The sequence below is a fragment of the Hyla sarda genome, chromosome 2 (assembly GCF_029499605.1).
Source record: "Hyla sarda isolate aHylSar1 chromosome 2, aHylSar1.hap1, whole genome shotgun sequence".
NCBI classification, from domain to species: Eukaryota; Metazoa; Chordata; class Amphibia; order Anura; family Hylidae; genus Hyla; species Hyla sarda.
Window position 1 is genome coordinate 91,088,353 of NC_079190.1, and position 127,325 is coordinate 91,215,677.

Consider the following 127,325-nt stretch of genomic DNA (forward strand, 5'->3'; position numbering starts at 1 on the left):
CAGTCTGGTCCCTGCCACGAGGGAGCAGTGCTGAGCTTGTCTGTGTCCCAGCTGCGGTCTTAGATTTAGGACTCCAGCATGAGTCTGAAGTCTATAAAAAAAAAAGAAAAAAAAAAGGCTTGCAGCCAGGACTGGTAAGGAGACCCCTAGTGAAAAATTAAATAGAAAGAAGCATATTTTTTAATAACATGCTATTGGAAAGTTATTATGCATACATGAATCTATAATATATCAAAAGTATTTTTTGATTAAAGGTACCCTTTTAGTCAATTGGCTCCAGAAAATTTAACAGATTTGTAAACTACTTCTATTCTATTATACAGCAGCTGTATACTACAGAGGAAATTCTTTTCGTTTTGGATTTCTTTGCAGTCTGTCCACAGTGCTCTCGGCTGACACCTCTGTCCATGTCAGGAACTGTCCAAAGCAGGAGAAAATCCCCATAGCAAACCTATGCTGCTCTGGACAGTTCCTGACATGGACAGAGGTGTCAGCAGAGAGCACCGTGGACAGACAGAAAAGAAATTCAAAAAGAAAAGAATTTCCTCTGTAGTATACAGCTGACAATAAGTACTGGAAGGATTAAGATTTTTTTTAATAGAAGTAATTTACAAATCTGTTTAACTTTCTGGCACCAGTTAATAAAAAAAAAAATGTTTTCCATCAGAGTACCCCTTTAAGGACCTGCCAATATTCAATTTTGTGTTTTCATTTTCTCCTCTTTTTATTTTTCCATCCAGAGATCCATATAAGGCTTGTTTTTTTTGTGTGCAACCAATTGTACTTTGTTATGAGACCTTTTATTTTACCATAATTTTACTGTGAAACCAAAAAATTATATTTATAAAAATTGTTTGTGGGTGGAAATTTATAAGATCATAAGTTAGCATTGTGCAATGGGCTGACCTCAGACAGCGACCTCCTATCACCTGTATTACTGTGTCCAGTTGGTGCACTACAGATCCCAGCAGTGTCACTGTATAACAAGCCCATAAAAGCTATCACATACAAAGTAAACTAAGCAAAGCAGTGGACTGACCTGTTTTTAAATCTGCATTAAAAGTGTGTATTGCGAATGTGGAAATCACATTTTAGGCCTAGAATTAATCATAATGTCTCCACCTGTGTTTAACATAAATATGTATTGAATTATTCTGAAATGCATACTTTTTGTAACTGTAAGTATTGTATGGGTAGTGTGCTGTACAAAAGCTCTTTTTTTTCTATGTCCATATCTGTCAAACATGCGATGTTGCTTACTGTACCTATGCAGCAAAATTTTATAAAATGTTTAAAAAAGCATTTACAGTGAATATGCATTTTAGGCCAAGTTGCTGGTATTGTCTGGGGTTAATCAGATACAAAGTGTTTTAACTTATGTTTTACATAAATACAAATTGAAAGCATGTTTAGTGAACAATAGTGTACACATTGTAGGCATAGTTATGTGTATTTTCTGGGTTTAATCAAACATAACATTTCTACCTGGGTTTAACATAAAATCTATTGTGTCTTTACTTTCCAGACTCAAAATCTGTTGCTATATCCAAAAAGGAAGAATTTTGGATAAAGCCTGTTGGGGACGAAGGGCGTATGCATACGCCCTTGCGTCCTGGTACTTAAGGACGAAGGGCGTATCCATACGCCCATGGGAATTTCGGTCTCCGCTGCACGCGGATGAATTCACACTTGCAATTTGTGCCGATTCCGGGTCATTACGGGTCTATGGTGAATATAAGGGGGATCGCGGTTGTCTAAGACACCCACTGAAGGGATAGGAGTGAGGTGGCAGGGGTGCCACCCCTCATATCCCTGCTATTGGTGGTCTAGACGCTACCACCAATAGCAGATCGGGGGTGGGGGGGCTTTACTTTCGTTTTCCCCGTCCTGCCCACCCACAATAGGCAGGGCAGAACGGGGAAAACGAAGAGGATCGGGCGCCAACGTCCACTTACCCGTCCGGAGGCAGCGGAGCGACGGTGATCGGCGGGTGGCGTAGGAGATCTGTGGGTGGCGTGCGGCAGAAGAGGACGGCTCCCTGGATGCGACGGAAGCCAGTAAGTTGCCTAGCAACATCTATAGTGGACTGTAGCCCTCCAGATGTTACAAAACTACAAATCCCAGCATGCCCAGACAGCTGTTTGCTGTGTGGGCATGCTGGGATTTGTAGTTTTGCAACAGCTGGATGTCTACAGTTTAGAGACCACTGCACAGTGATCTATATACTGCCCTCTTGATCTTGCAAAACTACAACTCCTAGCATGCCCACACAGCTGGGCGCTCTCTCACTTCAGAGCCCTGTCGTATTTCAAGGAAACAGTTTAGGGCCACATATGGGGTATTTCCGTACTCGGGAGGAATTGCACTACAAATTTTGGGGGGCTTTTTCTCCTTTTACCCCTTATGAAAAGAAAAAGGTCTACACCTGCCTCTTAGTGTAAAAAAAAAATGTTTACACTAACATGCTGGTGTGGCCCTTTACTTTTCATTTTCACAAGAGGTAAAAGAAAAAAAAGACCCCCAAAATTTGTAACGCAATTTCTCCTGAATACGGAAATACCCATATGTGGGCGTAAAATGCTCTGCGAGCGCACAACAAGGCTCAGGAGAGAGAGCGCACTATGTACATTTGAGTCCTGAATTGGTGATTTGCACAGGGGTGGCTGATTTTACAGCGGTTCTGACATAAACGCAAAAAAATAGATACCCACATGTGACCCCATTTTGGAAACTACACCCCTCACAGAGTGTAACAAGGGATACAGTGAGCATTTACGTCCCACATGTGTGTCTGACAGATGTTTGGAACAGTGGTCAGTGAAAATGAAAAATGTAATTTTTTTTGTTTGCACAGCCCACTTTTCCAAAGATCTGTCAAACGCCAGTGGGGTGTAAATACTCACTGTACCCCTTATTACATTCCGTGAGGTGTCTAGTTTCCAAAATGGGGTCACATGTGGGGGGGTCCACTGTTCTGGCACCACGGGGGCTTTGTAAATGCACAGGGCCCCTGACTTCCATTCAAAACAAATCATCTCTCTAAAAGCTCAATGGGGCTCCTTCTCTTCTGAGCATTGTAGTGCGCTCGCAGAGCACTTGGTATCCAAACATGGGGTATTTCCATACTCAGAAGAAATGGGGTTACAAATTTTGGGGGGCATTTTTTCCTATTACCCCTTGTAAAAAAAAGTAAAATTTGGGGAAAAAACTGCATTTTAGGGAATTTTTTTTTTCATTTACACATCCAACTTTAACAAAAAGTTGTCAAACACCTGTGGGGTGTTAAGGCTCACCGTACCCCTTGTTACGTTCCTTGAGGGGTGTAGTTTCCATAATGGTGTGCGATGTGGGGGGGGGGGGTTGCTGTCCTGGCACCATAGGGGCTTCCTAAATGACAGTGACATGCCCCCCAAAAACTATTTCAGAAAAACTCACTCTCCAAAATCCCATTGTTGCTCCTTCCCTTCTGAACCCGCCGAACACTTTACATACACATATGAGGTATTTTCTTACTGGAGAGAAATTGGGTTACAAATTTTGAGAGGATTTTTCTCCTATTGCCACTTGTAAAAATTCAAAAACTGGGTCTACAAGAACATGCGAGTGTAAAAAATGAAGATTTTGAATTTTCTCCTTCACTTTGCTGCTATTCCTGTGAAACACCTAAAGGGTTAACACACTTACTGAATGTCATTTTGAATACTTTGAGGGGTGCAGTTTTTATAATGGGGTCATTTATGGGGTATTTCTAACATGAAGACCATTCAAATCCACTTCAAACCTGAACTGGTCCCTGAAAAATTCCGATTTCAGCAATTTTAAATTTTTTTGCAAAATTTTTTAACTTTGAAGCCCTCTGCTGTCTTCCAAAAGTAAAAACATGTTAACTTTATGATGAAAATATAAAGTAGACATATTGTTTAAGTGAATCAATATATAATTTATTTGGTATGTCTATTTTCCTTACAAGCAGAGAGCTTCAAAGTTAGAAAAATGCAAAATTTTCAAATTTTTCATAAAATTTTTGCATTTTTCACCAAGAAATGATGCAAGTATTGATGAAAATTTACCACTCACATAAAGTAGAATATGTCACGAAAAAACAATCTCAGAATCAAATGTATAAGTAAAAGCATCCCAGAGTTATTAACCCCTTCAGGACCAAGCCCATTTTGGCCTTAAGGACCGGAGCGTTTTTTGCACATCTGACCACTGTCACTTTAAACATTAATAACTCTGGAATGCTTTCAGTTATCATTCTGATTCCGAGATGGTTTTTTCGTGACATATTCTACTTTAACATAGTGGTAAATTTTTGTCGATACTTGCCTCCTTTCTTGGTGAAAAATCCGTAAATTTGATGAAAAATTGGAAAATTTAGCATTTTTCTAACTTTGAAGCTTTCTGCTTGTAAGGAAAATGGATATTATGAATACATTTTTTTTTGGTTCACATATACAATATGTCTACTTTATGTTTGCATCATAAAAGTGATGAGTTTTTACTTTTGGAAGACATCAGAGGGCTTCAAAGTTCAGCAGCAATTTTCAAATTTTTCACAAAATTTTCAAACTCGATATTTTTCAGGGACCAGTTCAGGTTTGAAGTGGATTTGAAGGGTCTTCATATTAGAAATACCCCATAAATGACCCCATTATAAAAACTACACCCCCCAAGTATTCAATATGACATTCAGTCAGCGTTTCAACCCTTTAGGCGTTTCACAGGAATAGCAGCAAAGTGAAGGAAAAAATTCACAATCTTCATTTTTTACACTCACGTGTTTTTGTAGACCCAATTTTTGAATTTTTACAAGGGGTAAAAGGAGAAAATTTTTACTTGTATTTGTAGCCCAATTTCTCTCGAGTAAGCACATACCTCATATGTCTATGTAAAGTGTTCGGCGGGCGCAGTAGAGGGCTCAGAAGGGAAGGAGCGACAAGGGGATTTTGGAGAGTACGTTTTTCTGAAATGGTTTTTGGGGGGCATGTTGCATTTAGGAAGCCCTTATGGTGCCAGAACAGCAAAGAAAAAACACATTGCATACCATTTTGGAAACTAGACCCCTCGGGGAATGTAACATGGAATAAAGTGAGCCTTTATACCCCACAGGTGTTTCACGACTTTTGCAAATGTAAAAAAAACAATAAAAATTTTTACCTAAAATGCTTGTTTTCCCAAAAATGTTTTCATTTTTAAAAAGGGTAATAGCAGAAAATACCCCTAAAAATTTGAATCCCAATTTCTCCCGATTCAGAAAACATGCCATATGGGGGTGAAAAGTGCTCTGCTGGCGCACTACAGGTCTCAGAAGAGGAGTCACATTTGGCTTATTGAAAGCAAATTTTGCTCTGGGGGCATGCAGCATTTAGGAAGCCCCTAGGGTTCCAGGACAGCAAAAAAAAACCGCACATGGCATACCATTTCGGAAACTAGACCCCTCGGGGAACGTAACAAGGGGTTAAGGGAACCTTTATACCCCACAGGTGTTTCACGACTTTTGCATTTGTAAAAATAACATTTTTTTTTACCTAAAATGCTTCTTTTCCCAAAAATTTTACATTTTTAAAAAGGGTAAAAGCAGAAAATACCCCCCAAAATTTGTAACACAATTTCTCCAGAGTACGGCGATACCCCATATGTGATATATTGAAATACGACAGGGCTCCAAAGTGAGAACGCCATTTGAGGCCTAAATTAGGGACTTGCATAGGGGTGGACATAGGGGAATTCTACGCCAGTGATTCCAAAACAGGGTGCCTCCAGCTGTTGCAAAACTCCCAGCATGCCTGGACAGTCAACGGCTGTCCGACAATACTGGGAGTTGTTGTTTTGCAACAGCTGGAGGCTCTGTTTTGGAAACAGTAGCGTACCAGACGCTTTCATTTTTATTGGGGTGGGGAGGGGGGCTGTGTAGGGGTACGTGTATATGTAGTGTTTTTTACTTTTTATTTTATGTTAGTGTAGTGTAGGGTTTTTAAGGTACAGTCGCACTGGCAGGGGTTCACAGTAGTTTCTCGCTGGCCGTTTGAGCTGCGGCAGAAAATTTGCCGCAGCTCAAACTTGCAGCCAGATACTTGCTGTAAACCTCCGTCCATGTGAGTGTACCCTGTACGTTTACATTGGGGGGGGGGGGAAACATCCAGCTGTGCAAAACTACAACTCCCAGCATGCGCTGACAGACTGTACATGCTGAGAGTTTTAGTTTTGCAACAGCTGTAGGCACACTGGTTATGTATCACGGAGTTTGTGACCTAACTCAGTGTGCCTCCAGTTGTTCCAAAACTACAACTCCCAGCATGTACGGTGCATGATGTACATTGACTGCTGAGAGCTGGAGTTGGCAACAGCTGGAGGCACACCGGTCATGAAACACTGAGTTAGGTAAAAAAAAAAAAAAAAAACTCACAACCAGTGTGCCTTGAGCTGTTGCAAAACTAAAACTCTCAGCAGTCACCGACAGCCAACGGGCATGCTGGGAGTTGTAGTTATGCAACCAGCAGATGCACCACTACAACTCCCAGCATGCACTTTAGCTGTTTGTGCAAGCTGGGAGTTGTAGTTATACAACAGCTGAAGGTACACTTTTCCATAGAAAAAATGTGCCTCCAGCTGTTGCAAAACCATAAGTTCCAGCATGCCCATAAGGGAATGCTAGGAGTTGTGGTGGTCTGCCTCCTGCTGTTGCATAACTACAGCTCCCAGCATGCCCTTTTTGCATGCTGGGAGCTGTTGCTAAGCAACAGCAGGAGGCTGTCACTCACCTCCTGCTGCTGCCGGCACACAGGTCAGTCCCTCGTCGTCGCCGCCGCCGCTCCTGGGGCCCCGATCCCAACATTGACGCCGGGGATCGGGGTCTCCAGCACCCGGGGTGCACGTCTTGCACCCGCTCACGTCCTCCGGAAGAGGGGCGGAGCGGGTTGCGGGAGTGACACCCGCAGCAGGCGCCCTGATTGGTCGGCCGGTAATCCGGCCGATGAATCAGGGCGATCGTGAGGTGGCACCAGTGCCACCTCACCCCTGCAGGCTCTGGCTGTTCGGGGCCGTCAGAGACGGCCCCGATCAGCCAGTAATTTCGGGTCACCGGGTCACTGGAGACCCGATTGACCCGGAATCGCCGCAGATCGCTGGACTGAATTGTCCAACGATCTGCGGCCATCGCCGACATGGGGAGGCATAATTACCCCCCTGGGCGATATGCCAGGATGCCTGCTGAACGATTTCAGCAGGCATCCGGCTCCGGTCCCCAACCGGCTAGCGGTGGGGACTGGAATTCCCACGGGCATATGGATACGCCCTCGGTCCTTAAGGACTCGGAATGCAGGGCGTATCCATACACCCTATGTCTTGAAGAGGTTAATGCTTAAAGTGACAGTGGTCAGATTTGCAAAAAATGCTCCCGTCCTTAGGGTCATAATGGGCTCCGTCCCCAAGGGGTTAACACCGGCAGGCATCTGCCAACAAAAAGGAATGCTTTATGCACCTTAATTTTAGTGTTAAAAAACATACAATATCCACTAGAGCAATGTGTTTTAAGTTGTTAGTTTCCATGGGTTACGCCATGTTATTGTAATATTCTCTTAGCCTTAAAACCACTTTAAACTACTTGAATACATTCCTATGACCTAGACATTATACAGGGTTTTAGAGCTCTTAGGCAGTGTGTTAAATGTATTTTGAGGCTTATTTCATTTTCAGTTCGAGGATATTCTATTGGCCACAAACAGACCCTTTTTGAAAAATTTGGCATTTCTCATGAACAGTTTCTTTTATATATATAAGCTGGTCCTGATACAAAAATGAAACAAGCAATCTGATTGGTTGCTATGGGCAACTGGGCAACTTTTTCTTTTCACAGGTTTTGATAAATCTCCCCCATTGATAGTCTTTGCTGCAATAAATAACACCAGCTTTGTACCTCTGAACAGGTTCTTATTTGTGTAACTGCAAAAAACATCCCTCATATTTTCCGATGGAAATAAATGCCCCTTGTGTCCAGGGCAGAACATATTACTGTCTAGAGGGACCAGACTGCAGCCAGAAGATGACGCAGATCATTTCTTTTCTAATGACTCCACACATAGTAGAGCATTAAAGAGCCTCAGCTGTCAATATCAGCTAAGCATGTGAAGGTTAGAGCTTCTCTTTTCTTCTCCCATTAGCTTAGGAAGTGTCCGGTTTACTCATGGGGGAGGCTTGAATCTCTTTTTGGGTAACTAGAGGGGATAGGAAAAGGGCTCAGTCTGTAGTCATTGTAGCTTACTGGAATGTAGAATTCTTATTGAGGTCTTGTAATGAGCTGTTACTGGTAATAGACTGGGAGCAGCTGGTAAAGTCACAAGGTTATGTGCTTATTTTGGACTTCACTTAATAACTGATCGGTTTTTGGCACTCAAAGAATGTTCTATAAATACCTGTGTGCGTTAATTCTTAAAATGTGTATTTACACTGTTACACTGGTATCTTTATGTTCAGCCAGTGTTCGGGGGACGTTATAGGGAAATAGGAACTCATTTATTAGTGTCACCATGCAAATGAGACCAGTGAAATGATGAGCGGAAAAAAAAATAAAAGTGTCTTTTATTAGGAGATACATACACTTAAAAGGACAACAACAGTCACATTGCTATTGAAAAGGCTGCTTACATTTCATATGGTATACAACAGGGTATACGGATATGAGGACATATAGGGATTGGTTAGTGTATAATAAAATGGTCAATAAAATGGTCAATGGTCTGTGAACCTAGGCTGGGAGTGATGCTAGGGGACAGTTTCTCCCAAAAGGGCACCTGATAAAGCATATTACAATTCATATGCAATTGGGGTTATAGGGATATATAGTAGGATCTCATTACATTGAGTTAAAGGGGTACTGTCCTGAATGATGGAGCCGGCGCCGGGAGCTCGTGATGTCATAGCCCTGCTCCCTCATGATGTCATAGTCAAGCCCCTCCCATAGACTTGCATTGAGGGGGCGGGGCGTGACGAGCACCCGGCGCCAACTCCAGCGTTCTGACAGTTTGTTCCAAACGCTGAGCAGTGGAGTAACCCTTTAACCCCTTAAGGACTCAGCCCATTTTGGCCTTAAGGACTCAGACAATTTAATTTTTACGTTTTCATTTTTTCCTCCTCGCCTTCTAAAAATCATAACTCTTTTATATTTTCATCCACAGACTAGTATGAGGGCTTGTTTTTTGCGCGACCAGTTGTCCTTTGTAATGACATCACTCATTATATCATAAAATGTATGGCGCAACCAAAAAACACTATTTTTGTGGGGAAATTAAAACGAAAAACACAATTTTGCTAATTTTGGAAGGTTTTGTTTTCACGTCGTACAATTTATGGTAAAAGTGACGTGTGTTCTTTATTCTGAGGGTCAATACGATTAAAATGATACCCATTATTATATACTTTTATATTATTGTTGCGCTTAAAAAAAATCACAAACTTTTTAACCAAATTAGTACGTTTATAATCCCTTTATTTTGATGACCTCTAACTTTTTTATTTTTCCGTATAAGTGGCGGTATGGGGGCTCATTTTTTGCGCCATGATCTGTACTTTTTTTTGATACCACACTTGCATATAAAAAACTTTTAATACATTTTTTATAATTTTTTTTTTAATAAAATGTATTAAAAAAGTAGGAATTTTGGACTTTTTTAATTTTTTTTCGTTCACGCCGTTCACCGTACGGGATCATTAACATTTTATTTTAATAGTTCGGACATTTACGCACGCGGCGATACCAAATATGTCTATAAAAAATGTTTTTTACGCTTTTTGGGGGTAAAATAGGAAAAAACGGACGTTTTACTTTTTTATTGGGGGAGGGGATTTTTCACTTTTTTTTTACTTTTACTTTTACATTTTTTTACATTTTTTTTACACTTGAATAGTCCCCATAGGGGACTATTCATAGCAATACCATGATTGCTAATACTGATCTGTTCTATGTATAGGACATAGAACAGATCAGTATTATCGGTCATCTCCTGCTCTGGTCTGCTCGATCACAGACCAGAGCAGGAGACGCCGGGAGCCGCACGGAGGAAGGAGAGGGGACCTCCGTGCGGCGTTATGAATGATCGGATCCCCGCAGCAGCGCTGCGGGCGATCCGATCGTTCATTTAAATCGCGAAGCGCCGCAGATGCCGGGATCTGTATTGATCCCGGCACCTGAGGGGTTAATGGCGGACGCCCGCGAGATCGCGGGCGTCGGCCATTGCCGGCGGGTCCCTGGCTGCGATTAGCAGCCGGGATCAGCCGCGCATGACACGGGCATCGCTCCGATGCCCGCGGTTATGCTTAGGACGTAAATGTACGTCCTGGTGCGTTAAGTACCACCTCACCAGGACGTACATTTACGTCCTGCGTCCTTAAGGGGTTAAGTAGGTTCCATATTACAGCTCAACATAAAAAATGTTTACCAGAGCTTCTTTAATCCAAAGACAGCACCACCCCTGTCATCAGGTTCTGTGTGCCATTACAACTTGGCTCCATTTACTTTAATGGAACTAAACTGCAATATCACACATAACCTGAGCACAGGCGTGGCACTGTTTTATGAAGAATTCAGCTCTGTTTTTCTAATACTGAATGACCCCCTTTCAAGTGTTATTGTATTTTGACTTTTTATTGGTCAGACCCCCACTGAGTGCTTGATATAGCAGGAAGACGCATGTGGCTGTGCACTTCACTCCCTGGCTCATTGCTCCATCCAACTCATTACAGAAGACTACTGCAATGAGCCAAATCAGGTGGCAGGCCAAGGAATGTAGTGCACAGCCGCATGCTTCTCCTGGATATATCTTGCGATCAGAGGGGGTCTCAGCACACAGACCCTGACAAATCAAAATCTTTAACATGTCTGCGTGACACTTCAAAAGTGACAGTAGCACTTAGTTAAAATGACGAGTGCATAAATGTCTCATTGACTTCACTTAAAGAGAAGATAAATGTCTGATATTTACAAAGTTATTGTTATTGTTAAATCTTATGTTGGTAACATTATTTTGATTACTAAAATCTCTTGTGCCCCAATATGTATTATGAAAGATATGTGAATCACCACTAAAATCAGACCTGACCAAAACTCAATATATTATCCACTTACTTTGTTCACAGAGTATTCACCCATGCTATTTCCACCTCATTCTCTAAATGCTAACCTAGTCCCCATCTATTGGTGCTCTTTAGATATGAGCGAACTTACAGTAAATTCGATTTGTCACGAACTTCTCGGCTCGGCGGTTGCTGACTTTTCCTGCATAAATTAGTTCAGCTTTCCGGTGCTCCGGTGGGCTGGAAAAGGTGGATACAGTCCTAGGAAAGAGTCTCCTAGGACTGTATCCACCTTTTCCTGCCCACCGGAGCACCGGAAAGCTCAACTAATTTATGCAGGAAAAGTCATCAACTGCCGAGACGAGAAGTTCGTGACGAATCGAATTTACTGTAAGTTCGCTCATATCTATTGCTCTTGTTCCCTGCCCTCTGGCCTTTTCATACCGCCTCCATCCTTTGTCATGTCTGTTTAGAATCCAAGGTTCACAAAGATGTTGTTGGTGTTTGTCTACCATTAAAGGGGTACTCCGCTGCTCCGCGGTTGGAACAAACTGTTCGGAACGCCTGAGCCGGCATTGGGAGCTCGTGACACCATAGCCCCGCCCCCTAATGATGTCACGCCCCCTCAATGCAAGTCTATGGGAGGGGGCGTGACAGCTGTCACGCCCCCTACCATAGACTTGCATTAAGGGGGCAGGGATTGACGTCATGAGAGGGTGGGTCCTCACTGCTAGCACACTGAGTTCCACAAAAAAACTAATTGGACAAAAAACTGTGATATTTTAACACAAGCACCATAACTTCTTGTTATTATCTGCTCTATAAAAAGGCCAGTTTACACTGGTATAATACAGCCACATTTTTGCATCTATATTACCGTCACAAGTCCCAAAGGTTTGCTGACCCAAACTGACAGCAGTCATTTGGGGTGATCAGACCTATAGTCAGGCCAAGATTTGTGTCCATAATATGGACACAAAAATGATGCTGTAATGAGCCAAAATGTGGAGCCCCATAAGCTTGGTAGGACAGAATGAACGAATGAACTGAATTTTTTAATCTGTCTGATTTCTTGGTGTTTGATATTTCTACTTTTGGACTGAAATGATCTACAACAAACTGATGCAGGAACAACAGGATATTGTATGGCAGATAGAACTTTACCTGCAGGATAAATCAAGGAGTTGCAAGGAGAGAAAGATAGGTAGTTGTATCAAGTATGTGGTTGCATTGTGAAGTATATATTAGTTTTTTGCTGATTATACTTTTTGGTATCAAAATATGCAAAAGACCAATAGTACTGTGGGAAGGGGTAAAACAAAGTCCTCATGGTTACAAAAGCAGATGTGACTGTCATGTAAACTAGTGATGGGCAGTTTTTGTCAGATATAGTACAATTAGTTGGTTTTTCATTGTACTCGGACAACCTGACATACAGGAAACTGCTTGAGTTCTGTATAATACAAGTGTCTCCTGTCCCTGGTGTAAACATTTCGTAGCAGTAATGTAATGGTGACAACCAAACTACATTAGAAAGGGGAACATTTATACAATTCAATAATAACTGTTTAAATAAATAACAGAAAATATACAAGTCTCAACTGTAGAACTGTATTTGGGAATTTAAATTGCAGGTTAGCACATTCAGGGGGTCAAACAATAATGTAAATGCTTTCACGACTAGGAAGGGAATTAGTAAAAACCCGGCGGTTGTAGGATTCGCCAATTCATGAAGAGACGCAAAGGCTTTGAAATCTAGATTTCCGCTACAATATACACTAGCTCTCTAGTGTATATTAAAGTAAATTCAAATGTGCAATTATGCCTCTTTTAAGTCATAGCCACATGCACTTAGTTCAATGTGGCGTGGCTAGCGTATAATGGTCAAAAGTTTTGTCTATTCTACGACAAACTATAGCAAAATCTTCATAAATCCCCCCCCCCACCCAGGTATTTAGATTTGTGTAACATTTATATGTTGTTTTTTCATATTTCATATTTATTTTATTTTTTTATTTGTTGTTTCTGTCAGTTTTTTTTATTTATTTATTTTTTTTACTTCACATTTTGAACATGTTGGGGCTTATTGTAGTTATTATTATTCATATTATATTTCTTAACATTTCTAAAAATTTGATTTTCCTGTAAAATGTATCATTACTGATTTAGAGCCAAATTATGTAAGGTATAGCACAAGTACCCAACAGACAAAAGCTTTGTCCACTCTGTTTTTTATGGACATTTATACCGATCTGCAGATCAAACTGGTGGTAAACACATTAATTAGAAATTCTACTCAATGAAGGTAGAAGTTCATCAGGGGCTCTGGGCATTAAAGATTTTTGTTTCCACATCAACCACTATAGCTATGCTGGACTTGACTTAGGTTGATAAAATGTTTTTATTTTTTATTTTTTTAGGTTGTTAAACTTTATAACTAGAACTGACCGAAGAGCTCTTGGCCCCCCTCAAGCCATGGACCATTGGGCACTGCTGTAATGGTCAGTCCACCCCTGCAGGAGGGTACTAGGACAATGGCTTTTTCCAATATGACAAAAAGACTATACAAAACTCTGTCAAGTAATATCTTTGGTGTCCCGTTAGTTTTATAATGAATTCAATCTACAAATATAAGGCAAGCAGAAACATTTAACAAAGGTAGAAATATTTCAATTAATAACAGAAGAAATCCTAAGGCTTTAACATAATGCAAACTATTCATTAAATATTCCATTATTCCATATGTTTTTGTGTGTATAGTACCACAAAGAGGAGTTGTGTTCTGTACGTTTTATTGTTTGTAAAATATCCTTTTTATATGTTACTTATACGGTAATTCTGGGATTTGACAGGACAATAACATTTCAGATAACACTGATTCTTGTATGTATATTTTTAAAGAGGCCAAGGACACTAGAGTCCCTATAATAACACTTTTTTCTGTCATTTTTCTGACAAGAATCTTTTTAATATTGGGCATGTTGGACCAGTAACAAGTTTACCGATCAATTTGCATAGTTTTTATAGTGTTTGACCGATAACACATGTACGCCTTTACACCCCAAAATCCAGTGAACTGTATAAGTTTGGATTAGTTGATATCTAGGTGATACCAGCCCTAGTTCAGGCAGAGCTAAAAGAACAAGTTGTCAAGAACTCTCACATCCAGATAGTAAAGGCAATGAGCTCTATTTCCCAGTAATATTCTCTCACATAGCTCAGAGATGGATGTGATCATTATGTCAATCATTATGTCATGTTCCACTTTTGTCAAGTTGTCAGCAAGTTGTTCTCTTTTCTTCATATTTCTTGCAGGAAGTCTACTGGGAAGAGTCCCACCTTGCGTCCAGTCAAGACTTTGATATAACCATTTACTTCTTCACCTTTCTGTACCACAATCTAGATCAAGGACACAGAAGATGATCAGCAATAAAACATGGATAAACTGGATAACATATCTAAATAATTTAGGTGTCATCCAGGATTTAAAAAAAAGGATTTGATTTTTATTTTTCAGAAGCAGTGCCCCTATTGTCAATGGGCTGTGTCTGATAATGCAGCTCACTACCATTAAAAGGGGATTTCCCATGAGGCAAAGTTGGTAAAATCAAATGTGTTGCACATGTGAGGGTGCATTCACATCATGTTTCCACTCTCCAGCAGCCAGATCTGGTGGGAGAAATTCAAATTTGACTTTAGCAGTATCTCTGTCGGATGCGTGCCATAGCACCTTTATTTTCATGAGCCAGACAGTGTCAGCTAATGACTGCGGACTGCAAATTTTCCAACCATATCCAGAGCAGACCACAGATTTTAGACTGGTTCCAAACTGAGATATGGTTAGAAAATAAGGCAAACAGAGTCCCTAGCTGACTCAGTTCGGCTCATTGAAATGAATGGGATATGGCAAGGATCCGGTAGGGTTATGATAGCAGGCGGCTTCCAGAGACTGAAAACGTGGAGAGTGGAGTACATCCCGGTAATGTTTTCTCTCCCATAAATTTGATCACTTCCCACAAACCCCTTGCTTGCATGCAGAGTTTACATAGGACAATGACGCCTTGGTCCTCACACCTTGGGACCTCACATCATTTTGCCAGCGTCTCTTCCATTGCTCCACTGACGAAGCAGCCAATCATCATTTGCCTATAGTTGCAGACATTTTCTTCATACTGTATCTCTCAACCAAACATTAAGGTATTACTTCTTATTTGTTGTTTGGCCGGGAGGACTGTATTTGTGAGGCACAACACACTTCTCATCAAAAAACATAGACTGGTCTATCCTGTTGCGATTTTTCCATTCCTTCTGGGAAAACAAGCCATGGACCCATAATTTATCTCTGGTTATTCCCTTGTTGAGGCCACTCTTTGTAAATGCAACAGCTGCACAGTACACATGCTCATTCAATGGCATCTAGCGCCCCCATATATAGTAAAGTCATTATTCTTTACACTTGCACATACCAGTTCACTCTACTTGGCTTTCAGGTTACACTGATGTTGCGCAAACCCTTCTCATTGTATTACCAATGGCTTGATATTTGGATATATCACACAGACCTCATACATAGAAAAGACTGCATTACATTCTTACCTGGTCTTTTTTTAGGGTGATCTGTCCAATTTCTCTATTTCCCACAAAAGATCGGGTTACTTTGTATACTCTTTCACCAGCTCGCACACGAATGATGAAGTTAGCTGGAAAGTAGCCAGTTTTCTCACCTACTTTACCCTAAAATATAAGCAACTTCTGTTGTAATTCATCTATAGTACATGAAAACATTTTTAAGGTTGGCACATTAACAACACATTATGAAGTACTATTACACCATATGAGTTATTACAGCAAATTGACTTATTAGAATGTCATTGATAAGGCAAAGGTGCAGGATCAGTTATGAGCAAAAGACTTTAAAACATGGTACCACAGCAGACTAGTTAGATGCCAATGTGTTTTTGACAATAACAACTCCCTTACTCATGGTCCTGCCAATTAGGCCATAATTAAAAAATGAAGAGTACAAGTATATAATGTAGTTACCTGTGGATGTCAGATTTCAAGAATCACATGTATTTTGAGAGGGAAGAAATCTGTATAGTTAGACTGAAGTGTGAAGGCTTTGTTTGCTTTATTACTCAAAATTGAAGACAGGAGAAGCCCTGTTTAAGTCCTGGGAAGTGGGGGCACTGCCCCTTTTTAATATAAATCCCGCCCACTTTTTTTTTCAAAGTGGTGATGAAGGTATAAACCCATGATCCTGAAGAAGCTCCTGTCCTCTACATAGACCGTGACTTACAGCTTCCAGCTGCTCTTTCTTACTTTAACATATAAGGAATTTATTTCTTTATCTATATTAGTTATCTGCTTATTTTTCTTCCTCATTTTTTAATCCTCACTTTCTCCAAATATTGGATGACATTTTGGTGGTTTCAGAACAAATTACCAGGTTTCCATAGAGTTATGATCTCAACATATAATGGATTCAACATCCTGGAACCAATTAATATTGTAACTGGCGGGATCACTGTATGCATATCTGATCACATTGTTCACACGGTTGAAAAATGAAAAATTTCCATACAGACATTCCACCGACCACGGAGCACCTGCAGAGCATGCCGGCACCAGGACCGCTCGGAAATGCGCCATCTCATGGACAGCAGTGCATTTCTATGCAGACTTTTCGCCGATGCCGGAATCTGAAATTCCATGCCAGAAATATCTGGTTTGGAAATTCTGCAATGTGAACAGAGCAGCAGAATCCCATTAAAAACAATGAGACTCTGCTGCTGCGGAATGTCAGAGTGGAATTCTTCTGAGGAATTCCGCACAGAAATTTCATTATGTGGAGCTGAAGTGTACAATTAATCTTTTTATTTTTTTAACAAATGGATTAAGTTATACTTACCCTCCACCACTCTTCATTGGAGTCATCAATGACTGCAATCCTGTCTCCAGCTCTGCAATAAAATACAGGGTATCACGTTTTTCGATTGTGAGCTGACATTAATGCTAATGCATTTGTTCCACTGCATAATATTAGTTTCACTTAAGTTAATCCGTTTGTTACATATAAATTATTAAAGAACAACTGGAAAATCTGTAAAGTCTGGAGGAGAGAAGGGAAAGAGGGGGGTGTGATCAAAGATAAAAAATTTGATAAAAGGCTCAAGGGTTAAATAAGGATAAAACAAACATAGAAAATAGAACTATCCGAATGGCGCCTTCCCTTGCAGGAATAAAAAATTGCAGATCGGTTGAAAAGGCAATTTTTATTTGGAACAGAATAAAATAAAGATAAAGATAATGCGATATAAAATAAAAACAGGGTGCATGTTCCAAATAAAAATTGCCTTTTAAACCGATCTGCAATTTTTTATTCCTGCAAGGGAAGGCGCCATTCGGATAGTTCTACTTTCTATGTTTGTTTTATCCTGCTTCAACCGTACCCAGAGGTTACGGGCAAGGATGCCGAGGCTGCCACCTCTCCTACACCGCTACATCAGCAAGTCTACATGCACTTCAAGGTGTTGTACTCTTAGTACAACACAACATGGTAAGGTGCAATTAATTGCACGCCTGAACCTCTCCACCCACAGGACTTCACTAGGTGCGCACCTTTTTTCACTTATCAAGGGTTAAATAGGGTTCACAAGGGAAACTAAACACAAGAACAAGGGAGCACAATCTGAGGTTAGTTGTTGGAAGCAGAATGTTCACATAGAATTGTTCTAGTCGTGTGAATGGGCAATAGTGGTTCTGTTTTTCTTTTATCTTACTCTGGATCAATAGGAAAAACAAAAGTTCTAAAGTTCTAATTTCCTCCTCATTTACACTTCCATCCACCTTGGTTGAACATGATGGATATTTTTGTTTACCATATTAACCCTATTAACTACTGTAAGGACCTTATTACACAGGGTGATTATGGGCAAATACTCATTCATCAGCCAATCACATGCCTTTGACAAGTTTAAAAGTTGTTGTTCATCAACCACACATCGCTCTGCGTAATAGGGTATATGTGACTGTTGAATGACAGAAGTAAAGGGCCACAAGAATAACCCAAAGATCTTTATTTTGGCCCTACACAGAGCTATGTAATAGGCTCAGCAAACAAGTCCCGATCTACTAGGTCCTCATATCTGGCAATGGTCAGGCTGTAAAAACAGCGCTATGTAAGAACATTAACAGTGACAACAACAGTGACAAATCCTTGCTGAGCAGATCCACAGAAGCGAATACTTACTGGAAATCTAGGTCGTCCTTCTCCAGTGCTTTGAAACGGTAAAGTGCAACAAAATAGTGAGACTGCATGAATCCCCCCCGTACACCAGGTTGTGCCTTCTTATTCTGATAAAGACAAAAATATAGCATATGGGGCAAATTAGAATCAAGAACTATCAGCTGAATTTCACCAGGACATACTTTAGAAATAATATTTTAGGAAGCACACGTTTTTAACCATTTTCCTAATATTTTTTTACAGATAAAATGAAATATTATAGTTTTTACTCTATTTATTAGAGCATTTACAACTGTACAGTAGAGCCTAATAGTGTAGCAGGTTATCTCACTCAATACGATAAAAAAAAAGTCAATTGTGTGATTAAAGGACTTTGGTGGGAGAGGGGGGTTCTGATACATTTTTATTGTTCATAGTGTTCTGATATCTTGATTGAAGTCCCCTAAGTGACATATGTTGTGTATTAGTAAGTGCCTCATTTTCGTGATTAGTATAGTTTACAAAAAACTTTGTTAAAAGCGGACAATGCCTATAATATTTATTATTGCATCAACATCATCATGTGGCTACTGTTCATAGTATAGTGTCTGTACCTGTGTGTGACGGTTTTCTCACAATTCTTATTTGATTTTCACCCCAATATTTATTTTTAACAGCATACAAATGACTGTTGTCTCAGATCTTTCCCAGATTGCAATGCGGCCAAGACCTAACTCACTAGTCAGCTGATGACAGGGAGCCTGTCTGCTTCAATGGGTGGAGGGATTAATCTGCAACTAATGCAACAGCTGTAGGCCCCCTGATTGAAAACCACAGGTCTTTTGAATGGATGTAGCTCATTTATGTTTCAATGAGTGGGATGGCTGATGTGTTGGAGGAAGGAAATGGAATTATGGGATTTGTAGGCAAAAGACGAAAACTCAAACAGGAAATACCAGTTCACAAAAAGCTAGCCACAGAATTATGGTAATCTCACAACACAGCCATTTAGCCTCAAGACAAGCGCAGATCCTCCCTAAGTATGTCCATTACTGTCTGCCAGGTAGGTACTAAAATCACCTTATGGTGGATAATCCTTTAAAGTCACAAGTGAGTCATGTCTGGATGAAGGCATCTGGATGTCAGTATCAGTTTAACAGTATCTGTTTGATTTTACACAAAATCCAATTGACTGATGTTTTCTTTCTAGTGATCAGCTGACGTATTTATTGATGAGCCTGTCTGTTTCTCGTTGCCCTTTACTGCTTCTATTGTTTTATATTTAACATTTCTGTGAGCAGTTTCCTTCTCGTGTTGTTCTAAGCTATATCCAAATTCTCTTTTCCACTTGGTGTTACATTCAGCAGACTTTGCCTATTCCTCTCTTAGAGGAAGGTGACACATTTTAAAAAACTGCTATTACCTTTGCATCCTGTGCATTTTTATCTCCTTTCTTGTCGCCATCAGGAGAATCTAGAATTAAACAAGACAACAGTGGTGGGAATGACACTTGTGTCGTGCATTTCATTCTGAGACCTCAAAGCTCTTTTCAGATACAATTAAAAGAAGGGATTTGCAATTATGATTACTCATTTATAATTGGCGCTCATTATCTCCCCGGAGAGGATAAAAGGCTGAACTGACCTTCTGTGGAATCACAAGTCTGACCTTCACGTCAGAGAGGATATTACTGAGAGCAACCATTACTGCCTAACCTGTTCTTGTGACATATAACTCTCTGCAGGCTCAAAGTTGAGCAGTAGGTAATAACACTTATTCCAAAAATATTATGGACACAATTGGACACTTATAGGATATGGAAATTCCACATACTCTTAAGCCTGAGATAAGTTCACCATCAAAGATCACAAGGGAAGGCACTCACCCCCTTCCTGCTTTCCTTCCTCTTGTTTTGGGGGCTCTGGTTCCTCATCAATCATTGCAGCAGGCTGGGGGGAAACATCACAGTCATATATACACGCAAGATTAAACAAGGGCAGTTTTAATCAGAATATTTTGCTTTAATCCCAACGCTTCATAGCATATAACAGGATAATTATCATATCAGTGCCGGGCTCATTTTTAAGTCAAGCGTTGTACTTGTTTCCAGAGGAATGAAAGTTGAAAAAGACCTTGGAAAAGTTTGAACTTCATTTCCCAGGAGAGTTCGTGAAAAAAAAAATGCAGATAAAACACATTAATTCTCCACATAGTGATGACACAGCTGTAATTGATCCGTATGGGGGAAAAATGTATTAGAAACATATAAACATACAATGTGTTGGCAGATAAGAACCATTCGGCCCATCTAATCTGCCCAATTTTCTGAATACTATGAATAGTCCTTGTCTCTATCTTATATGAAGGATAGCACAACAGTCCATAGTAGAAGAAGAAAATGCGGCACTAAATCAGGCAATTAAAATATTCAAACAATAATGGAAATTGTTAAACATGCCCAGGAGTGGAGCAGAGAGTCAGTGGTCAGCGCTGGGCTGACTGACTGGCAGAGAGGTGACGACCGTTTCGCTCTTGTCCTGCCTTCTCTGAGCCGGTCAAAGAAAAGGCTCAGAGAGAGGCTCAGAGAAAGCAGGCAAACTGCAAAATGGTCACTTGTCTGCCTGTCAGTCAGCCTAGCGCTGATCACAGACTCTCTGCTCTGCTCATGGGTATGTTTTAATATGTACCAAGTTAAATTTTGGATGTTTGGATTGACCGGGTGAGTGTCGTTTTTTCTTCATTACTGCTCAAACTGACCTTCTAAGCATATACATCAATAGATTGCTGGTTGTGGCTAATCCGTGTGTGTGTGCGTATATGTATATACAATCATCTCATATAACATTAGCGAGTACTTACTGTATGCTGCACCATATGTTTATTGTTGTTTTATTCATATTACTCACATTTTTCTTGTCATCTTGACCCTTTTTTCGTTCTTTATTTGCCATAATGACCCCAGTTCTCAAAGTATCAAACACAGGATCTGTGCGATTGGCAGCAGCTGTGATAGAGAAAGTAATATAAGCATGCTGTATAATGTCATGGACATGACTACTCAGGTGCCCCCCACCTACAATCTGTGTATGTGATTATCAAGAGAAATAATTTGTAAAGTTCAGCTAGTGAAGTGGTACCTGGGAAAACAAGGAAGGTGAGTATATGAATATGCCCTACCATTGCTATGGGGATTTGCTCCTGCTCTGGACAGTTCCTAAAGCAGAGAGCACTGTGGTAAGACAGAAAGTAAATTCAAAAAGAAAAGAACTAATAAGTACTGGAAGGATTAAGATTTTTAAATTGTAATTTACAAATCTGTTTAACTTTCTAGCACCAGATGATTAAAAAAAAAAGTTTCCAATGTAGCACCCCTTTAAAGGGGTACTCCACCGCTAGACATGTTATCCCTTATCCAAAGAATTTGGGATAACATGTCTGCTCGCAGGGAATCTGGCTGCTGGGGACCCCTGTGATCTTCGCTGCTGCACCCAAGTCATCCGGTGCACATTGCGAACGCCGCTCCTTTCTGGATGACTGGCAATCACAGTCACTACGCCCCCTCCATTCATGTCTATGGGAGGAGACGTGACGGCTGTGTACTAGACATGAATGGAGGGGGCTTGGCGTGATGTCACAATGACGGAAGCCCCAAGCTTCCATGACCTTAACGCTGCAGTGCCGGCCCGAAGATCGCGGGGGGTCTCCTTTAATTTAATTTAATGGTCTGGTCCAGAGTCTACAAAATGTAGGGTTCTGGTTTTGGGTGTACATTAATTTAATGGTCTAGTCTGGGGTATACAATAATTTAGGGGTCTGGTCTAAGTTCTGCATTCATTTAATGTCTGGTCTAGGGTGTACAATAATTTAGTCATCTGGTATTGGGTCTGAATTAATTTAATGGTCTGCTCTTGGGTTTACAATAATTTAGGGGTCTGGTCTTGGGTCTGCATTAATTGAATGGTCTTGGGTCCATAATAATTCTGGGGTCTGGTTTTGGGTCTGCATTAATTTATTGGTCTGGTCTTGGGTCTAAATAAAGAAAACTTGGGGGTGCCGTTCAAACATAACTTGGTAAACATTAAAATCCACCAACACTACAAGAAAAATGTGTATTCACAATAGAGGTAGAAGAATTTTTACTGCTGTACACTTATTTAGACCTATATATTGGTCTGAGGCCTAAGTAACATGAATATCATGGTACTCTTAATAGGGTGCTGAATAAAACTTAAAGGTGCTCCTATTCAGGGAGCACTGAATTCAGTCCACATAACTTCCCCAAAGCACATAAGTTAGCAAAATGATATAACTAGGTACGTGAGAAACAATGTATTACAAACAATAGTAGTGTCCTTGATGTGCAATAACACATATACCAGAACATTGAAGGTTCATGATACTGTAGATGCGCAAGCCATATCATCAGGATTGGTACTGAGTAGGCTAAACATACTGCAGTGGCAGGATGCCGGAGGGTTCACCGGCTCTCCAGTCTGGTCTTTGGTTTGCATTAAAAGGGTTATTGAGTTTTGGAAAATGTATCCCCTATCCATAAAATATGAGAAAAGTGTCAGATTGCGGGGGGCCTGACCGCTGGTGGGCACACACCCGCCATGCATGTCTATTGGAGAGCCAAAGTGCTGTACTCGTGTATCTCGGGCTCTCCCATAGTGATGCCGTTGACCACTTTGTGTGGTGGTCAGCATTGCTCGGTGCATTCAGATACTTGAGTACTCCTTTAATTTAAAAGTATGGCATGGGGTCCGGGTCTACAAAAATGTAAGGGTTTGGGCTTGGGTCTGCATTACAGTTAAAGGCCTGGTCTGGGGTCTAGTCGGAGCACATGCATCTAACATTGGCATTGTGTCTCTTGTGGTGATTGTATTGTGGATTGCAATGGTTATTTTTTTATATTAAGCATTAATCTTTGAGAAAAATATCTGGGTTTCTTATACAAATGTGGCATACTCAACCTCTGCTATAAAATAAACCAATTAAATTCCTTACAAGCATAAAGCTGCTCCTGGCAGTCTACAACACAATATCTCAATTGACTTACAACAAGCCACAGGACGTCTCTCACTCAAACAGCAAACAGAATGTTCTAATGAATAAAACAATTTAATGAAAGTGAAGAAATAACTTTCTGCAAATAACACTTCTCCTAACACTCATGTGAACTATTAGAAGACATCTTCAACAAAGCCCCGTTCTAGTCCTTCAAATTATGGATAACCTCTTTTAAAGGCAAACTAATAGGATTTATTTTATGTGCATCTGTGGAATTTAGACAACTGAACATCATTGGCTTAGAATGTGAATCTTTTTATAGTAAAGCAAAACTTCTATACATCTAGATCAGCATTAATGTATTAATAAGTATGACAGCCCTGTCCATGTAGTATGTTAGGGCACATGTAGTATGTCAATACTTGGTCACATGTTACTAACATGTCAAATAAAAATATATAACAGTTAAATTAACCCCTAACCTACCCCCATATGTGAAGGGTGGGGTTTTTGTTTCAAGTCTCCTGCAAGTATATAGGAATTCTGGTGCCTTACTCCACAAGATCCGCTCTGCATCTCCTGGTGAATGTCACTGGCAAGCCACACCCTCCCCGCATTCCATGCCCCATCTTGCAAAGACATGCCCACCCTTTAAGCCACATGTCTTTTATTTTTAGCATACAATATGTTTACCACAACTCAGCCCCACCTGAGGATGGGAGATGAGCATTAGAAATGAGGATTAGATATGGGGACAGGATATGAGGATGGTATATGAAGACGGGATATGAGGTCGGGATATCAGGTCGGGGTATGAGGTCGGGATTAGATATGAGCGAATTTTTGAAAAAATTTGATTCGGCCAATTTGCTGAATTTTCCGAAAAAATTTGGTTCAGTCCGAATTTATTTGCAGTGAATCTGTATTAAAAATGGCTATTTCTGGCCTACAGAGATCCCCAATAGGGGTGTAGAACACTTTGCCTTGCTGTAACATGCATAGGGTGTGTGCTGGGTTAGTGAAATAATACTGTTATTTCGTATGATATGCAGATTAGTAGCATCGCAGAGCGGCACAATGACAGTGCCTGGAGGTGGCATCAGTATGAGGAGACCATATAGTGGCTGAATGACACAGCATGGAGGTGGCAACATCCTGACGAGACCAAAGTGTCTCACAATTGAAAAGACTAAAGAAATTTTTTAACATTTAAATTAAAGATTTCAAATAGATGAACCTAAAAAGTGTTATTTAATGTGCCAGCAGGAGGAGACCACATGGCGGAACAGTGACACAGCCTGGAGGTGGCAGAAGAATGACGAGTTGGCAGCCTGTAGTTGGTGGCAGCATTTGGAGACCATATAGTGGCTAAACGACACAACCTGGAGGTGGCAGAAGCATGATGAGACCATACAGTTGCAGAATGAGACAACCTGGAGATGGCAGCAACATGAAGAGAACATATGGTGGCAGAATGAGACAGCCTGGAGCTGGCATCAGCATGAAGAGAACATATGGCGGCAGTATGAGACAGCCTGGAGGTGGCATCAGCAGTATCAGGAGTCCTGAAAGTGGCCCGGTGATATAGTGGGGCGGTGGGTGGCAATATCAGTACCCGGTGATGAAGGTGGGTGAAAAAAGGAGAACTTGGCATCAGATGTGTGGCATCAGGTGGGTGGCAGGATCAAAATAGTAGCTGAGGTGGGTAGGAAGAAGAAATGGTCTCTTTTGTAAAAGTGGTAGTGTGCACGTAAGTATTGAGGATATGCATTATGTAAAACTTATCTTTTAATAATATTCTTAGGATAAAATATATCTACCCAATATTTTTTTTAAATCAAACAAATGGAAAGGTGGGCAAAAAACACCATGTGCCACCTACACCACAAAGTATTGATGTGATGCAAAGACCTCTAAAAGGTGGAAGGGAACAACGTATGGTTCATTGTAACCGGTGGAGGTAAAAACTTCCCCTGTAGGGCCCTACTCTCGCATTATTAATTCCCTTCTTGGCAAGTGTTCATCGCCCTAAAAAGGGTGGCCCCACACGGGAACCTCTCCCTATTTCTACCTGCAAACGCTGCCATTTCCAGGGGTTTTTAGGTGGAAATAGGATGAGGTTCCTGTGTGGGGCCACCCTTTTTAAGATGAGTAACAATTTCCTCGAAAAGGTGGAAGGGAACAACGTATGTCCATTGTAGTAGGTGGGGGCTAAAAAGGGCAGCCCCACACAGGAACCTCTCCCTATTTCCACCTAAAAACTCTGGGAAATGGCAGTGTTTGTAGGTGAAAATAGGGAAAGGTTCCTGTGTGGGGCTGCCCTTTTTAGGGCGAGTAAGAAAAGTAAAGTTTTAGCTAATGCATGTCCTCAAAACGTACTTGTGGTCTGATGCCGAGGAATGTCTGTAACTGGAAGCAGCACCTTAACCCCTTAAGGACCTAGCCAATTTTCACCTTAAGGACCAGAGCATTTTTGCACATCTGACCACTGTCACTTTAAGCATTAATAACTCTGGGATGCTTTTACTTATGAATTTGATTCCAAGATAGTTTTTTGTGACATATTCTACTTTAAAGGGGTACTCCGGTGCTTAGACATCTTATCCCCTATCCAAAGGATAGGGGATAAGATGCTTGATCGTGGGGGTCCTGCTGTTGGGGACCCCCGTGATCTTGCACGCAGCACCCCATTTGTAATCAGTCCCCGGAGCGTATTTGCTCCGGATCTGATTACTGGCGACCACTGGGATGGCGGCGTGTGAAGTCACGCCTCCGCCCCCGTGTGATGTCACGCTCCGCCCCTCAATGCAAGGGGGCGTGACAGCTGTTACGCCCCCTCCCATAGGCTTGCATTGAGGGGGCGGAGTGTGACGTCACACGGGGCAGAGCCTTGATGTCACAACGCTCCGGCCCGTGATCCACAGTAATCAGACCCGGAGCGAACACACTCCGGGGACTGATTATAAACGGGATGCGGCGTGCAAGATCACGGGGGGGTCCCCAGCGGCGGGACCCTCGCAATCAGGCATCTTAAACCCTATCCTTTGGATAGGGGATAAGATGTCTAAGTGCCGGAGTACCCCTTTAACATAGTGGTAAACTTTCCTCTATACCGAACAAAGGAAGATGTCCAGCGCTTGTAGGTGAAAAACATTTGGCAGCTTTTATTGGATCATAAGAACACACATATACAGAGACAGAGAACGCTGACGCATTTCGGATCAGAGATCCTTAGTCATGGCAGCACATATGACAAAACTCCAACCTTATATAGTATATAGGAAGTCACATGACATTCTTAAAAAAATGATATATTAAAAACCTGGAGACTGGATTAAAGACAGAAGCAGCAGCAGTAAAAACGAGAGGGGGAAAAGATGGAAAAACAATTCCAGAGCTGGTATGATAGCAGTGCAATACCATAATCAGTATACATATCCTAGGTATATAGGGCATAAAACATGGTAAGCATAAATATCAGTAGGTGCAAATAAGATCATGTCTAAGATTCAATCCTTTTGGCTCTCTTGTTTCCAATACAAATATCCAAAAGGACTCCCTATTGAATAATCTGCGTTTAATGTCACCACCTCTAATATTAACAGTAACATTCTGTACAAATATCTTCCCATTTTAGAAAATGATTCTGCATTGGCAGATATTGACAAGACAAAGCTGAAGGTGGTGTCCAGGCGGGGTCCCTCTTTGGGATCAATGTTGTCCCCTAGTTTATTTTTGAAAAATGAATCGGACACACAAGGCAAAACATGGTTAAATCATCCAGGCACGTGGAAATGTGGCCATAATCATTGCATCACATGCAACTATATAGACAAATCTAATCATTTTGTCTCGTATAGTACGTGTAAGATGTATTACAACAAAACTTATATCAATTGTAATACCTGTTCTGTTGTATACTTGGCTTCCTGTTTAGAGTGCCATACCCAATATGTAGGCTGCACATCTAATTCATTAAAAACACGGATTCGCAGACATATCTCCGACGCAGGCAATCAACAGGTTAATGTGTCGGCGCTTTCCAGACATTTTAGAACACACCATGGCGGAGATGTGTCTGCACTGCGTGTCAATTCATTATATTTACTCATTATATCCATCATCATTTCCCATTACTATTTGAGTCCATGTCCGTCCCCCCCCCCCCTTTTTTGAGGATACATTCCATGTTAGCCAGTATTATTATTTTGTATGATAATTTGTCCGCCGACCACTAGATGTCACTGTGTACTCAATGTGTTGCTGTGGAGTGCGTCTGGCTTCGGCCTCTCGCAGGCGTCCGGGGGTTCGCGCCTTTGTGATTTCAGGCATGTGACCTTTGTTTACATGGCCGGGTCATGTGACGCGGCCTCTCCGGACGCCGGAGATGGCGTCAGCAGCTCGGCGTGCGCAACTAACAGCTACACAGTGAGTCCCGTACATGTGTTTTACATATTTTTGATTATGTATTGACCTGCCATTGGGTACTTAATATTATATAAGGTCTTTTAACTGAGGTTGCCGCCACTCCCGGACGAAGGTCAGCGTGACGAAACGCGCGTTGGAGTGGCAGCACCCCGGTCCCTGCAGCTTCCTAGTGACTGCTATATCTGTTGTGGGTATTTTGCATAGCATGACTTGTCCTATTACATACTTTAATTCTGCTGTACAGATTGCCTATACATCGTAATATATAGCACCTTATTGACTTTCAGTGTTGCACTTTTTATACTGTTTGTATACATGTTACTTTTACTTACAATGGTGCTTATATTTATATTTATATGTACTGTCTGATTACGGATTTATGTGCAATACCCCCATACCACCATCTCCCCTGCAGGATATCCGGTGGTGCCGTGTTTTGTGATGCATTGTCTTCCTCTTTGTGTGTATCTAATTTTAGTGCATACCAATAAAATTTGTTTTTACTCTTTCATCAAAGTGACTCTCTTTGGAGCTGTTTTGCTTTCTTTTTGTTATGTTTAGTTCTGAGTCACATTCACGGGTTTAATATGTTTAGGGAGGGTGTTACAGTGGTACATTATTGATTATTGTTATCACACACCTATTCTTCTCCCCTACTTCTTGGTCTGTCTTTTTCTTGTATTATTATTGGCAGATATTGACAAGACAAAGCTGAAGGTGGTGTCCAGGCGGGGTCCCTCTTTGGAATCAATGTTGTCCCCTAGTTTATTTTTGAAAAATGAATCGGACACACAAGGCAAAACATGGTTAAATCATTCAGGCATGTGGAAATGTGGCCATAATCATTGCATCACATGCAACTATATAGACAAATCTAATCATTTTGTCTCGTATAGTACGGGTAAGAAGTATTGCAACAAAACTTATATTAATTGTAAAACCTGTTCTGTTGTATACTTGGCTTCCTGTTTAGAGTGCCGTACCCAATATGTAGGCTGCACATCTAATTTATTAAAAACACGGATTCGCAGACATATCTCCGACGCAGGCAATCAACAGGTTAATGTGTCGGCGCTTTCCAGACATTTTAGAACACACCATGGCGGAGATGTGTCTGCACTGTGTGTCAATGCAGTTGAAAGGGTATGCAATAATATTAGAGGTGGTGACATTAAACGCAAATTATTCAATAGGGAGTCCTTTTGGATATTTGCATTGGAAACAAGAGAGCCAAAAGGATTGAATCTTAGACATGATCTTATTTGCACCTACTGATATTTATGCTTACCATGTTTTATGCCCTATATACCTAGGATATGTATACTGATTATGGTATTGCACTGCTATCATACCAGCTCTGGAATTGTTTTTCCATCTTTTCCCCCTCTTGTTTTACTGCTGCTGCTTCTGTCTTTAATCCAGTCTCCAAGTTTTTAATATACTAGTTTTTTAAGAATGTCATGTGACTTCCTATATACTATATAAGGTTGGAGTTTTGTCATATGTGCTGCCATGACTAAGGATCTCTGATCCAAAACGCGTTGGCGTTCTCTGTCTCTAAATACGTGTGTTCTTATGATCCAATAAAAGCTGCCAAATATTTTTCACCTACAAGCGCTGGACATCTTCTTTTGTTCGTGATTGCAAGACTGGGCCAGGTGTGCTGCTGACCCGTCCGGGCACAGGTGAGGGGAAGAGTGAAGCCGTTCACAAACTTTATTTCAACTTTCCTCTATACTTGCATTATTTCTTGGTGAAAAATCCCAAAAGTTTCATGAAAAATTTGAAAATGTTGCATTTTTCTAAATTTGAAGTTCTCTGCTTGTAAGGAAAATTGTCATACCAAATAAATTATATATTGATTCGCATACCCAAAATGTCTACTTTATGTTTGCATCATAAAGTTTACATATTTTTACTTTTGGAAGACATCAGAGGGCTTCAGCAGCAATTTTCCAATTATTCACAACATTTTCAAAATTAGAATTTTTCAGGGACCAGTTCAGTTTTGAAGTGGATTTGAGTGGCCTTCATATTAGAAATACCCCATAAATGACCCCATTATAAAAACTGCACCCCTCAGAGTATTCAAAATGACATTCAAAAAGTTTGTTAACCCTTTAGGTGTTTCACAGGAATAGCAGCAAAGTGAAGGAGAAAATTCAAAATCTAAATTTTTTACACTAACATGTTCTTGTAGACCCAGTTTTTGACAAGGGGTAAAAGGAGAAAAGGCCCCCCAAAATGTGTAACCCAATTTCTCTCGAGTAAGGAAATACTGCATATGTGAACATAAATTGCTCTGTGGGTGCAATAGAGGGCTCAGAAGCGAAGGAGCGACAATGGCATTTTGGAAAGTGAATGTTGCTGAAATGGTTTTTGGGGGGCATGACACATTTAGGAAGCGCCACTATGGTGCCAGAACAGCAAAAAAGAACCACACATAACAAGGGGTACAGAACCTTAACACGTCACAGGTGTTTGATGACTTTTCGGTAAAATCAGATGTGTAAAGGAAAAGTTTTTTTCACTAAAATGCAGTTTTTTCACCAAATTAACCAATTTTACAAGGGGTAATAGAAGAAAATGCCCCCAAAAAGTTGTAACCCCATTTCTTCTGAGTATGGAAATACCCTATGTGTGGACATCAAGTGCTTTGTGAGCGCACTACAATGCTCAGAAGAGAAGGAGCCACATTTGGCTTTTGGAAAGCAAATTTAGCTGAAATGGTTTTTGGGGGGCATGTCACATTTGTGAAGCCCCTATGGTGCCAGAACAGCAAAAAAAAAAAAAAAAAAGAAAAGCCCCATATGGCACAATATTATGGAAACTACACCCCTCAAGGAACGTAACAAGGGGTACAGTGAGCCTTTACACCGACGGGTGTTTGACAAATTTCCACTAAATTTGGACGTGAAAATGAAAAATGTGATTTTTTTTCACTAAAATGCTGGTGTTACAATAATTTTTTCATTTTCACAAGGGCTAATAGGATAAAAAGCCTCCAAAAAATTTTAAACCCATTTCTTCTGAGTATGGAAATACCCCATATGTGGATGTAAAGTGCTCTGAGGGCGAACTTCAATCCTCAGAAGAGAAGGAGCGCCATTGGGCTTTTGGAGAGAGAATTTGTTTGGAATCGAAGTCGGGGGCCATATGTGTTTACAAAGCCCCCGTGCTACCAGAACAGTGGACACATGAGACCCTAAATCGGATATTATACCCCTCATGGAATGTAATAAGGGGTGCAGAGAGCATTTACACCCCAATGGCTTTTGACAGATCTTTGGAACAGTGGGCTGTGCAAATGAAAAAATAAAATTTTTCATTTTTACGGACGACTGTCCAAAAAATCTGTCAGAGACCTGTGGGGTGTAAATGCTCACTGCACACCTTATTACATTCCTGGGGGTCCACTGTTCTGGCACCAAGGGGGCTTTGTGAACGCACATGGCCTTCAATTCCAGACACATTCTCTCTCCAAAAGCACAATGGTGCTCCTTCTCTTCTGAGCATTGTAGTTCGCCCGCAGAGCATTTTACATCCAGATATGGGGTATTTATATACTCATAAGAAATTGTATTACAAATTTTGGGGGGCTTTTTTCCTATTACCCCTTTTGAAAATTGAAAATTTTGTATAATACCAGCATTTTAGTCAAAAAATAAAAATTATTCATTTTCACGTCCAACTTTAACAAAAATTAGTCAAACACCTGTGGGTGTTAAGGCTCACTATACCCCTTGTTACATTCTATGAGGGGTGTAGTTTCCCCTCAAAAAATTTTTTTGCATTTATGTCAGAACCGCTGTAAAATCAGCCACCCCTGTGCAAATCACCTGAAATGTACTAGGCGCTCTTACTCTTTGTGCCTTTTTGTGCGCCCGCAGAGCATTTTATGTCCACATATGGGGTATTTCCGTACTCAGGAGAAATTGTGTTACAAATTTTAGTGGTCTATTTTTCCTTTTACCTCTTGTGAAAATGAAAAATAAGGGGCAACACTAACATGTTAGTGTTAAAAATTAAAAATTTTTACAATAACAAGCTGGAGTACACCCCAACTTTACCTTTTCATAAGGGGTAAAAGGAGAAACAGAAATACCCCATATGTGGCTCTAAACTGTTGCCTTGAAATACAACAGGGTTCCGAAGTGTGAGAGTGCTATGTGCATTTGAGACCTAAATAAGAGATTTGCATAGGGACGGACTAGGATGCATTAGAATTAGACTTGCCTCCAATACCAAAATTACCTTAAGGCAGCGTTTACCAAACAGGGTACCTCCAGCTGTTGCAAAACTCCCAGCATGCCTGGACAGTCAATGGCTGTCTGGCAATACTAGTTGTTTTGCAACAGGTTGAGGCTCCGTTTTGGAAACAGTGTTGTACAAGACATTTTTCATTTTTATTTTGGGGGAGGGGGGTGTAACTATGTAGGGGTATGTGTATATGTTGTGTTTTACCCTTTATTATGTGTTAGTGTAGTGATTTTAGGGTACATTCACACGGGCGGGGCTTTACAGCGAGTTTCCTGCTGGGTGTTTAAGCTGCAGCAGAAAATTTGCTGCATCTCAAACTTGCGCGAAAAACTTGCTGTAAACCCCCGCCCCCGCATACCTCCAGTTGTTGGAAAACTACCACTACGAGCATGTCCTTTGGCTGTCTGTTCATGCTGGGGGTTGTAGTTATGCAACAGCTGGAGGCACACGAGTTGCAAAACACAGAGTTTGTTACTTAATTCAGTGTTTCACGACAAGTGTGCCACCAGCTGTTGCAAAACTACAACTTCCAGCATGTATGGTCTATCAGTTGCAACAGCTGGAGGCACACTGGCTACAAAACACTGAGTTAGGTAACAAACTCTCAGTGTTTCTCAACCAGTGTGACTTCCGCTGTTGCAAAAACTACAACTCTCAGCATGCAGTAACAGCTGAAGGGCATGCTCGGGCTTGTAGTTATGCAACAGCTGGAGGCACACTATTAACACTCCCAGCATGCCCTTTGGCTGTCCGTGCATGCTGGGGGTTGTAGTTATGCAACAGCTGAAAGCACACTGGTTGCAAAGCACTGAGAATTTCTTAATTAACTCAGTGTTTGCCAACCAGTGTGCCTCCAGTTGTTGCAAAATGACAACTCTCAGCATGCCCAGACAGCCGAAAGATTTTGGGAGTTGTAGTTATGCAAAAACTAGAGTAGAACAGTTTGGAGACCACTGTGTAGTAGTGACCAAACTGTGGCTCTCCAGATGTTGCAAAACTACAACTTCCAGCATGCCCAGACAGCTTCACTGCTGCCTCTTTTCTGTCACCAGCCCCGCCACAATCGCCGGTCCCTCCCTGGTCCCTCGCCGCAGTAAGGTACTCCGGCACCCACCGCTACCTTCCCCCCGCTCTGCCCAGATATAAAGGGGTGGGCAGAGTGGGGATTTTGATTTTAATTTTAACCCCGCCCCCAACTGCCAATGGTTGGTCAGTCCTGGCCGATCAATAGCAGGGGATAGGAAAAGGTGGTATCCCTGCCACCTCACTCCTATCCTTCAGGAAGGTCGGAGCTCCTATCATCCCTATTTTTTCCAGCGATTGGGTCGCCACAGACCTGATCAGCCTGGAATCACTGCAAATTGCTGATCTGGGGTTTGCACGGGGTGCCTGCTGAATGATTTCAGCAGGCATCCTGGTCCGGACCACACCCGTCGGGGAATTCCCAGGGGCGAACAGGTACGCCCTTGGTCCTTAAGTATAAGGACGTCAGGGTGTACTCATACACCTGTGGTCCTTAAGGGGTTAAATATGTTTATCCATATTTGTGAAGTGTTGGTGTGGCACCATGGTCAATCTACTCTGATGCATCAGGCATTGGTCGGTGGAAATCCTGGCTTATCCATGCCTGATTCATCTTCACAAAGGTCAGTCTCTCCACATTTTTCGTTGGCAGATGAGTTCTCCTTGTGGTTACTATGGCCCCCGCCGCTCTAAACACCAGTTCTGATGGCACACTACTGGCTGGGCAGGAGAACTTTTCCAGGGCAAACTCTGCTAGTGGCGGCCACACATCAAGTTTGGCTGCCCAGAAGTCCAGCGGATCTTCAAGGTGTGTTGGCATGGTCATGTCAAGGTATGCCACCACCTGCTGGTTCAGGTCATGCTCCAGGTCTACCTGCTGCTGATGAGTTGCTTCACTATGTGGGTGAAGAAAGCTACTCATTAGAAACTGTATACTCAGGCTGCTGATGATGGAGCTGGTACTGTTCCTGCCACCCCACCCCTCCCCAGCAGCCATGGCAGTGGAAGTTGAGCGCAGAGAGCCCCTGAGTCAGACCTCTGAGAGGATGGACGATGGCGCAGAAAGGAATTGGCCAACTGACTATGTAGGATGTCTCTGTAGTAGGTCAGTTTGTCCTCCCTCTCAGTGGGTGAAAAAAAGACCTCCATTTTGTGCCGGTAGCGAGGGTCCAATAAGATGGTGAGCCAGAAGTCATCCCGCTGCCGAATGCTGACAATTTGGCGGTCACTACGGAAGCAAGTGAGCATGCATCGTGTCATTTTTGCAAGTGACTCAGAGGGACTCTCTGCCTCCATCTCCCTTGTATACTGCCACGATGTGTCTGGGTCCTCGGTCTCACCTTCCTCATAACCCTCTAGCTCCTCTAGATGCTCCTGCTCCTCCTCTCCTGTCAGATGAATAAAAAAAAAAAAACCTGCGCCCCTCCCCCTCCTCCTCCTCCAGTTCAGTCTCCATAGGGCTCATATGGCCGCGAGATGTAGGTGCCACAACTCCAGTGCCCTGACCAGCCATCGTTTCCAACACATGTTGTAGTAAATTAAGCAGTGGAATGACGTCATTCATCTCATAATCCTGGTGACTGACTAATAATGTGGCTTCCTCAAAAGGCCTGAGAAAACAGCAGGTGTCACGTATGAGCTGCCAATGGTGGACATTAAAGTCACACAGGGGAGTACCCCTATCCGCTTGGATCATCAAGAAATCAGTGATGGCTTTTCTCTGTTCATAAAGTAGGTCCAACATATGGAGGGTGGAGTTCCAACGCATGAAAACTTTGCAAATCAAACTATGTTGGGGGATGCCGTTCTCACGCTGCAGCTAAAGGAGGGTGTGCTTTGCGGTGTACGAGTGGCTGAAGTGCATGCAAAGTTTTCTTCCCATTGTTAAGATGTCCTGCAGATGGGGGAACATTTCAGGAACCACTTGACAACCAGATTGAACACATATGCCATGCCGGGCGCATGAATGACTTTTAGCAGTTCCTCTCCTGTGTGACTACGTTCACCAAGGCAAACCATGTGAAGAACAGCGTGACACAGCCGTGCTCCGGCACACAAGGTATGCTGGAGGAGTACTGAGACTTGTTCATGCAGTGGAGGCTGGGGACATAGTGGAGGATGAGGAGGCAGAGTCGCACACTGGCACAAGACCAATGGCCTGAGAATGAGGAGGCAGAAGTGGCGTGATCTGTCCAAGTTGGTGTTGTGGCTGTGCAGGAACCACTTTTACCCAGTGGGCCGTAAAGGACATTTATTGTTCCTGACCGTAGTTACAGCTCCACATGTCGGTGCTGCCCACAGGCTCACCCACACACACCCACAGGCTCACGGAATGGCCCACCTTCTGTTCCACAAAATTGTGCAGGACTGGTAAAGCGTTCTTTGCAAAGAAATGATGGCTTGGGACTCTCCACCTAGGCTCGGCACGAGCCATCAGTTCTCAGAAAGATGCAAAGTCCGCCACTTGAAAAGGGAGGGACTGCAGCACCAGCAACTTGGACAGGAGCACATCCACTTTCTTCACCGTTGGATGAGTTGGCGCATACTGTTCTCTCTGTGACATGGCTTCGCCCATGGATTGCTGGCGGAATGACTGACTCGAAGTAGGAGGAGCAGGAGCATCTGGAGTGACAGAAGATGGGTATGACACACAGCTCCCTTCGGCTGAGGTGGTGGAGCCTTGGCTGGCTGAAACAGGGAGCGGCGTGCCACTGGGTGATGCCGCAGGCTGGACCACCACATCATAGCCATGGTTCTCCCAGGCCGCTTTATGGTGACGCTGCATATGTTGACGCAGGGCCGTGGTGCTAACATTGGCACCCTGGCCACGTTTCACCTTCTGCCGACACATCTTGCATGTGGCCAGGTTAACATCCTCTAGATGCTTGATGAAAAACTGCCACACTGCCGAGTAGCTGATTTTCCCACCAACAGTCCTCACTGATTGACTGCTACTGCCACCGACTCCAGGAACCCCTGTTCCACTACCTCCGGGGAAGGTCGGCTGCTATGAAGCAGGTGGTCTACCTCGTGCACATTTGGCTCCAGACTTTCCACTTCTGCCACCATGCTGCCTGCCAACCATGCTACCACCTTGCTGGCTCAGCTGCTGCCTCACGGGTAACCTGCAACCCTCTTCTACTGATGATGATGAAACCCCTTCTGCACCCAGTTCCCAAGTGCGATTGGCTTCATCATCATCAAGTTGTGTCTGCACGTCACTGATGTCCTTCTCAGGTTCCTCAACAGTGTCTGCTTCAGGAGCCTGAATGCTAGAAACACCACCTCCCACGCCACTCTGCTCATCACTACTTGCCCACCTACTGGAGGAAGCAGCGGATGTCTCCTCCACTTCTTGGCTGGGCAGTAGCTGCTGATTGCCCTTTCTTAGATCGTCCTCACTGAATAGTGGAGCTGAACACACAGCATAAGATACTTCTGTGGGGGAGGGAACAGCATAGGACAGAGGCAATGGGAGGACAGGGACTGCTACCGGGCCATGCCAACTGAGGGTTGTGTCTGAGGAACCAACCGACTGTTGACTGGGGGTGTCAGATGTCACTTGTGATGAAGTGGATGACCGTGTTAACCAATCGATGATGGCAGATGGGTTGCTGGTCGAGACACGACCGCTAGCTGATAACGAGAGCTCAGGCCACTCGCTGCCACTCACCCATAGTCTGCTGCTACCTCTGCCTGATGAACTTAGGCCTCTGCCACTCCTCTGAGCACGTCCTGTCACTTTTCTGCGTGACATACTTAGTTCGTATATGAGGGGAGTACAGTACGCTCCACTAAGCTTAAAACTGTATTTGTCTACAACACCAGCATGTGTGTACCTTTGGCTGGCCTTTCCCAGTATCTAGACCCTTAAAGGGGTTCTCCACTGCTTTAACCTTCTTGGGGCAGTTAGGTAGTACTGTGGCTATATGTTATTACCCCTTTGTTTCCTGCTGGTAACGCTACTGTAGTTGGGTTATTTTTTACCTTATTTTCAAACCCGGAAGCTGGTTACTTCATTAGTTTGCTGGCTTTTTTCGACCACTGTTTTTTTTCAGCCACCGCCATCTTTTCATCGCTACGTCACCCTGCAGGGTGTTTTGTTGGAGGCCCGCCTGCCCCACGCTCCGTTCGTGCCCGCCTCCCGCGCTGATGAATATTCCCCCGTCATAATCGTGGACCTCCTTCCTTTCAGCTTCTTATAAGCTGATTGCAGATTGGGCTGCTTTGTTGGGCGCATGCGCAGTTCGTCCTTGGTCGGGAGGGTCATCTGCCAGAGAGCGCCTAGCAAACCTTCGGGAGTGTTAATACCCCAGCGCGTCAGTCCCAAAGCTGAAAACACAATGGCACATGCGCAGATGACCCTCCCGACCGAGGACGAACTGCGCATGCGCCCAACAACGGAGCCGATTCGCCGCGAGCAGCCCAATCAGCAATCAGCTTATAAGAAGCTGAAAGGAAGGAAGTCCGCGATTATGACGATGGAATATTCATCAGCACGGGAGGCAGGCATGTACGGAGCTTGGGGCAGGCTGGCCTCCAACACAACACCCTGCAGGGTGACGTAGCGATGGAAAGATGGCGGCGGCTAAAAAAAAACAGTGGTCAAAAAAAGCCAGCAAACTAATGAAGTAACCAGCTTCTGGGTTTGAAAATAAGGTAAATAATAACCCAACTACAGTAGCGTTACCAGCAGGAAACAAAGGGGTAATAACATATAGCCACAGTACTGCCTAACTGCCCCAAGAAGGTTAAAGCAGTGGTGAACCCCTTTAAGACTTTAGCAGGAACAAAATGGTACATCACTTAGATGTACATATGATGTGTGCACTTATTTCTGCAGGACAATGTGCTCCAGTACGCTTAAAACAGCATTTGTCTACAAGACCAGCAGGTGTGTACTTTTGGCTGGCCTTTCACAGTATCTAGGTCCTTAAGACTTTAGCAGGAACAAAATGGTATACCACTTAGATGTATGTATGATGTATGCACTTATGTGGGGAGGACAATGCGCTCCAGTATGCTTAACCCCTTAAAGGGGTAGTCCAGTGGTGAAAAACTTATCCCCTATAGGGGATAGGGGATAAGTTTGAGATCGCGGGGGGTCCGACCGCTGGGGCCCCCCGCGATCTCTCTGTACGGGGCCCCGGCTCTCCGCCGAGATAGCGGGTGTCGACCCCCGCACGAAGCGGCGGCCGACACGTCCCCTCAATACATCTCAATGGCAGAGCCGGAGATTTCCGAAGGCAGCGCTTCGGCTCTGCCATAGAGTTGTATTGAGGGGGCGTGTCGGCCGCCGCTTCGTGCGGAGGTCGACACGCCCCCTTCCCGCGGGCTGTTGGGGCTCCGTAAAGGAGATTGCAGGGGGCCCCAGCGGTCGGACCCCCCGCGATCTGCACTGGACTACTCCTTTAAGGACCGGGGGTTTTTCCGTTTTTGCATTTTCGTTTTTTGCTCCTTGCCTTTAAAAAATCATAACTCTTTCAATTTTGCATCTAAAAATCCATATTATGGCTTATTTTTTGCGCCACCAATTCTACTTTGTAATGAGGTCAGTCATTGTGCCCAAAAATCTACGGTGAAACGGAAAAAAAAATCATTGTGAGACAAAATTGAAAAAAAATGCCATTTTGTAACTTTTGGGGGCTTCCGTTTCTACGTAGTAAATTTTTCGGTAAAAATGACACCTGATATTTATTCTGTAGGTCCATACAGTTAAAATGATACCCTACTTGTATAGGTTTGATTTTGTCGTACTTCTGAAAAAAATCATAACTTCATGTAGGAAAATTTATACGTTTAAAATTGTCATCTTCTGACCCCTATAACTTTTTAATTTTTCCGTGTATGGGGCGATATGAGGGCTCATTTTGTGCGACTTGATCTGAAGTTTTAAAAGGTACCATTTTTACATTGATAGGACTTATTTATCTTATCTTTTTATTCATATTTCATGATATAAAAAGTGACCAAAAATGCACTATTTTGTACTTTGGAATTTTTTTGCGCGCACGCCATTGACCGTGCGGTTTAATTAACAATATTTTTTTATAATTCAGGACATTTCCGCATGCGGCGATACCATATATGTTTATTTTTATTTTTATTTACACTGTGGTTTTTTTTTTATGCGAAAAGGGGGGTGATTCAAACTTTTAATAGGGAAGGGGTTAAATTATGTTTATTCACTTTTTTTTGCACTTTTTTTTTTGCAGTGTTATAGCTCCCATAGGGACCTATAACACTGCACACACTGATCTTTATCATTGATCACTGGTTTCTCATAAGAAACCAGTGATCGATGATTCTGCCGCATGACTGCTCATGCCTGGATCTCAGGCACTGAGCAGTCATTCGGCGATCGGACAGTGAGGAGGCAGGTAGGGGCCCTCCCGCTGTCCTGTAAGCTGTTCGGGATGCCGCGATTTCGCCGCGGCTATCCCGAACAGCCCACTGAGCTAGCCGGCATGCTTTCGGTTTCACTTTAGACGCGGCGTTCAACTTTGATCGCTGTGCCGCACGCTATTAGCCACGGGTCCCGGCCGTTGTTAGAGGCCGGGCCCGACCCGTTATGACGCGGGGCCATGCCGTGGCCCCGCGTTATAGATCGGGAGTGGACACATGACGTTCCAGTATGTCACGTGTCCTTAAGGGGTTAGAACAGCATTTGTCTACAACACCAGAAGGTGTGTAGTTTTGGCCGGCCTTTCACAGTATATAGGCCCTTAAAGGGGTACTGCGCCACCAGACATCTTATCCCCTATCCAAAGGATAGGGGATAAGATGTGAGATCGCCACGGTCCCGCTGCTGGGGACCCCGGGGATCGCCGCTGCGGCACCGCGCTATCATTACTGCGCAGAGCGAGTTCGCTCTGCACATAATGAGGGGCAATATAGGGGCCGGAGCATCGTTACATCACGGCTCCGCCCCTCATGATGTCACGGCCCGCCCCCCTCAATACAAGTCTATGCCATAGACTTGCATTAAGGGGATGGGCTGTGATGTAATGAGGGGCGGAGCCATGACGTCACGCTGCTCCGTCCCCTGTATCGCCCGTCATTACGTGCAGAGCGAACTCGTCTGCATAGTAATGATAGCGCAGTGCCGCAGCGGCGATCCCCAGGGTTCCCAGCAACGGGACCGCGGCAATCCGACATCTTATTCCCTATCCTTTGGATAGGGGATGACATTGTCTCGGGCGGAGTACCCCTTTAAGACTTTAGCAGGAACAAAATGGTACACCATATGATGTATGCACTTATGTGGGGAGGACAATGCGCTCCAGTATGCTTAAAACAGCATTTGTCTACAACAGCAGCAGGTGTGTAGTTTTGGCTGGCCTTTCACGGTATCTAGGCCCTTAAAACTTTAACAGGAACAAAATGGTACACCACTTAGATGTACGCATAGGTTACACTTAATACTGGACAATACGCTTTTAGTGCTCTGCTCACCCTTACTGGCTGGCTACTATTAGCTTTTCAGTTGTTGTACACACCAGTGCTGCAGCACACAGTCGCTGTGTACTACACCCAAAATTGCACTCTCTCTCTCTCTCAATTTAATTATCTTCCCTATCAGTGCTTGTAGACTGGATTTTGGCTTTGGGTGAATCGCTGCTGTAAAAAAAAGCCTTTCTGTGCAACACACTGCTCTCTGTCCCTCTCTGCAATAGAACGCTCATGTGACTGGGATGTGAATCACTGCTGTAAAAATGCTTTTCTGTGCAACACACTGCTGTCTGTCCCTCTTACTCTGTAATAGAATGCTTATGTGACTGGCTGCAAGATGGCTGCCGATTATATAGGGCTGTGACATCACAGGGGTGGCTGGCTGCTGATAGGCTGCATGCTGCATGTGATTCATGGTTATCCTGCCGACTCTTGTTCCCGCCTTCCCAGAATTCCTTGCCCCATGTCCTCTCATGTGGGTCCACCATTTTAAATGCTCGAGACAAGCATAGACCGCACTAAACAGAGTTTAATGAAGCAATTTGCGCAATCGAATCGCGGCTAGATTCGCATTTATTATGAATCCAAATTTTCCTGAAATTCGTATCTAATTCAAATTCGTCAGATTTGATTCGCTCATCCCTAGTCGAGATAGGATGATGGGATATGGGGGCGGGAAAATGGCGACGAGAGATGGGGGCGGGAAAATGGGGACGAGAGATGGGGTCGGGATATGAGGACAAAATATGGGGACGGCAAATGAGGATTAGATATGGGACAGGATATGGGGACGCGATATGAGGAGGGATATGAGGTTGGGATATGAGGACGGGATATGAGGTCGAGATATAAGGACAAAATATAAGGACAGGACATGAGGTCAGAATATGAGGAGGGGATTTGGGGTCAGGATATGAGCAGGGCATATGGGGTCAGGATTTAAGGACAGGATATAAGGACAAAAGCTTCCTCCTTTGTTGCTTTTCCTACCCCACAAGGATAAGGTAGGAAAAACCGGGCAGCGCCGGGTATTCAACTAGTGTATTATTAAGTATGACAGCCCTGTCCACGTAGTATGTTAGGACACATAAATGTCATAGAGGTGAATCCCTTGCTTGGACCCTTTATGTTTCAGCCATTCAATTCATGGACTGCTGCAGGGGAAATGCATGCCTACATAAGGCTGCTGGCGAGGATGAGGTGTCCCACTACGTGGATTCTTAGCATCCTTATCAGACACGTAACTCCAACACTAGCACTTTGTGGCACTGTAATTCTATTGTATTGTTTTGTTTTCTCTCCACAAATGTCCATGCAAAAGCAAAGCATATTGTATCTAATGTACTCTTATGAAATCTAGTAGTTAAAGGGAACCAATCATCATATTTTACCAAATATATATATATATAACGCTTGACAATGCATTATATATGCTAAAATCATTATTCTCACCAACCCCTAGGGATGTTCCTGCCCCCAGCATGGGGAAGATATGAAGTTATAAAGTCCGTCTGGCAAGTAGTCCCCTGGACGGGGACTTATCCCTACCAGCACCCGTCACTCCAGCCATGGCCCCACCTCGTCGGCTTGGTTGACGGCTCACACTGCTCTGCTCAGTCTGTTTAGGGAGTAGAGCGTTAACGCAAGCAGTCAATAAAGCCGACAGGGTGGGGCCACGGCCGTAGTGACGGTTGCTGTTAGGTTTTAGTCCCGGCCCATGGGACTACTTGCAGGGTGGTCGGGGGGGACTTTATAACTTCATATCTTCACTATCCCTGGGGGCAAAAACGTCCCCCGGGGATTGTGAGGATATATATGGTAAAAAGTGATGATTGGTTCCCTATAAATTGCTTAACAGTAGGTTACAGTATTGACTGCACACACATATATGGCAGAGTCTGCATAGCCTTTGTTCACCTGAGCCTAAATCCCAGCAAAGCAAGCTAAATACGCAGGGATTATTAGTCCTATGCATGGAGTTCTTAAAGGGGAACTCCGGTGGAAACAAGTAGAAAACAAATGGTTTCAAATCAACTGGTGCCTGAAAGTTAAACAGATTTGTAAATTACTTCTATCAAAAAATCTTAATTCTTCCGGTACTTATTAGCTGCTGTATAAAACAGAGACATTTGTGAATTTCTTTACTGTCTGACAACAGTGCTCTCTGCTGACACTTCAGTCCATGACAGGAACTGTCCAGATTAGAATCATATCCCCATAGAAATCCTTTCCTGCTCTGGACAGTTCCTGACACGGACAGAGGTGTCAGCAGGGAGCAGGCTGGAAAGAACTTCACAAATTTCTCTGTAGTATATCTGTACTATACAGCAGCTGATAAGTACTAGAAGGGTTAAGATTTTTAAATCTATAAGTGATTTACAAATCTATAACTTTCTTGCACCAGTTGATTTAAAAACATTTTTTTTCCACCGGAGTACCCCTTTAACTACAGGTATTGTTCAGAATCTAAACTAAGTCTACTGGTCAAGAGAACCAAGTTACTACAGGACTAGTCAGCAAGGTAAAAGGAGTACTCTACTTAGAGCAAGTTGGTGAAGCAGCCTGTGCTTATAGAAGAGAGGGCAATGCTGTGGTGCCATTGTGGAAGAGTATACTGTGTAACCCTAAGAGGTACTAAAGAAGCCGGCTTTCTAACAAGTAACCTATATAGTAGCTGGGGGCCTTACCCTTGATACGGAAAGTATTGTGTGCTTTGCACATTGTATGTTAACAGCCATGGATGATGTGACAATTCATGAAAGATGTGGCCAGGAGTGGCCAGGAGGACCCATGGAGGCGCATGGTACATTTATGCATGCTGTGGCACGGAATAGACTCCAGTGCCCACATCGGCCCTTCAGGTTGGCAGAAGCTGACAGTTACTTTGGGGACATTTTGGAGGATTTCATGGTCCCTAGCCTTGGTAATAGGAACGCTCAGAATTGGTTGTTCGTGTTGAGCTGCATAGGCCATATTCGAATTTGCGATATTTCACGAATATAAGGATGAATATTCATCATATATTCGCTAAATTTGCATATTCGTAATATTCGCATTTTATTTTCGCATATGCGAAAATTCGATTGTGCGGAAATTAGCATATGTAAAAATTAGCATATACAAAAATTAGCATAAGCAAAAGTTTGCATATGTGAAAATTAGCATATGCATATTTTCGCATATGTGAAAATTCGCTCGCCAGTCTCACACAGTAGTGTTAGAGCCTTCTTTACACCAAACAAGCTGGAAGCAGAGAGGGATGATGACTGTGATGTGTACTGTGAAAAAAAAAAAGAATATTCGTAATTACGAATATATAGTGCTATATTTGCGAATATTCGCGAGCAACACTATTGGTTGTGGCTTTAAATATATTTTACAGCCATGAAGTGTACTATACCACTAAGTGTATTTTGCACCTACTATGTGTTGTTAAAAAAAATAATCATAAGTATTGGTAAATAAGTATTGGTAAATAAGTATTGGTAAATAAGTATTGGTAAATAAGTCCTTTGTTCTACTTACATACTTTGAGCTGCAATTCTACATACAGCCACTATCATAAACAATTAAGTTCACTGTGGACGGTGTGTCCACAGTGCAAATGTTATTTGTAAACATAATATTCTACCATGCTAGCGTACCTAGAGAATACAGCCAGGTATTAACCCCAAGTATCAGAAATCATATTGTAATGGTGCCACCTTGTGGTCAAAGGATTATTCGCAGCTTTTCAGTTTGAAAACCACAAGTTTTTTTATGTTGTTATTAGTAAATCAGTATATCCAGATTGCTATCAGGAGATCATCTTTGCAGATCAGTGTTTTCCAAATAGTGTGTATTCAGCTGTTGCAAATCTACAACTCCCAGCATGCCTGGACAGCCAAAGACTGTCTGGGCATGCTGGGAGATGTAATTTTGTAACAGCTGGAGACACACTGTTGTAGATGTTGCAACAAAATTGTCAATTTTGTCTTCTTTGAAGAGGTCATTTAGTAACCCCTTAAACTTGGTAACCTAGTATTTTCAGCATCTCCTGGATATATGTATAGTGGGGCAAATAATTATTTAGTCAGCCACCAATTGTGCAAGTTCTCCCACTTTCTCCCAATTTTCATCATAGGTATACCTCAACTATGAGAGACAAAAAAATCCAGAAAATCATATTGTCTCATATTTAAAGAATATCTTTGCTAATTATGGTGGAAAATAAGTATTTGGTCACCTACAAACAAATAAGATTTCTGGCTCTCACAGACCTGTAACTTCTTCTTTAAGAGTCTCCTCTGTCCTCCACTCATTACCTGTATTAATGGTCCCTGTTTTAACTTGTTATCAGTATAAAAGACGCCTGTCCACAACCTTAAACAGTCACACTCCAAACTCCACTATGGCCAAGACCAAATAGCTGTCGAAAGACACCAGAAACAAAATTGTAGACCTGCACCACGCTGGGAAGACTGAATATGCAATAGGCAAGCAGCTTGGTGTGAAGAAATAAATTGTGGGAGCAATTATTTTAAAAAAAAAAGGAAGTCATACAAGACCACTGATAATCTCCCTTGATCTGGGGCTCCATGCAAGATCTCAACCCGTGGTGTCAAAATTATCACAAAAACGGTGAGCAAAAATCCAAGAACCATACCAGAGGACCTAGTGAATGATCTGCAGAGAGCTGGGACCAAAGTAACAAAGGCTACCATCAGTAACACACTATGCCGCCAGGGACTCAAATCATGCAGTGCCAGATGTGTCCCCCTGCTTAAGCAAGTACATGTCCTGGCCCATCTGCAGTTTGCTAGAGAGCATTTGGATGATCCAGAAGAATATTGGGAGAATCTCATATGGTCAGGTTAAACCAAAGTAGAATTTTTTGGTAAAAACTCAACTCGTCCTGTTTGGAGGAGAAAGAATGCATCCAAGAGTCGCATCCAAAGAACACCATACCTACTGTGAAGCATGGAGGTGGAAACATCATGCTTTGGGGCAAAGGGACCAGGACGTCTGATCCATGTAAAGGAAGGAATGAATGGGGCCGTGTATCGTGAGATTTTGAGTGAAAACCTCCTTCCATCAGCAAGGGTATTGAAGATGAAACGTGGGTGGGTCACCATAATTTGCAAATTAATTCTTTAACCTGTTGGGGACGGAGGGTGTATGGATACGCCCTCGCGTCCCGGTACTTAAGGGTGGAGGGCGTACCTGGGGCGGGGGGCGGTGATTGGACCGGGATGACTGCTGATATCTATGCAGCCAGAAAGTGTGGGGTGGAGAAGGCTGCAGTGAAGATCGCGGAAAGTGATCTTCACTGTGGCCTTCTAAAAGCTGCAAAACTACAACTCACAGCATGCCCACACAGCCAAAGGTTGTCTGGGCATGCTGGGAGTTTTAGTTTTGCAACGTCTGGAGCGTCGCAGTTTGGAGACCACTGTGTAGTGGTCTCTAAACTGTGGTCCTCCAGATGTTGCAAAACTACAACTTTCAGCATCCACTGACTGTCTGGGCATGCTGAAAGTTGTAGTTTTGCAGCATCTGAAGTGGCACAGTTTGGAGACCACTATACGGTGGTCTCCAAAATGTAGCCCTCCAGATGTTGCAAAAGTACAATTCCTAGCATGGCCAGACAGTCAGGGATGCTGGGCGTGTAGTTTTGCAATATCTGGCCCTTCAGATGTTGCAGAACTACAACTCCCAGCATGCCTGGACAGTCTGGGCATGCTTGGAGTTGCAGTTTTGCAACATCTGGAGGGCTACAGATTGGAGACCACTATTTAGCGGTCTCCAAACTGTTCTTCCCCAGTTGTTGCATAACTACAACTCCTAGCATGCCCAGACTGTCCAGGCATGCTGGGAGTTGTAATTCTGCAACATCTGAAGGGCCAGATATTGCACAACTACACGCCCAGCATCCCTGACTGTCTGGGCATGCTGGGAATTGTAGTTTTGTAACAGCTGTATGCACACTGATTGGGAAATACTGAGCTAGAGTCTGTTTCCTAACTCAGTGGTTCCCCACCAGTGTGCCTACAGCTGTTGTAAAACTACAACTTCCAGCATGTACGGTCTGTCAGTGCATTCTGGGAGTTGTAATTTTGCCACAGCTGAAGTTTTGGGGCGCCCTCCCCCCCCCCCCCCCCCATGTGAATTTACAGGGTACAAGGTACATTCCCACGGGCGGGTTTACAGTGGTTTTCCTTCTACAAGTTTGAACTGTGGCAAATTTTCCGCCGCAGCTCCCACTCCCAGCGGAAAACTTACTGTGAACCCCGCCTGTGTGAATGTACCCTAAAAACACTACAATACACTACACTAACAAATAAAAAAAAGTAAAAACACTACATATACACCCCCTTACACATCCCCCCCCCCCCCCCCCCCCCCCCCCGAGAGAGAGAAATTGGGTTACAAATGTTGTGGGGCATTTTCTCCTACTACTCCTTGTGAAAATGAAAAGTTTGGGGTAACACCAGCATTTTAGTGTTAAAAATCAAATTTTTCATTTTCAGGTCCCACTTTAACGAAAGTTCATCAATCACCTGTGGGGTGTTAAGGCTCACTGTACCCCTTGTTATGTTCCTTGAGGGGTGTAGTTTCCAAAATATATTTTTTTTGCTGTTTTGGCACCAAAGGGGCTTCCTAAATGCCCCCCCCCCCCCCCAAAACCATTTTAGCAAAATTTGCTTTCCAAAAGCCAAATGTGACTCTTTCTCTTCTGAGCATTGTAGTTCGCCCGCAGAGCATTTTACGTCCTAACATGGGGTATTTCCATACTCAGAAGAGATGGGGTTACAAATTTTGGGGGGCATTTTCTCCCATTACCCTTTGTAAAAATGGTAAATTTGGGGGGGGGGGACTGCACTTTAGTGAATTTTTTTTTTATTTCATTTACACATCCGACTTAGGCTTACTGGACCCCTTGTTACGTGCCTTGAGGGGTGTAGTTTCCAAAATAGTATACCATGTGTTTTTTTTTTTTTTTTTTTGCTGTTCTGGCACCATAGGGGCTTCCTAAATGTGACATGCCCCTCAAAAAAAAATTCAGAAAAACTCCCATTGTTGCTCCTTCCCTTCTGAGCCCTCTACTGCGCTCGACGAGCACTTCACATACACAAATTAGGTATTTCCTTACTCAAGAGAAATTGGGTTACAAATTTTTGGGGGCTCTTTCTCCTATTACTCCTTGTAAAAATTCAAAAACTGGGTCTACAAGAACATACGAGTGTAAAAAATTATTTTGAATTTTCTCCTTCACTTTGTTGCTATTCCTGTGAAACACCTAAAGGGTTAACACACTTACTGAATGTCATTTTGAATACTTTGAGGGGTGCAGTTTTTATAATGGGGTCATTTATGTGGTATTTCTAATATGAAGGCCCTTCAAAACTGAACTGGTCCCTGAAAAATTCAGATTTTGAAAATTTTGTTAAAAATTAGAAAATTGCTGCTGAACTTTGAAGCCCTCTGATGTCTTTCAAAAGTAAAAACATGTTAACTTTATGATGCAAATATAAAGAAGACATATTGTATATGTGAATCAATATATAATTTATTTGGAATGTCTATTGTCTATTTTCTATATCTATTTTCAATTTTTTCATCAAATTTTGGAATTTTTCACCAAGAAATAATGCAAGTATCGACAAAAATTTACCACTACCATAAAGTAGAATATGTCACAAAAAAACTGTCTCAGAATCAGAATGAAAAATAAAAGCATCCCAGAGTTATTAATGCTTAAAGTGACAGTGGTCAGAATTGCAAAAAATGCTCCCGTACTTAGGGTTACAATGGGTTCCGTCCCCAAGGGGTTAAAAATCAGACAATGTGATTTTATGAATTTTTTTTTCTCATTATGTCTCTCATAGTTGAGGTATACCTATATGAAAATGACAGGCCTCTCTCATCTTTTTAGGTGGGAGAACTTGCACAATTGGTGGCTGACTAAATACTTTTTTGCCCCACTATAGATATAAGAAACACCAAACCATCAAACCACCAGGCAGCAATATGAATAGATGCACCATGCTTTAGGAAGGCTGAAAAATTATCATTTTTGGGGACAGGAGGGAGATATAGACAGGTCATCATAAGGAAAGGTTAACTTCAAAAAGCAAAAATTATTGTCAACATTTCGGCAACTTTCACATGAATCTTAATAAAGTTTACAGAAATCTATGTACATTATTTGGCAAAATTTCTCCAACAAATTAACAAAACCGTAACAGTGAACATAACAGATGATAGATCAGGGGTCGGCAACCCTTGGCACGCGGAGTGCTTCTGAGTGTCACGCAAGGGCCCCGGCCAGGGAGGGGAACCATCTGGTACAGGCACTCGCTCACTACTGGGAAATCCAGGACACTTGTCCTGGATCCCCAGATGAGTGAGCGCCACTTTCAGCTGCATACTCACACAGGTATACAGTTGAAAACTTTTTCTGAGTGTAAGCCGCAGGACCTGCGACTTCACTGAGAGGAGCACGGCGATCTCTGACCTACGCATGCAGTGCGGGCGCCGATGAAGTTACTCATCAGCGCCTGCACTCTAGAGGGAAATAAACGTGACCAGCCTGGAGGGAGCCCTGCATGCCAAATTAGGTAAGTAAAAGTTTGTTTTTTGTTCTTTATTTATTTAAATCATCCTGGCATTGGGCGGGGGGATAAGGTGTTGCCCCCTAATTACCTGCTACCTATCCTAATTACCATCTACCTGCCCTAATTACCTGCTGCCTGCCCTTATTACCTGCTACCTGCCCTAATTTCCTGCATCATATCTTAATTGTCTGCTACCTACCCTAATTACTTGCTACCTAACCTAATTACCTGCTACCTGCCCCAATTACCTGCTACCTACCCTAATTACCTGTTACCTGGCCTAATTACCTGTTACATGCTCTAATTACCTGCAACTACCCTTATTACCTGCCTGGCTACCTACCCTAAGTACCTGCCTGGCTACTTCCCCAGCTGGCTACCTACCCTAATTACCTGCCTGGCTCCTTCCCCACCTGGCTACCTACCCTAATTACCTGCCTCACTACCTACCATAATTACCTGCCTGGCTACTTCCCTACCTGGCTACTAAGATGTTTGTCCTGCAGATGCTTCAGTGATGGGTTTTGGCTGGAAGAAATCGTCATGGCGCTCTGAGCCGGAGAAGAAAAGGTAAGAAGTCGACGCTGATCGGAAAAGATGTGAATTGTGAGTCACTTACGGTAACTTTATGTATATTACTGTGTAACATGACTGTGGTCTATATTATGGTGGGTGGTGATTCTGGGGTCTGTATTATGGTGGGTGGTGATTCTGGGGTCTGTATTATGGTGGGTGGTGATTCTGGGGTCTGTGTTATGGTGGGGTCTGATTCTGGGGTCTGTATTATGGTGGGGTCTGATTCTGGCATCTGTATTATGGAGGAGTCTGATTCTGGGGTCTGTATTATGGTGGGTGGTGATTCCGGGGGTCTGTATTATGGTTTGGACTGATTCTGGGGTCTGTATTATGGTGGGGTCTGATTCTGGGGTCTTTATTATGGTGGGGTCTGATTCTGGGGTCTGTATTATTGTGGGGTCTGATTCTGGGGTCTGTATTATGGTGGGGTCTGATTCTGGCATCTGTATTATGGTGGGGTCTGATTCTGGGGTCTGTATTATGGTGGGCTCTGATTCTGGGGTCTGTATTATGGTGGGTGGTGATTCTGAGGTCTGTATTATGGTGGGTGGTGATTCTGGGGTCTGTATTATGATGGGGTCTGATTCTGGGGTCTGTATTATGGTGGGTGGTGATACTCAGGTGTGTATTATGGTGGGGACTGATTCTGGAGTCTGTATTATGGTGGGGTCTGATTCTGGGGACTGTATTATGGTGGGGTCTGATTCTGGGGTCTGTATTATGGTGATGTCTGATACTGGGGTCTGTATTAAGGTGGGGTCTGATTCTTGGGTCTGTATTATGGTGGGGACTGATTATTGGTTCTGTATTATGGTGGGGTATGATTTTGATGTCTGTATTATGGTGGGGTCTGATGCTGGGGTCTGTATTAAGGTGGGGTCTGATTCTGGGGGTCTGTATTATGGAGGGGTCTGATTATGGAGTCTGTATTATGGAGTGGTTTGATTCTGGGGTCTTTCTTATGGTGGGGTCTGATTCTGGGGTCTGTATTATGGTGGGGTCTGATTCTGGGGTCTGTATTATGGAGGGGTCTGATTCTGAGGTCTATATTATGGTGGGTGGTGATTCTGGGGTCTGTATTATGGTGGGGTCTGATTCTGGAGTCTGTATTATGGAGGGGTTTGATTCTGGGGTCTGTATTATTGTGGAGTCTGATTCTGGGGTCTTTCTTATGGTGGGGTCTGATTCTGGGGTCTGTATTATGGTGGGGTCTGATTCTTGGGTCTGTATTATGGTGGGGTCTGATTCTTGGGTCTGTATTATGGTGGGGACTGATTCTGGGGTCTGCATTATGGTGGGGTATGATTCTGAGGTCTGTATTATGGTGGGGTCTGATTCTGGGGGGTCTGTATTATGGTGGGGTCTGATTCTGGGGGTCTGTATTATGGTGGGGTCTGATTCTAGGGTCTGTATAATTGTGGGGTCTGATTCTGAGATCTGTATTAAAATAGTTATCCGTGCTGAACAAAAACCGTACTCCGGTGGAAAACCTTTTTTTTTTAAATAACTGGTGCCAAAAAGTTAAACAGATTTGTAAATTACTTCTATTAAAAAATCCTTACCCTTCCAGTGCTTATTAGCAGCTGTATGCTACATAGAAAATTAATTTATTTTTGAATTTCTTTTTTGTCTTGTCCACAGTGCTCTCAGCTGACACTTGATGCCCGTATCAGGAACTGTCCAGAGAAGGAGAAAATCCCCAAAGCAAACCTATGATGCTCTGGACAGTTCCTGACACGGACATAGGTGTCAGCAAAGAGCACTGTGGGCAAGACAAAAAAAGAAATTCAAAAAGAAGAGAGTTTCCTCTGTAACATACAGCTGATTAAAAGTACTGTAAGGATTGAGATTTTTAAATAGAAGTAATTTAGAAATTTTGTAATTTGTTTAACTTTCTGGCACCAGTTCAAAAAAAAAATAAAAAAAAGTTTCCCACCGGAGTACCCCTTTAATGACTGATGTGGGCGATCCCCTCCCTCTCTATTGTCCTTCTTGTACAGCAAGGACAATAAATAGCTAAAATTCTTAAAATAAACCCCACTTTGTGGCAAGCCCCACCCCCACGAGCCCCACCCCAATAAACCACACCCACAATAAGCCACATCCACATTGCCGGCACACCAAGCGACTTCTAAAAAATTTGGGGCACAGCACTATCAAAACGTTGCCTACCCCTGTGATAGATAGATAGATAGATAGATAGATAGATAGATAGATGGTTTGATAGATAGATAGATAGATAGATAGATAGATAGATAGATAGATAGATAGATAGATAGATAGATAGATAGAGATTCAACACTACATATTGTTATGAGTGGAGAATTGTACCATACACCCATAGGTTAAGCATGGTCCTGCAGTAATTTATATGCTGACAGTACAAAAAACTGTGCCACAACCTACAGAAGTCATTTGACCCTCTCCATCTGCATAAATATTCAAATTTAAGAGGGGCATCATTAATTCAGTGTGATATAGGTTCCAGTAGTTGTTAAAACTGGGACAGGATCACTTTTTCCCGCAATTGCTTTTCAATAGAAGAAGGTACTGTCATGGTCTGCACAGCCTGTTCTACCATGTAAAGGACACTGAAGTAAGAAGAACTCACCATAACATGCCTGGAACCAATTTATGCCTGTACAACCCTTGTGGCAGGCCGGATTGAGGGAGATTCATCAAAACTTGTGCAGAGGAAAAATCAACCAGTTGCCCATAGCAACTAATCAGATCGCTGCTTTCATTTTTGAAAAGGCCTCTGAAAAATACACTGCTCAAAAAAATAAAGGGAACACAAACAACACAATGTAACTCCAAGTCAATCACACTTCATGATGTCCACATGATGTTGTGCAAATGGAACAGACAACAGGTGGAAATTATAGGCAATTAGCAAGACACCCCAATAAAGGAGTGGTTCTGCAGGTGGTGACCACAGACCACTTCTCAGTTCCTATGCTTCCTGGCTGATGTTTTGGTCACTTTTGAATGCTGGTGGTGCTTTCACTCTAGTGGTAGCATGAAACGGAGTCTGCAACCCACACAAGTGGCTCAGGTAGTGAAGCTCATCCAGGATGGCACATCAATGAGAGCTGTGGCAAGAAGGTTTACTGTGTCTGTCAGCATAGTGTCCAGAGCATGGAGGCGCTACCAGGAGACAGGCCAGTACATCAGGAGACATGGAGGAGGCCATTGGAGAACAACTCAGCATCTGGACCGCTACCTCCATCTTTGTGCGAGGAGGAGCAAGAGGAGCACTGCCAGAGCCCTGCAAAATGACTTCCAGCAGGCCACAAATGGTCAGAAACAGACTCCATGAGGGTGGTATGAGGGCCCAATGTCCACAGGTGGGGGTTGGGCTTACAGCCCAATACCATGCAGGACATTTGGCATTTGCCAGAGAACACCAAGATTGGCACATTCGCCACTGGCACCCTGTGCTCTTCACAGATGAAAGCAGGTTCACACTGAGCACATGTGACAGACGTGAAAGTGTCTTGAGACGCTGTGGAGAACGTTCTGCTGCCTACAACATCCTCCAGCATGACTGGTTTAGCGGTGGGTCAGTAATGGTGGGGGATGGCATTTCTTTGGGGTGCCGCACAACCCTCCATGTGCTTGCCAAGGTGGCCTGACTGCCATTAGGTATCGAGATGAGATCCTCAGACCCCTTGTGAGACCATATGCTGGTGCGGTTGACCCTGGGTTCCTCCTAATGCAAGACAATGCTAGACCTCATGTGGATGGAGTGTGTCAGCAGTTCCTGCAAGAGGAAGGCATTGATGCTATGGACCGGCCCGCACATTCCCCAGACCTGAATCTGATTGAGCACATCTGGGACATCATGTCTCGCTCCATCCACCAACGCCCCGCCCCATTGCACCACAGACTGTCCAGGAGTTGTCGGGTGCTTTAGTCCAGGTCTGGAAGGACATCCCTCAGGAGACCATCCACCACCTCATCAGGAGCATGCCCAGGTGTTGTAGGGAGGTCATACGGGCACCTGGAGGCCACACACACTACTGAGCCTCATTTTGACTTGTTTTAAGGACATTACATCAAAGTTGGATCAGCCTGTAGTGTGGTTCGGTTTTTTACTTTGATTTTGAGTGTGACTCCACATCCAGACCTCCATGGGTTGATAAATTTGATTTCCATTGATAATTTTTGTGTGATTTTGTTGTCAGCACATTCAACTATGTAAAGACGAAAGTATTTTATACGATTATTTACAGGGGTATTCCAAGCCAAAACTTTTTTTATATATCAACTGGCTCTGGAAAGTCAAACAGATTTGTAAATTACTTCTATTAAAAAATCTTAATCCTTCCAATAGTTATTAGCTTCTGAAGTTGAGTTGTTGTTTTCTGTCTAACTGCTCTCTGATGACTCACGTCCCGGGAGCTGTGCAGTTCCTATGGGGATATTCTCCCATCAAGGACAGCTCCCGGGACGTGACATCATCATTGAGCAGTTAGACAGAAAACTTCAGAAGCTAATAACTATTGGAAGGATTAAGATCTTTTAATAGAAGTAATTTACTTGTTTAACTTTCCAGAGCCAGTTGATATATATATATATATATATATATATATATATATAAAGGTTTTGCCTGGAATAGCCCTTTAATTCATTCAGATCTAGGATGTGTTATCTTAATGTTCCCTTTATTTTTGAGCAGTGTAAATGAAGCAATCTAATTGGTTGCTTTGGGCAACTGGGCAACTTTTCCTCAGAACAGGTCTTGATGGACCCATTGATCTTAACAGGATTCCGATGCTCAGTTGTTAATACGCAAGGTCATAAATGAACTTTTAACATAGATCCAGATTCCGCTGAAAGAATAAGAATTCTGAAAGTCTTCTAGTCCATTGGACTTTAATATCAAAAGCTTATGTGGTGGCCCAGTACGGGAGATGTTGCCCCATACCCTTGCTGCCCTGTCAGGCAGCCTCCTTCAGTGTCCCCAGGGCCCCTTGCACCTGTATCCCCCCTGTACATATGTTCTGCAGTGTATTGTATTATAAAATGTGTTGTGGCCAGGTGATCCCAAGAGTGACCTATGTGCTCCCTGCTAGTATCCCCCATATAAGCCCTGGGTGGAGCTTCGCTCTCTTTGAGCTCTGCTCTTCTGCTAAGCTGAGGTCTAGTACAGTTGTGCCTAGTGTGTGTATCCAGAGTGTTGGAGACCCCAAAGTCCAGTCCTGCAGCCACCATCAAATGCAAGTAATCTAAAGTCACAGCTTTATGAATCAAGTCAAGTCAGTCCCTGTCATCTGTCAAGTCCATTTATTGTACATACATCTGCACAATTTGCTTTTTACTGGCAAAATGAAAGTAGCTGTTCAAAGATTCAGATAACTCACAGAAAGGCAGCAGTTCCTTTACAGTTGCATATTGTTGGTTACTGTACAGAGGAGAACTGTATGCACGGCGGAAACCAGGAGGCTGAAAGAAAAAGTGAAACACACAGATTTCTGTAGAATTTTATACATTCTTTGCAACACAGTACACCACACACAGAGGATAATCTGCACCATTTCTGCAACTAAATCTCCAGCAGAAAATCTGCACCAAATCGTCATACTTTCGTGCCGGTTTTTGTGGATTTTAGTGCAGATTAGGATTATGCTAAAGAGACCAAAAAACTATGAATTTAAAAAATCCAGAAGCCTGTTAATTTTGAGGTAGAAAACAAATGTTTTCAAATCAACTGGTGCCAGAAAGCTAAACAGATGTGTAAAGGACTTCTATTTAAAAACGTAATCCTTCCAGTACTTATCATCTGCTGTATGCTCCACAGGAATTTGTGTAGAGCTTTCCAGTCTGACCAAAGTGCTCTCTGCTGACACTTCTGTCCATGTCAGGAACTGTCCAGAGCAGGAGAGGTTTGCTATTGGGATTTGCTTCTACTCTGGACATTTCCTGACACAGACAGAGGTGTCAGCAGAGAGCACTGTGATCTGACTGGAAATAACTACACAACTCCCTCTGTAGCATACAGCAGCTGAGAAGTACAGGAAGGATTAAAGGAGGTATCCACCATAAGGGGATTTTAGTAGTACATACTAGTGTTGCTCGCGAATATTCGCTATACGAATTTTATTCGTGAATATCGCATATTCGTGAATTCGCGAATATTCGCGAATATAGCACTATATATTCGTAATTACGAATATTGTTTTTTGTTTTTTTTTCACAGTACACATAACAGTGATCATCCCTCTCTGCTTCCAGCTTGTGTGGTGTAAAGAAGGCTCTAAAACTACTGTGTGAGACTGGTGCGCGAATTTTCACATATGTGAAAATTTACACATGCTAATTTTTGCATATGCGAATTTTTGCTTGCACAGGTTTTCTTATATGCAAATTTTCACATATGTTAAATTTCGCAAACGCGAATATTTGCATATGCGAAAATAAAACGCGAATATTCGCGAATATATGACGAATATTCGTCCATATATTCGCGAATACTCGGGAATTCAAATATGGCCTATGCTGCTCAACACTAGTACATACCTGCCAGACCTGGGTATTTCCTGTTGAATTTCATTCACTAAACTACACATCCCATAGTTCCATGCTTGTAAGTATGAGGTCACTTTCCTCCCTCTCACACATCAGCCACCTCACCCATTGAAACACACCTGTGATCCCTTCAATGCAATACACCAGTGTTTCCTAATCAGGGTGCCTACAGCTGTTGCAAAATGAACTCCCAATGAATAAAAAAAGAACACCCATTGAAGCAGGACAAACTCCCTCTGATCACCTATCTTGTGATGTCAGGCCTCAACGCACTGCAACCTGGGAAATCCCGAGACATGAGTAATTTTGTATGCTGTTAAAAATAAATTTTGGGGCTATAATCACATAAGAATTGCGAGACCACCGTCATACACAGGTACAGACACTATATTATAAACTACACTAACTTAACTGCCCCTGTAGCATAGTCAAATAAAAAAAAAAACTGGAATACCCCTTTAAGATATTTAAATAGAAGTAATTTACAAATCTGTTAAAATTTCTGGCACCAGTTAATTTGAAAACATTTGTTTTACCCCTTTAATAGGGACAATTGACAACAAATTGCTATTAATTCAAAATCAACGTCACAGGTCACTTTGTACACATACTACAGTCATGGCCGTAAATGTTGTCACCCCTGGAATTTTTCAAGAAAATGAAGTATTTCTCACAGAAAGGGATTGCAGTAACACATGTTTTGCTATACACATGTTTATTCCCGTTGTGTGTATTGGAACTAAACCAAAAAAGGGAGGAAAAAAAGCTAATTGGACATAATGTCACACCAAACTCCAAAAATGGGCTGGACAAAATTATTGGCACCGTTTCAAAATTGTGGAAAAATAAGATTGTTTCAAGCATATGAAGCTCCTTTAAACTCACCTGGGGCAAGTAACATGTGTGGGCAATACACCAAGCAGATAAAAAGGAGAGAAGTTCACTTAGTCTTTGCATTGTGTGTCTGTGTGTGCCACACTAAGCATGGACAACAGACAGAGAAGAGAACTTTCTGAGGACTTGAGAACCAAAGTTGTGGAAAAATATCAACAATCTCAAGGTTACAAGTCCATCTCCAGTGATCTAGATTTGCCTTTGTTCACAGTGCACAACATTATCAAGAAGTTTGCAACCCATGGCACTGTAGCTAATCTCCCTGGGCGTGGACGGGAGAGAAAAATTGATCAAAGGTGTCAATGCAGGATAGTCAGGATGGTGGATAAGCAGCCCCAAACAAGTTCCAAAGATATTCAAGCTGTCCTGCAGGCTCAGGCAGCATCAGTGTCAACTATCTGTCAACATTTAAATGAAAGGAAACGCTATGGCAGGAGACCCAGGAGGATCCACTGCTGACACAGAGACATAAAAAAGCAAGACTACATTTTGCCAAAATTAACTTGAGTAAGCCAAAATCCTTCTGGGAAAACATCTTGAGGACAGATGATTCTACTGTGAAAACGGAATGAGGCCTACAAAGAAAAGAACATAGTACTTACAGTGAAATATGGTGGAGGTTCAATGATGTTTTGTGGTTGTTTTGCTGCCTCTGGCACTGGGTGCCTTAAATGTGTGCAAGGCATCATGAAATCTGAGGATTACCAACAGATTTTGGGCACTGTACAGCCCAGTGTCAGAAAGCTAGGCTTCCAAGATCTTGGGTCTTCCAGCAGGACAATGACCCCAAACATACGTCAAAAAGCACCCAGAAATGGATGGCAATAAAGCACTGGAGAGTTCGGAAGTGGCCAGCAATGAGTCCAGATCTAAATCCCATTGAATACCTGTGTAGAGATCTTAAAATTCTGCCCTTCCAATAAAAGAGACCTGGAGCAGTTTGCAAAGGAAGAGTGGTCCAACATTCCGGCTGAGAGGTGTAAGAAGCTTATTGATGGTTATAGGAAGCAAATTATTTCAGTTATTTTTTCCAAAGGGTGTGCAACCAAATATTAAGTTAAGGGTGCCAATAATTTTGTCCAGACCATTTTTGGAGTTTGGTGGGACATTATGTCCAATTTGCTTTTTTTCCCATCCCTTTTTTGCTTTAGTTCCAAAGGGAATAAACATGTGAATAGCAAAACATGTGTTACTGCAATCCTTTTCTGTGAGTAATACTTAATTTTCTTTAAAAAATTTAAGGGGTGCCAACATTTACAGCCATGACTGTGTTTCGTGTAGATTTTTTTTCTGCAGATTGTGGCTAAGATTTTTTCAATAAAATTTATTTTGCTGCTACAGTAAATGCTGCCCAGAAATTCAGTAATCCATAGCAACTGTTCCTAAAAAAAATTGTTGTGCCCATGTGTTTTAAGTTTTTTTTTATGTGCAAATTTTTTTTACATTTATTTGAAGTGTTTTTTTTATTTGTAAGCATTTGCCAAAGCAAATACAGCCCTATAAAATATGCACAGAATTCACTTCAGTGACATGTAATTTATTTTTATGCCTGTAAAGATTACACTTGTAAAGTAACATGACAACTCTGCAGTGTTTTTCCATTGAATCCAGCAAAATTCAGCAAGAAACACAGTAAGGTCTTGATTTTACTTTAATAAACCAGAAAGGGATTCAAAAGGAATAAGAAATATAAAGGAATGACTTATTAATTAAATAATAAATAATTAAATAATTGTGCAAAAGATGTGTAAAATAAATTTGTAATAAAAAATGGGAATTAACCCCTTTCCTAATAATAATTTTAATCACCCCCAGTTCAAAAAGTTTAAATAAAATAATATATTTTTTTCTTAATATAAAAAACCTTTCTTTTATAAAAACTAAAAAACACCCCTTTTTCCCATTAAAGAAGAAAAAAAAACCTGTCACATGACATTGAAAAAAGTATTGTTAATTGGTGAGCAATTATTAGTAATGAATTAATCAATTAAGTAAGTACATAATAATTTTTCTTCCTCATCGATTCATGAGGTGTGGTGGTGGATGTACGCTTGTGCCTTTATGTCAGAGAAAATATGACAGATGTCCAGGCAGTATTACACTGTGAACATTCACCGATTTATTATTTATGTTTTGTCACTGTGCTCACGTCTGTGTTCCTTTATATTAGGGATGTACCGATACTGGACATTTCCACGAGTACTTGTATTCATGCAAATGTCCCTGATACCTGAGCTATCATGGAGGAGCCCTGTGCACGCTACCCCAACTATGCAGCGCGCTCAACAGCTGAGCCCGCGTCATAGCCGGGACCCGGAACTAATGCCGGACATCACCGAAAGCCAGTGATGTCCGGCATAAACCCTTTAGATGCTGCAATCAAATTTGATTGCGGCATCTAAAAGTCCTGTGGCTAAATGCCAATTAGCTAAGAGATGCTGATCAATGTGGTGAAATCAGCTGAGAGGACAGCATGAGCTCCCTTACCATGCTCTATGGCTTCCTATCATCGCTCCTGTATTGCAGCCAGCCATAATGGCTTAGCATTGATCAGTGTATGGAATCTACAGATTGCATGTATAAGTCCCCTATGAGGACTAAATAATTATGAAAAAAATGGGTAAAATAAATTATAATAATAAATGTGAATTAACCCCTTTCCTAATAATAATTTTAATCCCCCTTTTCAAAAAGTTTAAATAAAATACATATATATATATATATATATATATATATATATATATATATATTGTTTCTTATTATTAAACATCTTTGTCTTATAAAAACTAAAAACATGCCTTTTTCCCATTAAAGAAAAAAAAAAAACCTGTAACATGACATTGAAAAAAGTATTTGTAATTGGTATTGGCAAGAACTTAAAGAAAGTATCGGTAGTCTTACTCTGTCTTAAAAAATTGGACATCCCTACTTCACATGTTCACATGGATTGGTCAGGGTGCGGTAGCCCTTCTGGGTGTCCCTCCTTCTGGACTAGGGGAAGTGTTTATGCCCATTAGGTTCCTCACCTCCCTGCCATACCCTGGGTGTCCCTGCTTTGGCAGGATCATCAAACTGGTTTTACTGGTTCCTTGGTGGAAATCAGGCTAATACCCAGTTGTTTGCCAGGAACACTCGTCCAGGATCCCCAGGCAGACATGCTGCCTTCTGCTGTACGTGCGGTACACTCACATACAACAGAAGGCGTCCCCTCTATGTGAGCCGCATCTGCAGCCTACACAAAGAGGAGATGTGACCTCTGCCCCCATGCAGAGCAGGCACCGATGACATCACCCATCGGCACCTTCACTGTAGAGGATACAAGATGCGGGCCCCTGCTGCTGAGGAGATCCCTGCATGGGACATCAGGTAAGCATAATTTTTTTTTTACAGGGGTGTTAACTCTGTGGCCTATACCTACAGGGAAGGGGGGTGTTAACTCTGCTGCCTATACCTATGGGGAAGGGGAGTTAACTCTGCTCCCAATACCTACAGGGAATGGGAAGGTTAACTCTGCTGCCTATACCTATAGGGAAGGGGGTTAACTCTGCTGCCTATACCTACAGGGAAGGTGGGGTTTACTATGCTGGCTATACCTACAGGGAAGGAGTTAACTGTGCTGCCTATACCTACAGGGAAGGGGGGGTAACTCTGCTGCCTATACCTACGGGAAAGACAGGGGAGGGTTTAACTGTGCTGCCTATACCTACAGGGAAGGTGGGGTTTACTATGCTGGCTATACCTACAGGGAAGGAGTTAACTGTGCTGCCTATACCTACAGGGAAGGGGGGTAACTCTGCTGCCTATACCTATGGGGAAGGTTGGGTTTAACTCTGCTGCCTATACCTATGGGGAATGGGGGTTAACTCTGCGGCCTATACCTACTGCCAAGGGGGTGTTAACTCTGCTGCCTATACCTATGGGAAATGGGGGGGAACTCTTCTGCCTATACCTACAGGGAAGGGGGTAACTCTGCTGCCTATACCTATGGGGAAGGTTGGGTTTAACTCTGCTGCCTATACCTATGGAGAATGGGGGTAACTCTACGGCTTATACCTACAGCCAAGGGGGGTGTTAACTCTGCTGCCTATACCTATGGGGAATGGGGGGGAACTCTTCTGCCTATACCTACAGGGAAGGGGGGTAACTCTGCTGCCTATACCTATGGAGAATGGGGGGTTAACTCTGCGGCCTATACCTACAGCCAAGGGGGTGTTAACTCTGCTGCCTATACCTATGGGGAATGGGGGAACTCTGCTGCCTATACCTACGGGAAAGACAGGGGAGGTTTTAACTGTGCTGCCTATACCTAAAGGGAAGGGGAGGAACTCTGCTGCCAATACCTATGGCGAAGGTTGGGTTTAACTCTGCTGCCTATACCTATGGGGAATGGGGGAACTCTTCTGCCTATACCCACAGGGAAGGCGGGGTAACTCTGCTGCCTATACCTACAGGGAAGGTGGGGTTTACTATGCTGGCTATACCTACAGGGAAGGAGTTAACTGTGCTGCCTATACCTACAGGGAAGGGGGGGGGGTAACTCTGCTGCCTATACCTACGGGAAAGATAGGGGAGGGTTTAACTGTGCTGCCTATACCTACAGGGAAGGGGGGTAACTCTGCTGCCTATACCTATAGGGAAGGTTGGGTTTACTATGCTGGCTATACCTACAGGGAATGGGAAGGTTAACTCTGCTGCCTATACCTACAGGGAAGGGGGTTAACTCTGCTGCCTATACCTACAGGGAAGGTGGGGTTTACTATGCTGGCTATACCTACAGGGAAGGAGTTAATTGTGCTGCCTATACCTACAGGGAAGGTGGGGTTTACTATGCTGGCTATACCTACAGGGAAGGAGTTAACTCTGCTGCCTATACCTACGGGAAAGACAGGGGAGGGTTTAACTGTGCTGCCTATACCTACAGGGAAGGGGGTAACTCTGCTGCCTATACCTATGGGTAAGGTTGGGTTTAACTCTGCTGCCTATACCTATGGGGAAGGTTGGGTTTAACTCTGCTGCCTATACCTATGGGGAATGGGGGGAACTCTTCTGCCTATACCTACAGGGAAGGGGGGTAACTCTGCTGCCTATACCTACGGGAAAGACAGGGGAGAGTTTAACTGTGCTGCCTATACCTACAGGGAAGGGGAGGAACTCTGCTGCCAATACCTATGGTGAAGGTTGGGTTTAACTCTGCTGCCTATACCTATGGGGAATGGGGGAACTCTTCTGCCTATACCTACAGGGAAGGCGGGGTAACTCTGCTGCCCATACCTATAGGGAAGGGGGATTTAACTCTGCCGCCTATACCTCTGGGGAAAGGGGGAGGGACTCTGCTGCCTATACCTATTTATCTCTGCTGTCTATACCTTCGGGGAAGGGGGGGTTAACTCTGTTGCCTATACCTACGGGGAAGGGGGGGGTAACTCTGCTGCCTATATCTATGAGGAATTGGGGGTTTAACTCTGCTTCCTTCAGGAAAGGGGGGGAACTCTGCTGCCTATACCTTTGGGGAAAGGGGGGGGACTCTGCTGCCTACACCTATGGGGAAAGGGGGAGGGACTCTGCTGCCTATACCAACTAGGGGAACTCTGCTGTCTATACCTACAGGGGGGAAACTCTGCCGCTTATACCTATGGGGGGAACTCTGCTGCCTATACGTATGGGGAGAACTCTGCTGCCTATACCTGCTGTGGGGGAACTGTGCTGTCTAGACTTGCTGCAGGGAAACTCTGCTGCCTATACCTGCTGCAGGCGAACTCTGCTGCCTATACCTACTGCAGGGAACTCTACTGCCTATACCTACTGTGGAGGAACTCTGCTGCCTATACACTGCTGCCTACCAAATTTGGGAGAGTTCTGCTGCCTAGCTAATGTGAGGGGAACTCTGCTGCTTACTCCTAATGTGAGGGACTATCTACTATGTTCGTGCCAGCTAATATGGGGACAAACTATCAAACTAATTGGAGGGTTACTACAGTGACCCCCCCGACCTACGATGGCCCCGACATACGATCATTTCAACATATGATGGCCTCTCAGAGGCCATCGCATGTTGAAGGCAGCATCAACATGTGATGCTTTTGTATGTCCGGGACATCGCATAAACGGCTATCTGGCAGTGCAGACTGCATCAGCTGTCACCGGATAGCCGTTTAAGGTGCCCCGTGTGGTCCGGTGAGTCTCACTCACCGGTCCCCGACACTCCGGACTGTCCTCTTCGGGAACTCTGCATTGCCGTCGGTCTCCTTCGTCGTCATTACATCGCCGCACACGCCGTCCCGTCATCCAATAGGAGCGGCGTGCCTAGCGACGAGATGACGGCTATGAAGAGCGACAATCCCGGGCAGCAGAGACTGTCCGGAGCGGCAGGGACACCCCGGGGACATCCAGGGCAGCAGGGACAGGTGAGTATAACATCCTATACTTTTCATTGCACGGATCCCTCAACATACGATGATTTCAACTAACGATTGTTAATTTGGAACGAATTACCATAGTATGTTGGGAGACCACTGTACTACCTACATAGGGGGTTTTCATACAGGGGGCAGCTATCTGGGGATTTACCTACAGGGAGATGACTACCTACCTGGGGGACATTAACTACTTGAGGGCATGACCTACTAGGGGCTACTACGTCCTAGGTACACTACCTACCTACCTTCCTGCGGGCATTACCTACCTATAACTTCCAAAAGCAATACCTTATTTTCTGTCCGCTAACACAAAATACTCTGATATTGCCTCTTCCAAAACTAGAAGCTGGATACTGGCTACCTACTTCCTGACTACCTACTTCACTAACTACCTGGCTACCTAATTTTATACCTGGATGCCTAACTACCTACATAACTGGCTACCTAACTATGTACATACCTGTCCTTCATACATGGCTGCCTAACTACCTAGCTAGCCACCTATCTACCGACCTGGCTAGTCACCTACCTACATATCTGGCTTCCTGATCTGACTACCTAGTTATCTATTTACCTGGCTACTTACCTATCTGCTCTTTTACTGTGCAGAGCACCAAGGAGGGCATTTTTTACAGTTTGTGGGCCTATAGATGGACAGATTGTGTAAAGGAGGGGAGGGCACTGGAAAAATGTAGAGTCTGACATGTTTGTCCTGCAGATGTTAAAAGATTGACATGGCGGTCATATCCGGACGGAGAAGAAGAGGAAAGAGGACACCGCTGATCAGAAAATACGTAATTGTGAGTCCCAAGATGTAACTGTAATCCCTTATATGGTATATACATCCTGTGTACAGCTGATATCTACCGCCATATGGTCCTGTATAAAATCACTTATATAGTATACAGATCTCTGTACAGCTGGTATCTACCGCTATATGGTCCTGTATACAATCACTTATATAGTATACAGATCTCTGTACAGCTGGTATCTACCGCTATATGGTCCTGTATATAATCACTTATATAGTATACAGATCTCTGTACAGCTGGTATCTACCGCTATATGGTCCTGTATACAATCACTTATATAGTATACAGATCCTTTATAGTATACTGGTCTGTGTATAGTGGTTTTATTCAGTAAAGTGAGGCGGTATTATCCAGTTATTATGTGGCGGTATTTATTTCCTCCTTGTATACCAGTATTATTGGTCTTGTAAATTTACCTACGTTGTGTTTCTTCTATAAATACATTTTTTGTGTGTGTGGGATTTGGGTGGAATAGAGGAGTGGCAGAAGTGTGACGAGCTGCGGAGCCTTGCAGGGGCTCTTGCGTTTTTTTGGTCCGGGGGCCCCGAGTGTTGTCAGTCCACTCCTGCTAGTCACATATATTCATAGTCAAGGACCAAGGCAGTCTGTACTCTGATCAGGGCCCAAAGTAAAGTCGCAACTGTTGAGTCCAACACTCCATATTCTAAGCAAAGTATATTGAGCCATTGATTAGTCACTGATACAATGTTACGAACACCTCATCTCTGCACTCCACAGTAACCCTTGAAGTACTTACAGCCTGTGACTTTGTGAAATAAACTGTTAATGCTGTTTACATTCTAAGTATTACAAGTTAAATTGAGTGTTAGTGCTGTTGAATGACTTTAAAGTGATTGTATCATTAAAATAATAATACAAATTATTATTTTTAAATAATCTATCCATAGGATAAATGATAAACATGTGATTGTTGAGGTGCTGGCCATGGGAATTCCACCAATCATAAGAACAGAGGTCCTCCCAGTCCATACTCAAGAACTGAGTATTTCTAGTTGGGAGTACTACCTCTCTTCATTGCTCTTGTTTATTTGGCTGTGAAATCTGTTATAACTCAAAGCACAAGGGAAGTTAAAGGGGTACTCCGGTGAAAACCTTTTTTCTTTTAAATCAACTGGTGGCAGAAAGTTAAACATATTCATAAATTACTTCTATTAAAAAACGTATTAGCTGCTGAATACTACAGAGGAAATTCTTTTCTTTTTGGAATGCTCTCTGATGACATCACGACCACAGTTCTCTCTGCTGACGTTATTATAATAATAATAACGCTTTATTTATTGTTGTCCTTAGTGGGATTTGAACTCAAGTCCCCAGCACTGACGCAAAACTAGTCGCCTCTGGTGGTGTGCCCCCGCATCGTGAGAGCAGCTGCTCTCGCTCCCCACGTGTGTGACTGTCTTTTAATGTTCCACTGCCGGTGTGAATAAAGAACAGTCTTTGAACACTGCTCTAGGTTGGTGAGTGCGACTTTTTTCTACTTCGTTCAATTGGCTGATATTAGTTGCCTCTATCTACCGGTATGCAACTCCACGCAGCAAGATAGTCTATTACACGGTCACAGCAGCGTTATCTATCCCGAATATCCCTACTGGCTGATTGGATATAGCAGTGCCGGGTGCCACACCTGTTCTTGCAAATACTTAATTTACAAATATGTTTAACTTTCTGCCACCAGTTGATTTAAAAGAAAAAAGGTTTTCACCGGAGTACCCCTTTAACTTGTGGATGTATGTACAGTATGTGCTCCTGCTCATCCTACAGAAAAGATGAATTGCGCAACTAACTTTACATTTGTATAATTAAAAACCCTTTTATAAATCAGGTCATAAAAATCTCTTTCTCTTGAATGTACATTGAATCAGGGTGCTGGGATATAACCCATAATACTGCCAAACCGTCCTTTTATTTATTGAGCATGTGCAGTATGTAGAGATTACAGGGGTTATCCAGGATTAGATTTACATAGAAGAATCTAGTGACTGTGGAATGACCTGTAATATTTTTGGAGCTAAGTTTTTGTATGTGACACTTCTCCAAGACAGGAGAGAGAACGTTTTGCTGCTGATGTAGGATTGTACTGAAACTTTTGTTGTAGTTTTATTGTAACAAATCAGCAAAAAAAAAAAAAAAAAACCTAAGTAAACATAAATGATGTATTTTAATCTTTTTAAGCTGTCAAACTTTTCCTTTGTCATTATATGATTATTATGTTTTAGCAACACAAGGTGGAAGCATTTAATGGTCACACAATTAAAGGGGTATTCTAGGCAAAAATATTTTATCCCCTATCCAAAAGATAGGGGATAAGATGTCTGATCGCGGGGGGCCCACTGCTGAGACCCCCGTCACGCCCCCTCCCATAAACATGAATGGAGGGGGCGTGGCATGATGTCACGTCCCCAGTTCCGAAACTGGAGATTCAGCACCCCCATAGAATGTGGGTGCTGCAGGGAGATCGCAGGGGGTCTCAGCAGCGGGCCCCCCGCGATCAGACATCTTATCACCTATCCTTTGGATAGGGGATAAAATGTTTTTGCAAGGAATAACCCTTTAAGTCTACAAAATTAAGGTGAGGTGTCAGCAGAGAGCACAGAGGTGTCAGCAGAGAGCACTGTGGTCAGACAGAAAATTAATATTAAAAGAAAAGAATTTCCTCTGTAGTATTCAGCAGCTGATAAGTACTGGAAGGATTAAGATTTTTAAATAGAAGTTATTTACAAATCTGTTTAACATTCTGGCACCAGTTGATTTAAAAATAATAATAATAATAATTTCACCAGAGTTCCCATTTAAAGAATCTGGATATGATCAGTCAACATAGGTTAGTTATATTAGTACCAGGTGAACAATACAGGAACAGAACTATTTCAAAATGTTATAGAACTTACAATTTTCCCAAAACATTTCTGGAACTCCACATAGGATTGACAATGGTGATGAATGTTTGTCTTGCAGTTTTTGCATCTCAGTCCAAATTTGTTGTTTACTGTAAGCAAAATAAAAGTAAATTATCTGAGATAAGTTGTAGTTAAAAGGGTACTCCAGTGGAAAACAATTGTTTTCATACCAACTGGCTTCAGAAAGTGAAAGAGATTTGTAAATTACTTCTATTATGAGGGTGCGTTCACACGCTAGTAGCTAGCAGCGAGTTTCCTGCTGCGGGAAACTCGCTGCGAGTTACGCTACCATTGATTTAAATGGGTCCGCGGACAGTCCGCAAGTCTGACAATATTTCGGACTGTCTGTGGACCCATTCAAATCAATGGTAGTGTAACTCGCAGCAGGTTTCCCGCAGCATGAAACCCGCTGCTAGTAATAGCATGTGAACGCACCCTAAAATCTTAATCCTTCAAGTACTTATCAGCTGCCATATGCTCCACAGGAAGTGAAGTTGTTTTTTTTTATGTCTGACCCCAGTGCTCTCTGCTGACACCTCTGTTCATGTCAGGAACTGTCTAGAGCAGCATAGGTTTGGTGTGGGGATTTGCTCCTGCTCTGGACAGTTCCTGACATGGACAGAGGTGTCAGCAAAGAGCACTGTGGTCAGACAGAAAAGAACAACTCAACTTCCTTTGGAGCATACAGCAGCTGATAAGTACTGGAAGGATTAGGATTTTTATATACAAGTAATTTACAAACTTTCTGGCACCAGTTGATTAGAAAAAAAAAAATTCCCCACAGGAGTACCCCTTTAATGTTCTCCATGCTTTCTTTAAATGTGACATGGTAAAAAGTTGCATATTTTTGCGTAATGGGTCAAAAAGTTACAGATTTTTGCACACAATGCATTTAGTGCAATTAAAGAAAACAACTTGAATGCAGTGTGGGTTAAGGGTTAACAGGTGGTCTATATTTTCTAGACATACATCCGAAAATATATACCGAATAAAGGCCTTTTTTTATGGGGATTAAAGGCAGACAAGTGAAAAATGTGATTGTAAGTCTACTTTTCCATGAAACATTGTTCAGGATACCTCAGAGGTGACCTTATTAATGCATACAAATAAACCTAGAATAGTAGGGCTTGTAATATGAACCAAATCGTGTAATAAATTACATATTTTCACTATGATTCCTGCAAAATTCCTATAGTAAGATTTATTTTACTTCAACGGATTATCATCGTGATACATAAAAAAAAAAAAAATAGCCTCAAACATAAAAAAAATTATAAAACGATCCATCCATACCTGATTTATTTCTTTTATCAGGTTTGAGGCCATTTAAGGGGTTATGGGGTTATCCAAAACATAATGTGAATAATCCCTTAAAGGGGTACTCTGCTGTTCAGCGTTTGGAACAAACTGTTCCGAACGCTGGAGCCGACGCCGGGAGCTTGTGACGTCATAACCCCGCCCCTCATGACATCACACCCCGCCCTCTAAATGCAAGTCTATGGGAGGGGGCGTGATGGCTGTCACGCCCCCTTCTATAGACTGGCATTAAGGGGGCGGGGCAGTGTGATGGGCGGGGCTATGGTGTCACAAGCTACGGAGTAGCGGAGTACCCCTTTAAATAGAGCATTTTCCATAACAAAAATTTCCATTGACTAAAGAACATGCTAAGTTTGTGATAATTCTGGGGGGAGTGTTCCCTGCTGAGAATCCAAAACCTTGGTCAAAATCAGACTAGACGGTGACAGCATGTTCCAGCAGGTCACTGTCACAGATGACTCCCACTGAGGTCAATGCTGTATAGAGAAGTATAAGGGTGCAAGTCACATGCAACCAAAAGTCCATCAAAGTTGGATATTGGACATCTGGTATGTTGGGGTTGCATCATGTCGCAAGTCCCATGGCAGCCACTTTGACAATCATTAGATGCGATGTCACATGCGACAATGCGATCTTCATGTTGAGCAATCAAAGTGCAGCCATAGCCATTGTTGATCCATTCTATGTAGAATAATTGTTACATGTTGCCTGTTGTGTTAGTGGAGTGTTCTCTGGAATAACAAGGAAATATTCATCTAGCCAGCAGTAAGCTCAGTGTCAGCTATTACAACAATAATAGGTCTGACAAGCTGCAGGGTTATTCAGTAGGGCAGACTAGAGGATCAATGTACATTTTAATTGATGACTCTGCATTATTTTCTGCATCCTCCTCTGTGTCATAATCTTAACAATAGGAATATCTGCTCTAGCCTTGGGCTTTTGCAAAATAAAAAAAAAATAAAATAAAAAATGTACATGTCACTCAAATCAAACACTTTTAAAAGTTCAGCGAATAGCGTTGTACCATGTTAGCCAGAAATATGTGAAAAATCTCACACAAAGCCAAAAGTATTTTGTGAGTGATCCATTTTTTGGTTAATCAGAAAATGTATATTTGAGAGCTTTGGAAGTACAGGAGTACTGAGAAAAACTTCATTAGACAAGTTTCTCTATAAATTGAGAATGGAGGGGGACATGAATGGAGGGGGCGTGGCATGACGTCCCCAGTCCCGGAAACCCGGAGGTTTCCGAAACTGGAGACTCAGCACCCGCATAGAATGCGGGTGCTGCAGGGAGATCGCGGTGGGTCCAAGCAGCGAGCCCCCCGCGATCAGAAATCTTATCCCCTATCCTTTGGATAGGGGATAAAATGTTTTTGCCCGGAATACCCCTTTAAAATCTCCAGGCTCATGCTATGTCAGTTGCTCAGGAGGCGGGCTCTTCTGCTTAGGTTCCCTGAACTCTCTGTATTAAAGGGGTACTCCGCCCCTAGACATCTTATCCCCTATGCTAAGGATAGGGGATAAGATGTCTGATCACGGGGGTCCCGCCGATGGGGACCCCCGTGATCTCGGCTGTGGCACCCTGCTGTCATCACTGCACAGAGCAAACTCGCTCTGTGCGTAATGAGGGGCGATACAGGGGCCGGAGCATTGTGATGTCATGGCTCCGCCCCTCATGACGCCTTTGGATAGAGGATAAGATGTCTAGGGGTGGGGTACCCCTTTAAAAGGGGTTCGCCACTGGAAAACATTTTTTTTAAATCAACTGGAGCCAGAAAGTTAAACAGATTTGTAAATTACTTCTATTTAAAAGTCTTAATCCTTCCAGAAATTATCAGTTGCTGTATGCTCCACAGGAAGTTCTTTTCTTTTTGAATCTCCTTTCTGTCTGACCACAGTGCTCTCTGCTGACACCTCTGTCCATTTTAGGAACTGTTCGGAGCAGGATAGGTTTGCAATGGGGATTTTCTCCTAAAATGGACAGAGGTGTCAGCAGAGAGCGCTGTGGTCAGACAGAAAGGAAATTCAAAAGAAAAGAACTTCCTGTGGCGCATTAAGCAGCTGATAAGTACTGGAAGTATTAAGATTTTTAAACAGAAGTAATTTACAAATCTTGACATGGCAAGTGGGCTTGTACTTTTTGATCAAAATGTATACTAACAACCTGTTAGTTTTTTAACCCCTTAAGGACCAAGGACGTACCGTACCGGGACCCGCCTCTAATAGCACGCAGCGGCGCCACGCGCTATTAACCAGGCTAAAAGCGAAAGTGAAAGTTGCCGGCTAGCTCAGTCGGGCTGTTCGGGATAGCCGCGGCTAATCGCGGCATCCCGAACAGCTTACAGGACAGCGGCAGGATCCCTACCTTCCTCCTCACTGTCCGATCGCCGAATGACTGCTCAGTGCCTGAGATCCAGGCATGAGCAGTCATGCGGCAGAATCGTCGATCACTGGTTTCCTATGAGAAACCAGTGATCAATGATGAAGATCAGTGTGTGCAGTTATATAGGTCCCTATGGGAGCTATAACACTGCAAGAAAAAAGTGGGAAAAAAAAGTAAATAAAGATCATTTAACCCCTCCCCTATTAAAAGTTTGAATCACCCCCCTTTTCCCAAAAAAAAAAACCACAGTGTAAATAAAAATAAACATATATGGTATCAACGCGTGCGTAAATGTTCGAATTATAAAAATATATCATTAATTAAACCGCTCGGCCAATCGCGTGCGCGCAAAAAAATTCCAAATTCCAAAATAGTGCATTTTTGGTCACTTTTTTTTTATCATTTAATCAATAAGTCCTATCAATGCAAAAATGATACCGTTAAAAACTTCAGATCACGGCACAAAAAATGAGCCCTCATACCGCCCCATACATGGAAAAGTTATAGGGGTCAGAAGATGACAATTTTAAACGTATTCATTTTCCTGCATGTAGTTATGATTTTTTCCAGAAGTCCGACAAAATCAAACCTATATAAGTAGGGTATCATTTTAATCGTATGGACCTACAGAATAAAGATAAGGTGTCATTTCTACCGAAAAATGTACTACGTAGAAACGGAAGCCCCCAAAAGTTACAAAACTGCGTTTTTTTTGTTCAATTTTGTCGCACAATGATTTTTTTTCCATTTCACCGTAGATTTTTGGGCAAAATGACTAATGTCATTACAAAGTAGAATTGGTGGCGCAAAAAATAAGCCATCATATGGATTTTTAGGTGCAAAATTGAAAGAGTTATGATTTTTTAAAGGCAAGAAGCAAAAAACGAAAATGCAAAAACGGAAAAACCCCTGGTCCTTAAGGGGTAAATTTATGCTGAGAAACCAGAAGATCAAAATACAAATGGTGGATGTGCGGCTGTGTTTCTCTATTTGTGTTGTAATTTACAAATCTGTTTAACTTTCTGGCACAAGTTGGTTTTTAAAAAAAATGTTTTACAGCGGAGTACCCCTTTAAGAACGTTCCTGACCCCTCCTTCTGTTGGACACCAGAGCTGTCAGTCATAGCTAAAAGGAGGGGCCAGGGAAAATCAAGATAGGGTGCTCCGCACACCTAACAAAAAGTGTCTGCCTCCTAAAACTTTCCACAGTGGCAGCCAGGAGATAAAAAAAAATCTAGGTCATGTAAATTGCATGACTGAGATATCAGGTATCATTTCATTTCCCTGCCCAATGTCTGTAAGGGACTGTGAACATTTTTTTTACTTTTTTTCCACAGATGGAATTACTTTTCAGATATTCAGAGACTTGGAGTCAGTTCGCTGTGCTACAATGGAGTATGTCTATGTAATGGGTCATATATGCAGGTGTTAGGTTGAAACCTTGTGTCAATAACCTAAATGTTCTCATCAATCTGAATTAATGAATTTTTCTCTTCCTATTATCCTCAAAGTATTACTATACCGTAATTTAAAAATTTTTGAGACATATCAAAATTTTTGATCGGTCATGGTCTGGATGTTCAGGTATCCATCAAACACAAGGACGAATGAGGAGGAACATGAGCCTATGCATTTCTCTCCTTGCTGCACAAGACTGGCTCCATACACTTTCTACAAAATCAGGGAGACAGGGAGAAAAGCGCTTACCCAAGCAATTTTCCCTTTTTTTTTTTTTTGGGACACCAAAAGTGTTTATTGATGGCGTACCATGTTAGTTAAAGGGGCACTCCACCCCATGGACATCTTAAAAGATGTCTGATAACCCAGCAGCACCCAGCATTAATTTTGAACGCTGGGTGCAGACTGCGGGGGTCGTGACATCACGGCCATGCCCCTTGTGATGTCATGCCACGCTCCTCAATGCAGGTCTATGGGAGGGGGCTTGGCGCCCGCCCTCCCATAGACTTGCATTGAGGGGGCATGACGTGACACCACCACTCCCGTTGTCCGCTCCAAGCGTTCAGAACAAAATGTTCCGAACGCTGGGGCAGTGGAGTACTCCTTTAACAAGGGAGAAGAGGGGTCATTGAGGGTTTAGTATTGTATAAAGAAAAACTTTACATGTTTCACAAAACCCAGATCTGTTATATTTATTGGACTAGATCTACAGAACAGAAGAAATGCAAGAAATCTTGTGTAACAATGTCCGGCATGCTCTTTATAAGGGTTGTACACTATACACAGTACTTTTTTTGTTATAATGTTCACACAACAATTATTTGATCCCAGAGTGTCTATCTGGATGATTATATTTCTGTCTCCCCCAGAGATCAGCTGTAATTTGTGAGCAATCCCAGCAGTAAGTGTACAATTAGGGTGCGTTCCCACCTGGCGTCTACGCAGTGTATTTCACGCTGCGCAAAATTTGCAGCAGCAGCGGGAAATATGCTGCGTATCCCTCGCTCACTATACACACAAGGCTTTCCGGCAGCAGCCCTATGTGTGTAGTGAGTTTTGGAGGCGGGGTGGAGTGCCGGCGTGTCTGTGACATGCGGCTCCGGCTCCAAAACTCACTACACACATAGGGCTGCTGCCAGAAAGCCTTGTGTGCATAGTGAGCGAGGAAAACGCAGCGTATTTCCCACTGCTGCTGGAAATTTTGTGCAGTGTGAAAGACGCTACATATACGCCATGTGGGAACGCACCCTTAAACGAAAGCTGTCATCATGTTCATGCTGCCTGAAGCTGGAGTCCTCTAGGTGGTCCCTGATGGCTTCCTGCCTCTTCAGGGAGAAATCTGTCAGTCAATGCTGGTGGGGCTGGGAGAAGCCATCCAGAACCATCCTGATAACAATAAAGTCCCCTTTACCTCAGATTTCATAAGGAATATGAAAATGTATTTTTAAGCCCAAACAATCCCTTTTAAGGAGATATAAGGACATTTTTGTGCCGAGTTTATGTTATTTTACTGCTGATACCAGCAGTCCATAGCTCAGAATATTCCATTTGTAAAACTAGAAAGCCTAAAGGATAACTTACGAACTATCATTCTGGCACACACATCGCAGAACTTAGGCTTCTTCAGATAGTGATCCTTGAATTTATGAGGCTTGTCATTGACAGGCCGAGGGGGCTCTGGAGGGGGTTCTTCTTTCTTCTCTTCTTCTTCCTCTTCTTCAGATTCATAAATATAATAAATAATTGGACCAGAGTTTTGGATATCACCATTTGGCTGATTGTCTGGACTTGGGGTCTCGGGTTCACTTTCTTCCTTCTTCTTCCTTTTGAACATTTCCTTTAACCTCCGAACCTGAAGGTAAAGTATAGATAACGTTTAACCCACCTTATATTATACAGAGAAGAAATCCATTAACTGTACATGGCTTTCAAGTCCAAAGCTATGGCTTTAGACAATTCAGACAGTGTTAAAGGGGTATTTCAGCCAAATCCATCTTATACAAAGAATAGGGGATAAGACGTCTGATCATGGGAGGGCCTGTTGCTGGGACGCCACGTGATCTCCGTGCAGCACCCACATTCTATGCAGGGACTGCTTTTCCAGTCTTGGAAATATCTTGGCTTCTGGGACTGGAGATGCCACGCCCTCTTGTGAAGTCACACCACTCCCCCTCCATTCAAGTCTATGGGAGGGGGCGTGATGGCAGTCACACCCTCTCCCATAGACATGAATGGAGGGGGCGTGGTGTGACATCTCCAGTCCCGGAAACACAGAAGTTTCCGAGACTGGAGAAGCAGCCCCTGCATAGAATGCGGGCCCTTCGTGATCAGACATCTGCTGTATACTACAGAGGAAGTTGAGTTCTTTTCTGTCTGACCACGGTGCTCTCTGCTGACACTTGTCCATGTCAGGAACTGTCCGGAGCAGGATAAGTTTGCTATGGGGATTTGCTCCTACTCTGGACAGTTCCTGACATGGACAGCAGAGAGCACTTTGGTCAGACTGAAAAGATCAACTCAACTTCCTCTGAGTATACAGCAGCTGATAAATACTGGAAGGATTAAGATTTTTTTAATAGAAATAATTAACAAATCTGTTTAACTTTCTGGAGCCAGTTGATATGAAAAAAGTTTTCCACCGGAGTGCCACTTTTAGGTATAAAAAAAAAAAAAAAAAACTGTGATCAATGGGGTCTGACTGCTGGGACCCCTGCAGATCACCAGAAGGGAACTCGAACATTGCTGAGTGTTGCAATGAGTGGAGCATTGGCTGCATGTGCACAATCCACTCCTTTTATTGCGGTAGACATTCCTCCCCCATTCTGGTGATCGGTATGGATCCCAGTAGTCGGACCTCCAACAATCATGCATGTGTTTTGTGATTTGAAACTAAATGGGTTTATTGAAAAAAGCATTGCTCACATGTTCAAGTATTTTACTTATATTGCGAGTACACCAGCTATGTGCCCTATCTGTACCTGTACAGAATCAGTGTAAGACACTATTGTGTTAAAAGAAAACGGTCATTCTGTTCATCCACACTAAACCCAATAGACCGGGTTACAGTGCAGGTGAACAGGAGATGGATGCGGGGTCCCTGACTAATATACATACCTTCTGTCCGGTGCCCAGTCCTTCTGAATATCCTCTTCTATCTTCGCTGAATTACGCACAGGAGACAGGCCCACTGGCTGAATTTGAATATTCATGGTTGCTGGTCATGTGAGAACTCTGTAGGCATAAACGCTCACATGACCAGCGACCATGAATATTCAAATCCAGCCGGCGGGCCCGCCTCCTGTGCACAATTCAGCATAGATAGAGGATATAGGCCTCTAGGCGCCAGACAGAAGGTACGTATGTTAGTCAGAGACCCTGCATCGGTCTCCTGTTCACCCGCACTATAACCCAGTGTATTGGGTTTAGTGTGAGTGAACAGTATGACCCTTTTCCTTAAATCATACAATATGTTTAAATGGGCACTATCATTAAAACAAAATTTTGCTATTGCACTCCTTATGGTAAATAAAACATCTTTCTAATGTACTTTGTTTAAAAAAAAATAAGTTTTCTATGTTATACTTCTGTTTAAAAAAGCTGCCACTAGGTGTCTCTTTTCCATACTTTTCCATAGCACATTTCCTCCCATCTCTTGCACAGACTTTGGATTCCTGCTGCCCTAGATGTCCAAAATTAGGAAATGCAGTCTGAAGTGCAGAGGGGGGGTGCAGCCTTAGCCAATCATAGCTCATCTCACACTGAACTGCTCTGGGCTGTGTGTAGCAGAGTGAGGGAGGAAGTTCTCCCCTGTATGGCTTCAGATGATGTCACGCCTGCTGGGTAATACCCCTTCCCAGTCTGTGAATCTGACTGAGACTGAGCAGAAAATTCAGAGCAATATCAAGGTAGAAAACTATCAAATAATAAAAATAAATGCAGGGGGGGGTTTATTAAGTTGGGGCAGTGAACTGGGAGGATTATAACATTTTACAAGTGATGTGAGAAGTTTTGATGTGATGACGGGAGATGCAGCAGGAGATCAGTGTTGGCGTCAGAGGCGATGATATAATAGCCTTTCCAGCAGGGTCTTATAATTATATTAATTATCTTTATTATAGTAACTTAACAGGGGGATTTTCTTAGCATATAGTTGCCAGAAACAGTAAAAAAAAATGTAATAAAAAAAAAGCTGTTTGTTTTATGGATGTCATTTCTGATATTATGGAACTATAAAAAAAATAAAAATAATAATAACATTGGTGAGTAAATGGTCTAGTGCAGTGGTTTCAAAACTGTGGCCCTCCAGATGTTGCATGCTGGGAGTTGTAGTTTTGCAACATCTGGAGGTCCACAGTTTGGAGATCACTAGTCCAGCATATGTATGTTAAAGTCAAAGCAGTTATACAGTATATTTACTAGAGGACATGCTTATGTACTGTAAGCTTCTATACAAGTAGAATTATCAAAAATCGTCTATGTTTGTGATCTAAGCAGGAGATTTATCAATCGGCATGGAATTCAGTGACCGGGCCTCCAACAATCACTTAGTTATTCCCTATCCTATAGACAAGGAATAATTTAATATTGTAGGAACAATCCTTTAAACTAATACAGGCCTGAGCCCAGACTGCTAAATAGATAGGAAACCCTAAGTTGAGACCCCAGATGCCTAAATAAACTCAGACCCCAGACCAGAACCCCTAAACCAATACAGGCCCCAGATTTGATTGCTAAATAGTTGAGGCCTCTGACCAACCTCCTAAATTTAGACTCTTGTATATTAAAAATTGTTCAGACCAGACCCCTACATTGTGTACACTGCCAAATAACAGAGAAAGGTATTACTGGTCATTGGATGAAGTCATTTGTAGATAAATCATTTAGGAAGATGAACACTAAACACAACATTGTCACCATTTTGCTGCCATTGGTCATAGCATGCGGGTGTGTTTAGCCTGCATGGGATGATATCGATACAGTACCTTACCCTCCCACATCAAGCCAGAAGTTGTGTGCCAAGAGCAAGAAAAGGTATTGCTTTTTAAAGGGGGTACTCCAGTAGAAAACAAATTACTTCTATATAAAAAGCTTAATCCTTCCAGTACTTATCAGCTGCTGTATACTACAGAAGAAGTTGAGTTGTTCTTTTCAGTCTGACCACAGTGCTCTCTGCTGACACCTCTGTCCATGTCAGGAACTGTCCAGAGCAGGAGCAAATCCCTATAGCAAACCTATCCTACTCTGGAAAGTTCTTGACATGGACAGAGGTGTCAGCAGAGAGCACTGTGGTCAGACAGAAAAGAACAACTCAACTTTCTCTGTAGTATAAAGCAGTATCCAAGTACTGGAAGGATTAAGATTTTTTGTTCGAAATAATTTACAAATCTGTTTAACTTTCTGGAGCCAGTTGATATGAAAAAAAAATGGTTTTTCACCGGAGTATCCCTTTAAGGAACATACCGATTAATTCTCCTGGGGATTGCACAACCATGGATCAGATCTCACTCAGAGAACAATAATGCATTCACCCTTCTTATCTAGTAACTACTCCAACTATATACTGCCTCAGCTGTTTACTCCTCTCCTCATATTAATACTTCAGCTTTACATCTATTGTCATACTCATATGGGGACATTTTTCAAGGTTTTTACACTGCTTTTTAAGGGAAATTTGTTGCAGAATTGCCACATTTGTGCAAAAAGTGTGCAACATTTTGCTTATGTTTTTTTGTTTTTGTTTACTAAAAAGGTACACACTTCTGCTTTTTCAGTGATCAGAGATGTATGACATTTGTGGAATAGCCCTCAATTACACCACAAACATACACCAGCTCAGACCTGGCTTACAAAAATGGCTGTAGACAGCAGCTTTAAAAAGTTGTACTGGTAAATGCAGAGAAGGAATCATACAAAGTGGTGTCCGTATTGTTCCTATGTTCTTTTTTGTGTATAAATCAGTTACTCTTCAGATTTTGTGTTAAGCTATTCCTGATGAAGAGGCTTGAAAGGTCTAGAAAGCGTGCTATTTTATTTTTTTTATCATCTTTTTAGTTATTCAAAACAAGGCATCAAAAAGTAGCTCTTCACATTTACTAAAGAGTTGTAAGGGATAGAATGTGGATTTAGTAACTTGCTTTTTGCGTAATTCAGTGGGGTTGTAGCAACCCATCTCATAAGGAGAGGGTAAAAGGCGTAACAGCTTAGTGTATGTATACACCACACTGATGAATGGCCTTCAGTGCCACAGGGAAGGTGAGCTTTTTAAAACTATAACTACAATTTTTTTATGTGCCAAGTCAATAGTGCCATGATAAATCGCAGGTCCTTAGACCCACAGGGGGTGCACTGGTGTGATTTCCTCACAGCCAATAGGTGTGTCCAGAACAGGAGACTGTGATAGTCTTCTATAGTCTTCATGCTTGTGCCAAAAGGCAATTTACTGAATTCATATCAATGACAGTCAAATGAATGGAGGAGATATGACAAAATCCATAGATCTATATATATATATATATATATATATATATATATATATATAATTAAGTATCCCTGCCATTTAACAAAACTTTAGACATGTCACAGAGACATATCAACATTTTTGATTGGTCGGGGTCTGGATGTTCAGATCCTCACTGATCGCTGCGATCTCAATCTAGTTGCAGGAGACGGGCTCCATTATGCAGCCTCACAACTCTCCCAGCTCATTCTAATGATTAGTGGGGGGCCTGAATGTGCCCTACAAGTTTAACTATATGAGTTGAGATGGGAATACTCCTTTAAACCGTAAGACATGTCCCAAAATGAAAAAAAAAGAAAAAAGTTATTAGCATGAATATAGGTTTGTACAAGTTTTGCACTTAAAAAATCCTCTAATTTAGGTAAAGGAAATATTAGTGCTAAATGATGGCTGCATGTGAGGTATGAACCTTCACCCCATCATATTTAAGACAATGCAAAGACCTTCTAAACTTTTTTCCAAAGGATCTTCCGATCCAAATCTGTCCATCTCTATAGAGGACAAATTACATCAACATCCTGGAATTTTGGATGAAAAGCATGCACGGGTTTTGTGACTGGAAATAGAATGGATTAATTTAAGCATTGCTTACACGTTCAGGTATTTTACTTTAGAAAAGTCTGATCGTTTTGCCGATATATTACAAATAATACAGCTACGTTCCCTATCTGTAATGTATGTACAGTATCGGAGTAAGACGCTATTGTGTTAATCTTTAATATGTTTAAAGAGATTGTTACGCCGAGCGCTCCGGGTCCCCGCTCCTCCCCGGAGCGCTCGCTTCACTCCCTCCGCTGCAGCGCTCCGGTCACGTCCTCTGACCCGGGGCGCTGCGATCCTGCTGCCAGCCGGGATGCGATTCGCGATGCGGGTAGCGCCCGCTCGCGATGCGCACCCCGGCTCCCCTACCTGACTCGCTCCCCGTCTGTTCTGTCCCGGCGCGCGCGGCCCCGCTCCCTAGGGCGCGCGCGCGCCGGGTCTCTGCAATTTAAAGGGCCACTGCGCCGCTGATTGGCGCAGTGGTTCCAATTAGGGTTTTCACCTGTGCACTTCCCTATATTACCTCACTTCCCTTGCACTCCCTTGCCGGATCTTGTTGCCTTAGTGCCAGTGAAAGCGTTCCTTGTGTGTTCCTTGCCTGTGTTTCCAGACCTTCTGCCGTTGCCCCTGACTATGATCCTTGCTGCCTGCCCCGACCTTCTGCTACGTCCGACCTTGCTTCTGCCTACTCCCTTGTACCGCGCCTATCTTCAGCAGCCAGAGAGGTGAGCCGTTGCTAGTGGATACGACCTGGTCACTACCGCCGCAGCAAGACCATCCCGCTTTGCGGCGGGCTCTGGTGAAAACCAGTAGTGGCTTAGAACCGGTCCACTAGCACGGTCCACGCCAATCCCTCTCTGGCACAGAGGGTCCACTACCTGCCAGCCGGCATCGTGACAGTAGATCCGGCCATGGATCCCGCTGAAGTTCCTCTGCCAGTTGTCGCTGACCTCACCACGGTGGTCGCCCAGCAGTCACAACAGATAGCGCAACAAGGCCAACAGCTGTCTCAACTGACCGTTATGCTACAACAGTTGCTACCACAGCTTCAGCAGTCATCTCCTCCGCCAGCTCCTGCACCTCCTCCGCAGCGAGTGGCCGCTCCTGGGATACGCTTATCCTTGCCAGATAAATTTGATGGGGACTCTAAGTTTTGCCGTGGCTTTCTTTCCCAATGTTCCCTGCATCTGGAGATGATGTCGGACCTGTTTCCCACTGAAAGGTCTAAGGTGGCTTTCGTAGTCAGTCTTCTGTCCGGAAAAGCCCTGTCATGGGCCACACCGCTCTGGGACCGCAATGACCCCGTCACTGCCTCTGTACACTCCTTCTTCTCGGAAATCCGAAGTGTCTTTGAGGAACCTGCCCGAGCCTCTTCTGCTGAGACTGCCCTGTTGAACCTGGTCCAGGGTAATTCTTCCGTTGGCGAGTATGCCGTACAATTCCGTACACTTGCTTCAGAATTGTCCTGGAATAATGAGGCCCTCTGCGCGACCTTCAAAAAAGGCCTATCCAGCAACATTAAAGATGTTCTGGCCGCACGAGAAATTCCTGCTAATCTACATGAACTTATTCACCTAGCCACTCGCATTGACATGCGTTTTTCTGAAAGGCGTCAGGAACTCCGCCAAGATATGGACTCTGTTCGCACGAGGCGTTTCGTCTCCTCGGCTCCTCTCTCCTCTGGTCCCCTGCAATCTGTTCCTGTGCCTCCCGCCGTGGAGGCTATGCAGGTCGACCGGTCTCGCCTGACACCTCAAGAGAGGACACGACGCCGTATGGAGAACCTCTGCCTGTACTGTGCTAGTACCGAACACTTCCTGAGGGATTGTCCTATCCGTCCTCCCCGCCTGGAAAGACGTACGCTGACTCCGCACAAAGGTGAGACAGTCCTTGATGTCTACTCTGCTTCTCCACGTCTTACTGTGCCTGTGCGGATGTCTGCCTCTGCCTTCTCCTTCTCTACAGTGGCCTTCTTGGACTCTGGATCTGCAGGAAATTTTATTTTGGCCTCTCTCGTCAACAGGTTCAACATCCCAGTGACCAGTCTCGCCAGACCCCTCTACATCAATTGTGTAAATAATGAAAGATTGGACTGTACCATACGTTTCCGCACGGAGCCCCTTCTTATGAGCATCGGATCTCATCATGAGAGGATTGAACTTTTGGTCCTCCCCAATTGCACCTCGGAGATTCTCCTTGGACTTCCCTGGCTTCAACTTCATTCCCCAACCCTGGATTGGTCCACTGGGGAGATCAAGAGTTGGGGGTCCTCTTGTTCCAAGAACTGTCTAAAACCGGTTCCCAGTAACCCTTGCCGTAACTCTGTGGTTCCTCCAGTAACCGGTCTCCCTAAGGCCTATATGGACTTCGCGGATGTTTTCTGCAAAAAACAAGCTGAGACTCTACCTCCTCACAGGCCTTATGATTGCCCTATCGACCTCCTCCCGGGTACTACTCCACCCCGGGGCAGAATTTATCCTCTCTCTGCCCCAGAGACTCTTGCCATGTCCGAATACGTCCAGGAGAATCTAAAAAAGGGCTTTATCCGTAAATCCTCCTCTCCTGCCGGAGCCGGATTTTTCTTTGTGTCCAAAAAAGATGGCTCCCTACGTCCTTGCATTGACTACCGCGGTCTTAATAAAATCACGGTTAAGAACCGCTACCCCTTACCCCTCATCTCTGAACTCTTTGATCGCCTCCAAGGTGCCCACATCTTCACTAAATTGGACTTAAGAGGCGCCTATAACCTCATCCGCATCAGAGAGGGGGACGAGTGGAAAACGGCATTTAACACCAGAGATGGACACTTTGAGTATCTGGTCATGCCCTTTGGACTGTGCAATGCCCCTGCCGTCTTCCAAGACTTTGTCAATGAAATTTTTCGTGATCTGTTATACTCCTGTGTTGTGGTATATCTGGACGATATCCTAATTTTTTCTGCCAATCTAGAAGAACACCGCCAGCATGTCCGTATGGTTCTTCAGAGACTTCGTGACAACCAACTCTATGCCAAAATTGAGAAATGTCTGTTTGAATGCCAATCTCTTCCTTTTCTAGGATATTTGGTCTCTGGCCAGGGACTACAGATGGATCCAGACAAACTCTCTGCCGTCTTAAATTGGCCACGCCCCTCCGGACTCCGTGCTATCCAACGCTTTTTGGGGTTCGCCAATTATTACAGGCAATTTATTCCACATTTTTCTACCATTGTGGCTCCTATCGTGGCTTTAACCAAGAAAAATGCTGATCCCAAGTCCTGGCCTCCTCAAGCAGAAGACTCCTTTAAACGACTCAAGTCTGCCTTTTCTTCGGCTCCCGTGCTCTCCAGACCTGACCCTTCCAAACCCTTCCTATTGGAGGTTGATGCCTCCTCAGTAGGAGCTGGAGCTGTTCTTCTACAAAAAAATCCTTCCGGGCATGCTGTCACTTGTGGTTTTTTCTCTAGGACCTTCTCTCCAGCGGAGAGGAACTACTCCATCGGGGATCGAGAGCTTCTAGCCATTAAATTAGCACTTGAGGAATGGAGGCATCTGCTGGAGGGATCAAGATTTCCTGTTATTATCTACACCGACCACAAGAACCTCTCCTACCTCCAGTCGGCCCAACGGCTGAATCCTCGCCAGGCCCGGTGGTCTCTGTTCTTTGCCCGATTTAATTTTGAGATTCACTTTCGTCCTGCCGATAAGAACATTAGGGCCGATGCTCTCTCTCGTTCCTCGGATGCCTCAGAAGTTGATCTCCCTCCGCAACACATCATTCCACCTGACTGCCTGATCTCCACTTCTCCTGCCTCCATCAGGCAGACTCCTCCAGGAAAGACCTTTGTTTCTCCACGCCAACGCCTCGGAATCCTCAAATGGGGTCACTCCTCCCATCTCGCAGGTCATGCGGGCATCAAGAAATCTGTGCAACTCATCTCCCGCTTCTATTGGTGGCCGACTCTGGAGACGGATGTTGGGGACTTTGTGCGAGCCTGCACTATCTGTGCCCGGGATAAGACTCCTCGCCAGAAGCCCGCTGGTTTTCTTCATCCTCTGCCTGTCCCCGAACAGCCTTGGTCTCTGATTGGTATGGATTTTATTACTGATTTACCCCCTTCCCGTGGCAACACCGTTATTTGGGTGGTCGTTGATCGATTCTCCAAAATGGCACATTTCATCCCTCTTCCTGGTCTTCCTTCTGCGCCTCAGTTGGCTAAACAATTTTTTGTACACATTTTTCGTCTTCACGGGTTGCCTACGCAGATTGTCTCGGATAGAGGGGTCCAATTCGTGTCTAAATTCTGGAGGGCTCTCTGTAAACAACTCAAGATTAAATTAAATTTTTCCTCTGCATATCATCCCCAGTCCAATGGACAAGTAGAAAGAATTAACCAGATCCTGGGTGATTATTTGCGACATTTTGTTTCCTCCCGCCAGGATGACTGGGCAGATCTCCTTCCATGGGCCGAATTTTCGTATAACTTCAGGGTCTCTGAATCTTCCTCCAAATCCCCATTTTTCGTGGTGTACGGCCGTCACCCTCTTCCCCTCCTCCCTACCCCCTTGCCCTCTGGTCTGCCCGCTGTGGATGAAATTTCTCGTGACCTTTCCATTATATGGAGAGAGACCCAAAATTCTCTCTTACAGGCTTCTTCACGCATGAAGAGGTTCGCGGATAAGAAAAGAAGAGCTCCCCCCGTTTTTTCCCCTGGAGACAAGGTATGGCTCTCCGCTAAATATGTCCGCTTCCGTGTCCCTAGCTACAAGTTGGGACCACGCTATCTTGGTCCTTTCAAAATTTTGTGTCAAATTAATCCTGTCTCTTATAAACTTCTTCTTCCTCCTTCTCTTCGTATCCCTAATGCCTTTCACGTCTCTCTTCTCAAACCACTCATCCTCAACCGTTTTTCTCCCAAATCTGTTCCTCCCACTCCTGTTTCCGGCTCCTCGGACGTCTTCTCGGTCAAGGAAATTTTGGCTGCCAAAAAGGTCAGAGGGAAAAATTTTTTTTTAGTAGACTGGGAGGGTTGTGGTCCTGAAGAGAGATCCTGGGAACCTGAGGACAACATCCTTGACAAAAGTCTGCTCCTCAGGTTCTCAGGCTCCAAGAAGAGGGGGAGACCCAAGGGGGGGGGTACTGTTACGCCGAGCGCTCCGGGTCCCCGCTCCTCCCCGGAGCGCTCGCTTCACTCCCTCCGCTGCAGCGCTCCGGTCACGTCCTCTGACCCGGGGCGCTGCGATCCTGCTGCCAGCCGGGATGCGATTCGCGATGCGGGTAGCGCCCGCTCGCGATGCGCACCCCGGCTCCCCTACCTGACTCGCTCCCCGTCTGTTCTGTCCCGGCGCGCGCGGCCCCGCTCCCTAGGGCGCGCGCGCGCCGGGTCTCTGCAATTTAAAGGGCCACTGCGCCGCTGATTGGCGCAGTGGTTCCAATTAGGGTTTTCACCTGTGCACTTCCCTATATTACCTCACTTCCCTTGCACTCCCTTGCCGGATCTTGTTGCCTTAGTGCCAGTGAAAGCGTTCCTTGTGTGTTCCTTGCCTGTGTTTCCAGACCTTCTGCCGTTGCCCCTGACTACGATCCTTGCTGCCTGCCCCGACCTTCTGCTACGTCCGACCTTGCTTCTGCCTACTCCCTTGTACCGCGCCTATCTTCAGCAGCCAGAGAGGTGAGCCGTTGCTAGTGGATACGACCTGGTCACTACCGCCGCAGCAAGACCATCCCGCTTTGCGGCGGGCTCTGGTGAAAACCAGTAGTGGCTTAGAACCGGTCCACTAGCACGGTCCACGCCAATCCCTCTCTGGCACAGAGGGTCCACTACCTGCCAGCCGGCATCGTGACAGAGATCATCTTTATTGATGTGAGAAGTTCCTATGTGATGACGGGAGATGCAGCAGGAGATCGGTGTTGGCGTCAGAGGAGATGATATAATAGCCTCTCCAGCAGTGTCTTATAATTATATTAATAATATTTATTATGATTAATTTACAGGAAAATTGTCTTTGCATATAGTTGGCAGAGACAGTTGAAAAAAGCTGTTTCATTTTATGGATGTTGATTCTGATATTTTGTAACTATAAAAAAAAAATCCAATATGTAGGATGTACAGTCACATGTTTGAAGGTATCATATAGCTAAAATATTGCAGTCAACGTGTCTACACTCAACATATTAGTACCTATCATTCTGGAGGTAGTTTATCGATTAAAATTCAGGAAAAAGAAAAAGTACATCCTGCTATTAGTGATGAGCCGCAGAGGCCATATTCGAATTTGCAATATTTCGCGACTATGTGGACTAATATTCGTCCTATGTTCACGAAATTCGCATGTTTGCTATGTTCATTTTCTTTTTTTCATGCGAAAATTCGTAATGAAATTCGCATAGTGCTTAAAAGAAGGGAGGGATCAGTGTTCAGCCTGGAAGTGCCGATATTTGTATACATTTGCATTAAAAATATGAATATTCGACATTGCGAATAGATATCACTATATTCTAAATATTTGCAAAATTGCAAAGTGCAGATATTCGCAGTAAAAATTTGCATTTTAATATTCGCGCTCAACACTACCTGCTATAAGAGACAACACTAAACAAAAACTTATTAATAGATAGTGGTTTTGGATACTGACAGCTGCAAGGTATGAACCAGCGCCAAGACTTAATTTTAACATACTAATAGTATGGTGCTGGTTCACACATTGCATTTTCCATCCACCTGTCAGTTGATTCAAAAACATTGATGTTGTGTTAGGGCTGATTTACACTTTTTTATCCACCTGTTAATTGATTTGAAAACATGATGTTGTGTTTGTGCTGGTTCACACCTTGCATCTTTATCTGCCTGTTAGTGTATACTAAAACATGGGGTTGCAGTAATTTATTCCTATTTTAATCTTGGTTACATTTTTCATAGTTCTAATTGGAATTTTTATAGTTAGAATTTCAGTAAAAACTATGAAAATTCCAATTAGAACTATAAAATTTTTAAAACAACAGAAATCAGGGCCGGCCCAAGACATTGTGCAGGAGTAAAATGCAGGACTATGCCATTGCATATCAGAAGGACATAATAATAATAATAATAATAATAAAAAACACAATTCTGGGATTTAGTATTTTTTTACTTTTACGCCATTTACCGTACAGGATTAATAATGTCATATTTTAATAGTTTGGAGAATTGTGCATGCAGAGATACCAAATATATATGTATTTTTTATTATGCTTACATGTTTTTTAAATCTAAAGTGGCAATCTAAAGGGTTAATAGGCGGCTGCTTCGATCGCCGCATGCCGGGTATTAGCAGCGGCCCCCAGCTACTGAAAACAGCTGGGAGTCACCCGGTATGTAGTGGGCTCATGTCAGGAGCCCGCTCTGTACACCCTGAGCGGCACCATGACGGACTAGGTCAGTCATGTGTTGTGAAGGAAGGGGTCAAAAATTTTCGCGGGGCGCAATGTGCCGCCCCTGTGAACGTGCCGCCTGGGTCTAATGGACCCAGCGGGACCCATTGTATGGCCAGCCCTGACAGAAATGTATTAATCTAGAATCGTAGTCATTAGAGATAAGCAAATGTTTGAAAAATTCGACTCAGCCGATTCACCGGAAAAATTTGGTTCCGTCCGAATTTATTCGTGGCGAATTTGTATAAAAAATGGCTATTTCTGGCCTACAGAGAGCCTCAATAGGGGTGTAGAACACTTTGCCTTGCTGTAAAACGCATAGGGTGTGTGCTGGGTTAGTGAAATAATACTGTTATTCAGTATGACATGCAGATCAGAGGCGTCGCTATTAGAATCACTGTCGCAGAGCGGCACAATGACAGAGCCTGGAGGTGGCATCAGTATGAGGAGACCATATAGTGGCTGAATGACACAGCGTGAAGGTGGTGGAAGCATGAGGAGACCATATAGTTGCAGAATGAGACAGCCTGGAGGTGGCAGCAGCATGAAGAGAACATATGGTGGCAGAATGAGACAGCTTGGAGCTGGCATCTGCATGAGGAGAACATATGGTGGCAGTATGAGACAGCCTGGAGGTGGCATCAGGAGTCCTGAAAGTGACCCAGTGACATAGTGGGGCGGTGGGTGGTAATACCAGTACCCAGTGACGAAGGTGGGTGAAAAAAGATCAGAATAGTAGCTGAGGCAGGTAGGCAGAACAAAACGGTCTCTTTTGTAGAAGTGTTTTTGTGCACAAGTAAGTATTGAGGATATGCATTACATAAAACTTAACTTTTAATAATATACTTAGGATAAAATGAATGGACCCAAAACATTTTTTAAATCAAACAAAAGGAAAGGTGTGCAAAACACACCATGTGCCACCTACACCAGCAAATACTGATGTGATGCAAAGACCTCAAAAAGTAACATAGTTCATAAGGTTGAAAAAAGACCAGAGTCCATCAAGTTCAACCTATATCCCTAATGAGTCCCTACTGAGTTGATCCAGGGGAAGGCAAAAAACCCTCATACTAGAGGTAAGAATTCCTTCCCGACTCCAATATGGCATCAGAATAGATCCCTGGATCAATGTTCTGTCCCTATAAATCTAGTATACATAACCTGTAATGTTATTACTCTGCAAAAATGCATCCAGACCCTTTTGAACTCTTTTACAGAGTTCCCCATGACCACCTCCTCAGGCAGAGAATTCCACAGTCTCGCTGCTCTTACAGTAAAGAACCCCTGTCTGTGCTGGTGTAGAAACCTTCTTTCCTCTAGACGTAGAGGATGCCCCCTTGTTATAGATAAAGTCCTGGGTATAAATAGATCATGGGAGAGATCTCTGTACTGCCCCCTGATATATTTATACTAGGGCTGCACGATATGGGGAAAATGTGCGATTGTGATTATGGGCCTAAATATTGCGATTTCGATATGCGATGCAATATAATAAATAAATGGTGAAATCCCACCATTTCATGCCCAATCTCCTCCATTTTACAACTTTCCACCCATTTTATGCCCACCGCCCATTTCACATCTCCCCCCATCAAATGTTCCCCCATCACATTTTCCCCCATGTCACATTCCCCCTCCCCCTGCGACTTTCTCCCCCCATATCACATCTCACCCCCCTGTCACATTCCCCCCTCCACCTGCCAACTTCTCGCCCCATATCACATTCTCCCCCCTGTCACATTCCCCCCTCCCCGTCACATTCTCCCCCCATATCACATCTCACTTACCCGTCACATTCCCCACATTCTCCCCCATATCACATCCCCCCCTGTCACATCTCCCCCCCATGTCACATTCCCCCCCTTGTCACCTCTCACCCCCCATGCCACATTCTCCCCCCATATCACATCCCCCCCCCCCACGTCCCATATCCCCCTTGTCACATTCCCACCCCCCCAGTCACATTTTGTACTGCAGCAACACACTGGGTTTCCCTAGTGTGTTTGCTGCCGAAAAGACCTTTCCCCATCAGCCAATCACTGGCTTGACATGTGACAACGCTGCGGCCAGTGATTGGCCCTTTCACTTAGCTCAGTGTTTTTCTGCCAGGGTGCCTTCAGCTGTAGTGAAACTACAACATGCCTGGACAGCTTTTGCCGGTCCAGACATGCTGAGAGTAGGTAGTTTTGCAACAACTGGAGGCACCCTGATTGGGAAACACTGACTTTTAGTATTTAAATATTTTTTTACCTGCTCTAGCCGGCTCCTGCCTGCAGCAGCACGCGGGAGCCGGCCCGAGATGATAGTTTCCCCGGGGGGGGGGGGGGGGGGGGGGGGGGTGTATCGCTATATCGCAAGAAGCAAAAATTCAATTGCTTTTGCGATATATCGTGCAACCCTAATTTATACATAGCTCCACTATATCTTTCTTGTACACTAGTGCCCAGTACTGTACACAGTATTCCATGTGTGGTCTGACTAGTGATTTGTACAGTGGTAGAATTATTTCCTTGTCGGGGGGGATCTATGCACTATTGATGCACCCCATGATTTTATTTGCCTTGGCAGCAGCTGCCCGACTCTGGTCACTACAGCTAAATTTACTGTTAACTAAGACTCCCAAGTCCTTTTCCACATCAGTCGTCCCAAGTGTTCTCCCATTTAATACATAATTCCAGCCCGGACTTTTCCTCCCCATGTGCATTACCTTACATTTATCAGTGTTGAAGCTCATCTGCCACTTCCCAGCCCAAACCTCCAGCCTATTCAGATCCATTTGTAACAGTGCACTGTCCTCTATAGTGTTTACCACTTTACATAGTATCAAATGCAGAGATTGCTACTTTACTATTCAACCCCTCTACAAGAGCATTAATAAATATATTAAACAGAACAGGACCCAAGACTGACCCCTGTGGTACCCCACTAGTAACAGTCACCCAATCAGAATAAGTACCATTAATAACCACCCTCTGTTTCCTATCACTTAGCCAGTTACTTACCCACTTACACACATTCTCCCCCAGCCCGATCCTTCTCATTTTATGCACCAACCTTTGGCACCATATCAAATGCTTTGGAAAAATCAAGATATACAACATCCAGTGATTGCCCCTTGTCCAGTCTGGAGCTCACCTCCTCATAAAAGCTGAGCAGGTTAGTTTGACAGGACCGATCCCTCATAAAGCCATGCTGATATGGGGTCATTTATTTTTATTAAGATACTCCAAAATAGCATCCCTTAGAAAACCGTCAAACAATTTACATACAACGGAGGTTAAACCAACAGGCCTATAATTCCCAGGGTCACCTTTTGACCCCTTTTTAAATATTGGCACCACATTTGCCATGCGCCAGTCCTTGGGAACTTTCCCTGTCACTATACAGTTCCTGAATATTAAAAATAGGAGTCTGTCTATTACATTACTTAATTCCTTTAAAACACTGGGGTGAATGCCATCTGGACCTGGTGATTTGTCTTTTTAGATTTTTTGTAGGCAGCACCGTACTTCTTCCTGGGTTAGATAGGTGACCTGTACTGGGGAGTTTACCTTATCTCGCTGTATTTCACCTGGCATTTCATTTTCCTCGGTGAATACAGTGGAGAAGAATTTGTTTAAATGTTTTTAAGACGAGTAACACTTTCCTCGAAAAGATGGTAGGGAGCAACGTATTGTCCATTGTAGCAGGTGGAGGTAAAAAAATTCCCCTGTAAGACCCTACTCTTGCACTATGAATTCCCTTCTAGGCAAGTGTTATTCACTTTAAAAAAAAAGGCAGCCCCACACAGGAAACTCTCCCTATTTCCACCTAAAAACCCTGGGAAATGGCAGTGTTTGTAGGGGGGAATAGGGAGAGGTTACTGTGTTGGGCCACCCTTTTTAGGGCGTGTAACACTTGCCAAGAAGGGAGTTAATAATGCGAGAGTAGGGCCTCACAGGGGAAGTTTTTACCACCACTAACCATATGTTGTTCCCTTCCACATTTTAGAGGTCTTTGCATCACATCAATACTTGGTGGTGTAGGTTGCACATGGTGTTTTTTGCACACATTTCCTTTTGTTTGAATTCCAAAAAATTTTGGGTACGTATATTTTATCCTAAGAAAAGTTACGTTTTAGCTAATGCATATCCTCAATACTTACTTGTGGTCTGATGTGGAGGAATGTCTGTAACTGGGAAGCAGTGCCTTAAATCTGTTTTGCATTATCCATATTTGTTGGTGTGGCACCATGATCAATCTACTCTGATGCATCTGGCATTGGTGGGTGGAAATCCTGGCTGATCCATGCCTGATTCATCTTCACAAACGTCAGTCTCTCCACATTTTAGTGGACTCCTTGGGGTTAATATGGCCCCCGCCTCACTAAACACCCGCTCTGATGACACACTACTGGTCGGGCAAGACAGCTTTTCCAGGGCAAACTCTGCTAGTTGGGGCCACAAATCAAGTTTGGCTGCCCAGAAGTCCAGCGGATCTCCAAGGTGTGTTGGCATGGTCATGTCAAGGTATGCCACCACCTGCTGGTTTGGGTCCTGCTCCATGTCTACCTGCTGCTGATGAGTTGTTTCACTATGCGGGTGAAGAAAGCTACTTATCAGCGACTGAGGCTGCTGCTGATGGAGCTGGTCAGCAGCCATGGTAGTGGAAGGTGTCTGTTCCCTAACTCAGTGTTTCCCAACCCGTGTGCCTCCTGCTGTTGCAAAAACTCCCTGCATGCACTGACAGACCATGCATGCTGGGAGTTGTAGTTTTGCAACAGCTGGAGGCACACGGGTTGGGAAACACTGAGTTAGGAAACAGACAGTGTTTCCCAATCCCAACCAGTGTGCCTCTAGCTGACAGTCTGTCAGTGCATGCTGGGAGTTGTAGTTTTGCACCAACCCCCCCCCCCCCCCATGTGAATGTACAGGGTACATTCACACGGATGGGGGTTTACAGCAAGTTTCCCGCTTCAAGTTTGAGATGCGGCAAATTTTCCGCTGCAGCGGGAAACACTTTAAACCCCAGTCTGTGTGAATGTACCCTAAAAACACTACACTACCACATAATAAAGAGTAAAACTACATATACACTACACCCTTACACTGTGCGCCCCCCCCCCCCCCCCAATAAAAATTAAAAACTTCTTGTACGTCAGTTTTTCCAAAACAGAGCCTCCAGCTGTTGCAAAATAACAACTCCCTGTATTGCCGGACAGCCATCGCCGGACATGCCAGGCATGTTGGGAGTTTTGCAACAGCTGGAGGCACCCCATTTGGGGAAAACTAACGTACAGTATTTTTGGTGGAGGAGGCAAGTGTAACACTTGCATCCGGGTACACCCCTATGAAAATCCCTAATTTAAGCCTTAAATGCACATGGCGCTTTCTCACTTCGGAGCCCTGTCGTATTTCAAGGCAACCATTTAGGGTCACACATGGGGGGTACCTCCGTACTCGGGAGAAATTACTCTACAAATTTTTGGTGGCTTTTTCTCCTTTAACCCCTTATGAAAAGGTAAAGTTGGGGTCTACACCAGCATGTTAGTGTAAAAACTTTTTATTTTTTACACTAACATACTGGTTTTACACTAACATACTACTCTTTATTATGTGGTAGTGTAGTATTGCCCCATACTTTTCATTTTCATAAGAGGTAAAAGGAAAAAAAGACCCCCAAAATTTGTAACACACTTTCTCCCAAGTACAGAAATACCCCATATATGGACGTAAAATGCTCTGCGGGTAGACAACAAGGCTCAGGAATGAGAGCGCGCTATGTACATTTGAGGCCTAAACTGGTGATTTGCACAGGGGTGGCTGCTGGTTACAGCGGTTCTGACAAATGCAAAAAAATAAACACCCACATATGAACCCATTTCGGAAACTACCCCTCTCATGGAACATAACAAAGGGTAAAGTGAGCATTTACGCCCCACAGGAGTCTGACAAATTTTTGGAACAGTGGTCCGTGAAAATGAAAAATTACATTTTTCCTTTGGACAGCCCACTGTTACAAAGATCTATCAAATGCCAGTTGGGTGTAAATGTTCACTGCACCCCTTGTTATGTTCTTTGAGGGGTGTAGTTTCCTAAATAGTATGCCATGTGGGGTGTTTTTCGCTATTCTGGCACCATGGGGGCTTCCTAAATGAGACAAAACATTTCAGCAAAATTTGCTTTCCAAAAGCCCAATGTCGCTCCTTCCCTTCTGAGCCCTCTAATGCACCCGCAGATCACTTTGCATCCACATATGAGGTATTTCCTTACTCGAGAGAAATGGAGTTTCAAATTTTGGAGGACATTTTCACATATTACCCCTTGTGAAAATGAAAAATTTGGGGTAAACTCAGCAATTTAGTGAATTAATTAAAAATTTTCATTTTCACGTCCAACTTTATCGAAAATTCGTCAAACACCTGTGGGGTGTTAAGGCTCACTGTACCACTTGTTACATTCCTTGAGGGGTGTAGTTTCCCAAATACTATGCCATGTGGGGTGTTTTTTGCTGTTCTGGCCCCATAGGGGCTTCCTAAATGTGACATGCCCCCCAAAAACCATTTCAGCAAAATTCGCTCTCCAAAATCCCATTGTCGCTCCTTCTCTTCTGAGCCCTCTAGTACACCCACAAAGCACTTTACATCCACATATGAGGTATTTCCTTACTCGAGAGAAATTGGGTTACATATTTGGGGGGGGGCATTTTCTCCTTTTACTCCTTGTAAAAATAGAAAAAATATGGGTCTACAAGAACATGTTAGTGTAAAAAAGGAAGATTTTGATTTTTCTCCTCCACTTTGCTGCTATTCCTGTGAAACACCTAAAGGGTTAACAAACTTTCTGAATGTCATTTTGAATACTTTGAGGGGTGCAGTTTCTATAATGGGGTAATTTATGGGGTATTTCTCACAGAAAGGCCCCTCAAATCCACTTCAAACTTAACTGGTCCCTGAAAAATTCAAATTTTGAAATTTTTATGAAAATTTAGAAAATTGCTGCTATACTTTGAAGCCCTCTAATGTCTTCAAAAAGTTAAAACATGTCAACTTTATGATGTCAACATAAAGTGGACATATTGCATTTGTGAAACAATATATAATTTATTTGGAATATCCATTTTCCTTACAAGCAGAGAGTTTCAAAGTTAGAAAAATTTTCAACATTTTCATGAAATTTGGGGATTTTTCACCAAAAAAGGATGCAAATAACGACGATAATTTACCACTATGTTAAAGTAGAATATGTCCCGAAAAAACAAGCTTGGAATCAGAATGAAACATAAAAGCATCCCAGAGTTATTAATGCTTAAAGTGACAGTGGTCAGATTTGCAAAAAAGGGCTGCGTCCTTAAGGTGAAAATGAGCTGCGTCCTCAAGGGGTTAATGAAGTGATTTGCGCGTTCGAATCACGGCGATATTCACATTCGTTACAAATCAAATTTTTTCTGAAATTCATAGCGAATTTGGATTCGTCAGATTCAATTCGCTCATCCCTAGTAGTCATGATAGGTAATTTTTGAAACGCCTAAACATTCATGTACTGCTATATCTGGTATAATACAAGGGTTGTATGCTACCAATGTTTGTGGAAGGGTTAATATTCTGCATGGTTCTAGTTACATGCATTAACCACGTCATTGCTGCTAGAAGGTGAATAGAAAAATTATTTTACGTGATTTTTAAAATGTGATCTATGCTGCATGTTACCATGGATTGTATCTATGATGAAGGCCGAAATGCGTTAGCTCCATGCATGTTACAGATGCCCTTTCGGATGATTAATAAACCACATAAAAAGCAACAACAGAGTGGTGCTAGGCCAGTAAATGGTCTATTGCAGTGGTTTTCAAAATGTGGCCATCCAGATGTTGCAAAACTACAACTCCCCACATGCCGTTGGCTGTCCGGGCATGCTAGGAGTTGTAGTTTTGCAACATCTGGAGAGCCACAGTTTGGAGACCCCTGGTCTAGTGTATGAATGTAGAAGTCAAAACTGTTATACGGTACATTTACAGAGGAACATACTGTAAGCTCCTACTATACTTGTGATCTAAGGAAGAATCAATCTCACCCTTAGGGGGGGGGGGGGGACATTTATCAAGCTTTTTACACAGTTTTTTGCTGTAAATTTTCCACATATTTGTCGCAATTGAGCAAAAAGTGTACTACTTCACAAAAAATCACAGATTTGTCACAAGCCCTCAATTACACCAAAAACATACATCAGGCCAGACCTAGATTATAAAACAGCTTCAAAAGTCACACGGGTGAAAAAGTCTCAGAAAAGTCACAGAGAAGGAATCATACAACGTGGTGTTCTGAAGTGAAATTTCACAAAAATATGTACTGGCCCCATGTTAATCACATGCCCTGCTTTATTTAAAGGTGTAGTGTAGTAAAATAACTTATCCCCTATCCAAAGGAGGTCGTACCCCCCATAATCTACATTCATGGCCATAAATATTGTCACCCCTGAAATTTTTCTAGAAAATTAAGTATTTCTCACAGAAAAGGATTGCAGTAACACGTTTTGCTATTCACATGTTTATTCCCTTTGTGTGTATTGGAACTAAACCAAAAAAGGGAGGAAAAAAAGCCAATTGGACATAATGTGGCACCAAACTCCTAAAATGGCCTGGACAAAATTATTGCCACCCTTAACTTAATATTTGGTTGCCCTTTGGAAAAAAATAACTGAAATCAGTCGCTACCTATAACCATCAATAATCTTCTTACACCTCTCAGCCGGAATGTTGAACCACTCTTCCTTTGCAAAGTGCTCCGGGTCTCTCTAATTGGAAGGACGCCTTTTCCCAACAGCAATTTTAAGATCTCTCCACAGGTGTTCAATAGACTTGTGCACGACCAAAATGTTCGTTTCGTTTCGGTTTTCTTCGGATAAAAAATTTTTTGGTTCTGTTAATACTTCAGGATACAGTAATTCGTTTTATTCTGTTTTCGGAAGCATTCGTATATATTTTTTTCGGTTCTATTCGGAAACTGTTCAGCTGTCGGATGCATTCGTTATTTCGGATCTATTCGTTATATATATCATTCGTTTCACTTTCGTTTTTGGACAATTTAGTTATTCGTTTAATGCTTCTTTCTAATGCTTATTTGTAACCCAGGCCTTGCTGATCCTCTCGTGTAAAAAATAGCAGGTGTTACCTTAGCTTGTTTTGCAGTTGTCTCTGTGCCAGAAGCCAAGTTTTCCTCAGATTAACTGTCCATTTCTGCAAATCCAGTGGCTCCACACTCCAGTAACACCAGGCAAACTCTCACAGGATTACTTCACAACTAATTAAACAGCCTCACTGTCTGTGATACAGTAGGGATCGACTGGAATAAGCTAATTGGCTAAAAAGTATCATGTGACAATGAACTTCGATCATGTGACCTCCCAAGGACCAATTGAAAAAATCAAATTAATTATTTACTGTCATTTTACAGTTAACGAATGCATTAGATATTTTAAGAATGTATTCGTTAATCTGATGTTCGTATTATCGTGGTTATTCCGAAATGTTCAAATAGGTTTTCGTGCATTTGGATCAATCTGAACGCCCGAAAACTGTAAAATTCGTATAAATTAACATTCCTGCCGAAACTAATTGAACATATCTAGTGTTCAATGGGATTTAGATCTGGACTCATTGCTGGCCACTTCAGAACTCTCCAGCACATTGTTGCCATCCATTTCTGGGTGCTTTCTGATGTATGTTTGGGGTCATTGTCCTGCTGGAAGATCCAAGATCTCAGACGCAAACCCAGCTTTCTGACACTGGGCTGTACAGTGCGACCCAAAATCCATTGGTAATCCTCAGATTTCATGATTTCTTGCACACATTCAAGGGTTCCAGTGCCAGAGGCAGCAAAACAACCTCAAAACATCATTGACCTCCACCATATTTCACTGTAGGTACTGTGGGGAGATTTATCTTTGCTTTTAGAGCATTTTTTTTGTCTATGTTTAGGCGCAGTTCAGACGCAAGCAGCATATTTTGAGACTTTTGTGCACTTTTTGATATAGATAGTTTTACTCTTTTTCCCTACCCGTAGAACTTTTTCTTTTGCGGTGGCCACGTATTTATCATTTGCAACTTTTGTCAAAAGTCGCAATTTTGTGCGCAAATGTACATTTGTAGGCGCAAAGCTACACCACCTACCAGTAGGCTTTAGAATAATTTCTACCTTCCACAATTCATCCTTTAACCCCTTCCCGCAGAATCCAGTCTATAGACGGGGAATTGCGCAGGTCTTTCGCACATTCCGCCGTCTATAGATGGCATTCAGTTAACCCGGCAATGTGCGTCATCGCACGGTTTAACTGGCAGAAGTCCCGCTGTTACCAGCCCGATAGCCGATAACTTATATCGATATTCCGGTATAAGTTATTGGCTATTTCTCCCCCCTCAGAAGCCGCTGCAGATCAAAGTGGGCGCTTTAAATCAATGAACTGCAGGGGCTTTAGCAGGGCAGAGACTGCCGCTGCCGCCCGTTTCTCTCCCCCTGCCTGTCCTGGGGTCCTCCCTAGTCCAACCACCGCCGCCGCTGCCCCATTGCCTAATTACCTGTTCCCGGGGCCCAGGGCCCGGGGTCCGCGCTCATTCTGGCTCTGGCGGCGTCCTGAGCTGTCACTGGGCGCACTGATGGTGACGTCACGTTGAGGACGTCGCAGGAGCCAGAAGTAGTTCGGACCCTGGGAACAGGTAATTATAAAACCGGGGATGGGGGAGGCAATGGGGCAGCGGCGGCGGCATCAGAGGCAAAAGTGAAGATCGTCACTAATCTTCACTTCAAAACTACAACTCCCAGCATGCCCAGACAGCCTTTGGATGTCTGGACATGCTGGGAGTTGTAGTTTTGCAACATCTGGAGGGCCACAGTTTAGAGACCAGTGTGTGCAGTGGTCTCCAATCTGTGCTCTTCCAGATGTTGCAAAACTACAACTCTCAGCATGCCAAGACATTCCAGGCATGCTGGGAGTTGTAGTTCTGTAACATCTGGCCCTGCAGATGTTGCCAAACTACAACTCCCAGCATGCCTAGGCAGTCTGGGCATGCTTGGAGTTGAAATTTTGCAACATCTGGAGGGCCACAGTTTGGAGACCACTACACAGTGGTCCCCAATCTGTTCTTCTCCAGTTGTTGCAAAACTGTCTAGGCATGCTGGGAGTTGTAGTTTTGCAACAACTGGAGGCACACTGTCTGGGAAACATTATCTGTTTTCTAACTCAGTGTTTTCCAACCCGTGTGCCTCCAGCTGTTGCAAAACTATAACTCCCAGCATGCACTGACAGACCATGCATGCTGGGAGTTTTAGTTTTGCAACAGCTGGAGGCACACGGGTTGGAAAACACTGAGTTAGGTAACAAACTCAGTGTTATGCAACCAGTGTGCCTCCAGCTGTTGCATAACTACATCCCCCAGCATGCATGGACAGCCAAAGGGCATGCTGAAAGTTATAGTAGTGTGCCTCCTGCTGTTTCATAACTACAAGTCCCAGCATGCCCTTCTGTCACTGCATGCTGAGAATTGTAGTTTTGCAAAAGCTGGAGGTTTGCCCGGCTATGTGCTGACAAGTACTTGCCAGTGCATGGCCAATATTTGTCGGCGCTTTCGCATACCAACGCTAAACCCGTGGCGTACCCCTATGGGTACGTGTACCACGGGTTGAGAACCCAGGCCTCTGGTTGCTGGTCTGACTCTTTTTTACAAAAGGTGTACGTTAGACAACTTTTCACGCTAAAGGAGAGCTGCGCCTTATTCATCATTACGCTGCACATTATTGATGAATAAGTATAGACAAAAAAAAGGTGGAAATTTGATCCAACAGACATTTCTTGATAAATCTCCCCTTGTGTTCTTTCCTTGGTAGGCCTCATTCCATTTTCGGTAAACAGTAAAATTATGTGCTTTACCAAAAAAGCTCTATCTTGGTCTCATCTGTCCACAAGACATTTTCCCAGAAGGATTTTGGCTTAATCAAGCTTTTTATGTCTCTATGTCAGCAGTGGGGTCCTCCTGGGTCTCCTGCCATAGCGTTTCATTTCATTTAAATGTCGACAGATAGTTCGCGCTGACACTGATGCTCCCTGAGCCTGCAGGACAGCTTGAATATCTTTGGAACTTGTTTGGGGCTGCTTATCAACCACCTGAACTATCCTGCGTTGACACCTTTCAACAATTTTTCTCTTCTATCCATGCCCAGGGAGATTAGCTACAGTGCCATGGGTTGCAAACTTCTTGATAATATTGCGCACTGTGGACAAAGGCAAATCTAGATCTCTGGAGATGGACTTGAGATTGTTGATATTTTCCAACAATTTTGGTTCTCAAGTCATCAGACAGTTCTCTTCTCCTCTTTCTGTTGTCCATGCTTAGTGTGGCACACACAGACAAACAATGCAAAGACTAAGTGAACTTCTCTCCTTTTTATGTGCTCCCTTTTTTTTTTTTTTTTGTTCCAATACACACAAAGGGAATAAACGTGTATAGCAAAACATGTGTTACTGCAATCCTTTTCTGTGAGAAATACTTCAGGGGTGACAACATTTACGGCCATGTGTGTATATGGATAGGGGATAAGTTATGTTTCACTATACTACTAATACATGTGGTGCATGTACACTCCAACTACACCATCAAAACCTGTTTATAACATCAGTGCACCTACAATGACTTAGGAATCTCCCCCTATGTATTTGTCTTTCACGGGATCCAAAAACGTTAACGTGAAGTGCAAAACATGTAATGCACCAGGGATCTCGAAGTGGGATCAAAGTGGTTGTGCCCCTTTCTTCACTTTTTCCTTTTATATCAATCATTTGTGGTCATAAAATACTCTGTGTGGCGTAAATCATAAGAAATTCTGAAGAAAAATCCTGCAAAAAATTTTGATTTAAGAGACGACTTATACTCTAGGAAAACCAAAAGCTATGTAAAAATTGATCACAAATAAAAATATTCTTACATGGTATTGAGATCAGTATTTGAAATTAATTTTTGCCCTCATTTTGGTCCATATTAGAAGTGGAGCTGACACAGAGAAAAACTGTAAGGCTGGGTTCACACTCCCTTCTCCATGCAAAAACCATGGTATTCAAGTAATTCGAGGCAGGTCCAAGTAGAATTTACACGTGGAAATTCTGCCAGGAATCCTAGTGTAATGAAAGCCCAATTGATGTCAATGGAAGTTCCTAATGAAAATTACTGCATTTTCAGTGAGGAAATTCTGCCGTATCTCTGTACAGGGCAGCTAGGAGTAAGCTTAAAGGGGTACTCCGGTGAAAACCTTTTTTCTTTTAAATCAACTGGTGACAGAAAGTTAAACATATTTGTAAATTACTTCTATTAAAAAATCTTAATCCTTCCTGTACTTATTAGCTGCTGAATACTACAGAGGAAATTCTTTTATTTTTGGAATGCTCTCTGATGACATCACGACCACAGTTCTCTCTGCTGATGTTATAATAATAATAATAATAATAATAACACTTTATTTATTGTTGTCCTTAGTGGGATTTGAACCCAAGTCCAAGGCACTGAAAGGCAGCAGTGCTAACCACTGAGCCACCATGCTGCCCTTAGCATACATCTGCTATGCATGGTTGCTAAAATGGACAGAGATGTCAGCAGAGAGCACTGTGTTCGTGATGTCATCAGTGTTCCAAAAAGAAAGGAATTTCCTCTGTAGCATTCAGCAGCTAATAAGTACTGGAAGGATTAAGATTTTTTAATAGAAGTAATTTACAAATATGTTTAACTTTCTGCCACCAGTTGATTTAAAAGAAAAAAGGTTTTCACCGGAGTACCCCTTTAAGTCCGAATGTCCTACAGCCACACTTAAAAATAAATTGGCTAACACACCGTCACGGCCGCCCCCTCAGCGAAAGTCTATGGGAAGGGGGCGTGACGGTGTGTTAGCCAATTTATTTTTAAGTCACGAGGGGCGGCCCTGAACACAGAAGTCCGCACACAGCGTTCGGAACCATAAACTTCCAGACGCTGGGGAGCTGAGCTCTGGAAGCAGGGCAGCGGAGTACCCCTTTAATGCATTTGTTCTCATAACTGGTATATGATAACATCAGACTCATGAATCCTCAATACAGTTTTGGGCTATCAAATAGAATTTGTTTATCCCCGACTCAAACGCAGTCATCCCATTGTCTTTTCTTGGATCAAGGTCTCATACAACAAGAAATCAATTCGCAAGGTTTTCTGAGCAAACTGTTTTTATTAAAAAAAGAGAGAGATGGAGGTCACAGACCTGTAATAACTCCAAGAACCCTAAACGATTTTGTTCATTACCAATAGAGATGAGCGAATTTTTGAAAAATTCAATTCGGCCAATTCGCCAAATTTTTTTTTTAAATTTGGTTCGGTCCGAATTTATTTGCGGCAAATCACTATTAAAAACGGCTATTTCTGGCCTACAGAGAGGCTCAATAGGGGTGTAGAACACTTTGCTTTCTCTTAACACGCATGGAGAGTGTGCTGTGTTAATGAAATAATACTGTTATTCAGTATGACATGCAGATTACAGGCATTGCTATTAGAATCATTGCCGCAGAGCAGTGATTCTATGTGAGCAGTGATTTTTTATGTCATTCTATGTGAGCAGTGATTTTTTATGTCATTTTTATTTAATTTAATTTGAATTTATTGAAATTTTTCGATCTGGCGGTATCTGGCGGCATCGAGCTGGCGGTGCACTGCGAGGCAAGTTACCACCTGTACGAGCCCCTGCCTCTCAGCACACCCCCATACTCTGAGTGTCCACTTGAAAAGGGAGGGACTGCAGTACCAGCAACTTGGACAGGAGCACATTCAGCTTCTGTGCCATTGGATAAGTGGGTGCATAAAGCTAGAAGTGGCTGCAGTGAGTGAAAAAGCTCGTACTTGTATCTTAAAATCGAGCTGGTGGTGCTCCGTCAGGCGAGCTACTGCCTGTTCCAGCCCCTGAATCTCAGCACCCCCCTGACTGTGAAAGGACAAATGTTTCATTTAATCAGTTATGGTTCATGGTTATTGCTCCAAGCAGTTTCATTGGATTCTGGGGATAATTCCACAGGTAATATGACGGCAAAGACCATAGAGCCTCAGTCTTGAAAAGATTACAGAAATTTTTTTAAATTTAAATTTAGGATTTATATTAGATTCCCAAGTTTATTGTCCCGGTGTTTACTTTGAACTAATACTGTATGACCACAAAACCCAAACTAACAAAGAGTCACATGGCGGCACAATGACAGAGCCTAGAGGTGGCAGCAGCATGAGGAGACCATAATCTGGCAGAATGACACAGCCTGGAATCGGCGGCAGCAAGAGGAGACCATATAGGGGCTGAATGATACAGCCTGCAGCTCGCAGTAGCATGAGGAGACCATAGGGCCTCACAATCCCTAAGATTAAAAGATGAATTTGAACATTTTTATTGAAGATTTATGGTAGCTAGTGCTACCATGAAAATTTGTAGGTAATGTCCCAGGCCCAGCAGCATCAGTAAACAATATAGTGCCTGAATGAAACAGCCTGCAGCTCGCGAAAGCATGAGGAGACCATAGGGCCTCACAATCCCTAAGAATAAAAGATTAATTTAAAATTTTAAATTGAAGATTTATGGTAGCTAGTGCTACCATAAAAATGTGTAGGTAATGTCCCTGGCATATGGTGGGGAGTGACATAAAACATAACTTTTACTAGTTCATCACTAAAACACATATAATATATTGTGAGTAAATAGATGGGCAAGTGGTTAGCCCTCCAAAAAGACGCAAAAGATAGACTCCTGTTAAAGTCAATAATTAAACAATTGCATTATCTGAATGCTAACGTGTATGGTCACTATCTCAGTCTACACGTCTCCAATATATAGCCCGATGCGTTTCTGACAACAGTCAAATGTCTTTCTCAGGGGCATAAGAGGAGACAGTGACTCAATAAATTAGGGTTAGCATATAGAGATCAATACTCTGTTGATAGAGCAAAAATGAAATCAAAAAGTATCTCAGTCGTTGATACAGTAGCGACTTGGGTTGTGCCTGACATAATTAGTTACAGTACACAAATGAAAAAGTGAGCTGGGAATGCCTCATGTGGTCCAGTCTGTAGACTTGTTTGAGTTCCTGCGTCCACGCTCGTCTCCTTTGCAAACCCGCTGTGGCGGGGAGCCGTGCAGTTGTGCCAGCGGCATCAGTAAACCATATAGTGGCTGAATGGCACAGCCTGGAGTTAGCGGCAGATGAGGAGACCATATGGTGGCAGAATGAGACAGCCTGGAGGTGGCAGCAGCAGCATCAGGAGTCCTGAAAGTGACCCAATGACAGAGTGGTGCGGTGGGTGGCAATACCAGTACCCAGTGACAAAGGTGGGTGAAAAAATGTCTGATGTGGAGGAATGTTTGTAACGGGGGAGCAGCGCCTTAAATCTGTTTGGCACTATACATATTTGTGAAGTGTTGGTGTGGCACCATGGTCAATCTACTCTCATGCATCCGGCATTGGTGGGTGGAAATCCTGGCTGATCAATGCCTGATTCATCTTCACAAAGGTCAGTCCCTCCACATTTTTCGTGGACAGACGAGTTCTCTTTGGGGTAACTATGGACCCTGCCGCACTAAACACTCGCTCGTATAACACACCTGTGGCAGGGCAGGACAGCTTTTCCAGGACAAACTTTGCTAGTTGCGGCCACAAATCAAGTTTGGCTGCCGAAGAAGTCAAGCGGATCTTCAAGGTGTGTTGGCATGGGCATGTCAAGGTATGCCACCACCTGCTGGTTCAGGTCCTGCTCCAGGTCTACCTGCTGCTGATGAGTTGCTTCACTATGCAGGTAAAGAAAGGTACTCATCAGCGACCGTTGACTGGTACTGCTCCTGCCACCCATCCCCAGCAGCCATGGCAGTGGAAGGTGAGCACAGAGGGCCCTCCGAGTCAGACCTGCGAGAGGATGGACGATGGTGCCGATAGGCATTGGCCAACTGACTAAGTAGGATGTCTCCGTAGTAGGTCAGTTTGTCCTCCCTCTCAGTGGGTGTAAAAAAGCCTCCATTTTGTGGCAGCAGCGAGGGTCCAATAAGGTGGAGAGTCAGAAGTCACAATTCATCAGTCACTACGCAAGTAAGTGAGCATGCATAGTGTCAATGATGCAAGTGACTCAGAGGGACTCCCAGACTCCTCAGTCTCGCCTTCCTCATAACCCTCTAGTTCCTCTGGCTGCTCCAGCTCCTCCTCTCCTGTCAGATGACTAGAAACACCGCCCATCTCATGAAACCTAAACTGTGCTCCACTGTGCCCCTCTCCTCCATTTCAGCCCCATAGGACTCATGTGGCCGTGAGATCTAGACGCCACCTCTCCATTGCCCTGACCAGCCATCGTTTCCAACATGTGTTGTAGGAAATGAAGCAGTGGAATGACGTCATTCATCCCGTAATCCTGGAGAGGGACTAATAATGTGGCTTCCTCAAAGGGCCTGAGCAAATGGCAGGTGTCATTTATGAGCTGCCACTGGTTGACATTGAAGTTACACAGGGGAGTACCCCTATCCGCTTGGATCATCAAGAAATCGGTGATGGCTTTTCTCTGTTCGTATGAGCTGCCACTGGTTGACATTGAAGTTACACAGGGGAGTACCCCTATCCGCTTGGATCATCAAGAAATCGGTGATGGCTTTTCTCTGTTCGTATAGTCAGTCCAACATATGGAGGGTGGAATTCCAATGTGGCAACGTCACTAAAAAGACTATGTTGGGGGATACGGTTCTGACGCTGCAGCTCAAGGAGGGTGTGCTTTGCAGTGTATGAGTGGCTTAAGTGCATGCAAAGTTTCCTTCCCATTGTTAGGATGTCTTGCAAATGGGAACACGTCAGGAACCACTTGACAACCAGATTGAACACATGTGCCATACAGGGCGCATGGCTCAGCCTTCCTTGTCGTAGCACAGACAAGACGTTCTTCCCATTGTTGGTCACCATGGTTCCCATTTCCAGTTTTCGGGAAGTAAGCCATGCTCTGATTTCTTTATGAATTACTTTCAACAGTTCCTCCCCTGTGTGACTCCGTTCGCCAAGGCAAACCATTGGAAGAACAGCGTGACACCGCCGTGCCCTGCACACATGGAATGCTGAAGGGGCACTGAGACTTGTCCGTGCAGTGGAGGCGGAGGATATGGTGGAGGATGAGGAGGCAGAGTCGCACACTGTCACAGGATCAACGGCCTGAGAGCATATAGGAGGAAGCGGTGTGACCTGTCCAAGTTGGTGTTGTGGCTTTGCAGGAACCACATTCACCCAGTGGGCCGTAAAAGATATAGAAACATCTATGTAGGCAGATGAGAACCATTTGGCCCATCTAGCCTGCCCAATAATCTGAATCCTATCAATAGTCACTGGCCCTATCTTATATGAAGAATAGCCTTATGCTTATCCCATGCATGTTTAAACAACCTCTGCAGGAAGGCTATTGCATGCATCCACTACTCTCTCAGTAAGGTAATACTTCCTGATATTACTTTTAAACCTTTGCCCCTCTAATTTAAAGCTATGTCCTCTTGTGGTAGTTTTTCTTCTTTTAAATATGCTCTCCTCCTTTACTGTGTTGATTCCCTTTATGTATTTAAAAGTCTTTATCATATCCCCTCTGTCTCTTCTTTCTTCCAAGCTATACATGTTAAGGTCCTTTAAACTTTTCCCGGTAAGTTTTATCCTGCAACCCATGTACTAGTTTATTGTCTTCTCTGAACTCTCTCTAGAATATCTATACCTTTCTGAAGATTCGGCCTCCAGTACTGTGCACAATACTCCAAGTGAGGCCTCACCAGTGCTCTGTACAGCGGCATGAGCACTTCTCCCTTTCTACTGCTTATACCTCTCCCTATACATCCAAGCATTCTGCTAGCATTTCCTGCTTCTCTATTACATTGTCTTCCTACCTTTAAGTCTTCTGAAATAATTACTCCTAAATCCCTTTCCTCAGATACTGGGGTCAGGACTGTGTCAAATATTCTATGCCCCAGGTGCATTATCTTGCACTTATCCAGAGTTCTGACCATTCTTCTAGTTTTCCTAAATCCTTTTTCATTTGGCATATACCTCCAGGAACATAAAACCTGTTACATATTTTTGTATCATCAGCAAAAAAGACATACCTTATCATCAAGACCTATTGCGATATCACTAATGAAGATATTAAACAAAATTTGTCCCAGTACAGATCCTTGAGGTATTGTCCCTGACCATAGTTACAGCTCCAGACGTCGGCGTTGCCGTGCACTTTGCTACACACCGACAGGCTCAAGGACTGGTCCACCTTCTCTTCCACAAAATTTTGCAGGGCTGGTATTGCCTTCTTCGCAAGAAATGACGGCTTGGCACTCTCCACCTTGGCTCGGCACAAACCATCAGTTCTCTGAAAGGTGCAGAGTCCACAACTTGAAAATGGAGGGACTGCAGCACCAACAACTTGAAAAGGAGCACTTCCAGCTTCTGCGCCCTTGAATGAATGGGCGCATACTGTTGTCTCTTGGACATGGCTTCGCCGATGGATTGTTGGTGGAATGACTGACTAAAAGTAGAAGGATCAGGAGCATCTGGAGAAACAGAAGGAGGGTATGACACACAGCTCCCTTCGGCTGAGGTGGTGGAGCCTTGGCTGGCTGAAAGAGGGAGCGGCGTGCCACTAGGTGATGCAGGCTGGACCACTACATCGGAGCCACGGCTCTCCCAAGCCGCTTTATGGCGACGCAGCATATGTTGACGCAGGGCCATGGTGCCAATATTGGGACCCTGGGCATGCTTCACCTTCTGCCAACACATCTTGCATGTGACTGTGATAACCTCCTCCGGATGCTTGATGAAAACTGCCACACAGCCGAGTAGCTGATTTTCCCACCAACAGTCTGCACTAATTGACTGCTACTGCAGTCGTCTCCAGGAACCCTGTTCCAGTACCTCCCGGGAAGATAGGCTGCCGCGAAGCAGGTGGTCTCCCCAGGCACGTTAAGCTCCAGAATTTCCACTTCTGCCTCCACGCTACCTGCCAACCATGCTACCACCTTGCTGGCTCAGCTGCTGCCTCACAGGCAACTTGCAACCCTCTTCTCCTCATGATGAAGCCCCTTATGCACCCGGCTCCCAATTGTGATCGGCTTCATCATCATCAACAAGTGTCTGCACGTCACTGATGTCCTCCTCAGGTTCCTCAACAGTGTCTGCTTCAGGACCCTGAATGCTGGCAACACTGCCTCCCATGTCCCTCTCCTCATCAATACTTGCCCGCCTAGCGGAGGAAGCGGCGGATGTCTCCACTTCTTGGCTGGGCTGTAGCTGCTGATTGTCCTCTATTAAATTGTCTTCACTAAATAGGGGAACTGAACCCACAGCATAAGATACTTCTTTAGGGGAGGGAACAGCATAGGACAGAGGCAATGGGAGGACAGGGACTGCTCCCGGGCCATGCCAACTGAGGGTTGTGTCTGAGGAACCCACCGACTGTTGACTGGGGGTATCAGATGTCCCTTGTGATGAAGTGGATGACCGTGTTAACCAATCGATGATGGCAGATGGGTTGCTGGTTGAAACACGACCGCTAGCTAATACCGGGAGCTCAGGCCTCTCACTGCGACTCCTGCTGCCACTCGCCCCTAGTCTGCTGCGACCTCTTCCTGATGAATTTAGGCCTCTGACACTCATCTGTGCATGTCCTGGCACTTCTCAGCCTGACATACTTGGTGCGTATATGAGAGGAGTACAATACTCTTCACTGCGCTTAAAACAGTATTTGTCTAGAACAGCAGCAGGTGTGTACTTTTGGCTGGCCTTTTACAGTAACTAGGCCCTTGACAGTTTAACAGGTACAAAATAGTGCACTACTTAGATGTAGGTATGTGGTATGCACCCATGAGGGCAGAAAAATGTGCTACAGTACGCTTGAAAAGGTATTTAAGTAAAACACCTGCCGGTGAGTACTTTTGCCTGTCCTTTCACAGTATCTAGACCCTTGACAGATTAACAGGTACAAAATAGTACACTACTTAGATGAGGGCAGAAAAATGCGCTACAGTACACTTAATCTTATTTTTGCACTACACCAGCAGTACACAACAGTGCTGCAGCACACTGTTGCTATGTACTAAATGCTAAATTTTTCTCTCTCAAAGACTATTAGGAAGGGACTGCTGGGTTCTATACCATCTACAGACTAGTATGACCAGCAGACCATTTGTTGTGGAACACTAGCTGGAGTAAAACACTAGCCAGTTATTACTTTTGCCTGGCCTTTCACAGTATCTAGGCCCTTGACAGATTATAAGGTACAAAATAGTACACTACTTAGATGTAGGTATGTGGTATGCACTAATGAGGGCAGAAAAATGCGATACAGTACGCTTGAAAAGGTATTTGAGTACAACACCTGCCGGTGAGTATTTTTGCCTGTCCTTTTACAGTATCTAGACCCTTGACAGATTAACAGGTACAAAATAATACACCACTTAGATGTAGGTAGACCATTCGTTGTGGAACAAAGACACAGAGTTGCGCTGAAAAATTATTCCCCCATCCTCTGCTGTTTCTCAAGCTGAGCCAGCTTGTGCAAATGTATGAGGCAACACACTGCTCTCTGCCACTCTCTGTAATACAATGCTTTAGAAAGTGACTGGGAGGTTAATGGCTGCAGTAAAAAATTATTTTCTGTGAAAAATGTACTGCTCTCTGTCCACCAGAACGCTATCGTGACTATGAGGTGAAACACTGTAAAAAGCTTGTCTGTGTAACACACAGCGCCGTCCCATCTCTTTGCAGTGAAAGGATGAAGTGAAGAGCCGGAATATGGCTGCCGATTATATAGGGCTGTGACATCACAGGGGTGACTGGCTGCTCATAGGCTGCATCCTGCATGTGATTCAGGGTCATCCCTCCTACCCTCGTTCCCAGAGTTCCTTGCCCCATGTCCTCACATGTGGATCCACCATTTTAGATGCCCTGGAGGCTGGCACTAAATGGAGTTTCGATTGCGAATCAAATTTTTCATGAAATTTGTAACGACTTCGGATTCGTCAGATTTGATTCGCTCATATCTAATTACCAAAACTTCAAAATAGAGGGTATCCTATTAAGAGACCTATTACTACAAGATGATTGGTTAGCCAAGATAGGCCTCAAAGATGCCTATCTCACGGTGTCTATGCACCAAAACTCAAAACTCTCAACCATACCTCTAACTTTTATGGGAAGGTCAAAAATGACAATTTAGAAGCCTAACTTTTGGTCTATCCTCAGCCCCATGAGGCTTTACAAAGCTCCTCAAACCAGTGGTAGCTGTTCTAAGATCCGGGGGGGGGGGGGGGGGGGTTATCTCATCATCTACTTAGACGACATTCTCCTAATGGCCCAATCTTTAGATCTCATACATCTCCATATTCACTGGACTCTATCATACTTTTCAATCTGTGATTTTTGATCAATCTCAAGAAATCATTCTTAATTCCTTCAAAGGAGATAGAATTCCTGGGTTTCTTGATCAATACAAGAACAGCCATATTGAGTCTTCCTCCCAGGAAATGAACGACAATTTGGAGAGAAATTCGATCTGTCTTAAACAATTAGTATCTCGTCGATCCTTTGCTCGCATCGTAGGTCTTCTTTTGGCATCTATTCAAGCGATTTTTTGGGCCACTCTCCATTACAGGGCTCTTCAACGCCTCAAAGCCCAACATTTTCAGAATGGTTTGGGATATTCCGACGAAAATATCTCTCACTTTAAAAATCAAAGATGAACTTCTTTGGTGGTTATACCATATACAGATGTGGAATGGGAAAGCTATTTTCAATCTCCTTCCAGATCTGGTTATAGAATCAGATGCCAGTCGTATCGGTTGGGGCGTACGCTGTGGTTCACTTTCCACAGGAGGGTAATGGTCCGAGGAAGAGTCCCTTTTTCATATCAATTGTCTAGAACTCTTAGAAGGATCTTTTGCTCTCAAGAGTTTTGTGAAAGACAAAGCTCGCTGTTGTGTCCTTCTGCGGATGGACAATATTTTGGCTGTACAATACATCAATCGGCTAGGAGGAACATCAATCGACTTATGGATCAGCCTGGAGATTATGGTCTAATTCAGTGATTCACAACCGGGGTGCCGCGGCACACTGGGGTGCCATTCGGCACTGCCTGGGGTGCCGCGGTATTTTGCTGTCAAAGTTATATATTTTTATTAAATTTCCATCCCTGGTGCCGCAGGGGGGAGGGAAGTTTGTGTGCGATATGCGTGCATCCATCCGTGCGACCCCCCGGCGGCCCAGTGAGTGCCCTGCCAGAGAGGGGAAGTATGCAGAAGCTGCCCAGTGCCAGTGTAGTGACCCGTGCCCCAGCGTCCCCCTCGCCCCTGCAGTGCAGTGAATGAGTGCCCTGCCAGAGCCCTAAGTCAGTGCCCTGCCGGAGAGGGGAAGACCCATGTCCACCCCCCCCCCCCCTTCCACCCATGTCCATTCCCTTCCCCCTCTTACGCATATCCATTGTCCATCCTCCCCCCCCCCCCCCACCCATGTTTATCCTTCTGTCATCCAAGGAGTACCCCTTTAAACTACATACCAACTGATAAACAGATATTGAATATTGTGCATTGCGGCCTTTTTCCTTTTTTTTTGCTCGTCAACTTCGGTAGGGGTGCCCTGCAATATTTTTTTTTTTTGCGGGGGGGGGGGGGGGCCCCGAGCCAAAAAAGGTTGGGAACCACTGGTCTAATTGGTGCATTCAACAATAATTGGATCCCATACTTGCACCTATAATTCAGGTTATTAATTTTCTCTCGTTCTTATGATTCAGGAAAGGCATTTCGTACTGTTAACTTATATCGTTCAGCTATATCTTTTTATCACACACCAATTCATGCTTCACCTTTGGGAAAGCATACATCATTTGTAAATTAATCAAAAGGTATTACATTCAGAAGATCTCTTTTACCCAAATACTAATCTACTTAGGATGTTACTTTAATACTAAATCTTCTTATTGGGGCGATAACGATCTTCTCTCCCTAACATTTTTTGCATTTAAACTAACTTTTATGCCTCATCTCCTTTAAGAGAGTTTCCGATGTTTGGGCACTAGACATATCTTGTAGACCGTTTTCTCCTCAAGGTGTAACCTTTTTCATTTGCCATCAAACTAAGACTAACATCCATTCAGTCTTTTATCCAGTTTTTCCTCACCAAGATAATTTATGCGTGGTTAAATGTTTTAAGACTTATGAATGCAAAACGGAATCTCTTAGATCTTGTTCAGCTTCTCAACTACATATTTCCTTTCGCAAACCTCATCTACCAGTTTCTTCTGCCACTTTAGCCAGATGGGATAGTTAAACCATGTCACTAGCTGGTAAAGACACCTCTATTTTCAGACCTCACTCAACTAGAGGAGCTATGTCCACTAACGTTAGACAAGCAGGTGGATCTCTATCTGATATTTTAAAATCAGCTGATTGGTCTTCCAAATCTACATTTAACCCCTTCCCGCTATAGGATGTATGCATACATCCTGACAATCTCCTGCTCTGCTACGTGCAGTTCAGGAGATCGGCGACGGGACCTGGCTGTCAATCACAGCCGGGGTCCTGCCACAGCTGCCGGGGCCGCGATCACGCCAGTCACGGCAGCATTAACCCAATAGATGCCGTGATTAATCCTGATCACTGCATCTATGGTGTTGACAGGAGGAGGGTGCTCCCCCCTTGTTCACCAACAGCTCAGCAATATGATCACAGGTCGCCATTGCATCGGCAGCAGGAGGTCAGACAATGACCTCCCATCTGCCTGCTACGGAAGCCTGTGAGATCCAGCCAGAGGCTGGTTCGCACAGGCTGTAGTGTGTGCAGCTCATCAGGTCATACTGTGCTGCAGTAAAAATGTATTACCGCATAGTATAACCTGTAAAAAGTGAAAAAAAAATTAAAGGTTCTTCTATAAAAGTATTTAAAAAAAGAAAGTAAATGCCCCTTTCCCCAATAAAAGCCCTGTATTATCATTAAAAAAAAACCACAAATCACATACATACTAGGTATTGCCATGTGTACTATGAAGCTATAATGTAAATTATCTCGCATGGTGAACTCCATAAAAAGCAACAACAAAAATGCAAAATTCGCCAATTTTGGTGCAAATAGCGGAATAAAAAAAATCAAAAGGTAGCATATACCACAAAAAATGATATCAATGAAAAGTACAGCTTATCCTACAAAAAGTAAGCCCTCACTCAATGGGGTCAAACGAAAAATAAAAAAGTAAAAAAATGTTAACACAAAAAAGGGAAAAAAAGAATTTTGCTCAGAAAAGGAAAAAGAACATAAAAAGCTATATAAGATGGGTATCGCCATAATCGTACTGACCCATAGAATAAATATATTACATTTACCGCACAGTGAACACCACAATATGTTATGAAAAAACCATCTCAGAATCGCTCCGCTCAGAAAAGGAGTTGTAAAGTTATTACCATTTAAAGAGACACGTGTCAAACAAAAAAATAAAGAAAAGCCTGTTCATTAAGGTAGAAAATGGGTCCGTCCTTAAGGGGTTAAAACTTTCTATTTAAGACCTGATCCTCATGTATCTATGGTTCTTTAAATAATGTTTATAGCTATTGTATTATTTTGTATTTTTTATGCAAGCTTTGAAAATCTCCAATTATTACAAGACAGGAGACGAACATTATCCCTCCCAATAACCCTTCCCTTTTCTGTTTACCTGTTTCTTTTTCTTGCAGTTTAATGAGACTTCATTTGTGAGATTACATCTTCATCTACGCATGATGGGATTCATCACTGGAGATTTCCTGTTTAATTCCAGTTCACCGGATTTTATTCTTTGTCCTAACCGTATTTCAGATGTTACCTTTATCGTTTTCCAATTCGCACCAATGCAAGAGGAATCAGTTTACCTGTTGAGACTCTATATCACCTACTCTGCCTTATGATTGGGTGTCACTTGTACCTAATTTGCATATCAGAAATCTGTATAACTGTATATTAACTCTTTTGCTGCTGGAGTGGTAAATGAAAGATTTAAAGCATAATGTTCATCTCCTGTCTTTAATAAAATCAATAATTTCCATCATCAAGGACTAGGAAAATCTAAAATTTTTGTGCAAAGTCCTGCTTGATCATTATTTAGTTACACTTTAAGAATTTGTGACACCATTCTTTTGCATAACAGGCCAAAACAGAAAAAAGGAAAACTGCAGTGAGTACAAAAATGACAGATGTCCACAATAGAAACCTCGGCACAGCTGTAGCTACATAAACTCCTGCCCACACTTGAATTCTTCCTTTTAACTAGCCGTTCCATGCATCAGAGAGTGGTACTCACTTATAACAAATTGCAGTCCTAAAATAGCAAGTCCATAAAGAAGAGAATCATAAGGGCACTCACAATTCTTGATGTACAGGGTGGGCCATTTATATGGATACACTAATAAAATGGGAATGGTTGGTGATATTAACTTCCTGTTTGTGACACAATAGTATATGTGAGGGAAGAAACTTTTCAAGATGGGTGGTGACCATGCCGGCCATTTTGAAGTTGCCCATTTTTAATGCAACTTTTGTTTTTTCAATAGGAAGAGGGTCATGTGACACATCAAACTTATTGGGAATTTCACAAGAAAAACAATGACGTGCTTGGTTTTAACATAACTTTATTCTTTTATGAGTTATTTACAAGTTTCTGACCACTTATAAAATGTGTTCAATGCGCTGCCCATTGTGTTTGATTGTCAATGCAACCCTCTTCTCCCACTCTTCACACACTGATAGCAACACCGCAGGAGAAATGCTAGAACAGGCTTCCAGTATCCGTATACACTGCTATATACTACTATATACACCACAGGAGAAATGCTAGAACAGGCTTCCAGTATCCGTATACACTGCTATATACTACTATATACACCGCAGGAGAAATGCTAGCACAGGCTTCCAGTATCCGTAGTTTCAGGTGCTGCAGAATGGGCAAAACAAAAATTGGAACAGGACCCTCAGTTTACGCAGAAGATTTTGTTCAGTGATGAGGCAAACTTTTATTTGAATGGTGAAGTTAACTAACAAACCACCGCTATTCGTCTGACACTAACCCACATTGGATAGATCCATCCAAGACTGTTGGAACACAAAAATTGATGGTATGGTGTGGTATATGAGGTACAAAGATAGTGGAGCCATTATTCATCAATGGAAACCTCAAGGCCACTGGATATGCAAAATTGCTACATGATGATGTGTTTCCCTCTTTATGCACTGAAGCTGGCACGTTCCCTGAGTTTTTCCAGCAAGATGGTGCACCACCACATTATGGGTGTCAGGTCCGAGCATTCCTAGATGAACAGTTTCCTGGAAAGTGGATTGGTCATCGTGGGCCAGTTGAATGGCCCCCAAGGTCTCCCGATCTGACCTCCTTAGACTTTTATCTTTGGGGTCATGTGAAGGCAATTGTCTATGCTGTGAAGATACGAGATGTGCAGCACCTGAAACTAGGGATACTGGAAGCCTGTGCTAGCATTTCTCCTGCGGTGTATATAGTAGTATATAGCATTGTATACAGATACTGGAAGCCTGTGCTAGCATTTATCCTGCGGTGTATATAGTAGTATATAGCAGTGTATACGGATACTGGAAGCCTGTGCTAGCATTTCTCCTGCGGTGTATATAGTAGTATATAGCAGTGTATACGGATACTGGAAGCCTGTGCTAGCATTTCTCCTGCGGTGTTGCTATCAGTGTGTGAAGAGTGGGAGAAGAGGGTTGCATTGACAATCCAACACAATGGGAAGCACATTGAACACATTTTTTAAGTGGTCAGAAACTTGTAAATCATGAAAGAATAAAGTTATGTTAAAACCAAGCATGTAATTGTGTTTCTTGTGAAATTCCCAATAAGTTTGATGTGTCACATGACCCTCTTCCTATTGAAAAAACAAAAGTTGGATTCAAAATGTTTGACTTCAAAATGGCCGCCATGGTCACCACCCATCTTAAAAAGTTCCCCCCCCCCCTCACATATACAATATATACAAACAGGAAGTTAATATCATCAACCATTCCCATATTTTTAAGGTGTATCCATATAAATGGCCCACCCTGTACTTCAATTCAGGTATCTTTATTCATGAAAAAGACAAAGTAGTACATTTACAGACAGACAAACACAGGGCAGGGGAATATCCTTCAGGCTAAATGACAGAAACCCACTACATTTACTTGTAACCATAAACTACTAATGAGTAAGTAAAAAAAAAAAAATAGATAAATAAAGAAGAAAATCATATTGCATTCAGAAATGTTATGCGAATAGTTGTACTGAATATATGATGTAAATGTCTGAAGATCAATATTTTTTATACAATAAAGCAAGAATGGCTTAGTGTGTGAATACTTGGTATTGGCTTTGTATCCAACTGAAAGTTTACTGATAATGAGAATCTAGTGGACACATAAGACCTCACACATACTCACATTTGTGCTTAGTGTCAAATAGTTATCTGAATGGCAATGTTTTATATATTTATGTTTTATATGTTATAATGTTAACTCTTAAGTTGTATTAGGCGATTGTGACAATGCTTCGGTAAGCTTACAAAATGCGATTAAAACTATTATTGAAGGAAAATGTATAAATGCAGGAAAGCAAATGACAAATATTGTATATTATGGTGCAAGGTCCAGGCTAGAAATGGCAGGTTATACAAAAAAAAATCTACAATTTCACAATTACTTTTAAAAATGTGAACTGTTATAGTTAGTACTGTAGTCAGGAGCCAATAACTTACAGTACATAGAAATGAATTAGAGCATTAAAGCATCATCCTATTACAAGTATAGCCGAAACCTATTGTGTACTAACATGTGACATATCTGTTACAGAGTTTTCTGCAAATAAAAATAATTTCCACACAACGGAATGCTGTTGATTCTGTATAATGTGCATGGATACATGCTTCATTCAGATGCAACACAAGAGTTACAGACATTTCTGCAACAAATCTGTTGCGTGTGAATAATATGTAACTACCTAAGTTACTATCTTACAGCATCCGACGTTCGGCATTGACGGTATTAGGAAAAGCTGCATAACTCAGCTCCACATAGATTTACAAGAATAGGCACTGACCTGTAGTATTTCGGTCTGTATTTTTAGCTAAAACCCGTAGTGGGTCCAAATAGACCATTATAGTTTTTCACACAGTCAGTTTTGGCTAAAAATGAACTCCAAATACTGACCAAACATGGACCAAAATATTAGGCGTCAACCCAGCCAAAGGGAAATCGATCGATGGTTTTTGTGTAAGCTTTGGTGAAAAATCACTTATTTGTGCAAAAATGTATGTTTTTTTCCTGTGTTTTGCGCAACAATTGAGCATGTTCAAAAATGTGCAACTTTTTACAACAGTCTTCTGGTGAAAGCATTTTCCCCCAAATGCCAAAATGTGGTCAAAAGTACAGAGAAAAACACAACAAAAAAAAAGTTACCTTCTGCATGGCTACAACTTTGTTTTTCTTTCTTGGCTGTAATCTGCATAGCAATTGTGTTCACTCAACCCAGCTACATACTTTATCATCAAAAGTTGATGGAGATGAAAGGAACCTAGATACCGAACAAGGTGCTGAGTGGATTGTTCTACTGAGTAACTTGGGAGGGCAGGGAGAGAATATAATGTTCATATTACATAATTGTTGACATTGTTCTAATTTAACTACTGGCATGGCTATATTTAAATGGCTGAGCTGTGCGGTAGTCATCCTGTTGCTTAATGCTCCTAGGTAGCTTTAGCCGGTCTCCCTGTTGCAAATAACAGAATGCGATGACAATGACTGAAGAGTTATATTTATAGGGTATGTATACCTTCAGGAACCATTTTACAGCTTATATATTAAATCCATCTACACTTTAGTTGAGTCAGGCTGGCCAAAAGTCTAACTGGCAGATGGTTACTTTTAACAGATTTAAATAAATAAGGGTAGGGGTGTTGCTCATCGCATTCATTTTTTTCTGTGTTTTGGTTTCACTCCTGGTTTTGCCTAAAAATACTGATCAAAATACTGTGTGTGAACTAGGCCTTAAAATGGCATTGGTTATCAATATTGGCAAACAGGTGGCCACTATCTACTAACTAGAATAAGTATTAAAGTGGTACTCTACTGCCCCAGCATTCAGAACATTTTGTTCCAAACGTTGGATGCAGCCTGCGGGGATCATGATGTCACCGCCACGACCCCTCAATACAAGTCTATGGGAGGGGGCGTGGCGGCTGCCACCCCCCTCACATAGACTTGCATTGAGGGGGCGTAACGTCACAACCCCCGCATCCAGCGTTCGTGAGAAAAAGTTCCAAATGCTGGGGCAGTTGAGTACCCCTTGCAATGATCAGGTCTCTTGTTTTATTTGGGTATCTTGCAAATTCCAGTAAATTTGATGTGCATTCAGCACTATATAACCTGTACAAAATGATGGCTAGTACAACAGAAACAGGAGACAAAGGTAGGGATCTACAGTATATAAAGAAAAGCCAAATGAACACCAGCACTAACACCTAACACTAAACAGAAGAAAGCAAGGTTGTGGGCCAAAGAGAAGAGGTTGTGGAGTGCAAAGGACTGGATGGAAGTAATATTCATTGATGGACAATCAATCTGCTTTTGCCAAGGCAATAAAGCTGGAACTTTTGTCTGAGGTCAGCCTGAAGAACACAATCACATTCCCTTATACATATCTGGTATGGGTCACATTAGGTAATGGACTAGTTGAGATTGGACAATTATTCCATCAATAGACAATCGGATGCTATTGTATCTTGCTACATAGCAAACAGTGTTAAAGTTCAACTGTTATCCAGGATAGGATTGTGAAGCTGCAGTAGCCTATTCTAGACATATCTTAATAGATAAATCAGATTGCTGTATATTCACAAAACACCTCTTTGTAATACCTCCGGGAGTCGACAGACCAGTCGGAGAGGTGGGATACGGGGTCCGCACCTCCTGTCTTAGGCTGTGTCACAAATGACAGATAGCAAGAGCTGGAGCAGTACACAGTAGAGGCTTGCATTGGGATCCTGCGGGACCCAACCCAAAATGTGCGGGCGGTCAGGAGGCTGCTGCGGGCGGGCACGGGTGGTCATGTGTTATGCCTGCGGGTCCCTCAGTGACTCAGCCCCACCCTTCGCTTACAGTCACCAACTAAGCCTTAGGACTCACCAACAGTGCAGCAGTGTGGGGCTGCCTCTCCTCCCATTCTTGTCTCCTACTTCTGCCGCCATTGCACTGCGATTTTAGGGATTCAGATCCCCCGCTCAGCCTGCCCTGGAGGATCCATCAATCTTCTTCTGCCACTGCTGGCTCGGGCCTGGTACGGTATGTCAGACTGAGTCAGAGCTGCCACCAATGTTACAACACACACTCACTGTGCGCTGTGCTGCGGCCCCAGCCGGGTCTGTGATCCTCCCAGGGCCTCTGTCTGCAGTCTGCTCTGCACTGCACTGCTATACACATGGGGGGTATGTGCAGACAGAGAATTGCACCCTAGTGTCTTCTACAGACCCTAGTGTGCAATGCTCTGCAGTCTGCACATAATTGCCCCCCCCCCCCCCTATGTGTGTGTATAGCAGTGTGTGTAGTGTACATTCCTATACAGGTGGAGGTATGGGTGCAATCCTCTGCAGTCTACACATACCCTATGGGAGCCATAACAAAAAGTAAAAAGTGCATTAAAAAAAATTATAATATTTAACACTTTCCCATTTTTTGTAACTAAAATAATGTAAAAAATAAAATAAAAAGGCATGTGGTATCGCGTAAATGTCTGAACTATTAAAAAAATAATGTTAATTATACTGCAATGTTGTACACGGAAAAAAAATACTAAATCCAAATTGCGCTTTTTTGGTCACTACATATGTCATAAAATTTTTTTTAAAAGCGATCAAAAAGGCCCATCAAAACCATAAAACAATGGTACCAACAAAAACTACAGATCACGGGGTCAAAAATGAGCCCTCAAACATCACCATATAAAGAAAAAACGTTATAGGGGTCAGAAAAGGAGCGTTTTAAGTAGTAAAATAAAATAAAACCTATATAAATAAAATAAAACTTTTATAAAATGTACTAAACACACTGTTATACATGAGAAGTATGTGCAGAGCATTGCACCTTAGTGTCTGTACATTCCTATGTTAGTGAGAGCAGGCGGGATTGGACAAACATTTTAGTGGGAGTGGGCGGGATTGGACAAATGTTGCGGGAGTGGAGCAACACCCTGCGGAGGCGGGATTAAAAAAAAAACAGTCCCGCGCATGGTTGTAGTACACAGGGTCACTGCAGACAGACTAGCCCTGTATATCAATCAACAGTGTCCATAGCCCTAGTACACTAAAGCTTCATAGGCTTTTGGTTACAGTTTCACTTTAAAGAGAACCTGTGTTTAGTCCAGAAAGATTAGTCTTTTATATAACTTTGTATGAACTCCAGTTCCCAAGGTATAGTAGATATATATATATATATATATATATATATATAGTAGTATTTGTAAAACTAACCACACATGGGTAACATGGGTAAGAACGTTATTGCAAAATGTGATGTAGATCCTAAGCTCAGAAGATTCATAATCAACCAAAACCCCCCCACACACACACACACACACAATTACAGAGCCTGATAGACACCCCCTCAGCCTCCTAATCACAACTCCTTAGCCTGGCACAATCCATATATCTCAGGGAGTGGGGCGGTGTAGCAAGAAAGTGAAAATACTGTTGGGATCAGTGCACACTATGCAATATTGGATATCAAAAACTCAATTCTTTTAAACTAAATCACATGTCCTTTTTTAAGGGACAGAGCCCATTATAACCCTAAGGACGGGAGCATTTTTTGCACATCTGACCACTGTCACTTTAAGCATTAATAACTCTGGAATGCTTTTACTTTTCATTCTGATTCCAAGACAGTTTTTTCATGACATATTCTACTTTAGGTTAGTGGTAAATTTTCATCGATACTTGAATCATTTCTTGGTGAAAAATTCCAAAATTTTAATTAAAAAAAATTTAAAATGTAGCATTTTTCTAACTTTGAAGCTCTCTGCTTGTAAGGAAAATAGACATTCCAAATAAATTATATATTGATTCACATATGACACCAAAAAGAGAACCATACCACACATTAAACAGAAAAGTAATAGAATGTACAAAATCAACTTTATTAATACAATTTAGTAATAAAAAATAGATATTAAAATTGGAACAGAGAATGAATAGACACTGGTGGACATACAAAGATATAGGACAATGGTAGGACACAAATACATCAAGATATGCAAGTATAGGGAGTAAATGCCACGGTAGCTGGTAGGATACAAGGGTGATACCTGCCAAAAGTATGCAATAAAGGGTGCCAAACCATACCTACACCTGAACCCCAACGATCGTTTCGCTGTTATGCCGCTTCTTCAGGGGGCGATTGATTCACATATACAATATGTCTACTTTATGTTTGCATCATAAAGTTGACATGTTTTTACTTTTGGAAGACATCAGAGGGCTTCAAAGTCCAGCAGCAATTTTCTAACTTTTCACCAAATTTTCAAAATCGGTATTATTCAGGGACCAGTTCAGTTTTGAAGTGGATTTGAAGGGCCTTCATATTAGAAATACCTGATAAATGACCCCATTATAAAAACTGCACCCCTCAAAGTATTCAAAATGACATTCAGAAAGATTGTTAACCCTTTACCAATTTCTCTCGAGTAAGGAAATACCTCATATGTGTATGGGAAGTGCTCGGCGAGTGCGTAGAGAGCTCAGAAGGGAAGGAGCAACAATGGGATTTTGGAGAGTGAGTTTTTCTGAAATGGTTTTTGAGGGGCATGTCACATTTAGGAAGCCCCCATTGTGACAGAAAAGCAAAGAAAAAAAAAAAAAACATGGCATACCATTTTGGAAACTACACCCCTCAAGGCACGTAACAAGGGGTCCAGTGAGCCTTAACACCCCACAGGTGTTTGACGACTTTTCGTTAAAGTTGGATGTGTAAATGAAAAAAAAAAAAATTTCCGCTTAGACTCGGTTTTTCCTCAAATGTTACATTTTTACAAGGGGTAATAGGAGAAAATTACCCCCAAATTTTTTAACCCGATTTCTTCTGAGTATGGAAATACCCCAAATGTGGATATAAAGTGCTCTGCTGGAGAACTACAATGCTCAGAAGAGAAGGACCGCCATTGGGCTTTTGGAGACAGAATTTGCTTGGAATGGAAGTCAGGGGCCATGTGCGTTTACAAAGCCCCCCCCCCATGGTGCCAGAACAGTGGACCCCCTCACATGTGACCCCATTTTGGAAACTACACACCTCACAGAATTTAATAAGGGGTGCAGTGAGCATTTACACCACACTGGCATTTGACAGATCTTTGGAACAGTGGGCTGTGCAAATGAAAAATTACATTTTTCATTTTCACGGATCACTGTTCCAAAAATCTGTCAGACACATGCGGTGCGTAAATGCTCACTGCACCCCTTATTACATTACATGAGGGGTGTAGTTTCCAAAATGGGGTCACATGTGGGGGGGGGGGTCCATTGTTCTGGCACCATGGGGGCTATGTAAACACATGGCCTTCAATTCCGGACACATTTTCTCTCCAAAAGCCCAATGGCGCTCCTTCTTTTCTGAGCATTGTAGTGTACCAGCAGAGCACTTTACATCCACATATGGGGTATGTTCTTACTCAGAAGAAATGGGGTTACAAATTTTGGGGGGCTTTTTTCCTATTTTTCCCTTGTGAAAACGAAAAATTTAGGGTAACACCAGCATTATAGTGAGAAAAAAAAAATGTTTTTCTTTCTTTTCCCATCCAACTTTAACGAAAATTTGTCAAACACCTGTGGGGTGTTAAGGCTCACAGTGCCCCTTGTTATGTTCCATGAGGGGTGTAGTTTCCAAAATAAGGTCACACATAGGTATTTATTTTTTTGCGTTTATGTCAGAACCGCTGTAAAATCAGCCACCCCTGTGCAAATCACCAATTTAGGCCTCAAATGTACATAGTGCGCTCTCACTCCTGAGCCTTGTTGTGCGCCCGCAGAGCATTTTACGCCCACATATGAGGTATTTCTGTACTCAGGACACATTTTTTTCCTTTTACCTCTAGAGAAAATAAAAAGTATGGGGCAACACCAGCATGTTTTTTATTTTTTTTTACAGGAACAGGGTGGTGTAGACCCCAACTTTTCCTTTTCATAAGGGGTAAAAGGAGAAAAAGCCCCCCAAAATTTGTAGTGCAATTTCTCCTGAGTACAGAAATACCCCATATGTGGCCCTAAACTGTTTCCTTGAAATACGACAGGGCTCAAAAGTGAGAGCGCGCCACACGTATTTGAGGACTAAATTAGGGATTGCATAGGGGTGGACATAGGGGTATTCTACGCCAGTGATTCCCAAACAGGGTGCCTTCAGCTGTTGCTAAACTCCCAGCATGCCTGGACAGACAGTGGCTGTCCGAAAATGATTGGAGTTGTTTTGTAACAGCTGGAGGCTCCATTTTGTAAACACTGCTGTACGATACATTTTCATTTTTATTGGGGGGAGGGGGCGCAGTGTCAGGGGGTGTATATGTAGTATTTCACCCTTCATTATGTGTTAGTGTAGCGTTTTTAGGGTACATTCGCACTGGCGGCGATTTACGGTGAGTTTCTCGCTAGGAGTTTTCACTGCGGCGGAAAATTTGCCGCAGCTCAAACTTGAAGCAGGAAACTTACTGTAAACCCGCCCGTGTGAATGTACCCTGTAAATTCACATGGGGGCAAACCTCCAGCTGTTTCAAAACTACAACTCCTAGCATGCACTAACAGACCGTGGTTGCTGGGAGTTGTACTTTTGCAATAGCTGGAGGCACACTGGTTGGAAAACCTTCAGTTAGGTTCTGTTCCCTAACTCAGTATTTTCCAACCAGTGTGCCTCCAGCTGTTGCAAAAGTAAAACTCCCAGCATGTACTGATCGCCGGAGGGCATGCTGGGAGATGTAGTTATGCAACAGTTGGAGGTACGCAATTACAACTCCCAGCATGCCAAGACAGCTGTTTGGGCATACTGGGATACGCAGTTTTGCAACATCTGGAGGGCTACAGTGTAGAGACCACTGCACAGTGATCTCCAAACTGTGGCCCTCCAGATGTTGCAAAACTACAAATCCCAGCATGCCCAGACAGCAAACTGTCTGGGCATGCTGGGAGTTGTAGTTTTGCAACAGCTGGAGGGCTACAGTTTAGAGACCACTATATAGTGGTCTCAAACTGTAGCCCTCCAGATGTTGCTAGGCAACTCACCGGCTTCCATAGGATCCAGGGAGCCGCATCGCCGTCCTCTTCTGCCGCCGATCCCCGCAGCCGATAGTCGCCTCTGCCATTGCCGATGGGTAAGTGGATCTTTGGCGCCAGTCCTCCTCGGTTTCCCCGTTCTGCCCCGCCTATTGTGCGTGGGCAGAACGGGGAAACCAAAAGTTAACCCCCACTCCCCACTATTGGTGGTCGCTTCTTGATGACCAATAGCAAGGATAGGAGGGGTGGAACCCTTGCCCCCTCACTCCTATCCCTTCAGGGGGATCGTGGGTGTCTTGAACAATCCCAATCCCCCTTATTTTCCGGGTCACCCTAGACCCATATGACCCGGAATAGCCGCAAATCGCCGGTGTGAATTCACAGGACCCCCCTGGGCATTGGCACGGGATGCCTGCTGAATGATTTCAGCAGTCATCCCGGTCCGATCACTTGGCCTGTTCCACTCAAGTGAGTGGACATGATGAAGAGGGGGTCCCACTCCGTGAAATGCGTTGTCCGTTTATACCACTAAATCTTCTTTATTATACTGGTCTGTTTTTGGTTGACTTTGGTAACCCTTGATTGGAAAAGCACCTGCAAGCATCATCTTTCAAGCTATACCCACAGCATTCTCACTTCTATAGTGTTGTTTAAGTGTTCCTTTTATTTTTTTGAGTAGTGTATATGTTGCATATTGGTAGTGCTTCCTTACCTCCCCCAACCCTACTGTCTCTCTCAGATATTGCATCTTGCATCTTAACCCCCACACTTTTACAACAGTAATGTGCACTAAACAAGAATTTACTAAAAATAAGGATATCTGTGTTACTGCATAACTTTTGCATTACCTCGCCAGTTTCTTTTTTTGCAGATAAGGAATACCAAACAGAGACAAAAAAGTGTCAATTCCTATGATGCTGTGGTGTCTGGGTGATCAATTCCATGGTTGGGACACTGCAAAAATGTGGCCATAATAACTTGTGGGAAACAGGCCTAAATCTCTGAGGCAGAATTTTTTTTTTTTTTACCGGACAGGTAATGCAGCAAGCTATGTTGCCCTGTCCGGTACCATTCGGCATGTCCAACCATCCAGCATAAAAATTGAGACGCGGGATGATTGAAACAAATAGGATCAGTTCTAGCATCAGTTTCCCTCTGATGCGCGCCAGAGAAAAACTATGCCGGACCCTGATATATGTGGACCAAGCCTTAACACAAAGAGAAAAGATTCTTCATGGGATGTAGAAGGAGAAACATGTTAAAACATAAAGCTAGTAAAGGCAGCAACACCCTGGCATACCTACACAAGAACAGTCTGAAACAAGGAGCAGGTTGCAAAGCAGGGTGTCTAACATTTATAAAAAAAATAATGAATACTGCAACCTGAAACACTGAACATGTGAGAGGTTACTTTGAGTTACACATAGTTTTTAAGTTACTAACACACACACACTAACATACATATATATATATATATATATATATATATATATATATATTCCAATTTCCTGAATTGTTCTGTCCCTTTTTTTTTTTAATTATTTTTCTGTCCTTCTATTCCGTTTTCTGTAAGCCAGTGGTCTCCAACTGTGGCCCTCCAAATGATGCAAAGCCTCAACTCCCAGCATGCCCGGAGAGCCGACGGCTGTCCAGGCATGCTGGGAGAGGAAGTTTTGCATCATTTGGAGGGCCACAGTTTGAGACCACTGTTGTAGGCAGAGCAGACAGATTATCAGCTTGATCTAAGAGCTCGTCTATACTACTGGATCATTGTCTTTTCTTTACCTCATATGCCTATGAGATTTATATGGAGATACACAGAGGTTTCTATACTCATTGATCGTGCCATGTAGCATTACTTCTAGTGCAGAATGGTGCCTCTTCAGGTCCGTAATGTGACCTCACAGGACCCCTTAATCTTGCACTAGATATATCAGCTTTCTAGGCACGCCATTGCGACTACTTAAATCCTTACAATGTGTGCTTCAGCCCCGTCCTCCGGTGAACCCTAAAGCTGCAGATATAAGAATCTTTCTATACAAAAGGAAAGCTGAACAGCTCATAAGAGATACAGTTATGAAATACTGCACTAAAGGACAAACAGGAACAATATCCATTACTGTTTTGTTGACAAAATGTTAAGATCAGTCACATGGAGGCACAAAATAATGATATGGATATATGATTTGATGTGCACATTTACTGGAAGATATATACTAAAAGCATAGAGAAAACAAGGCAGGCAAAGAAGAGAAGGGGCAAAACATGGAGAAATAATGTTATAATAATAATGAGAACAAGACAATGAAAACCTTTAGTAAACACAGCTGAAAAGGAGACCTTAAGAACTTCATAAGGCTAAAAGTGAATCCAGCAGAATGGAGAGTATATGCCCTTGTCGTGACAGGTACTATCTAATATTTCCCATTCCCTAAATCAGATAGAGACCCAAGAGTATTGGGTTTTTACTAGTGTGAAATGTTTCAGACTTGCAGGATTCCTGTTTTTTGTTTTACTATGGGGATTCACAGATTTACAACTCGGGAAAGTTTTCTGACCAGCTTTTTCTAGGTGGAAATGTTCAGCCATTTATTTACAAGATTTTCAGTGAATTCAATAGTAAATAGGTCGGGTTGTGCAACCACGCCCCTTTTGACTGACCACGCCCCCCTTTGCGAAAGAACATTTTTCAGCTTTTTAGAATACAATGTCGGGTTTATCCGATTTTCCTGTCGCACACGACATGTCTCAGAAACTATGCACCAAAATAACTTGAAATAATCTGACAAACTATTTAGTTTTAGCATAGTAAATGATGGCCAGTCTTTGTCTCAAAAAACTTGCATTGCATTGAAAACTGCGCCAAACACTGTCCTTAGTTTTTTTGCTTAAAGTCAGTAGTGTGAATTGTTTGTGTGGTTTCAGTGAATGTTAAACATTAAATGACAGAAGACACCACCCAACAAAAAGTAAAATGTGGCATTTTTACAAGCAAAAAAAAAAAAAAATGACATAGGAAAAAAAAAATAGAGGCACAAGTGCACTGTGATAAATTTTGCTGTACTCATCACACTGCTCACTCTCTAAAGTATGTAAACCAAACCATTAAAAATAAAGGAAAGAAAGTGGAAAATCAAAGTGCTTAATCATATGGTCAGGGAAAAGTGTATACTACCACTGTATTACAGCACAAGACCACTGAGGCCAGCGATTGGCTGCAGTGGTCTTGGGGTATATATGGGCATGTCACTACTACTACAGTTTCAATCTGAGAACTTCACTGCTCGCTAAATCACCGGGAGAAGTGTGTGGCAGCGAGCTTCACTTTTTGGCTTGGTGCTTAATCTGCCTCTTTGCAGATGATTGGCTCCATAGACTGATTCTGCAAACACACAAGATGGCTATAGCTAGCGATCAATGGGGGCTCAGCACTTAGACTCCAACTAATTAAAACATATGACATGTCTGCAAGACAAGCTAAATGTTTAATTTAATGACAGTATGGCTTAATGGTAGTGCCACACGAAACGGATCAGCAGCACAGGGCTCCCGTCCCGAGTGTTGATGCCAGGAGCATAGAGCATGATTGCTAAGACCTCTGATTGGCTGCAGTGGTCACATGACATCTACTCCTGCAGAAACACTGAAGCATTGAACAGAGGCTAAAGAGGGGCCCAGTGTGGGATAAGAGGGGAGGTAAGAAACAGTTTCTTATTTTAGTGCAATTGGGGTCTATAAAAAAAAAAAATATATAATAATAATAATTAAACATGGATAATCCATTTAAAGCATCACTGTTGAATACATTTTTTTTTAAGTTTCATGGAGACATTTCAAAAGTTTGAGTGTGCACCCACCCAAACCTATATGGATGATCCGCCCCAACTGGTAGCTTCCAACTAGGTGACAGACCCTACAATGACAATGCATGGGGCTTAACAAAAGGCTTAGTCAGCTGGACTGGGTCAGAACCAAACAAGCACATAACAGTACCAGAAATAATCTGATTAAGAACCTGATTGTCAGAGTTCAGAAAAAATAAAAACTCAACAGATTGCACAGAACTCCATTAAGGGTTCCTTTAGGAATGGCTGTGACCTGCAGTTTTCTGTATAAATATGCTCCTCTGACAGAACAGAGTGCCGGCACTGACCCCAATAGGCTGACTA

The 127,325-nt window shown here is 43.0% G+C and overlaps 1 protein-coding gene across 6 annotated transcripts; it reads right to left on the minus strand.

Moving 5' to 3' along the window:
* Positions 1-13,102: 13,102 nt before the first annotated feature.
* STAC3 (SH3 and cysteine rich domain 3) lies at positions 13,103-118,163 on the minus strand. 6 transcript variants are annotated; one of them, XM_056560384.1, is made up of 12 exons: positions 118,037-118,163; positions 116,312-116,426; positions 73,953-74,223; positions 67,204-67,301; positions 55,008-55,089; positions 21,205-21,302; positions 20,184-20,247; positions 19,722-19,771; positions 18,323-18,426; positions 16,982-17,033; positions 15,667-15,804; positions 13,103-14,469 (listed from the first exon to the last, which is right to left on the minus strand). In XM_056560384.1, the coding sequence occupies exons 2-12, from the start codon at positions 116,318-116,320 to the stop codon at positions 14,371-14,373; spliced, it is 1,065 nt and encodes a 354-aa protein (XP_056416359.1). In that variant the 5' UTR covers positions 116,321-116,426; positions 118,037-118,163; the 3' UTR covers positions 13,103-14,370. The 6 variants fall into 6 exon arrangements, with proteins under 6 accessions (XP_056416359.1, XP_056416361.1, XP_056416362.1 ...); XM_056560386.1 differs by lacking the exon at positions 116,312-116,426 and having other exon boundaries at positions 118,037-118,149; XM_056560387.1 differs by lacking the exons at positions 116,312-116,426; positions 118,037-118,163 and adding an exon at positions 117,769-117,840.
* Positions 118,164-127,325: the final 9,162 nt, after the last annotated feature.

Excerpts from the sequence above, each read along its gene's own strand:
- STAC3 (XM_056560384.1), bottom strand. Across the intron at positions 18,427-19,721 it reads AAAATGCACAGGATGCAAAG|AATAAGAAGGCACAACCTGG; the intron begins GTAATAGCAGTT and ends TGTCTTTATCAG. Across the intron at positions 17,034-18,322 it reads AAGGACGACCTAGATTTCCA|AGCTGGAGACAGGATTGCAG; the intron begins GTAAGTATTCGC and ends ATTTTATTGCAG.